The following is a 105,554-nucleotide window of genomic DNA, read 5'->3' on the forward strand; positions in this document are numbered from 1 at the left end:
CACAGACCTCCGTGAACAGCTGAACCCTGGCATGTGGGGAACCGGGAGGAGGGAGATGGAGAGTCGGAGCTGGAGCCTGGCGGGCAGCGAGGAAAGGAAGTGCAGCCGATAGAGCCATAGCCCCGTCCAGACCTCTGCGCGTGGGGGAGGCAGCCCAGCCTCCACCCCTCCCCCCACCGGAGCTGGCTAGCACCACACCAGCTCCACGGGCTCCACGGAGGCCAGAGGCTCGGCCTGGGACGGAGGCAAGGCATGGTGGACAAGGCTGGAGGCCGCCTCTCCACCTGCACCCTGCCTGTGACCTCAGGATGACCCCCATGCCCAGAGTGGAGGGAGACGATGCCAGGTGGGGGGACTGGAAGGGGCACCTGGCCTCCTTTGGAGGGAGGGGCTGGATGGGGGGAGGGCCAGCACTGGGACACAGCCCCTGCTGAGCCTGGCTCCCAGGCCAGGCCCCGATCTAAGGGCGCTCCCGCCGGTCAGTGCAGGGCGGGGCTGGCATGGCACAGCCAGGCTGTGTACCTCTCACCCCTGCTTGTCCGCTCTGCTGCCCCTGTGCCCTTTAGGGACCGGCATCTCCCAGGGAAATCGGCCTCCGGGGGAGTCAGGGCCTGGCTAAAAGGAAGCGTGTCAGAGAGCAGAGCAGCCTAACTCGGCGTGCCCAGATGCGGGTGCCGTATCTGTATCTGCCCCGGTCACTGTCAGGGCTGCCCGTCTGCCTGCCACCCCGGCCCTGTGTGTGTGTGTGTGTCTGCCTGGCCTGTGCAGGTGGACAGGGTGGGGCACCATTTCAGGCCTCACGGCTCTCCAGGACAGGACACTGGGGACGTGGACAGGTAGGCACAGGGTGGGCGCAGGGCGGAGCTCAGTGCTCCCAGATAGGCCTTGGCTGGGACCGGAGCCCCTTCCTGTGGGCACGCACCTGAGGACAGGGCCAGCAGGTGGCGCCCCTGTATGGGCTCAGGAGCTGATGCTGGAACGGGATGGTGTCGCTCCTGGGCCGACCAGCAGGCGAGTCCTGAGCACTGGGCCCTGCCCCTCACCCAGCTGTGCCTGCCCAGGCCAGGAGCCGCTGCCCCTCCAGGCCGGCTGAGCCCCTGCGCCGGCCTGAGGGTGACCAGAGCTGGGCGAGCTCCCTCCACCAGGCTTGTCCTGGAGGAGGTGGAGCTGTGTGTGCCAAGGCCTCCGGCATTGGACGGTCCAGCATGCGCCTTCTTGCTTGGGGTTTGGGTGTTGTGCTGGGACTCTTTGGTCACACACTTGCTAGCCTTGGCTTTCCAGCAGGACAAAGGACTCCGGGCTCCCTCTTATTTCCAGGCAAGGCCTAGGCAGAGGGGCTGCCAGACATTGTGGCTTGGGCTGGGAAGGTGGCTCAGTGGTAGAGTGCTTGCTTTGCATGCACAAGGCCCTGGGTTCGATTCCTCAGCACCACATAAGCAAAACAAGCTGGAACTGATGCTGTGGCTCAAGTGGTAGAGCACTAGCCTTGAGCTGAAGAGCTGAGAGACAGTACCTAGGCCCAGAGTTCAGGTTCCACAACAACAAAAAAAAACACAAAAAAGCAAATATTGTGGTTCTACAAGTCAGGCATACGTGACTCACACTTGTAAATCCTTCCTACCCAAAGACTGAAATGAGAGGATCAGTATTCAGAGCCAGCCCTGGAAAGTGATGGCTCACGCCTGTAATCCTAGCTACTCTGACCTGAGATCTGAGGATCCAGGGTTGAACTCAGCCCAGGCAGGAAAGTCTGTGAGACTCTCTCCAGTTAACCACCAAAAGGCCAAAAGTGGAGCTGTGGCTCAAGTGGTAGAGCATCAGCCTGAGCAAAAGAAGCTCAGGTATAGTGCCCAGACCCTGAGTTCCAGACCCAGGACCGGTGCGCGCGCGCACGCACGCACACACACACACACACACACACAGCCCTGACGTTCCGTATTTAATAGAACAGCTTGTGCTGGAGCACAGCAGAGAGCAAAGGCAGACAATCGTGAGCTCTGAGTTCAAACCCCAGTACTGACCAAGAAAAAACACTCAGACGTTAGAAAAAGTGCCACCCCACTGTGGGGGAGGGAATGAACCTGGGAAACAGGCATCTTGAGTAGTTAGTAGCTTTTGTGCATGTGTGCAATTCTAGAGACCAAAACCCAGGGCCTTGATCCAGCAGAAGTAGGAGTTTCCATGAGCTGCCCTGCTTGGGGGGGGGAGGGGGGTGCGGCACTGGGTGGGAAGATGCACATGCACTGAGCAGTCCAGCACCGAGTGCCCCCCCCCACCTTGCTGAAGGGAGCCTGTCACCCTAAACCAGGCCCACAGGCCCTGGTAAACCAACCGAAGCCAGAGTAAGAAAACCGCGCCTGCGTTTGTGTAAATGGAACTGCTAGGAGCAGAGCTCCGCCATGAACAATTCATGAGGTGCCCGCCAGGCGCCCTGCCCAGCGCCCAGGGCCCTTCAGAAGCACTGCGGGTCAGCCCTCCCCCTGCAGGTCCGGGGAACTTGGTGACAGCTCAGCAGCGGGCAGCCACCAGGATGGACAAGCAGAGGTGTCAATCAAGGCAGGGGTGGGGCCAGCCCAGGGTCCAGGGCTGCAGGCTCTGTTTCCAGCATCCTGGGCCAGAGGCCAGCCAGGAGGGTGCTGTGCTGCCCCGCGCACGCGGCCCGTGCCTCCATGCTGCCAGCGTCCATGCTGACAGGCATCCGGCCCTGTGCATGTGCTGGTCGCCATGGCTGTGGGCAGAATGTAGCAGGGGCCGGGCTGTACACCACTGCCCGGGCCTGAGGTGCAGGTGGAAGACTGGCCGGAGGCCACCAGTAAGAAGACCCTCCTGGGGCCAAGAGACCCGCCCTCCCGTATCCCAGGGAGGCTGCCATTTCCTAAGAGCCCTGGGGGAGAGGACGGGTCTGGGGGCTTCGGGCTCTGTGCTCGGCCTCCAGTGATCCCTTCGCCAAAGAGGAACAGGCTTCAGGGCTGTCTGCTGGGGGAGTTTGTCAGCCGATAGGGCCCTGCTTTCTGGCCCATTTGTGGCCAGGAAGACCCAGGCCTCCAGGCAAGCAGATAGCGGCGTGAGTCAGGCAGCCTTGCGGGCCGGCCCGGCGGCGCCCTTTGCCAGAGCAGGCCAGGCGATTCCGGCTCATGGAGTGGCAGCAGCCCTGAGTACTCCTGGAGGCCACAGCCGCAGACACTGCCCCGAGGGAAGGGTGCTGAGCGTCTGTGAGCAACGCGACCTGGCCACCCTCCGGGGCTGAGGTCTAGGAGAGTCTCCGAGGCCAGGCTGGCCCTGGGGCTGTCCACACACCCTCCAGGCCAGGCACACGTGCACGGCGCTGTGTCTTGCTGCAGAGCCTCTGCCTCTTGCACAGAAGCCAGCCTCCCTGTGCCAGCCGCCAGCGCTCGGTGAGCCCCTGTGGTGTGCTGGGAGCCTCGCCTCGCCGTGACTCCCAAGCCGAAGCGCTGCACCACCGAGCCAGATGCGCCCGAGCCTTGGGGACTTGGGAGGCAGGGGTCAAGCGACCTGTGCAAACCGCCTGCCCCTCCCCCCCGGGCCTAGGAACCCCACCCTTCAGCTCACATGCTTGGGTCTGTGCCAGTAGCCCCATCCGACTCAAAGCTGTGGAGCCTCAAAACTGAGGGGCCCAAAGGTAGAGTGCTTACCTAGCAAGCAAAAGGTCCTGAGTTCAATTCCCAGTATGGCCAATGAAGGGAAAAAAACTGGAAGGCCATTGCTGCTGCTGGGCTCTGCCACCCAGAGGCCCAGCGCCAGGTTCCCCCTGCCCAGCGCCTGGAGGCTGCCAGTGCCACTCAGCGCTGATGAGGCCTTCGTGCTGGTCAGAGACAAGGCGTCCAGGTTCCTGTGCAGCCCAGTTAGGGGACAGGGCCGAGGAGTGGCTAGTGTTGACACCCCGGCAGTGCGGGCACCTGCGGTGGGGGCACAGACCCACTGAGCCAGGCCTGGGAGCTGGGTTGGGGGGCCGAGGGTGGGCACCCCCAGTGAGGAGCCAGGCCTGGGAGCTGGGCTGGGGGCCGAGGGTGGGCACCCCCAGCGGGGAGCCAGGCCTGGGAGCTGGGCTGGGGCCCCAGGGTGGGCACGTCCCAGCGGGGAGCCAGGCCTGGGAGCTGGGTGAGGGCCGAGGGTGGGCACCCCCAGCGGGGAGCCAGGCCTGGGAGCGGGGTGGGGGGTCGCATGGAGGCAGGGGGTTCCTCCTGGGAAGGCGCTGTGCCCGGCCCGTGTCCTGGCTGCACACGGCCTCCTCGCTGTGTGGGTTGCGGAGGCCGAAGACAGCCTGTAGTGGGGCTGAGGAGAGGTTGGCGGGCACAGCACAGCCTGTTGCTGAACCCCAGCCTGAGCCCCTTCCTTGGAGTCTGGCACATCCCTCTGCACATGCTCCAAGGAGGTGCCCTGGGCTGGTCTCCTCTGCGGGGCCGGGGGCCGGGGCTGGCCTAGGGCGGCAGGGCCTGCCTAGAAGTGGGCCACGTGGACCCTCGTTCCTGGTTCCAGGAGCGCGAGGGCCGCACACTTTGATGGGGCAGTGGACGCGAGTCTGGCCTGGGCCCAGGATGGGCAGCTTGGGTTTCCCTCCTTGGCTCTCAGCCCCCAAGGCAGGTGCGGGCCACGGCAGGCAGGCACGCTGCAGGGCACGTGGAAGCCCCCACAGATGCCCTCCGTCTCAGAGCGGAGAGTGTGCAGCTGGGGGGCCCAGGCTGGGAGCCAAGGACGGCTACTCCCGGTGTCCCTGGGCCCCCGCGGTCCCATCCTGCTCCGAGTCCAGGGAGCAGACTTGGCCCTGCGTGGCCCCCAGGAGCCAAGTATGCAAAAACCCTAAAGTCGGGCAGCAGCGTAGGTCCCTCACGGACACCCAGAAAGTGTGCAGAAGGTCATCGGCGGCCGGACTCCCCGAGCTGCCTTCCAAGAAGGGCCAGGCCCAGGCCCAAGCTGAGCGGGGCCCACGGCGGCCCAGGGCCCTGGCCCTGCACCTGCAGCCTGGACTGGGGCACACTCAGCCGCGCTGGTGCACACGGCAGACTGCGCCCTGGCTCCGGGGCCTGGGGTCCTGGGCCCAGCCCTGCACCTGACTAGCACCCTCCACCCCCTTCCTGAGCTGAGGGGTGGGGTCCCAGCAGGGCAGGGTGGGGCCCCTGGGGCAGCCACAGGCCTCAGGGCCAGAGCCTAAGGTCAGAGGTGAGTGGGGGCTGCGGGCTGCTGGGGAGGGGCCACTGGGGACGGGGCGCTGGGGAGGGGGCCGCTGGCTCCTGGCAGCAGGAATCAGAGAAGCAGCAACCGGATCCCAGGGAGGGCCTGGTGCCGGGCGGAGGGCTGCGATCCGGTTACCACTCTGCTGTGAGTTTTCCATTGGGCGGCTTTTTCTACCCCAGGAAAGAGCCGGGCTGGTCTGATGGAGGCCTGGGGGTCTGAGGGCCCCTGAAGTGGGCAGGAGGAGGGGTCAGGAGGTGCGAGGGCCCGCGAGGGGGCCTAGGGCTCCAGCCAGGACCCAGGCTGCAGCAGGTGGAGGCCAGAGGTGGTCAGCCGCTCCGGCCACACAGGGCAGCGGGCTTCGGCCTCAGGGCTCTTCAGGAGCTGCTGAAATCCAAGCTGGGAGTCATGAAAGGCAGCCGCCGCCGCAGCCTCTCCTAAGCCGCAGCCCTGATCCACCCCCCTGCCCCCTCCGACGCCTGCTGACCATGTAAGACCCGCCCGGTGGCCATGGCTGCGGGGCGAGAGTAATGCAGGAGTGGGCGACGGGTCCATGACGCCAGCTGGGCCTCTGGGGGAGCCCAGGGGGGAGCTTCCTAGGCCCCACAGGGGACCTGGCCAGCCCCGACGATGCCGACCAACGGCTTGCACCAGGTGCTGAAGATCCAGTTTGGCCTCCTCAACGACACCGACCGCTACTTGACGGCAGAGAGCTTCGGCTTCAAGGTCAATGCTTCTGCGCCCAGCCTCAAGAGGAAGCAGATCTGGGTCCTGGAGCCCGACCCCGGGCAGGGCCCAGCTGTGCTCCTCCGAAGCAGCCATCTGGGCCGCTACCTGTCGGCCGGAGAGGACGGGCGAGTGACCTGTGAGGCGGAGCACCCGGGCCGTGACTGCCGCTTTCTGGTCCTGCCCCAGCCCGACGGGCGGTGGGCGTTACGGTCGGAGCCACACGGCCGCTTCTTCGGCGGCACCGAGGACCGGCTCTCCTGCTTCGCCACAGCCATCTCCCCGGCGGAGCTGTGGACGGTGCACCTGGCCATCCACCCCCAGGCGCACCTGCTGAGCGTGAGCCGGCGGCGCTACGTGCACCTGTGCCGGCAGGACGACGAGATGCTGGCGGACGGCGACATGCCGTGGGGTGTGGACGCGCTGCTCACGCTCATCTTCCGGAGCCGGCGCTACTGCCTCAAGTCCTGCGACAGCCGCTACCTGCGCAGCGACGGCTGCCTGGTCTGGGAGCCCGAGGCCCGCGCCTGCTACACGCTGGAGTTCAAGGCCGGCAAGCTGGCCTTCAAGGACTGTGAGGGCCGCTACCTGGCGCCCGTGGGGCCGGCGGGCACACTCAAGGCCGGCCGCAGCGCGCGGCCTGGGAAGGATGAGCTCTTCGACCTGGAGGAGAGCCCCCCGCAGGTGGTGCTGCTGGCCGCCAACCACCGCTACGTCTCCGTGCGGCAAGGTAGGGACGGCCGGCGCCGCTGACCTCCTGCACGTGTCCCAGGCCTGGCTGTGCGTGTGCCCCACAGGGACACGTGTGTCTGCACACGGGAGGTGGGCCTGGGAGGGCTGCTGGGGCCGGTGGCTTCTGAACTGAGACCAGGAACGCTGGCCTTTCTCAGGACAGCATGGAGGTGTCTCTGACCTGCTGAGACTGGAGATGTGGATGGAGATGGGTGGAGCCCCTAGCGGGGGGGGGGGGAGGGGGGGCGAGGCTCACACCCAGCCTGGCGCTGTTGGTCAGGAAGCAGCCGTGGGGCCTCCCCCCACACCCCGCTCTGCCATCACCCTGAATTCTGTCTGAAGAAGGCCAAGGAGGGGCTGGGGCAGAGCACGGGCGCAGTGGGAGTGGAGTGGAGCACCACCTTCACATGCCTAACCAGGGCAGCTCTGGACGGGGGCTTGCGTCCCGTGCAAGTGGCCCAGGCGAGGGCAGCGCTGTGCAGAGCTTGTCCCAGCCAACATCTGGGGAGCAGGGCCCAGCCCAAGCCAGCAGTCCTCAGTCTCCAACCTTGGGCTCCAGGATGGCCAGACACGTCCTGACCTACAAGCACAAGGGCAGGCACAGCAACACGCAGACCCCCTCCCTATCCCCCTCAGACCCTCAGGCCATCCAGGTGAGGGGCAGTTCCTGTGCACCCCTGGAACCCTGCTCAAACCTGCGGGTGCCAGCTTTCCTGGGACCTGTGTCTGTCCAGATGATCTCTATCAGGCAAGAGCACCAGCTGGGAGCTCAGCCAGGCTCCCGGGCCTGTGCCTGCCATTGGGCCTCTGGGTCAGACCATCACTGCGCTGGCTTGTCCTGGCACATGGCTAGGTGCTAGGGTGTGGGCTGAAGACAGCATGCTGGAGCACGGAGGGTGTGAGAAGTTCCAGAGCGGGAAAAGAAGCATTGAGTTCTATGTGCGAAATACTTAGAGGGATGGAGGTGAGGGAGGTGATGGAGGTGATGGAGGTGAAGAGGGTGGAGGTGAGGGTGGTGATGGAGGTGAGGGTGGTGATGGAGGTGATGGAGGTGAGGGTGGTGATGGAGGTGATGGTGCTGATGGAGGTGAGGGAGGTGATGGAGGTGATGGTGGTGATGGAGGTGAGGGTGCTGATGGAGGTGATGGAGGTGAAGAGGGTGGAGGTGATGGAGGTGAGGGTGGTGATGGAGGTGATGGTGGTGAGGGTGGTGATGGAGGTGATGGAGGCAATGAGGGTGGAGGTGAGGGTGGTGATGGAGGTGATGGAGGCAATGAGGGTGGAGGTGAGGGTGGTGATGGAGGTGATGGAGGTGATGGAGGTGAGGGTGGTGATGGAGGTGAGGGTGGTGAGGGTGGTGATGGAGGTGATGGAGGTGAGGGTGGTGATGGAGGTGAGGGTGGAGGTGAGGGTGGTGATGGAGGTGAGGGTGCTGATGGAGGTGATGGAGGCGATGAGGGGGGAGGTGAGGGTGCTGATGGAGATAGGTTCTGGTTCTGCTGTGGAGCTTGTCTGGGCATGTGGAAATCCGTGTTCAGTCTCTAGCACTGGGCCTGTGAGGGAGGAAGGTGGGAGGCTGGTGCTGGTGGAGGGAGGGGGTGGCTTGTGTTTATCTCCTCACCCACATTGCATCTGACCTGGTCCTTGGATGAGGATCCCCTGGGCAGGCTTCCCCAGTGGGGTTCCAGCCGGGGATCCCTCCCCACCCACAGTCATTTCTGGCTGACTTGGCAGAAGTGTGCTGTGGCTCTTCAGTCTGTGGGGTGTGTGTGGCAGAGGTGCAGTGTGCAGGGGGCAGGGTTAGCTGGGGGGGCAGAGGGGGCAGGGTGGAGGTGGGGGCAGTTGCCCTGATTCACAGCAGCGGGTACTAGGGTCTGCTGTGTGTCTTAGTGCAGTGGGGCCTCAGTGTGTGTCACTTTCGGGCCAGGCTGCCCCATGCTGTCCCCCCGAGGGCCCGGTGGCATCTTGTTAGCTGCCTCTCCCGATGGCTGGTCTGCCCGTGTCTGCCAGCCTGGCAGCTCATCCGTTACTATCAAGCAGAAAGCATCACGCCCACACTCAGCAGTGAGTCTGATTACTGCGCATCGGCATCTGGGGGCCTTGCGTGTGGCCCCCCGGTGGCACCGCCTGCTCTGCAGCCACAGGGCACCCCTCTTCCCCTGGGTCACCTCAACTGTCATCAACACCAAACCCTGCAGTTCCAGACACAAGCCGGGGAAAAGGGCCAGGAGTCCCGACTGTGTCTTCCTAAGAAAATGCACATCCCACCGACCAGAGCGGAGCGCTCCCTTCCACGCAAGGGAGAGGGTAAAGCCAGCAGTCTCCACCGAAGCCCTGGCACTGTCAGGCCCGTACTTAGAAGCGGGTGCCCGGAAGATGCCTGGAGACGTGTGGGCGATGTGTGCCTGCCCCTCACCGGTGGCCTGGGAGCCAGGTGGAGGTGCGGCGGGCCAGGCCCTGTGACCTGGCTGTGCCTGGCCCCGCGGGAAGGCTCTTGGCTCACCAAACCCGCAGGCATCCCTGGTGAGGGCCAGCCTGCCTGGCCTCCCTGCTGCCCATCTGGGCCCCAGCCCGTGCTGTGCCAGCGTGGGGATGGAGAGCTGCCCACCCATGCTCAGGACACCTGAGCAGGTGAAGGGTCATTTCCTGATGACCTCTGTGGAGAGGGTTGGGCTAACTGCCACCTCAGGTGATGTAGCACTGCTCCCCCACTGCCCCAGGTCCCTGTAGCTGAACACACCCAGAGTCCCTGAGGGCTCTAACCTCTCACCACAAGGTAGCCAGTTGTCATGGAAATGGAGGTGGCTTGTGGGAGGAGCCAGAATTCATTTTCAGGAAGATCCTGAGGAAGTGTGCATAGTTGCTGCTTTTCACAGCCCAGAACCTGGGTGTCCCCTCTGTCTCCAAGCCCGGAACCTCAGCCAGAGTCCTGGACGGCTGTGTGCTCCCCTAGGGACCCCAGGAGGCAAGGGTTCGTGTGGGCAGGGCTCCCTGGTCCCTGTACCGTGGCTGTGACCTGGGCTGTACAGGGGAGAATGGAACTCCTCCACCCCTGCCCACCTGGCAGTCTGGGGTGAATCAGAGTCCGGAAGGCACCGCTGAGGAGCGAGCTGGTGCAGGTGCGGGAGGGTCTGGCTGTGGGGAGTGATGTCAGGAGTCCCCAAGGCTGCTGTGGGTGTGGCAGTGCCGTTTTCATCCCCTCTGAAAGCCGTCCTCCAACCTCCAAGCACAGAGCTTTAGACCAGGCTCCTCTGGGCTTCAGAGACACCCCAAATACAGCCCCCAGAAGAGGCATGAGACTTTCCTATCTTCCCCCTCCAGGGGTCAATGTCTCAGCCAATCAGGATGAAGAACTGGACCATGAGACCTTTCTGATGCAGATTGACCAGCAGACAAAGAAATGTACCTTCTATTCCAGCATTGGGGGCTACTGGGCCCTGGTCACCCACGGGGGAATTCAGGCCACAGCCACACAAGTGTGAGTGCCTGCCCTGCCCACCCCACCCTCACTACCTCCACCATCACCATCAGTACCTCTGCCACAGCAACCACTGTTGCAGGCTACTGGGACCGTGCATTGGGCCTGTCATCCTAGATACTCAGGAGGCTGAGATCTGAGGATCACAGTTCCAAACCAACCTGGGTTTATTATCTCTAATAAATCGCTCAGAAAGCCAGAAGTGGCACTGTGGCTCAAGTGGTAGAGCACTAGCCTTGAGCTGGAGAGCTGAGGGACAGCACCGAGTTCAAGGAATGGGCACTGGGGAGGGGTGGCTCTGTGCTCCTGCCCGGGACAGATGTGAGGTTGGGCGGCAGCCCCCGCGGCCCTGAGTCCCTCCGGCTCCGCAGCTCTGCCAGCACCATGTTTGAGATGGAATGGCGTGGCCGCCGCGTGGCTCTCAAGGCCAGCAACGGGCGCTACGTGTGCATGAAGAAGAACGGGCAGCTGGCGGCTGTCAGCGACTTTGTGGGTGAGCTCCGAGCGGGGGACAGGGCCGCGGGGTGGGCGAGCCTGGAGCCAGGGACAGGGCCACGGGGGTGGGCGAGCTCCGGGCCGGGAACAGGGCCGCGGGGGTGGGCAAGCCCCGAGCCGGGGACAGCGCCTGGGGGTGGGCGAGCCCCGAGCGGGACAGGGCCGCAGGGTGGGCGAGCCCCGAGCCGGGGACAGGGCCGCGGGGTGGGCGAGCCCCGAGCCGGGGACAGGGCCGCGGGGGTGGGCGAGCCCCGAGCCGGGGACAGGGCCGCGGGGTGGGCGAGCCCCGAGCCGGGGACAGGGCCGCGGGGTGGGCGAGCCCCGAGCCGGGGACAGGGCCGCGGGGGTGGGCGAGCCCCGAGCCGGGGACAGGGCCGCGGGGTGGGCGAGCCCCGAGCCGGGGACAGGGCCGCGGGGGTGGGCGAGCTCCTCGCCCCTCGCCGGCGCCCGTCTCACGCCACCTCCCGCAGGCGCAGACGAGGAGTTCGTCCTCAAGCTCATCAACCGGCCGCTCCTGGTGCTCCGCGGCCCCGACGGCTTCGTCTGCCACCGCCGCGGCTCCAGCCAGCTGGACACCAACCGCTCCGTCTACGACGTCTTCCGCCTGGGCTTCCGCGACGGCGCCTACCAGATCCGAGGTGGGCCGGCGCGCTCCCGCGGGGCCGGCAGCTTGGCGAGGGGGCTCCCGCGGTTTGGGGATGGGGGTCTGGCGACTTGGCGAGGGGGCTCCCGCGGGGCCGGCGGCTTGGGGAGGAGGGGGGCCGGCGGCTTGGGGAGGGGGCTCCCGCGGTTTGGGGATGGGGGTCTGGCGGCTTGGCGAGGGGGCTCCCGCGGTTTGGGGGATGGGGGTCTGGCGGCTTGGCGAGGGGGCTCCCGCGGTTTGGGGATGGGGGTCTGGCGGTTTGGGGAGGGGGCTCCCGCGGGGCCGGCGGCTTGGGGAGGAGGGGGGCCGGCGGCTTGGGGAGGAGGGGGGCCGGCGGCTTGGGGAGGAGGGGGGCCGGCGGCTTGGGGAGGAGGGGGGCCGGCGGCTTGGGGAGGGGGCTCCCGCGGTTTGGGGATGGGGGTCTGGCGGCTTGGGGAAGGGGCTCCCGCGGTTTGGGGATGGGGGTCTGGCGGCTTGGGGAGGGGGGTTTCCCGGGGCCGGGGTGCGTTCGGCGGGGCCGCAGCCCCCTCCTCCGCCCCTCCCTCCTCCGCCCCTCCCTCCAGGCCGCGGAGGGTTCTGGAACACCGGCAGCCACGGCTGCGTGCGCAGCGACGGCGAGCGGGCCGAGGACTTCCTGTTCGAGTTCCGCGAACGCGGGCGCCTGGCCATCCGCGCGGGCAGCGGCCGGTACCTGAGCGGGGGCGCGGCGGGGCTGCTGCGCGCCGACGCCGAGGCGCCCGCGGGCGCCGCGCTCTGGGAGTTCTGAGCCCCGCGGGCCGGGAGGGGGGGGACCGAGGGACCGCCCGCACCCCCACCCCACCCCGTGGAGACTAAAGCAAAGCGCGCCCTCCCCAGCTGCGTCTCTGGCCTCTGTTCCGCGCGGTGGGGTGTGGCGCGAGGGCCACCGGGGCTGTCCCCCCAGTGCAGAAAACAGGCCTGTGCTGGGCAGCTCTCCATGGCCGCAGCCCCAGGCTCAGGGGGAGGCGGGCAGGGCAGGGGCCTCCGGGGGGCGCTGGGCGAGCCAGGGCACCAGGCTGGAACAGCAATGGCGTTTACTCCACTGATGAGCACTAAACACCACCCTGACCCCTCAAGTCAGCCACACCCCAGCTGAGCGCATCTAGCTGGAGGTCTCGTTCCTGTCTGGGTCTGGCGGTCTGGCAGTAAACCAAGGCCTCGGCACAGCTCTGGCTCTCCCAGCCTGCTGTACCCTGGGGCTGGAAGGTCTGCAGTGCCCATGTCCCAGGGCTGGGCCCCTGCAGCCGATGATGTCCAGCTGATGATGACAACAGGAGGTGTCAAATACAGCAGGCAGAAGCCAGCACAGCCTGGGCCAAGGTGGGTGGGTGCAGACCCTGCAGGTCCTCCATCTGGACCAGTGGTCCTCACCGCCAGGCGGTCCATGAGCACTGGCCAGTGGCCGGACTCAAAGCTCCCACTTGGGATGTCAGAATAACCCAGAGGCCAGGCATACATGGGACCCTGCACAGCCAGCAGTGGCTGGGGGGGGGGAGGGAGGGAGGGAGGAGGGCCTCCCTCCTCAGTTCTCCAGTCCCTCCTGCCTTAGGACCAAGGAGAAGCTGGAAGAGCCCAAGGGTAGAGAAGGGTAACAACAAAAACCACAACAGCCAAGGTTGGAGCTCTGTAGAAAGGGTCACCTGTCAGCAAAGCACCTCACAGCGCCTGCACACACGCAGATGCGCTTGCACAGAGGTGGCCCGAAGCCCCCCAAGTCCAGGCCCATGCCCATCCCGTAATAAAAACAGCACCAGCAGCCGGGCAGTGCACGGCTGAGCGAGGGGGCAGGGGTGTGGGGCTGCCGTGGGCTGTGCCCCCCACCCTGATCCTAAAAGCAGCACAGTGCTGGGCACAGCCCTGGCCTTGGCACGTGGTGCCCACAGGGGCTGGCACCCGGTCCTTGTGCTTTGGTCGCGGGGGCACCCTCCCCCGGGGGGCCCCAGAGGGGCAGCAGGGCTCTGGGAGTGTGGTGGGAACTGTGGGAGCAACACGGCTGCGGCCTGCCCAAGTCGGTGCCACGTGGCTGACTGGTCTGAGCTGAGGTGGTGCACACAGTGCGAGCTGCGGAGCGGCCCTGCAGAACAAGCCCAGCTCAGGCGGGACGCGTGCACCTGGTGCGCAGCTGCCGGCAGCAAGGGCGGGAGCCAGGGGCAGACGCAGCCTCTCATCTCATCACCCCGCCCCGCCCCGCCCCCCCCCCCCCCAGCACTTCCTGGCCCGCCTGGCGTATGTTCACATTCAAGTGTTTTCGGCGGTCAGCAGGCAGGGAGCGCGGGCAGAGGCACAGGCCGCTGGCTCACAGCAGGACCAGGCTGGGGTTGCGCAGCTGCTTGTAGACCTGCAGAAGCCTCTGGGCCGTGGCGCAGGAGCTGGCTTCATCCTCCGTGCACAGCCGGTCTCGCAGGGCCTGCACCTCCCGCAGCAGGGCCTGTGGGTGGCAGCGTGTTCGGGACCCGCACCCCCCGACATCTGCAGACTCGGGCCAAGGGGTGGGCTGAGCCCGGGAAGCACACGGGTATGTGGCTGTCCACACGCAGGGACCCACGGGGGCGTGGTGAGGGCACAGATGGAGCATCAGAGGTGGGAAACGGGACCGGCCCGCTCTTCCCGGCCCACTCCCTGAGCCAGCTTCCCAGGCCAGGCCCCGGCACACCGTGCCCACGGGGGAAGCCCTGGGGCTCACCTCGTGGTTGGTGTGGATCTGGCGAAGGTACTGCAAGCGCAGGTCAGGCGCGCTGGCCCCCTGGGCAGCTTGCTCGGTGACCATTGCCTGGAGACAGAGGAATGGGTCTGATGCTGGAGTGTTCCTCACCACCTGACCCGAGGGGGGGCCCACGTCTAGGGGGTTCATGTACCCCTAAACTCTCCTTGGTTTCCCAGCTTGGTTGCCTTGACGCCCTCTCTCCTTGTGGCTTTACCGTTTGACTGCTGTCTCTGGGACCTTCCTCCCGAGAAAAGCACCGGAGCGCCGCCACCCGACACTCAGTTACAGGATCTAATTGGTTCTGTCCCTCCATTCATCCCCAAAGAACCTTTCTGGGCTCAGATCTCAACCTCTTCTCTGCCAGTCTGTCCATGGCTCGGTCCGCCGTGTGGGGTGTGGGGTGGGGCGGCTCTTGCTGACCCCCAACGCAGGCCCCACACGAGGAGGGGCCCACACAACCCACTGGACACCCACTAGTGTCTGCTTCCCAAAGACCGCGCACCTTGCAAAACGCAGCCAGCCTTTAGGGGCAGCCAGGGCCCTGGGGGTGGAGCTGCCACCTGAGGGCAAGGGAGCCCCAGGAAGAGCTGTAGTCGGCAGAGGCTGCACAGCTGGGCATCACTGGACAATGAGCTGTGATGGGCGCAGGTTTGGGGAGAACATGCCTGCCGGCTCCAGGGACAGGCCCTGCTGACCCCACACGGAGCCGCCACCGCAGCCCACACTGTGTTCCTAGGGTCACAGGTGGAAGGCTAACCCAGCATCCCAAACGCGACACACTTGGGTTGGAACTTGTATAGATGATCCAGACCAGGCCACCGGGGCTTAGGGGAGACGTGTGGTCAAAAGTGGCCCCGTGGGCAGAGCCTCTAGGCAGCACTGTCAGAGGCAGCTACCGGCTCAGCGTGGGCACCCAGCTCCAGCCCCGCTGCACTGCGGCCCTGCCACATGGCTACGTGCGGGAAACAATAATCACAGTGAATCAGTGCTGGGACATCCCCAGGCTCAACCTTAGACCTCTGAGGGCAGCTGGCCTCTGGCCAGGCTCACAGTGCATCTCACCGTGGTCCCAAAAGCCGCTGGCTGGCAGATCCTGATGTTCAGGGTGACAATATGGAGGGCCACAGTCAAGAGCCAGCTTGAGACGTCACCGGCCGCTCGCTGAGGGCCTGGCTGCAGGGGCCAGGGCCCTGCGGGTAGTCCCAGGTAGAATAACACCCCGGTTGGGGACTTGGTGGCTGCTGCTAGGAGGACCCAGCAGGAAATGGAAACCACTCATTTCTGCGCGCAGACCCCTGGTCCTGGGGCTGTGCTGGAGCCTCAGCCTCTCTGTGCAGCAGGCCTGGCGCCCAGGCTGCTGGTCACGGAGCACACAGCTGCACGGGCTGAGGCAGGGCCGCGGGAGCCGCCCCCAGCCCTCCGGAGCCTCCCTCCCATCCAGCGCCTGGGGCTCGGTACCTGCATGCGCCCCACAATGGCATGGTGCGCTCTGCACATGTCGGCCAGCGAGGGGCTCTCCACCTGGATGTCCACGGCCTGGATGGGCCCCGCGGGGCTCAGGTCCGTCACAGCCACCTGCAACACATGCAGGGGCCGCTCACCACCCTGGAGGTGGCCGCAAGGAAGCGGAGCCGCGGCTCGCCTGCACGCCTAGCTACTGGGGAGACGGGACCACAAACCCAAAAGCTTATCTCTAATGAACCAGCAGAGCCGGAAGTGGACGTTTGGCTCGAGTGCTGGGGTCTGGGGCTGGGCGTCCCGCCTTTGCTCAGCACGTGGCACGTGCTCGGGACTGCGCGCAGCCCTGCAGTCAGCCTCCACCCACAGCTCGTGCACAGCAGTCTGCGGCAGGCCTTAGACCGAGCAGTGCCAGGGCAGGTTGAGGCTGCTTCCCGACTTCTGTCGGACTGGCCTTGGCGCCCTCAGCTTTACAGCAGTCCTTCCGCCACACCCTTCCGCCCCACAGCCATCTCTTTTCTTTGTGCCAGTTCTGGGTCTGGAACTCAGGACTGGGTGCTGTCCCTGAGCGTCTTTTGCTCAACATTCATGCTCTACCATGTGAGCCACAGCTCCACTTCTGGCTTTCTTTTGGTAGTTTATTGGAGATGAGTCTCATGGACGTTACTGCCTGGGCTGGTTTTGAACTGCAATCCTCACATCTCAGCCTCTGGAGAAGCTGGGATTACAGGTGTGAGTCACTGGTACCTGGCTGTCCTTTTCGCTGATTCACATTAGTCTATCCTGAGATCCCAGCCCGAATGGCTGGAGTTTTTAGGTGTTTCCTCTGGCACAAGGCACAGAGGAGGGTCTTCAGCTTCCCAAGCGGGCCTGCTGCTCCCGAGGGGAGCAGATGGTGGGGCCAGGAATCCAGCTCTTATACGCACTGGTCTAGGGCCCCAGAGAAGCGTGGGGACTGAGGCCTGTCTCCCCAGGGCAGGCGAACAGACCCCTTCTTGCCTCAGAGATGACGAGGTGGATGTCGGTCCCATCTGGAGCCACTCCCTGGATGGAGGACAGTGCGCGGGCCCTGATGGCGTCCACGGCAGGGTTCTCAGCCAGGAGCCACTGCAGGGTGGCGCTGCACAGGGGGACGCCTGGACAAAGGGCCGGCCAGGCGCGTGAGCCGGGCTGCTGCAAGGCACACGGTGGCCTCTCCCAAACGCCCCGCCAGGCAGCATCCCCGCTGCCCACAGCCCAACCCAGGCAGGATGCCGGGCCCCCTGAGGGGATGGTGGGGAGGGGCGTGAGGAGACAGATGCCTAGAGGTGAGACCACCCAGCCCTGAGCCAGGCTCTTCTAGCAGGGCGGCCAAGAAGGGCAGGCAGCTGTCTGGGCACAGCCAGAACACGCTGGGGACAGCTGTGGCTGCGTCCAGGTGCAAGATGCAGCCCAGAAACCACCCAACACCTGCTGGGTGCCGGGAAGCAACGCCCACAGCTGGGACCCTATTTTGCCACAGAATTCAACAGCACACAACACGGAGGGCTCTACACGACGCCGTGGGAGCAGAGCCAAACACAGAGAGCAGACACGGAGCTCAGCAGGCTCAGAGCAGAGCAGGGCCGCGGGCGCTGGACAAGCGACCCGAGTTCTTGCTGTGCAAAAACTCACCGCGCTGCTCCCCAGGGGTGTCTGCTTGTGTTCAGGTCATGCTCCACACACAGTTTTTAAGAAACACAAAAGAAAAACACAGCGGTAGGACAACGTAGCACAAGACTCTGACAGCAACCAGGATGTGGCAGAACTTGAGGGGGGGGGGGGGGGGGATGGACCCAAGGCTGACCCAGGAGCCACCGGGAGAGGGAAAAATGACCCATGTTCAGGGCCTCAAGGCCCTGAAGCCAGAGGAGAGCCAGGCAGCGGCACCCACCTGAGCGAGCAGCCTCCAGGGCAGCCCTGAGCAGCTCGGCTGACACTCTGACGGAAGCAGAGGACGGGGGCAGGTACTTGGCCCGCAGGGAGGCCGGGCCGGAGGGCTGGCTGCCGGGCGGCTGGCAGGTTTCCAGGAAGGCGTCCACAGGGTCGTGGGCAGGGCCGGGCGGGCGGGGAGTCTGTGCGTGTGCTGCGGCCAGGCTGGGGAAGCGCAGGCACTGGAGCATGTCCACCGTGTGCTTACTCAGAGGCAGACAGATGCCTTCCTGCTCGGGAAGAAGGTCGAGGGGCTGCTCCTCCAGAAAGGGCGCCTCCAGGGGGTCGGCGGGGGCCAGGGCCCCGCCCACCACCTCTCGGAGGCTGTAGAAGAGCGTGCAGGACACCGTCACGGGCAGCTCGAACTCGCCGCTCTCACTGGGGCCCAACGGCAGGGTCACCTCTCGCCGGCTACCCGGGCCCAGGCTGTCCACCGGGATGGTGTAGGTGACCGCGGGGCCGGCGGCACCCAGGTCCAGGGCGGAGGCGCTGGCCAGCACCTGGACGCACAGCGTCCAGCCCCGCTCCAGGCTGAAGCAGCTGCTGTTCTCCAGCAGGCAGGTGGCCGTCAGCACGTCCTGCAGCTGCACGCGGCTCCACGCCGTGGTGGTGGTGCACGAGACTGGCCGGGGGCCCTCCCGGCTGGATAGCAGGGCGCAGCTGACATTCATGGCCTCGTTGAGGCTGGTCAGGGCTTTGTTCCGCTGGTCTACCGCCTTCTTCAGAAAAGACACTCTGTGAAGAGCGGGTGCGGCACTCAGGAAGGGGGCCCGGCTCCCCACGAGCCCGTCGCATACGCTGGCCGCTCAGGGCAGGTGATGCCCCTGGCCGGGCTGGTCCAGCCCCGCTCAGGCCACCCCCTGCCCTCTGCGGTGGCAGTGGGATGGCAGACACCGTGGAAACAGCCCCGGCCCCCGGGACACGGAGCAAGCCGGGGAGGAGAGGCGCTGCCGCGTGCTCTCCCTCACTGTCCACTGCGGCCACCACCACCGTCCATCCTGAGCAGCAGGCACAGGCCAGAGCAGACGCACAGGCAGAGAAGGAAGAGTAACGTCCAGCCAGGGAAAAGGGGCATCGCTCATCTGACCTTCCCGGCAGCCTTTTGGGCTCTCTGCAGAGCAAGGGCAGACTGACGAGCACGAAGACCACCAAGGACACCCCAGCCCAGGACGCCGCCTCATGAACATGCAGCACAGCCCTACGATACGCTGCCCGGGCCGCAACCACTGCTCACCTCTCGGAGATATCACCGATGCCAGAAAGCAGCTCTTTAATCCTCTGGCCTGCATTTGCCACAGACACTCTGGCAGCATCAGTCTTCTTAGAGTTCAGGTCCACGCTGCAGCTCATCAGGCGGCCTTTGGCAGACAGGGCCAGGAGCTCTGTGCCACCTGATGACAGACACAGAGTCAGCCAGCGGGCGGGGACCAGTGGCCAGGGCTCTTCCCGGGCTGCAAGACAAGTGTTGGAGGAAGGCCAGGGCAGTGAGCGGCAGGAGACCCAGGTGCAGCCCGAGCCGGCAGGGAGCTGCTGGCTGGTGGCTCCCACCTTTTGAAGGGCTTCCCTGAGACGCATCGTCAGCGTGGAGGGGCACAGTGGCGGAAAATAGCAAAGGGGTGAAACAAGGACACGATTCAACCTGCAGCTGGGCACACGGAGCAAGGCTGGCCACTGCTCACCCGTCCTCACTGGACACCCCTATAGACTGCCTCCCCTTGAACTCAGGGCCGGGCGGTGTCTCTGAGCTTTTGCTCAAGGCTAACACTCTACCACTTGCCACCTCTGGCTTTTCCTGAATGTGTGGCACTGAGGAATGGAATCCAGAACTTCCTGCGTGCTAGGCGAGCACTGTACCGCTGAGCCGCCTTCCCAGCCCGACTGACCACCTCTGCAGTGCCCCCTTCCTAGTCCTGGATTTGGAGCAATCTGACTGACCCAGCCCCTCCGCTCCAACACTGCTGTGGCCTGAGTTCTACAGAGGTGGGTGGCTGAGCAGCGGAAGGTCTGCTCACGGGTATCCCCACGCCTGGGGCTTGCTTCCCTTCAAAGCCTTCTCCCCACAGGTTTCTCTCAGCAGGTCTGCCAATACGCTGACCACCCAATAGGAAACGACTTTCTCTCACCCCAACATCAAGCAGACGCAGCTAAGACCTCTGGCCCGAGAAGCTGAGACGCTCTCTGCTCAGCCCCGAGTGGCGGAGGCAGGTGTGTCTCAGCCCTTCACTCCACATCAAGTGTCGGCCTGACCTGATTTCAGACCTGCTGAGGGAGCTGCTCTTCCTCTGGGGTTCCTCAGGCAACATGCTCTGAGTCGCCATTTGAGCCAGGAGTCGGAGCAAACTCAGGCCTAGCAGCAGTCCTTTCCCAGAGCCCAGGAAGGACATGTATACAGCGCTCCTTGACCCCAGACAGAAGGGAGTGAATCACCAAGCTATGCCAGTGAGGCCACGCCAATACTGGCCAGCTAAAAAAGGTCAGAAGCAGCCACGAGAAGACAGGCCAGCTCAGGGAAGACTGCAAAGAGGAAGGCCTCTCCCTAAGGCTTTGGTGTTCCACGTCTAAGCAGCAGCATGTACCTGCAGGAGTCCTAGATGACACGGAGAGCGTGAGGACACTACAGATGCTCAAGCTGGTTGGACACAGTTCAAGGGGCAGGCTTCCCAGATCCCTGTGGGGCTGCTGGGGGTCCGAAGGGGCACTTCCCTGCGCCAGGTCCACCACACAGAGGTCGGAGGGAGTGCTGAGGTACATGCGACCGCCTGCTCCACAGGCAGCACAGAGCATCGGCCCTGGGAGCCAATACTCTCGAAGCTCTGGCACTAAACTCCCGGACTCGTTCCAGCTGGCCTTGATGGCTAACGCGCGGCCCTGGTGCCCAAGGGCCACCAGGCAGTCAGAGTGCTGCTCCTCATCTGGCAGCACCTCCTCCGCGGCTTCCTCAGCCAGGCGCTCAGTCTGCAAGGCCCCGATGAAAACCGCAGGCTCCTCCAGGTGATGGAGGATCTTGACGAGGGCCTTTGGGTCACCGGGGGCAGACCTGGAGTTGGCCAAGGCCTTCAGGACCACACAGCAGAGCTGGCCATCAGGGAGGCCACAGAGGATCACAGGGGACTCCAGGATGGTGGCATCGGCTCCAAAGAGCAGCCCAAAGAGGGCTTCCTTCAGCACAAAGCCCCCACGGCCCTGGGAGTGCCCGTGAGGATCCCTGGCGCCTGGAGGGAACATACAGCACAACACTGGCAGGAAGCGGGGGGCCGCAGGCTTCTCGGGGACCCCAGCTGGGGGGTTGCAGGTGGATAACTCCACCTCCCCGAGGGGTACTCCCGGCTGGGGGTCCTCCCCTGGGTGGGGGCGCTCGAACAACTGCATCTTCCACTGGGCGGGGCCCTGTACCAGGGTGACGAGCAGGTCGTCCAGCACGGCGAAGGCACAGAGCGCCGCGTCGGGGACAGCGCAGGCCGCGGGGTCCACGGGGACCACAGGGCACGGGAGCTCGTCCCCAAGGCTGTCCTCACCGGCCCGGCTTGCCACGCTTTGGGAACAATGGAGATGTGATCAGGACCCGCAGGGCCGACTCAGGGAGGCTTGCTGCCACCTTCCCGGTGCAGGCCGGCGGAGTCTTCACAGGGAGCCTCTGCTCTTGAGGGTCCCTGTGGTGCCAGCCGTTCCACAGGCCACCCACTGCTCAGGGGCTGCCCAGGACACATGCGACAGCACGAGGCTGTCAGAAGCCGACAGGCTTGTAACCCGAGGGGCATCATTCACTGACTCTCGGCAGCCCGACCCGCAGTCCACAGGCCTGGCCGCCCCTCCAGCCCCCGCCCTCCCCGCTCCGGACGCTCTGGACCCTCTGAAGGCTGAGGCAGAGAGGGCTGGGGCCTTCACCTCCTGACCCCCCAAGTTCGAGCAGAGACTGAGGGCAGGCGGCTGCCTCGTGCAGTGGCGCGGGGGTGCGGGGCGCAGGGGCCGGGACACCGGGAGAGGCGGCCGGGCAGTTTACTGGGGGCGCTGGGCGTGGGGGTCCGGGACGCTGGGAGCGGGGGTCCGGGGGCGGGGGGGGGGGGGGGGGGGGGGAGGGCGAGGCGGCCGGCCCACAGGGCGGCTCGCCTGGGGCGTGGGGGGCCGGGGGGCCTGGAGAGGCGGCCGGGCGGTTCACCGGGGGCACTGGGTGCGGGGGTCCGGGACGTTGGGCACGGGGGGCCGGGACGCCGGGCGAGGCGGCCGGCCCGCAGGGGGTTCACCGGGGGCCGGGGGCTCTGGGCGCGGGACGCCGGGCGAGGTGGCCGGCCCGCAGGGCGGTTCACCGGGGGCCGGGGGCGCTGGGCGCGGGACGCCGGGCAAGGGGGACCGGGGCGCGGGGGTCCGGCGCGCCGGGCGAGGGGGACCGGGGCGCGGGGGTCCGGCGCGCCGGGCGAGGGGGACCGGGGCGCGGGGGTCCGGGGCGCCGGGCGCGGGGGGCCAGGGCGCTGGGCGCGGGGGTCCGGGGCGCCGGGCGCGGGGGGCCGGGGCGCCGGGCGCGGGGGGCCGGGCGGTTCACCGGGGGCCCGCCCCCCGGGAGCCCGCGAGCGCGGACCACGCCCCCTCACCTGCCCCCGGGCTCCACCGACAAGCAGTAGACGCCCTTCCGGGCGCACAGAACGTAGAGCGCCCCGCGGCGGGCCAGCAGCTGCAGGTGCCACACCTGGTCCGGAAACTGGTACACGGCCTGGGCGCCGGGGAGGGGGTCAGGCGGCACCCCGGCCCGCCCGCCGCCCCGGCCCGCCCGCCGCCCCGGCCCGCCGCCCCGGCCCGCCCGCCGCCCCAGCCCGCCCGCCGCCCGCCGCCCCGGCCCGCCCGCCGCCCCAGCCCGCCCGCCGCCCGCCGCCCGCCGCCCCGGCCCGCCCGCCGCCCGCCGCCCCGGCCCGCCCGCCGCCCGCCGCCCGCCGCCCCGGCCCGCCCGCCGCCCGCCGCCCCGGCCCGCCCGCCGCCCGCCGCCCGCCGCCCCGGCCCGCCCGCCGCCCCGGCCCGCCCGCCGCCCCGGCCCGCCCGCCGCCCGCCGCCCCGGCCCGCCCGCCGCCCGCCGCCCCGGCCCGCCCGCCGCCCCGCGCTCACCGTCAGCAGCCCGCCGCCCCGGCCCGCCCGCCGCCCCGCGCTCACCGTCAGCAGCCCGCCGCCCCGGCCCGCCCGCCGCCCCGCGCTCACCGTCAGCAGCCCGCCGCCCCGGCCCGCCCGCCGCCCCGCGCTCACCGTCAGCAGCCCGCCGCCCCGGCCCGCCCGCCGCCCCGCGCTCACCGTCAGCAGCCCGCCGCCCCGGCCCGCCCGCCGCCCCGCGCTCACCGTCAGCAGCCCGCCGCCCCGCGCTCACCGTCAGCAGCCCGCCGCCCCGGCCCGCCCGCCGCCCCGCGCTCACCGTCAGCAGCCCGCCCTCCTGGTCGTACACGTACACGAACTCGCTGCCGGTGGACAGGAAGACCTCCGCCTCGTGGCACAGCACGCGAGGCTTGCCCGCCGCCAGGCCGCCGAGCGGGCAAGAGAAGCCAGCCAGGTAATTCACGCGCCGCGCGGCGTCCGCCATCGTGAGGGCGGCGGGCCGGAGCGGAGCCCGGTGGGGCGGTGCCGCCTCGGGTAGTTTACGGCCGCCTACGGCGCCGCGCGGCCTCCGCCGTAAACCCGCGCTGCGGGGGCGGGGCCGACCCGGGCCGCAGGGGGGGCGGGGCCGACCGGGGGCGGAGGCGGGCCTGGGAGGTGCCGATCCGGAGGCGGGCGGAGGCGGGCCTGGGAGGTGCCGGTCCGGAGGCGGGCGGGGGTGGGCGGGGCCGATCGGAGGCGGAGGCGGGCCTGGGAGGTGCCGGTCCGGAGGCGGAGGCGGGCCTGGGTCGTGGGCGGGGCCGACCCGGAGCGGCCCGGAAGCCCCAGCCGCCCAGCGGGACCACGCCCGACTGGCCGAGAGCGGACCGCGGGCCGTCTGTGTGGGCGGGACTCAGGAAAGCCGAAGGTTGTCCGTCCGGCTCTCCGGGGCCGCTGCCTGGGCTCGGGGTGGCCCCTTGGACTGAGCGCTGGCGGGCAGCGCTCCCCGCGGGCCGTCCCGGTGTCCGGGACCGGAACGGGCCGAGCGCCCCGGGGACACGCCGAGCAGGCGGTGCGATGGACTGCGGCGGCACCACCAGGCAGCGCCTGCCGCCAGCCTCTGGCCTCCTCTGGCCCGTGCTGAGGCCGCTCCCCGACGTGGATGGACGGGCCGCCTTTGGTGCCGAGGGCCAGGGGACCAGACATCCCTTTTCCTGAGGCCCGTGACTCTGGGCCTCGAGTGTACGGGACTTCCAGCCCGCCTTCCACCAGCTGCAAGCCATGCTGCGTCACCTGAGAGCGCACAGCGGTTCCCGCCACTTTTCCTAGGGCGCTCGAGGAGCAGAGGACGGGGGAGGTGCCGAGTGACAGGCCTCGCTGCGGTCACTCCTCCGCCTCACTGCGCCAGGTCTGGGGGCTGGCAGACCCCTGGCCACCAGCAGTCCCAACGATCAGCTCCCCCCAGCAGGAAGGGGCCTGAAGTGATGGTGCTGAGGGGCTCAGGCACACCCCAGCCCAGCTGAGGATGGGAGCAGGCTGGTGGCCGCTGGGCCTTCGCTGGACCGGGGCGCTGTCGGCTAAGGCATCCGGCCAGGGGAACAGGGGAACGTGTGACGCTACAGGCTGTGCGGAGGCACAAAAGCCCAACAGGAAAACACGTGGGGGCGGGCACACAGGAGGCCCCGAGTGTGAGTTCTGAGCAGTAGTCTGGTGAGTACATCCCAGGGCCTCCTGGTCCTCTCCTCAAAGACCAGCCAGGTTAGCAAAGGTGCACTCCACACTTGGCTGAGCTGCCTCAGGTCTCAGTGGGATGCAGGGACCAGGGAAAACCCTGTAATTACCTCTGCAGCCCAGACACCAAGGCTGCATCCCCCCCAGGTGTACTCAGACCTGTCTTTGTTTGCAGGGAGCAGGAAGAGCACAGTGGACGCCCTGGCTGTCTATGGAAGAAGGCTCAGCTCAAGGAAAGACGCTAGCGCCCTCTAGGCTCCTGGGTTTGCTTAGACTTCCCTTCACTGCTGTGACCATGTGCACCTGTCTAGGATGCAAAGACCAAGGAGCAATCCTGTGGCCAGCAGGTGGAGAGAGGCAGAAAAGATGTAAGGAGGTCAGGTTACTCTTACCGTCCATCCAGATAACCTGGAAGAGCAGTGCCCAGGAGCAAGAGCCTGCCAGCGACTGGGGAAATCAGAGTGTTACCAAATCACTCACACCAAATCCTCTGCTAGACACAGCTTGAGGACACTGCTTGGGGCACAGGAACAACAGACAATGGGAGCAGGACAGTCGCTTCAGGTGCTTTTATTAGATTTCACTGCGAGCTGGGATCGAGGTAAGGCTAGTCCACACCCAGCCAACACACCTGCGAGCCCAAAGCAGAGCCGAAGCGGGAGCACCCGAGTCCCAGGAGCAGGCTGGTCAGAGGCAGCCAGAGACAGACCCCACCCCCGGGCCTGGAGGGACGTCAGGCCGTGGGGCCAGGTGGCACAAGAGGGCATGAGGTGGGGCGGGGCCACCCCATGCAGAGCAAGATGGCTGGGCTGCCCAGGCCAGAACCCTCACAGGGATCACCCCAGGCTGGTAACATTAGCTTGACTCTCTTTGGACAATAAAATAAAGTGCATTACTGAACAAAGAGCAACTCAAAACCATAAGCAAAGAAACACAACACTTTTTCTTTAGCTAAAAGCTGAAGACATGAATTAATGGAGATGCCAGAATTTCAGAATGAGAAAAATATTGGCTGAGGTGGGGGGGAAAAAACACAAAAGACTGGTTTGGTGGCTAAGAGAACAGACGGGAGGAAAAGCGACGGCGCAGTGGTAGACAGGCCTCCAGAGCTCTGTGCTGTCCAGCACTGGGCCAAGGTAGGCAGGCCACAGCACAGGCATGGATGGCCTCGGGAAGAGGGATCAGCATGGCAGGGCCAGGCCACCCAGGCTCACAGCTGGCCTTAGACCAGGCCCCCTCAGCACTTCTCCATGGTGTGCCGGCTGACCTCTGGGGAGACTTGCCTTCCCGCCTCTGCCCACTTCCGACCCTCCACCCGTACAGCCCTGCCACGACCACCAAGCCTGGTGGGCTCCGGCACTGGCCCTGCCATGAGCGCCCAACAAGCACATGTCCTGTCTACAAGGCCAGGGATGGGACCAGCATGGGACACTTCTTCAGGACGACAGGACGCCCCGTCTCTCAGTCTGGACCAGTCCTTTAAGGGTGCAGCTCAGCTGGTTTGCTCTTTATAAGGCAAAGAGACATTACGATGCCCACTTGTCTGGGAAAGGGCTAGACCCAGTCCAGCTCTGTTGGACACCCGAGAGACCGCGGGGATACTGTTCTGGATCTCCTAGCTGCTCTGTGTGCGGGCAGCGTCAAGCGCCCAGGCCCCACAAATACTCTCACTGCATCCTTCTCAGTGGCCCCGCACATTGCAGAAGGCCAGAGTACGAGGAGGCTGTGGGTGGAGGACCAGTATTGGGGCAGCAGGAGCCAGATCTCCAGTGCTAGCCCGTTAGGACTGTCCGGACAGGCAAGGGCCACCATGCCGCTCCTGCTCAGCTGCCACAGCCAGGGGGTTTGGTAGAAAAGTCTCAGGCACTGAGGTTTGCGTCAAAGAGCCAATGGTGGCCCAGCCCACTCACCATGCTGAACACCCACAAGGAGCTGCACTGGAGGAAGAGAGGAGGCAAAAACTAGCCTCTCACTTCCCTTTTGTGCAGTCTTATCTTAAAACAATAAATACAGGTTTTCCAGGCAGGAGTTACTGATAACTATTATTATCACCAACGCAGACTTTAAAATCCCACCTGATGTCGGCAAAAGGAGGATGGCGGCACTGACCTGCAGGCCAGGCCACGGAGGCCATGGCCAGCCACACGGTCCCACCAGGTAGGCCACTCATGTGACCCTTACAGGCAGGACCTTCATCCCAGAGCAACCGAACAGAGATGGGGAACTCACAAGAAAACAACAGGGCAGGGGAAATAAAGAACAAAGCTTCAGAAGGAAGAGGAAAGCTGGGCGGCAGCTGCAACCACTCCCTGCATCCGTAACTCCAAACGGTGATCTGGAGGTGTCTGGTGCTTCCACCACAGTAGAGGAGCTGAAAACTGGGTGAGGTGTGTGGGTGTCGGTCAGGGCTACTTTGCGTTTCCAGGTGGGAAGTTCTGTTGAGGCCTAGCACAGCAGCAGTGGCACCTTCCGTCCAGGATCATCGCTGAAAAGCTCTCTCTTGTAGGTCTGAGACCCCAGGGCAGCCTGTCCACACCTTCAGCCTCACAGGAGCATGTGGGGCTCCGGGCGCCAGAGGGGCGGGGCCCTAGGTCCTGGGGAGGCTGCACATCTCACAGTGGCCGGTGCCTGGCTGGTTCATGAAGGTGCAGTGCTGGCAGGCCCACACGGCGGCTGCAGCGGTGTGTGCCGAGCCTCCTACCGCGCCATAATCATGGAGGCCAGGGAGCTGCACACCCACAGTGCCTGGAGGGAGGAGAGGGAGGTGAGTGCCCACTTACACAGAGTTTGAGGCGTGGGCGGGGAGGCTTGAGACATCACACTGCTGGCACCAAAGCCCCTGTCTGCATCAACTGCGAGGGTGGTGGGCCTCAAGTGACTCCCCCGCTCTGCCTGCACAGGCCATTCCTTGTTGCTACTGAGGAGTGTTCTGTGTCCTACCTGATGGACATTCAGTGAGCCACCAGAAACAAAGCTGCCCACCAGCACAGCTGCAGTCTATTTTCATCTCTCACTGTTGGATCGCAGGGTGAAACTCTTTGCTGAGCTTCCAAAGACACTCATGCCCAGCTCTCCTAGTGGTGTGCACTTTTTTTGCATTTGTGATGGTTAATTTTGACTGCCAAGTTGATTGGGTTAAGTAGCATCTAGGAGATTTGTGCGTAGGTGTGTCTGTGAAGATCTGTCTGGAGACAGATCATCAGGACTCTGACCCAGTGAGTGGCATAATGCACGGATGGTTTCCAAAGCTGAGCAGAGCCAGGCACCAGTGGCTCACACTTGGGATCCTAGGTACTGAAGAAGCTGAGATCTGAGGGTTGGGTTCTAAGACAGCCTGGCCAAGAAAGCTTGTGAGCTTCTAGCTCCAATTAACCACTAAAAACCACAAGTGGAGCTATGGTTTAAGTGTAAAGCAGTAGCCTTAAGGAAAAGAGCTCAGGGACAGCACCAAGGCCCTGAGCTCAATCCTCAAGACTGGCACAAAAAAAAAAAAAAAAAAGAAAAAGTTGAGTAGACTGTTGGCAGGTAGTGGGCAGGGAGGGTGTGGTCTGGGACAAGCAGGTCACCAGCGCGTGGCCCTGGGTCTCCACTTATCCTGCACATTCCTACTCCTGCAGCCCTATGTTCTCCCCAAACACACAACACTGGACAACTATGGAGTGAAACTTCTGGAACAGCCCAAGTAAGTACTTCCTCTCTTCAGTTGTTTCTGTGAAGTACTGTATTAAAGTGACTAGAAAAGAAAATAAGACATTGTCCCACTACCCCATAATGGCATCACAGTTAATGGTGCCATATCTCCTCATGTAAAATGCCTGTATGTCAACCCACCCATCCCTGCCGTGTGTGTGTGTGTGTGTGTGTGTGTGTGTGTGTGTGTGTGTGTGTGTTGAACAAAAGGCTTTGAATATGCCTACCAAGCTTCAGCTCTTTTGCCTAGTTTTCTGCTTGTTACTGGAATGCAGAACTCTGCTTGGGTAAGGGATCCACATCACTGTATGCTGTCTTGCTGTCTATACCTCTCAATGAACAAGTATGTTTCCTTTGGGTTGGTTCTTTGCATTCTCTTTGGTCTGAGATGGGACTCCAACCAGGACACACTTTCTCCTCACTGACAGACACCCTATCACCTCAGCCACACCTCCAACCCCAAGTGTTCTCATCTGGAGAAAATTCAAATATTTTATCATTTTTTTCTTTTTGTGGTGTGGGGCTGGGGATTAAACCCCGGGATCATGCGTGGGCTAGGCTCAGTGCTCTATCATGGAGTTATACACTAGTGCTTCACTTTCTGACACAGGGTCTTACTATGTAGCCTAGGCTGGTCAAAATCCTCCAGTCTCCACTTCATGGTAACTGCAACTACAGAAAGGTGTCAGTGTACCTAGCCATTTACCAATATTTATGCCAGTATTTTTCTGCATCATACCTGATTCCTGTCTAAAAGAACATTCGTCTAGCCGAGGTCGTAAATATATTCAAGTGAAAATAAATGGGCTAGGCTAGAAGCTGGGTGCCATGGCTCACAGCTGGAATCCCAGCTACAAGAAAGCTGAGAGCTGAGAATCACAGGTCAAGGCCAGACTGGGCAGTCAGTGAGACGCTATCTCCAATTAAACCACAGGAAGTGCCACCATGGCTCAAGTGGTAGAGTGCTAGCTCGGGGACAGTGCCGAGGCCCAGAGTTCAAGCCTCAGGACTTTGGGGGATGGAGGGAGGGCTAGGAACATAGCTCAAGTGGCAGGAGATCTTTCTATAAAGTGCAAGGCCCTGAGCTCAATCCTCAATGCCACCAAAATAAAATAATATCCTGAGTTGGGCACCCTTAGGAGACTGAGATCTAAAGATCCAAAAGCCAGCCCTGGCTCTTATCTCTAACCACCAAAAAGCCAGAAGAGAAGGTGTGGCTCCAGTGGCACCATGACTCCCTGAGAGAAAGAGCCAAGCACAAGCCTGAGGCTGTCAGTTCAAACCCCAGAACCAGCACAAAACGTCACATTAGCCCAGGAAGAAAATGTAACTAGCAAAAAGCCAGGCTGGAAGGGAGGGCTTAAGCCATAGAGCACCAGCTCAGCAAGCAAGCCAAGCAAGCACAAAGCCCATAGTTCTAATCCCAGGACCAGGAGAAAAAAGGAAAGCCTTACAGTTTAGGAACTATCATTAGGGGACTCTGGCCCACAAAGGCCAGCTGTCCCCACACGCTTCCCACTCTCTCCTTGGCTTGCTTGCTCTCGATTACCTGACCCATCACGAAATTTCCCCTCCAACCAATACCACAATGACTCTCACTGAAGCCGTACAAGCTCTTACCTAAAGGCTAGCACTCTACCACTTGAGCCACAGCACCACTTCTGGCTTTTTCTATCATGGGGTGCTGAGGAATTGAACCCAGGGCTTCATGCATGTGAGCCAAGCGCTCTACCCCGGAGCCACCTTCCCAGCCCTGTTGCTGGGATGTTCTGAGATGCTTTTGTCAACAGCACAGTTGGTTTGCATTGCCTGTCCTACACATAGGTTGGTGGGCACATCAGAGTGAACACTGGTGAACAGAGCTCTCAGACACAAGCTGTTGCAGGGGAGCAGTCTGGACCTTCGCCCACTGCTGTGGAAGCAGGGCTCTTTTTTCTGACACGAGTAGAGGAATGGGGCCAAGTGTCCCCTGGGGACAACAAAGACTCGCTGCCTGTGTGCACACAGACACTTTTCAGGCTGAGGTGTCAGCTAGGGTAAACACCGCTCCGTTCACAGAGCTGTGTGGAGCCCCTCAGGGCTGCAGGGGAATAGAGTCCATGCTCTGGGTTTGGCTGAGGCCCTACGGTGAGTGGGGGAGGATATACTTACTACAGAGCTGCTCAATGGTTGCCCACTGCTCAGACTTCTTCCATGTCTGTGCCAGCTCCTCATTTCTGGTCCTCACAGCCTCTAGCAGCAGACTGATGCTGTCCTGTAAGGAGCCAAACAGAAGCTTCTACCTTCTACTTAGGGGCAACTGCTAATAGGGTTCCTCCTTACCATAAAGCCCCATTACAGAACAAATTGGAAAAAACCTTACATTGGACATGGTGATACACACTTGTAATCCCAGCACCAGGGAGGCAATGGCAGGGGGTCTTGAGTTTGAAATTATACTATATAGCAATTTTCAGGCCAGCCTGAGCTATGTAGCAAGATCTTGTCATGAGTAAGTAAACAAAACCTTGGAAGCTATCAATATAAAACAATTTGTCACAATTTAAGTCTACAAAATGACTCAAAATTTAAATCTACCCAAATAGTCCCAAGTGAGCATCTGTACCCAGAGAACAAAACACACATCCTGGTACTGGAGGTGAAACAGATGGACAGGAACCCAGGGTTGTGAGATCTATCCTCCTCCTCTTTACCCTCGGCCTGTTTTGCTTCTCCTGTCTAGAAATAGTACACTATATCCTAGGCCTCCAAAATTAACATACAGAAAATTAAATTTCTATAGAGACTGATAAAGACTTCAAGGTCTTTAAGAGGTCAGGAAAGCTATTAAAACCTCTTTCTTTCTTGTCAGTAGTGGGGCTTTGAACTCTGGGCTTGGGTACTGTCCCTGTGCTCTTCAGCTCAAGGTGAGTGCTCTACCACTTGAGCCACAGCGCCACTTCTGGTTTTTTGGTGGTTTATTGGAGATAAAGAGTCTCATGGACTTTCCTGCCCGGGCTGGCTTTGAACCGTGATCCTCAGATCTCAGCCTCCTGAGTAGCTAGGATTACAGGTGTGAGCTGCCAGCACCTGGCTAAAACATATTTCATGCCGAGAAACGCCCTTACTGGGGGTAGCCCTTAAGAGTCAGGTAGAGAGCTGGGAATGTGGCTCATTCGTAGATTGCTTGCCTATGCATGAAGCTCTGGGTTTGATTCCTAAGTACCACATACACAGAAAAAGCTGGAAGTGGCATTGTGGCTCAAGTGGTACAAATGCTGGCCTTGAGCAAAAGAAGCTCAGGGACAGTGCACAGTGCCCAGACCCAGAGTTCAAGCCCCCAAAACTGGCAGGAAAAAAATAAAGGTAGAACGGGTAGATGATACAGGGTAATATTTACTAATACTACAAAGTGTTTTCTAATAGATGACTGCAAAGCAGTCACACCAGCTAGCAAGGTAGCCCAGTACAGAGGGCTACTTAGAAGACAGCATTGATCTGAGGCCAGAAGGCACCGCTCTTTGAGCTGACCATGATGGAAGAGCCATGGACTAGTAGATGTCATGCATAAGAGCGGTCGATGGGCCAGGCGCTGGTGACTCTTATCTCCAATAAACCACTAGAAAACCGGAAGTGGCGCTGTGGCTCAAGTGGTAGAGCCCTCGCCTTGAGCTGAAGAGTGCAGGGACAGTGCCCAAGCCCAGAGTTCAAGCCCCACGACCACCAAAAAAACAAAAACAAAACAAAACAAAAAGAAGAGTGGTTGATGGGCGCCAGTGGCTCACGCCTATAATCCTAGTCACCCAGGAGGCTGAGATCTAAGAACTGTGTGTGAGGCCAGTGTGGGCAGGAAAGTCTTTTTTTTTTTTTTTTAAGACTATTTATTTTTATTTTTTGCTGGTCGTGGGGCCTGAACTCTCTAGGCCTGGGCGCTGTCCCTCAGCTCTTCAGCTCAAGGCTAGTGCTCTACCATTGAGCCACAGCTCCACTTCTGGCTTTTTCTGCTTAAGTGGTAATGAGGAATTGAACTCAGGGCTCATGCATGCAAAGCAAAGACTCTACCAAGGAGCCACCTTCCCAGCCTTTTACCTTAAAAGACTTTAAAAAAAAGTCACTTGTAGGGCTTAAACTCAGGTCCTGGGTGCTGTCCCTGAGGTTTTTTGCTCAAGGCTAGCACTCTACCACTTTGAGCTCCAACATCACCTCTGATTTTCTGTTGATTAATTTGAGGTAAGAGTCTCACAGACTTTCCAGCCTGGGCTGGCTTCAAACCACGATCCTCAGATCTCAGCCTCCCAAGAAGCTAGGACTACAAGTGTGAGCCATCAGGGCTTGGCTCTCTTTGAGTCTCTTATCTCCACTTAACCACCAAAAAGCTAGAAATGGAGCTGTAGTTCAAGGGACAGTGCTCAGGCCCTGATTTCAAGACACACACACAAGTAGGTTACTTAGGGACAAAATAGAACAAGATAAACCTGTGGGAGGGAACTGCTACATGCTGCCCAACCTAGAACGGCCTGGGAAGAGTTCTATCTATCACCTTCAGGGAGGCACCTGTCCCGCCCCCCAGCATGTCCATGGATCCCAGGCAGGGGAGAGAATGCTGCTTGAGAAGGCCAAACCCAGGCAGCGGCTGCTGGTGGTCCTTGTCTTGCTCAGATAACTGCCCTCTGTACAGTGCCCTACTAACCATCGGACACTCTCTTAGAAAGAGACCAACTGGCCAGGAGTTAGTGACTCACGCCTGTAATCCTAGCTTCTCAGGAGGTTGAGATCTGAGGATCATAGTCCTAAGCCAGCCCGAGCAAGAAAGGCTGTGAGACTCATCTCCAATTAATCACAAAAAAAGCCAGGAGTGGTGCTGTGGCTAAAGTGGTAGACTGCTAGCCTTAAGCAAAAAGGAGCTTTGGGACAGTACCTAAGCCCAGAGGTTCAAGCCCCAGGACAAGCAAAAAATATAACAAAAATTAAAAAAAGATCCAAGGTATTGAACCAGCACAGGCTCAGGAGGAAGGGAGATACCAGTAAAGGAAGAGGTTGTGATCCTAAAGCCACAGGGATGGAGATTGAGCAGTGGGACCTACAGGGCCAGAAGGCATGCTCATTCACCAACGCTTGCTAGTAATGATAACGAAGGAAACTGTCATTGTCATGAGGCGGAGGGCGAAACATCCATCTCTCATCCACAGGCTGTGTGCACACAGCTGCGGCCTGTATGTTCCCATGTGCAGAGGGGGACATGGCCTTCAACACCAAGCTTTACTGCAGCTGACACCCAAGTGAAAAGAAAGAGACAGGAGTGGCGGGGGACACGGTGGTGCCTGTACCTGCAGAGGCATGACTTCATTGGTGACTAGAAACAGCAGGAGGTGGAAGTCCGAGATGGTATCCAAGAACACAGATGAGGTATTCTGGGACAAATAGGTGGCCAAACTATGGAAGTCCTGGAGAAGGGACAGAAGACAAGGAAAAAACATCAATACTATAATACAATGCCAGAGCCTGGAAGAGAGCTACTCCTATGAAACCACAAACAGAATTAATGCCAGAAGGCCGCCTCACCCCCGTTTCCTGTAACCACTGAGAAGGCCCAGAAAAGAAGTACAGCTGGCCACAGTAAGGTTGACAACCCTCTCCCCCCAGAGGAAGCCCTGAGCCCATCTGAGTGACCGAGGTGTATGAGAGCCAACCCACATCTGCTTGGCGAGATAGAAAGAAACTTCTTTGCCCTGAGGTGCAAAGTAGGGCAGGGAGGAGGCCCCTCTGCCTGTCTAAAGGCACCCTAGGGGCTGTGAAGGTGGCTCCGTGACAGACTGCTTGCCTTGCTTGCATGAGGCCCTGGGTTCGATTCCTCAGCACCACACAAGCAGAAAAAGCCAGAAGTGGCACTGTGGCTCAAGTGGTAGAGCGCTCACCTTGAGCTGAAGAGCTGAGGGACAGCGCCCAGGCCCAGAGTTCAGGCTCCACAACCCACCCCCCCCCCAAAAAAAAATAAAAAGGCACCCCTATGTGAGTACAGGTAAGAATGGGGAACAGGAAGAACCACCATCACACCACACATGTATGTGCAGCAGGGCTACAAGGCACCCTTACAGGGCCACTCGGTATCTGTTAAGCACGCTGTGTTTCTAGGCAGCCAGTGAGGACCAGAGTATCAGGATGCCAGAGGTGAACCCAGTCAAGCCATCTTCTGAAATGATGGCTCATTCTAACTGTGAGGACACGAACACAAGGCAGGACCAGCTGCCAGACCAACGCTGAGCCGCCAGAGAGAGAGGAGAGCGGAGCAGGGCACAGATGCGATGCGGCCAAGAGCGAACGTGCCGGGCAGACCACAGACGGCCCACAGGGCCTCATCAGTCCAACAAGCCCAAAACACACAGCAGGAGCCGGGCAGGCTAGCAGAGGGAAGGCACCTTCACAGACACATTTCAGCAAATCACAGAAGGTTGTCAGCAGAGGATAGAGTGACTAATAAAATGTGAAAGCTGGGCTCTGATGGCTAAGCCTGTAATCCAAGCTACTCAGGAGGCTGAGATCTGAGGATCTCGGTTCAAAGCCAGCCCCAGTAGTAAAGTCTGTGAGACTCTTATCTCCAATAAACAACTCAGAAAACAAGAAGTGGCGCTGTGGCTCAAGTGATACAGTGCTAGCCTTGAGCTGAAGAACTAAGGGACAGAGCCCAGGCCCAGAGTTCAAGCCCCACAACCAACAATGAATGAATGAATGAATGTGGAAAGAGAATGGCACTGTGGCTCAAGTTCAGGGGATCTGCCCTGTGGTTATTCACCCCTAGCCAGGGACAGCGCCCTCTAGGTCAGTGGTGCTCTAGGAAAGGGGCCTTGGGCTGGGAGCACACACCTGTAATCCTAGCTACTCAGGTGGCTGAGCTCTGAGGATCATGGTTCAAAGCCAGCCCTGGCAGGAGGAGTCTGTGGAAACTCATCTCCAATTAACCAGCAAAAAGCATAGTGGAAGAGTACCAGACAAGTGAGCACATGAAGCTCTGCTGGGCTCAGGCCTCAGCAGCAGCACCAAAAATAAAATAAAAATCCTTCTGGGGCTCACCACAGAATTGACCAGGGCAGTGTAAAAGTGTGTCACTTTTTGGAAAGACCAGACAAGGGTAGATAATCAGCAGTTATACTTACTTCAAACTTTTTGAAACAAAGAACTTACCTGTGTCTCACCCAGTACATCCCGGTTTTCAATAGGAAACGGATTTTGAGAAATAGAAAAAGTGTAAACTGGATCCTTGGGGAAGGTCGTTGTGATCTAATGAACAGAAACACACTGTCATGAGATGTGCTGTCAATGGCATAAACACACTCCTGTGTATCCAACAGGCAAGTTACCCGTGCAAAGCAACTCAATCCTGCAAGCTTGTGTTCCAGTGTACAGTTATGATTTGTGCCAGCCCCAAATAAGAGTCTGAAACAGGGATGCTGGGAGATAAACTGAAGGATGTGTGTTTAAGAATACCTCTACTTTGGGGCTGGGACGGTGGCTCAGTGGGAGAGTGCTTGCCTTGCATGCATGAGGCCCTGGGTTCGATCCCTCAGCACCACATAAGCAAAAAGAAAAAAGCCAGAAGTGGCACTGTGGCTCAAGTGGTAGAGCGCCAGCCTTGAGCTGAAGAGCTGAGGGACAGCGCCCAAGCCCAGAGAGTTCAGGCCCCACGACCGGACCCCCCCCCAAAAAAAATACCTCTACCTGGTCTGGGAATGTGGCTTAGTGGGAGAGTGCTTGCCTGGCATGCATGAGACCCTGGGTTCAATTCCTCATACCACAGAAAAAGCCAGAAGTGGTGCTATTGTTCAAGTGATAAGAATGCTAGCCTTGAGTAAAAGAAGCCCAGACAGTGCCCAGGACCTGAGTTCAAGCCCAGGACTGGTACACCAAAAACAGACAAAACAAACAAACAAAAACAACCTCTACCTGGTCTGTGAATGTGCCTTAGTGGTAGTGTGCTTGTCTGGCATGCATGAGGCCCTGGGTTCAATTCTTTAGTACCACATACACAGAAAATAATAAAAGAAATAAAATTAAAAGAAAAAAAAAAAAAAAGACTACCTCCAACTTGCTAGGTGCTGGTGGCTCATGCCTGTAATCCTAGCTATTCAGAAGGTTGAGATCTAAGGATCTGGCAGCCAGGGCAGGAAAGTCTAAGACCACAGTGGAACTGTGGTTCAAAGTGTTAGAGCACTAGACTTGAGCAAAAGAGCTTGGGAATAGTGCCCAGACCCTGAGTTAAAGCCCCACAACACACAAAAAACGAAAGAACAGGAGAGGGGAGGGGAGGGGAGGGGAGGGGAGGGGAGGGGAGCCTCCACCTGGGCATTTCCTGGCAGCCTTCTGTGGCACTCACTGACACACTGAGACCAGCAGAGTCTCATGCCATTATACTTGCTCTGCCAAAGCCTAACAAGAGGTCAGTTTACCTCTGGTCAAGCCAAGAGAAGGACAAGGTTATAGAAAATACAAACCACCAACTAAGGAGGAACAGAGTCCATGTGCGGAGTCACAGTGTACGTCTGAGGAACATTGACCGTGTGTCTCTGCATCCACCAGGGCGGCTCCGCAGAGCTTGGGGGAGCCAGTCAGGGTGGAGAGCTTGCCAGAGGTGAGCCAGGTCATTCACTTGGCTCTGACACACCTCAGTGACAAGAGGACATCTTCACTCTCATGTGGAATCGACAGACACTATAGGGACAATGGTGCATGTGCAGGAATCAACATTCCTAATGGCATATGCCCTTCCCCCGGAAGTAACCAAGTGTGAGCTAGCAAGACCTCGGGCTGACGCAGCAGCAGCTCTCGGTGCCCGCATTCGACACTAGCAGCAGGTCGCGCCCCCTCCAGATTTAGGGTAGTTATTCTGGCTCCTGAGGGAATATTTGTAAAGAATGAAAATGTGGTTCTGCTCTCTTTATGAGCAAAGGCAGCAAGCTGTTTCTGGCTGTTTCTGTGCTGACAAGCACACTGTTCCTTCCTGGGTGCTGGCTCTCAAGGATAGAGGCGTGCGTAGAGTCAGGGTAGCAAGCTGACCCGAGCCAGTCTCTTACAGACAAGCCTGTTCAGCAGGGGCCAAGAACGCACTCTTGGGCACAGGGTCTCACTCAGCTCCTCTGGGAGCTGTCAAGAGACAGCAGCACACAAGCAAGGCATCCAGCATGGACTGACACATATTCAGTCTTAGCTGTTTCAAAGATGAGGTTGTGTCCAATCTGAAGACAAAAGCCTACGACTTTTGGGAAAACAAAAATGTAAGTGGAAGGGCAACTGTAGAATAACTGGTAAACCAGTGAATAATCAAGAGGGGTATCCAGGGCTGGGAAGGTGGCTCAGTGGTAGAGCGTTTGCCTTGCATGCCTGAGGCCCTGGGTTCGATTCCTCAGCACCACATTAGCAGAAAAAGCCAGAAGTGGCGCTGTGGCTCAAGTGATAGAGCACTAGCCTTGAGCTGAATTGCTGAGGGACAGCGCCCAGGCCCAGAGTTCAAGCCCCATGACCGGATCCTCCTCCACCACCACCACCCCCACCCCCCGCCCCCCCGGCCAAAAAAAACAAAAAACAAAACCAAGAAGTAGAGCTGTGGCTCAAGTGGGAGAGTACGTACTAGCCTTGAGTAAAAAAGCTCAGGGAATGCCCTGAGTTCAAGCCCTAGGACTGGCACACATAGACACAAAAAATTACCTCCTAAGCCGGGCACTGGTGGCTCACGCCTGTAATCCTAGGTACTCAGGAGGCTGAGATCTGAGGATTGAGGTTCAAAGCCAGCCCGGGCAGAAAGTCCGTGAAACTCTTACCTCCAATAAACCACCAGAAAACCGGAAGTGATGCTGTAGCTCAAGTGGTAGAGTGCTCACCTGGAGCTGAAGAGCTGAGGGACAGCACCCAGGCCCAGAGTTCAGCCCCCACGACCAGATCACCCCCCCCAAAAAAGAGGGGTATCCAGCTATACAGTGGTGGTGGATGCATACAATTCCAGCAATTGAAGGCCAGTCTGGGTAAGATTTACTCTTTGTGTGTGTGTGTGTGTGTGTGTGTGTGTGTGTGTGTGTCTGGAGATAAGAATCTCAGGCAGCGGGGTGCTGGTGGCTCACGCATGTAATCCTAGCTACTCAGGAGGCTGGGATCTGAGGATCACGGTTCAAAGCCAGCCCGGGCAAGAGAGGGCAAGAGAGACCGTGAGACTCTTATCTCCAATAAACCACCAGAAAACCGGAAGTGGCGCTGTGGCTCAAGTGGTAGAGCGCTCGCCTTGAGCTGAAGAGCAGAGGGACAGCGCCCAGGCCCAGAGTTCAAGCCCCACAACCGACAAAAAAAAAAAAAAAAAGAATCTCAGGGACTTTCCTGCCAGAGCTGGCTTTGAACCATGATCCTCAGATCTCAGCCTCCTGAGTAGCTAGGATTACAGGCGTGAGCCACCAGCGCCCAGTCAATTTACTTTATTAAAAAAAAAAAAAAATGCGGGTGGGGAGAGTGTGTAGTCGGGCCCTGGCGGCTCGCACCTGTAATCCTAGCTACTCAGGAGGCTGAGATATGAGGAACGTGGCTCAAAGCCAGCCCAGACAGGATTGTTCACAAGACTCATCTCTAATAAAATACTCAGAAAAAGCTAGAAGTGGTGCTGTGGCTTAAGTGGTAGAGTTGTAGCTCTGAGCATAAAAAGGCCCAAGGATAGCACCCAGGCCCAGAGTTCAAGCACCAGGACTGACTGGCAAACAAAGGAAAAGGGGTGGGGGGTGGATAGAAGTGTAGTTCAATAACAGTGTACTTGCTAAGCATGTACAAGGCCATGGATATTTAATTTCCAGTACATACACACACACACACACACACACACACACGCACGCACGCACGCACGCACGGCATCCCTTCACCTGTAACCTTGTGGCCTTGGAGAACTACAGCACCAAAGCGCACACATCCTCGAGTTGAGCTCCTTGTCCCATGTTGCAGCCCTCCCACGCCCAGCTGGTCCCAGGGGCAGGCCGTCAGCTGGACCATCCCCTGTACTTCCACCAAAGTCCAGGCAACGCAGATTGTTCTCACTTTCCCAGGTTTAAGGACAGCTGCAGCCATGTGTGGTTCTCTGGGGCCAGACAAGGAGCACTTTTTCTTTTTCTTTGCCAGTCCTGGGGCTTGAACTCAGGGCCTGGGCAATGTCCCTGAGCCTCTCTGTGCTCAAGGTTAACACTCTACCACTTGAACCACAGCACCACTTCCGGCTTTTTTTGTGTATGTGGTACCGAGGAATAGAAACCAGGGCTTCATGCATGCTAGGCAAGCACTTTACCACTGAGCCACACACACTTCCAGGCAGAACTCTTTTTTGGACACTAGCTTCAAAGGGCTCCCAGGTCTCACTTCCATGGGGAAATAGAATGTGGGTACCACAGGGTGGAAGTTCTTTTTCAGGAGAAGAAAAGCACGGGGAAGAGCTGCAGAGATCTTAGGAAGCCGATTCTAAATCACATGGACTACTCCTAAGTGTAGTTCCATCAATCTGTTTTTATCTTAATTACACCCTTGGCAGTCTAAAAAACAGATGCCTTTACGGCCTAGGTAATAAATATGTTCTCTGGTGCTGTCAAGTGGAATGGAGCGTCGATGGGCTGGGCTCTGGGGGACCTGCTGCTCCAAATGCAGTGATATTTTACTGCCTAAAGCACATGGCTATCCCAAGTCCAAATGCAGCATAAATAGATTCTGGCACAGCAGCAGTGCAGGAAATGAGCTACCTCCTGTTCCTCCGGACAGAGCTCTGGCAGCAGTGACACCCCAGCTGCTGCAAAGTCATTAGACCTTGGGGCCATGGCACCAAGTGCCTCCAGAGAGGCACAAGGACTAGCAGAGCCAGCCACTCTCCCTGAGACCTGCCCAGGATCATGCTTGATCCTCTCTACTCAGGATACAAAGTCACAGTGGGCCATTAGAGCACCATGGCTATTCAGCCATACTCCGACCAGGGTATCACACGCTGGAGCTGGACTGCAGCAAGATAACGGCCAAGAGCAGAACACATGTTGAGACCAGCTGGACACCTTCTGTACAAGGCCTTCCCCATTAGGGACTGCCACCTTCAAAGGGCCACTGGAGTGGAGCAGGTGGTTCTTTAGTATGGAGAAAGTTAACTCCCAGGGTGTGTTCAAGAATATAAAAGCCTGAAATTCAAAGGAAAATCCCTTCACACTACCAACTTTCCACGAACACTGACCGGGGCCTGACGCTTCAAGGACATTCCCAGCATTGCACCGGGCAGAGGGAGGACTCCAGCTTCCACAGCCCTTTCCCTACAGTGGCCTCTCTTCAGGGGTCCTGACCTCCAATGTGACCATGGGGCCAGCCTAGGGGTCGGGGGTCAGGGGTCAGGGAAGCACTTACGTCTATGATCAGGTACTCCACAGGCAGGGGGCGGGCCAGCTGGGTGATCTCATTGCCAAACTTGTCTATGTCCTGAAACAGTCAAAGGTGAATAACTGCTAGGTGAAATTAACAAATGACAATGTTCCTTTAAGTTATTACAATTCTTGAAGTACAGGAACGCATGTATATTTTGCAAGCCATCCACCCTGCCCTGTTTCTCAGGGCTCTTTAGAATGCCATGACCTGACAGAACAGCCACACTCCCATAACACGCCTCAAGAGAACAGCACGGCCCTCGGCGGCCAGTGCCCAGCTTGGCAGCAAGGCTGGCTGGGAGGGGAGGCAGGGTGCTGTGCTCCCCGTCTGCATCTGTGCCTGTCTCCCCTTCAAAATCACCCAAGGCTCTGTCGGGATACGAATTCTTTTGTTGTTGGTAGTGGTTGTGGAGCTTGAACTCAGGGGCTAGGCACTGTCCTTGTGCTTTTTTCTCTCTCTCAAGGCTAGTACTCTACCATTTTGAACCACAGCTCTACTTTGTTTTTGAGTGGTAATTGGAGAGAAGAGTCTCACAGGGGATTTTTCTGCCCAGGCTGGCTTTGAACCGCAATCCTTAGATCTCAGCTTTCTAGCATTACAGGCATGAGCCACTGGCACCTGGCTTGGATACTAATTTGTTTTTTAAATTTTACACCTCTGAAAATCCCAAATTTATAGAAGCATGGTACTTACACTGTAATAAAGGCATGCACAAATAAGCAGACATGGAAACCCCCCACCACCAATCTGTCAACATTTAAAATAGTTTTGCTTTGTCAGAGGAACAGAACATAAAAGTTTAATTATGGGAAAAATGGCCGGCATATATTCATTAATCATAAAATGACAATTAGATCTGATTTATGTCAAATATGCTGGGTTCAAACAAAGCTCTAGAAATAAATTCATAAAAACCGAGCTTTCATTAAATATTCTACAAGAGGGGTCATATAATCTATTGAAATCACTTCAAATTATAGAAATCATTCATTGAGCTATATATCTGTATTTGTATATGTGTGTGAATATATATAGATATCTCTCTCTACATATATATTTTTCCCCTGTCAGTTGCGGGGTTTAAACTTGGGGCCTGAGCACTGACTCTGAGCTCTTTTTGCTCAAGGTGAGCATTCTACCACTTTGAGAGCTTGTTTTGAGGTTCTAGCAGGGGAGCGCAGCTACTCGTATACCCTTGACTGAAGACCGGTCCTCCTCTATCAGGGATGGTCGTCCTCTTCGACCGAGCGCGCAGCTTCGGGAGGGACACAAATGGAGCGGTGAAGGAGGAAGGGGACACCTGCCTAGCCAGCCAGATCAGCCGAAACAACCCTGGCAATCAATGGGGTGACAGATGTCACAGCCAGATCGCCCTCACTCTACCACTTTGAACCAAGTACCACTTCTGGTTTTCTGGTGGTTGAATGGAGATCAGTCTCACAGACTTTCCTGCCTGGGCTGGCTTTGAACTTGACCCTGATCCTTAGATCTCAGCCTCCTGAGTAGTTAGAGGTATGAGCCACCAGCCCTGGCTCATCGAGGCCATCCATAATGTGCACTCAGAGGGTTATATGTAAAAGTTTCTATGTAATAACCCTGACCAAGGAAGTGAAGGATCCCTACAGCAAAAACTATAAAATCAAAGAAGACACCAGGAACTAGATCAGAAGAATATGGTGAAAATGGGCATACTGCTAAAGGCAATCTACAAATTCAATGCCATATCCATCAGATGCCAATGTCATTCTTCACTAAGATAGAGAAAATCCAAAAATTCTTATGGAACCCAAAAGATTCCAAGTACCCAAAGCAAATCTAAGCAAAGTATCAAAATTCTAGACCCAAACTTTACCACAGAGCGATAATAACAAACAGCTTGATACTACCGTTAAAAATAGGCCTGAAAGCCAGGCACCAGTGGCTCACTCACACCTGTAATCCTAGCTACTGAGATCTGAGTACTGTGGCTCAAAGCCAGACAGAGCAAGAAAGTTCGTGAGATTCTTATATCCACTACACTACCAAAAAAAGCCGGGAGAAGAGCTGTGGCTCAAGTGGTCGTGGGCTAGTTTTGAGCAAAAGAAGCTCAGGGACAGCACACAAGCCTCATTCAAGCCCAACTGGCACCAAAAAAAAAAAAAAAAAGATCCAGAAATAAACCGGAGAATCAACAAGGAAGCCAAAATATACGTTGGAAAAAGCCTCTTTAACAAAGTATGTTGGGAAAATTCAACATCCTACGTAGAAGACTGAAATTGGATCCCCGTCATTTTGTACTACTATCAACTCAAAGTGGATTAAAGACCTAAATATCAGACTTGATTTTTTTAATTTTGTTTTGTTCTGTTTTTTGTGGGTCGTGGAGCTTGAACTCTGGGCCTGAGCACTGTCCTTCAGCTCAAGGCTAGTGCTCTACCACTTGAGCTATAGCGCCACTTCCTTTTTTTTTTAATTTGTGGGGCTTGGGCACTGTCCCTGAGCTCTTTTGCTTAAGGCTAACACCCTACCACTTTGAACCACAGCTCCACTTCTGGTTTCCTGGTAATTAATTGGAAGATAGTCTCGCAGACTTTTATTCCCAGGCTGGCTTTGAACTGAAGCCCTCAGATCTCAGCCTCCTGAGTAGCTAAGATTACAGGCCTGACTGAGCTAGCAGTGCCCGGCTCTGATTTAAAATCTTGAAACTACTACAAGAAGGAAAAACATTAGAATTTATTGGCATGGGCAAGAACCTTCTAAGTACAGTTCCGTGGACTCAAAAAATTGGCGATAAGACACAAAAAATAGGACTGCATCAAACTAAATATTTTCTGCACAATAAAGGACATAGTTACTAAGCTAGAAAAGAAAGCCTATGATTGGGAGAAAATCTTTCCCAGCTACCCTCGTGACAAGGGCCTAATTAATATCCAAATAACTATCCCTACCCCAAATCAGTGACACAATAAATAAATGAGCAAAAGAACTAAATAAAATTTCTTAAAAAAGGCTAATAAACACATGAGGAAATACTCAACATCCCTACCCATAAAGGAAATGCACATCAAAACAAGATTGAAAGTCCATCTCACGCCCATGATCCAGAAGACAAACAGGAACAAATGTGGGTGGGGAAGGAACCTTGGGACTCTTGGTGGGAATGCAAACTAGGGCAGCCTTCTGGAAGGTGGTCTGGAGATTCCTCAAGTTATTAAACACAGGCTGGGTGCCAGTGACTCTTGCCTGTAATCCTAGCTATTCAGGAGACTGAGATCTGAGAACTGTGGTTCAAAAGTCTGTGAGAGGGAGGCTGGGAAGGGAGGTGAAGGGTAAACAAAGGAGGAGGCTGCAATGCTTGGTAAGAAATGTATGCATTATCCTGCCCATGTAATTGTAACCCCTCTGTACAGTATGTTCTCAAATAAAATAAAATTAAATTAAAAAAAAAAAAAAAAAAAGTCTGTGAGATTCTTATCCACAACTAACACCAAAAAGCCAGAAGTGTAGCTGTGGATCAAGTGGTAGAGCACTAGCTTTGAGCAAAAAAAGACCAAGAACAGAGCCCAGGCCCTGTGTTCAAGCCCCACTACTGGCACCAAAAAAACCCAAAAGTAAACAACTAAACATAGAACTATCCAATGATATAAAGCAATATCAGTGTTAGACTTCTACCCATGTTCACTGCTGCACAATTTATGATAAACAAGCTGTGGAAAACAGCTCAGATGCCCGACAACAGACAAGTGGATCAAGAAGATGTGGTTCATATACACAATGGAATTTTACTCATCCATCATGTAACTATAACCCTCTGTACAGCATCTTTATAATACAATAAAAAGGTGTTCGTTCACAACAACTCACCTATCAGAAAGGATATTGTATCATTTGCAGGGAAATGATGTTTCTAGAAAGCATTATGTTAACTGAAGTCAGGCTCTGAGAGACAAACAGTGCCAGTCCTGGGGATTGAACTTAGGGCCTAGACACTATCCCTGATTTTACAGCTCTCTACCACCTGAGCCTCAGCGCCACTTTCTGCCTTTTCTGGGTATGTGGTACTGAGGAACAGAACCCAGTGCTTCATGCATGCTAGGCAAGCGCTCTACCACTGAGCCACCTTCCCAGCCCAGGATCACTTGCTTTTCATACACAGCATTCCATGAATCTACGAGCTACAAGAGGGCCTCAAAAAGGTGGACCTGCTGAAGGGCTCCTGTTCCCCTACAGAGGCCGTTTCATGATGGAGAAGATACTGTTAGAGGCAGGAATCAAATCCAATCAAACTAAATCACCACTTCCAAAAATACAAGATTGCCCCTACAAGATATAACCTGCAACAACTCACACATAATTAGCCCATCTGGAATTCATCTTCAAATCTAATTAAGCTCTAATATGCAGAAACATTTTTCCAGCACCTGTTCACTTTAATCTTCCCCTCTAGGGAATTTTCTTGCTAAACGCCCCTCTCTCGTTCTTTGTCATGCTACCCTCGTTTAAACGTAACTACCCAACTGTACCTTTTCTGCTCCCCAAGAAAATAAAGGTGTTGTGCCCTCTTTTCTTCCCCAGGGAAAAACAGGTAACGTATACCCCCACCCCCTCCTCCCCCAGCTAACCCCCCCCTCCCCTCTGCCTTCACTGAAATGTTCTTGCCAGCCAATTTCAAACCCAACACACCATTTTAAAAGGCAATTACTTTTTTATGGGCTTTAGCAAATGTCAGACAGAATATGCTAGGAGGAAGATGTCTTAATTCTTAGAATGCCAGCCGCCAACGTGTCAGCAGTTTTAACACTGCTTGGGGCAAGGCACCAGAGTGTCAGAAACTGTGTTCCCCATGACCCACTCCCTGCAAGGCCACATCTGGTTGCTGGATGCATCCGGCTGCATCGGTGCTCTGGTCCTGAGAGCAAGCAAAGGCAGGGATCAAGACCTTTGTTACCCACAGCATATGCATGGGTTTCGTGGCAAAATGACGTGGCTCACTGACCAGGTAGCACTTTAGAGAAAGAGGGTGAAGCTCTGAGCACGCGGCCTCTCTGTGGAGACATGCGGGATAGGTAAGTGGCATGTGCAGCACTGGTCTGAGGAGTGCTCAGAACCAGCTCACACCTGTCATCCTAGCTACTCAGGAGGCTGAGATCTGAGGATTACGGTTCAAAGCCAGCCCGGGCAGCAAAGTCTGTGAGACTCTTATCTCCAATAAACCACCAGAAAACCAGAAGTGATGTTGTGGCTCCAAGTGGTAAAGCACTTGCCTTGACCTGAAGAGCTCAGGGACAGCGCCCAGGCCCAGAGTTCAAGCCCTATGATTGATCAAAAAAAAAAAGGAACACACAGTGTAGTGTCTCAACCCAGGAGTACCCAAGTCACCCTAGGCACTTGCGTGCCTGGTCCACTGTAAGATGCTTCTTACAAAGGACTAGCTGGTGGTCACAACGGCACACACCACAGTTGCCCCCATGCACAGTGAGACAGGATAGGTCACAAAGTTCACCCCAAAGATCTAGCAGGAAGTAAACTCAGCGTACATTTAGAGCTCAGGCTCCAGGCTGCTCTATGTTCTGCCCCTCGCCCTGGAACTGGTAGGTAAGCGCAGAGCACATCCAGACCCAACTCGTGTTTCCTAGACCAGACGCTCAAGCCCTGGCACTGACAGTACATTTGCCATTTGCTCTGCAAGGGAAAAACAAAAACTACATTCACATTCTAGGGACACAAAATCCCTCCCCACGACCGGGAGAAAAAAACAAAACAAAACATGGTGACAACAGCCTCAGGTAAACACTGGTGCAGCTCATTTACAAAGTATATTTTAAATAAAACCAAAGTCCACAAGAGGACCAAAGCCAAAGAGATTACTTCGGTGTTTGTTTGTTTGTTTTTTGGGTCCGGTAGTGGGGCCTGAACTCTGGGCCTGGGCGCTGTCCCTCAGCTCTTCAGCTCAAGGCTAGCTCTCTACCACTTGAGCCACAGCGCCACTTCCGGCTTTTTTCCTTTTTGCTTATGTGGTGCTGAGGAATCGAACCCAGGTCCTCAGGCATGCAAGGCAAGCGCTCTACCATTGAGCCACCTTCCCAGCCCCCACTTCAGTGTTTGATTGTATACTTCTCTTTCTTCTGACTGATATTTTGGTGAAGCATCATAAATGAGGGTCTCAAATTCTACAGGGCTGCAAGATATTGAGGAAGTATTTCCTACCTGCATTCACTGAGGGCAGATAAAACTATAAAAATAACAGATGATTAAAGAAATAACAATATTTCATGACAAGAGGGAACACGATTCTAAAGTGCAAGAAGTATACAATGAAACATGGAAATGACAAAGTAAATTCCAAGCTATGTCAGTAGCTCACACATGTAACCAATCCTAGGTACTCAGGAGACTGACAACAAGAGGATCAAGGCTCAGGCCAGCACAGACAGTGATACTCCATTTCTAAAATAATCAGCAAAAGGTCAGGCTGAAGGTCTGGCGTCTGTGATAGAAGCACCAGTCATAATAACAAGCAAACCAAACAAGCACCAGGTCCTGAGTTCAAACCCCAGTCCAATTAAAAAAAAATAAAGCATGGGGTTGGAAAGGTGGCTCAGTGGTAGAGCGCTTGCCTTGCATGCCTGAGGCCCTGGGTTCGATTCCTCAGCACCACATAAGCAAAAAGAAAAAAAGTCGGAAGTGGCGCTGTGGCTCAGGTGGTAGAGCGCTAGCCTTGAGCTGAAGAGCTGAGGGATAGTGCCCAGGCCCAGAGTTCAGGCCCCATGACTGGACCAAAAAAAAAAATAATAATAAAATAAAATAAAGCAGCAGCAAAATCCAACCTGATAGAAAGTATTAAACAACAACAACAAGACAAAGACTCTAGTTAACTCTGTCAAACTCTAGTTAATGATGAAATCTGAAAGCTCTTCCTATAAGATGAAAAGCAAGATAATACTCCAGCTACCTTCATTAAAAGTGCTGGGAAAGCTGGGTGCCAGTGGCTCACGCCTGTAATCCTAGCTACTCAGAATGGCTGAGATCTGAGGATCACGGTTCAAAGCCAGCCCGGGCAGGAAAGTAGATCCAGGTGAAACTCTTATCTCCAATAAATCACTAGAAAACCGGAAGTGGCGCTGTGGCTCAAGAGGTAGAGGGCTCGCCTTGAGCTGAAGAGCTGAGTAGGATAGCACCCAAGCCCAGAGTTCAAGCCTTATGATTGATCCAAAAAAAAAAAAAGTGCTGGGAAACTAAGCAGCACATTATGCCAAACAAACATGAAGGAAGAAACTAACTCTCCTCCCTGTATCAGATGTCTGCATAGAAAAACCCAGCTGCAGAGCTGTTGATGCAAAATTTACGCATTTCAAACAAAACAGTTTGAAGGCATAGTTTTTAAAGTGCCGCTATTTTGCAGTGTGTAGAAAAATGAAGTACCTAAGAATGATCAGGCAAGCCTCAGTGGGCAAGACCTTCCCAAACAAACTCAGAGCTTTCCAGGAGACACTGCGGCACTAAGCGAAGCACTTAAAGTCCTGAGGGGAGATCACAGCCCTGGAAAAGTCCAGAAATATCAAGGATACACTTCCATGTGGTATAACCTCAAAGGCTATCCTATGATGTACGATGACAGAGATGTATCATAAAGTTACAAGGAAAGGAGAGAGTGCTTTCTTTCAATAAACAACCCTCGGATAAGTGATCATCCACATGGCTAAAAAGGGAAGAAAGGTATTGGGAGAGCCTTGCTTTGGAAGCCTAATTACCCCACAGGGAAGTGAGGGAGGGTGCTGGCTTGGGATATGCAACAGGTTCAGACAGTTCAGGCGTGGATAGGAGGAGGGCAGAGTTGCCCAGAGGCAACGCCAGCCAGAGGCACTGGTGACACTAAGAGGGATGTCCTCCCCACAACACTTGGCAGAGATTATAACTGCAGGAGATAAGGACCAGCCTGGACTCCAGCTTCCACAAAAGACTAGGACGATGCTAGGGACATGGGGATTTCAAACACCATGCTGTTCTGCACAGAGCTAGCAAAGTCTTCAGGCACAAAGGGCAGGAATCTTGTAAGCCTAATTAAGCCACCATGAGAGGAATCAAACAAAACACAGTTAACAATTATTATTTTGCCAGTATCAAAATGTGACCTCAGCCTCCTGAGTAGCTATGATTACAGGAGTGAGCCAAGAAGACCCGGCGAACCAAACACTTCTGACAGACACACTCTACTTCCCATATCCTTTCTGAGCCCAGGAGGAGGCTTAAAGTGATGTCACCTTACAAAAAAACACAGGCTAGCCAGGTGCTGCTCGCTCACACCTGTAATCCTACCTAGCCATTCAGGAGGCTGAGATCTGAGGATCGAGGTTCAAAGCCAGCCTGGGCAGGAAAGTCCATGAGACTCTCACACACACACATATATATATATATATATATATATATATTTTTTTTTTTTTAATTGTGAAAATACCATACAGCGGGGTTACAATTACATGGACATGATAATGAGTACATTTCTTATCAAGCATTGTTGCCTCCTCCTTTGTTTCCCCTTCTCATCCCTTCCCATCTCCCACCTACCCTCCCCCCCTCCATGAGACTCTTATTTCCAATGAACCACTAGAAAACCAGAAGTGGCACTGTGGCTCAAGTGGTAAAGCGCTTGCCCTGAACAAAAGAGCTGAGGGACAGTGCCCAGGCCCAGAGTTCAAGCCCCACGACCGACCAAAGAAACCCACAGGATCCTAGAGGAAGTCATCCAGTGGCAGACGACCAGCACGCCACCCCCACAGGTGGAGGGGCCCTAGTTAGTAGACATACTGTGGAATCCTTGGCTTCCTAAACAAAGCACGGCACACATTACAAACTCACACAGAGGGCGGATGATGAACATACAGAGACCAGTACAGTCTAGATCTAAAGAAAGATCAAACAAGACTGCTCCGCAAACAGGTAACAGAGAGCAATGACAGAAACATAAGAACACTCACCAATTGTATCCTCTATCTCCAGAGGTTAAGTTAAAAATATGGAAACAGAAATGACAAAATTAAGCCAGGTGCTGGAGGCTCACACCTATAAACCTAACTACTCAGAAGGCGGAGATCTGAGGATCAAGGCTCCAAGTCGGACTAGGCAGAGAAGTCTGAGACACTTATCTCTAACCAGCAAAAGCCAGAAGTAGAGGCATGATCCATGAGGTAGAATGCCAAACAATGAGCAAAAGCATGTGTCAGTGAATCTGAGTCCCAGTCTCAAGGAAAGAGGAAGGGAGAGAGGGAGAGGAAGGGGAAGGACCTGAATTCAACCCCCAATACTGGTAGGCCAGGGAAGGGAGGGAAAGGAAGGGGAAGGAAAGGCACAGAAGGGTAAGAGAGGGAAAGAGGAAAAACTCCTAGTGAAAGTATAATAGTCTAGAAGATTACTAATGAATCTGAAGACAAAATAGAAACATATAGGAAAAATAGACAAATAAAATGAACAGAGCATCAATAAAATGTGGAGTAAGTTCAAGTAGCCCAATGTGTGTAGCAAGAATCTCCCAAGAAGCCGGGCGCCGGTGGCTCATGCCTGTAATCCTAACTACTCAGGAGGCTGAGATCTGAGGATCACGGTTCAAAGCCAGCCCAGGCAGGAAAGTCCGTGAAACTCTTATCTCCAATAAACCAATAGAAAACTGGAAGTGCTGCTATAGCTCAAGTGGTAGAGCGCTAACCTGGAGCTGAAAAGCTGAGGGACAGCACTCAGGCCCAGAGTTCAAGCCCCATGACCGACCAAAAAAAAAAAAAAAATCTCCCAAGAGCTGGGCACCAGTGGGTCACACCTGTAGTCCCAGCTACTCAGGAGGCTGAGATCTAAGGATACAGTTTGAAGCCAGCCCAGGAAGGAAGTCTGAGATTCTTATATCCAATTAACCAGAAGTGGTGCTGTGGCTCAAGTGGTAGAACACTAGCCTTGATGAGGAAAAAAATTAAAAAGCTCAAGGATAGGGCCCAGACCCTGAGTTCAAGCCCCACAACTGGCACACACATAAACACAAAAAGAATCTCCCAAGGAGAAGAATCATAAATACAGTGGTTGTAGTATACGGAATCCTAGTAATAGTCTCATACATCCTTCATTGTCTTTTCAACTTTAGAAGTAAAATTACTTGCAACGGTCTGATTCGATGTCACATATCTAAATTCAGAGCATGTTGTTCTCAATGCCATCAATGCCTAAATAGCTGATAACAAGATCCAGAAATATGACTGGCCCCTCAATCAACAAGCAGGACCCCGAAACACAGTAACTGACAAGTGAGTATTAGTCCAGAATCACCAGCATTGGAGGATGCCAAGTAAAGGTCCCACTGTCTTTGTAGAATGACATGTCTGTACCTTGTAAAACACATCAGGCACGTACTGCTCACTGCTGGACTCCTTGGCATAGCCGAGCTCAGGAGCATCCTTGCATGGTAGTAGACACTCATCACGGACCAGCGCCATGCACTGATTGGACACCTGGTATCCTTCAAAATGGACCTGGTTGTCTGGACCACCTGCAAGAGACAGACTTTCAAAGAGAATCTACTAAGACATTCAGAACCAACCTACGTTTTTTACTCTTCTGAACAATAGAAACAAAGCTCAGGAGTCTGTCTTGGGCTGGCAGCTATAGGACTCAGGCCTGGACAAATGGTAAGAGTATGGTTCTACAGTCACAGGCCCCACGACACAGAGTCCCAAATCCAGACTGCAAAATCTGCTCCAATGCTCCAAAGCTGTGCATCAAGTACATGGCCTCCAGTTTGTAGCAATACCAATATATAAGGACAAAGCCCTTAGTTCTACCAGCTTCAGCATCTGAGTGAAGAACGGGAGTGGGTAGATTCACCTGAAGGGGAGGAGTGTGACAGGTATAGAGGAATAAATAAGACAGAATCTCCAGTTTGGTTCGTTTTGATTTTTTTAGACGACTCTTGTTATGTAGCCTGGGCTAGCCTTGGGCTGATGATCCTCCTGCCTCAGCCTCCTGAGTGTTGGCATTATCGATGTGCAATACCATGCCTGGTTGGAAATGGTTTTGTGGCACTGTGGCTCTAGTGGTAGAGCACTAGCCTTTAGCTGAAGAGCTGAGGGACAGCACCCAGACCCAGAGTTCAGGTCCCACGACTAACCAAAAAAAAAAAAAAAAAGTAATAGAGAACCTGCCTAGCAAGCCTCAAATTCAACCCCAAGTACTGCCAGCCAATCAGTCAGTCAGCCAGCCAGCCAGCCAGCCAGTCAGCCCTGCAACATGAGTCTCATGGTAGTCTCCAAAGGCATTTCACCAAGAAAGAAATGGAAATGTCAGGCCCTGGGCAGAACAGGAACAACTCCCTGTCCTCTCAAGTTGGCTTAATCTTGTTGAGCCACACGCAGAGAGATGCCAAGGCCACTGGGCCAATTACCCATCTAGCTTCTGGCATGGAGCACTCACAGAGGTGGACTTCAGGCACTGAGAAGAAGAATGGAGTTGCTGTTGTATTTGAGCTGTGTTTCTGGCTTTGAAATGAGATCCTCAGAAAGTCATGTTCACAGCCCAGGAACCAGGAGATATGACCATCTCCACAACGCAAAAGCCTTCCTGACTCTCTCCAGCTCCCTCAAGCAAGCTGCCACACATAACCACACCAGGGGAGTGTGGAGGGCAGCCTGCTGCAGCCCACAGCTTCTAAGTAGGCTCATGAAGATGACACCTTCCTCTCTAACAAGGGATTTGGGAAAGGGACTGCAGAAAGTGCATTTTCTAGCACCTCCACAGAGTCCCACTTTTCCCTGTCAGGGGACTCTAATGCAGGGCAAATAGCACCCTGGATATCGAGTCACAAAGCAGTGCCAAGGGTCACAATGCATGATCAGTCTGCAGCTGGCAAAGGCGATAATGAGAACAGGCATCCAGATACAAAAGGACACTGAATGAAGAACATGTAGTAAATGGGGTTAGCGGAGCAGGGGTAGAGCACGTGCTTAATGTGCAAGGCCCCGGGTTGCAATAAATAAATTAGGAACTAAAAAGAAGTTAGTCACTGTCTCAAGAGTTCCATGTCCTTTCTGTACGTGCCATTTTTGGAGGCAAAACCTTCAAGAACAATGCATACAATTTCTAAGCTCCCAACCAGAGGTATGACTCAATAATCCAAAGTGCAACCCCCAAGCTGGAAACTATTTATAATTTTAAAATGTGCCAGTTCTTTTGGCCCATGGGACAATTTCCCCATAGAAACAGTAATTAAAAAGGCTGGGTTACCATGGAAGCTCATAGGAGGCCAAAACAAGTCATTCTCAGTAAAAGAAGTTCTAGAAGTAGCAGAGGATACTTCTGGCTGTCTCAATGTCAGGGAACTGACAATTTTTATTGAGGAGCTGAAGATGCCAGGTCCTGCCAGGTATAGCGGAGTGCCACACAAGAATTAGGTACAGGCAAATAAAACCCTATGATGATCTTAGAATCAACTCTATTTCAAAAACAACCACCAAAATATCTACACTGTCTCAATGTGCACTTGGTTTCTGAGGAGTACATTAGCGTGTGAGCCAAGGGAAGGACCTGACTTTCTCAGGCTACATAGAGCACACGGAGCACCTTGGGAGACCATGGCTCTGGTGGCCAGCACGGAGGCCAGCATGGCAGCCTGAGGGAGCTGCTACACCTGCTCTAGGTCATCTGTGTCCTATCAGGCCTTAAGCAACAACCATCTTGTCATCGTGTAATCTGTAACACAGTTAAAAATTACACTACTTCTTTGTTCTCCTTGTAGACAGCCTAATGCATCTTAAGACTTCCACATCTGTAATGAATGTCAAAACATTCCAGAAAAGAAGGCAGGATCTGACAGGCATAAAAACTAGCAGCCTACACCACCAATCCCCACGTTCAGAATGAACGCAGAACCACAGCATTCTGAATGTGGACATTAACACCAAGCCATGGGGGCAGGCCTCCACACGGGGGACACAGAGTCACGGGGGCAGACCTCCACGCTGGGAACAGACTTAGCACATCCTTTCCCTTCTCCAAACAGCATGTGGGGCAGGGGAGAGCTATGCACCAAGCACCATTTCTCTGCTCACTGTATGGAGCGCAGCACCCATTTCCCTGGAGTCTCTATGCCCTACTGTGTGACTTCTCTCGCATTAGCCTGTGTAGACCCTGTTTCATCAATCTTAGCCAAAACCACAACCTTCAGCACTGGACTCCAAAACAATCAGGGAAAATAAATCCGACTTAACTAATTCAGATGAGTATGCTTTACAGGTTTTCATTATCAAATACATAGGGAAAATGCAGACATCTTCTATCATTCTTCAAAAAGTAAATTCAATCGACAAAGAAGATCTGTAGCTCAAACCTGTAATGCTAGATATTTAGGAGGATGAGATCAAAGGATTGTGGTTTGAAGCCAGGCCAGGCAAAAAACTACTCAAGACCCCATCTTTATTTCATCAACAAAATACTGGAGAGTAGACATGGCTCAAGTGATGAGTGCCAACTATGAACGAGAAAGCTGAGCAATTCATTTTCTTTTCTATTTTTCCTGTTGGCTCATTTGTATGTCTTTGGGAATATAAGAGGAGACACAGATATGGAGGAACAAAAGGGTAAACAAATGCAGCAATGGTGCTCACTAGAGACTAAGCTGAAAGTGAACTTTACAACTGGTGAATGGAGTGGGTGAGGAAAATGGGGGTAGGGGCGGCGCACTGCGGGGAGGGAGGCGGCATGCAGGTAGTGTCACAGTCCAAAAAGAAACATGTGCTTTACCTAACGTGTGTAACTGCATATTACCTTTATAACGACAATAAAAAATAAACATAAAAGCTGGGCACCGGTGGCTGACGCCTGTCATCCTAGCTACTCAGGAGGCTGAGATCTGAGGATCGAGGTTCAAAGCCAGCCCCGGTAGGAAAGACCATGAGACTCTTATCTCCAATAAACCACTAGAAAACCAGAAGTGGTGCTGTAGCTCAAGTGGTAGAGCACTTGCCTTGAGCTGAAAAGCTCAGGGACAGCACCCAGGCCCAGAGTTCAAATCCCACGACTGACAATAAAATAAAATAAATTTAAAAGAGAAAGCTGAACAAGAGTGTGAGGCCTTGAGTTCAACCCTTGGTAAAAACACACACATGCAATGCAGCAGAAATGAAATAAATCCCCCTCTGTAAACTAATACAACTTGAACAAACAAATGAGACAGAAAGACAGAGAAAAAGAGGAAGAGAGGGGTGGGAAGGTGGCTCAGTGGTAGAATGCTTGCCTTGCATGCATGAGGCCCTGGGTTTGATTCCTTAGCACCACATAAGCAGAAAAAAGCCGGAAGTGGTGCTGTGGCTCAAGTGATAGAGGGCTAGCCTTGAGCAAAAGAATCTCGGGGACAGCACCCAGGCCCTGATTCCATGCCCCACAACTGGGGTGGGGGAGGAGGGGACAAGGGAGGGGTAGAGGGGGAAAAAGGCAAGGCTGGGAATGTGGCTCAATGGTAGAGGGCTTGGCTAGCATACATGAAGGCCCTGGTTTGATTCCTCAGTAACATCAATAGAAAATGCTAAAAGTGGCACCATGGCTCAAGTGGTAGAGTGCTAGCCTTGAGCAAAAGAAACTCAGGGACACTGCCCAGACCCTGAGTTCAAGCCCTAGGTTTGGCAAAAAAAATTAAAAATTTTTAAAAAAATAAAATAAAAGGAAAAAAATAGAAAAAGAACTCCACTCACAAAATAACAGAAGAGCTGTGCACCCATGGCTCGCACCTCTAATCCTAGCTATATAGAAAGCTGAGATCTAAGGGTCACAATTCAAAGCCAGCCCGGGAAGCAAACTCCTTGAGGCTCTCATCTCCAATGAACCACCAAAAATCCGGAAATGGAGCAGGGGCTCAAAGTGGAATAGCCTTAAGCAGAAGAGCTCAAGGGACAGCACACAGGCCCAGAGTTCAAGCCCCAACACCAGCAAAACTAATAATTAAAAATTAATAAAAATGTATACACAGGTGTGTGGTATATACCTGCAATTCCAGCAATCTGGAGGCAGAGGTCGGAGTGTTGAAGGTACCCTGAGCTATGTAGCATAGTTCAAGGCCAGTGTGGAATACACAGACAAGACTTTTTTCCCGGGTCTGGGAAGATGGCTCAGTGGTAGAGTGCTTGCCTTGCATGCATGAGGCCCTGGGTTCGATTCCTCAACACCACATAAGCAGGAAAAAAAAAAAAAGCCGGAAGTGGCGCTGTGGCTCAAGTGGTAGAGCGCTAGCCTTGAGCTGAAGAGCTAAGGGACAGTGCCCAGGCCCAGAGTTCAAGCCCCATGACCGGACTCCCCCCCCCCCCCAAAAAAACAACTTTTTTCCCAAACAGAAAGTTGCTAGGACATGTCTTTAAATCCCAGATACTCAAGAGATAGAAAGAGATGATAGCTGGGCACCGGTGGCTCACACCTGCAATCCTAGCTACTCAGGAGGCTGAGAGCTGAGATCCAGGCCAGGCAGAAAAGTCTGTGAGACTCTTATCTCCAATTAACTACTCAAAAAAGCTGGAAGTGGTGCTGTGGCTCACGTGGTAAAGCACTCACCTTGAGCTGAAGAGCTCAAGGTCTTTTGCTAGTCTTAAGCAAAAAGGAACGGGGGGGGGGGGGGGGGGGGGGAGGGGGGGAGGAGACACGCACGTGTCGGGGAGAGATGGGAGGGAAGGGATGGTAAGGGGAAACAGGAGGAGGCAACAATGCTTGATAAGAAATGTACTCATTGGGGCTGGGAAGGTGGCTCAGTAGTAGAGCGCTTGCCTTGCATGCATGAGACCCTGGGTTTGATTCCTCAGCACCACATAAGCAAAAAGAAAAAAGCCAGAAGTGGCACTGTGGCTCAAGTGGTAGAGCGCTAGCCTTGAGCTGAAGAGCTGAGGGACAGCGCCCAGGCCCAGAGTTCAGGCCCCACGACCGGACCCCAAAAAAAAAAAAGAAAGAAAGAAAGAAATGTACTCACTACCTTGCTCATGTAATTGTAACCCCTCTATACGGTATTTTCACAATAAAAAAAAAAAACAACTTAATTAAAAAAAAAAAAGGAGCTCAAGGACAGAGCCTAGGCCCAGAGTTCAAGCCCAATGACCAGCCCCCCCCCCCCCAAAAAAAAGGGGGGGGGGTGTTGGGAGAGTGGGAATAGAGGGCTACAGTTCAAGGTGAGCCCAGGCAAAAAGTTATTGAGACTCCATCTCAACAAAGAACCTTGGTGTCTAACTGTGTACCTACAGTCCCTGCTGTATCAGAGGCTCAGACAGGAGGATTACAATCTGAAGCTAACTCCAGGCAAAAAGCATGAGACCAAAGCCCCCAAAACATAAAGCAATAAAGCAAAGGATGGACCGACCGCAAGAGTAAAGAATCTGCCTAGCAAGCTCAAAGCCCAGTACTATCACAAAAGAAAGAAAAATGCTGGGAAGAAAAGCAAACCATTAACAGAGCAGCAGTATTTACGGCATTATTCTGTTCTGTAGGCATTTATACCTGTGGCTACTGCAGTGACAAACTTGGATCCAAAGTGCCCATCAGGAGAAAGCCGGCAGATGTTGGGGTGCTTGTTCTGGAAGTCTCCTGCAGTTATGCATTCTTCTGCGCTCAGGAAGTACGTGTCCTGAAACAAGAAGGCATACTAACTTCACAGCAGAGCATTAAAATAAACTTCCATTTCTTCTTGGGAAAATGTTGAGAGCTAAACACCAGCATCTCCAATTCCACACTGACACACACTTGTAATGCTGAGCAGTACAGATGCCTCATCTGAAAGCACCCAGAACAGGAGGGCACCCACTCCCACAAATCTGTGAAGGCAAAGCAATGGGACAGCCTCAACAAGAGACCAGACCAGCCACAAGGCCAAGCCAGTCTCCAACTCACCTTATTTCGACTATACCGGACTGTACCCTTTCGGGTATCTTCTGAGATGAGGTCTGTGAATATCCAACCAACCTTAATGAAAAAAGAAAATGTATCTTTTAAATAACTCCCCTAAGCCAGGCGCTGGTGGCTTACACCCTGTAATCCTAGCTACTCAGGAGGCTGAGATCTGAGGACCGAGGACAGCCCCGGCGGGAAAGTCGGTGAGACTCATCTCCAATGAACCACCAAAAAACCAGAAGTGGTGCTGTGGCTCAAGAGGTAAAGCACTCATCTTGAGCTGAGTTCAAGCCCCATGACTGACAAAACAAACAAACAAACAAAAACTCCCTAAAATACATGATGCAGGAAGCTTGACAAGTATCTTCAAAGTATCTTCAGTTCTCAGGAACCAGGTGAACTGTGAACAATTCCTCAGATAACAGGCATACCAGTGCCTCAAGCCCCATTGGGAAGAAACAGCTCCTTCTGGTGCTGTCGGGCTGGACAAATACAGGACTTATTGATTCATTACAAAGGCCACTACTCAGCACCAGCTGTGCCATGCACTGTGGTGGGCAAGAAACTAGCCAGATGTGGAAGGAGGGAGCTTATGGTACAGTGACAGAGACAGACAATCCAGCAAGAATTAGGCTTCCTACGTAGCTGGCTATGTTGGTACACACACCTTTAATCCCAGCACTAGGAAAGCTGAGGCAGGTTATCCTGAGTTTTGAGGCTAGCATGGGCTACAGACCAAGATTCTGTCTCAAAAATAAAACATCCAAACAATAACCACAAAAACAAAACCAAAAAACAAAATCAGCTGAGTCCTGGTGGCTCAAGCCTGTGATTCTCATTCAGGACAATAAGATCTAGAGGATCGGGCTGGGAAGGTGGCTCAGTGGTAGAGCGCTTGCCTTGCATGCATGAGGCCCTGAGTTCGATTCCTCAGCACCACATAAGCAGTAAAAAAAAAAAAAAAAAAGCTGGAAGTGGCACTGTGGCTCAAGTGGTAGAGCGCTAGCCTTGAGCTGAAGAGCTGAGGGACAGCGCCCAGGCCCAGAGTTCAGGCCCCATGACCAGACCAAAAAAGATCTAGAGGATCAAGGTTTCAGGCCAGGCCAGGAAGAAAAGTCCATGAGAATGTACCTAAACTAATCAACAAAATCATGGGTAGGGGTGGCTCAAGGGATAGAACTCCAGCAGAGCAACAAGGCCCTGAACTCAAAGCCCAGTACTGAGAAAAAGCCAAAAACACTGATCTTAACATCTTATTATCAAGGATATGAGAGAAGCCTGGCACTGGTGGCTCACGCCTGTAATCCTAGCTACTCAGGAGGCCGAGATCTGAGGATTGAGGTTCAAAGCCAGCCCCGGCAGGAAAGTCCATGAAACTCTTATCTCTAGTAAAACCACCAGAAAACCAGAAGTGGTGCTGTGGTTCAAGAGGTAGAGCACTAGCTGAGGGACAGCGGCCAGGCCCAGAGTTCAAGCCCTACGACTGACAAAAAAAAAAAAAGAGGGTATGAGACAAAACAAGGTCAACATTCAGAAAAATAATTCTCCTCCTGCCTTCTAACTGTTCCATAAGTCAAGCAGATTCCAAATTAATGAGCAGGAGGCTGAAGGGTGATGGAGGCACCAGACAGACTGGGTGAGGAGGAGGTGAGCCCTGCCACAGCCTCGCTGCGTCCTCAGGAGCTGTGGCTGGCAGATGCTGTTGGGTGGGATGATGTATTTACTCCGTTTATTGATGTTGGTTTGGTTTTGGTTTTGCGAGATGGGGGTCATACAAGGTGGCCCAGGCTGGCCTTGAATACCTGGCCTCCACCCTTCTGCCTCAGCCTTCCACGTGCTACAAGTCCAGGTATGAGTCCCCCGCATAGCCATGAATTTAGACTTAAGGAAATATTCCCACCTCACTGAGTCAAGGATTATACAAGCTATCAGCATCCAATGAACACATGCGAAGGTCTAGCCTATGCCTGACCTATGCCCTACCCCCACACCCAAGACTCCACACCCCAGCCACAGAGCCCAGATCCCCGAAGGCCACATGGCGGACAAAAGCCCTCTACCTTCCTCAGACCAAGTTTGGCAGCGATCTCATCCACCACCTCGGCCTTTGGATCTTCAAGAAGCTCCAGGCTATTCTGTGTGCCAATCTGTTGGGAATCAAGGGAGAAGGCAGTCAGAGGGCAGGACTGGGAGAGCCAGGACTCACTCCCTCCACCACAACTCAGTGTCCCAGGCCTACAGGCCTACTGGCCTCCTCGCTGCACACACAAGGCTTTCCCTCCCTGGCTGCAGGCTGGGTGAGAGTGTGGTTCTGCAGGACAAAGGAAAACTATCTCTATTGTTCATCTGAATGTGTCTTCCATGGAAAATGAACTCTATAGACCAGTGGCAGCTGCAAGGATGACACTCAGGGCCACAGCAGAACTAGAAATAAATAGGCACCTCGGATTGAAGCTTGCTCACCAACAGACACAGTGCTCAGCTGGGGCATTTGATGAAGTATGGCTGTGGCTGGACTCACAAGTACAAAGTGTGGATTATAAATAGGGAGCATCCCAAGCAGAAACTCCAGCACGGGTGTTCCAAAACGGAGTTATATTCATGGGACATATCTTTGCAAGTTAGTCAAATTCTGACAAAATAGCAAGCCACTTTCTCTTCTGCTGGGTGTCACTCATAGAGAACACTACCCCCCAGGAGACAGGTCAAATCTCAAACTCAGGCTTAATCAGAGAAACAAAACAAAATCAAGTAGCACAGGGCTAAGGGAAGATGAACAGGTGGGCATCAGGGGTCAACGGTCTCAATGCACACCTTCCTCCCACACTCTCAAGCCTCCATTGATGCTGATGGAAGTCAGGAGGCTGGTTGCTAGTTCAGTTACATGTTTTTCTTCTTTTTCCTCCCCACCCCCTCTCCTTTGACCTTCCTCTTTTTTTTTTTTTTTTTTGGGGGGGGGGGGGGGAGGCCGGTCATGGGGTTTGATCTCAAGGCCTGGGCATTGTCCCTGCTTTTCTGCTCAAGGTCAATGAACTACTTGAATCTTAGCTCCACTTCCAGTTTTCTGGTGTATAACTAAAGGTCCGAGTCTCACAGACTTATCTGCCCTGGCTGACTCTAAACCATGAACCTACATCTCAGCCTCCTGAGTAACTAGGTTTGCAGGCAATGAGGCACCAGTGCCCAGACTTTTTCTTGGAGTCTCCTTTTTTTTTTTTTTTTTTTTTGTCGGCCGTGGGGCTTGAACTCTGGGCCTGGGCGCTGTCCCTCAGCTCTTCAGCTCAAGGCAAGCGCTCTACCACTTGAGCTACAGCGCCACTTCCGGTTTTCTGGTGGTTTATTGGAGATAGGAGTCTCACGGTCTCTCCTGCCCGGGCTGGCTTTGAACCGCGATCCTCAGATCTCAGCCTCCTGAGTAGCTAGGATTACAGGTGTGAGCCACCAGCGCCCGGCTGAGTCTCCTTTTTTTTTTGTTTTGTTTTTGGGTCCGGTCGTAGGGCCTGAACTCTGGGCCTGGGCGCTGTCCCTCAGCTCTTCAGCTCAAGGCTAGCGCTCTACCACTTGAGCCACAGTGCAACTTCCGGCTTTTTTCTTTTTGCTTATGTGGTGCTGAGGAATCAAACCCAGGGCCTCAGGCATGCAAGGCAAGCGCTCTACCACTGAGCCACCTTCCCAGCCCTTCTCAACTAACTTTTTATCAAACCAATCTTAGCTAAGATTACAGCTTGAGCAACCTCACTTGTCTTCTAGATGACAAGTCATGCCCTGAAAGTCTCTTCATTCCTGCCTGCTCTGCAGGATGACAGGGCAGGACCACAGCGAAGAGTTACCGCAGCTGTCCCCGGTGCCGCCCCCAGTGCTGGCCATGGCAACGCACTACACTAGACAAAGCGTGTACCTGTATTTGCTTGGCATACTCAAGCCAGTAAACATACGAGTTATGCCAGAGAATATTTCTATTCTTAGGAAATACAACAGTACAGTATTGAGAAAATAAATGTTGAGAGCCAGGCATAGTGACTCATGCCTTTAATCCTGGCTACTCAGGAGGCTGAGAGCTGAGAATCACGTTCAAAGCCAGCCCAGGGAAGAAAGTCTGTAAATCTCTTCAATTAAGCACCAAAAAGCTAGAAGGAGGAAGGAATGTGGCTCTCTAGTGGCAAACTGCTACCCTTGAGCAAAAAAGCTCAGTAACTGCACCCAGGCCCAAGTTCAAGCCCCAAGACCTGCCCAAAAAAACAGTAAGAAAGGGCTGGGAAAGTGGCTCAGTGGTAGAGTGCTTGCCTAGCATGCACGAATCCCTGTATCCAATCCTCAGTACCACATACACAGAAAAAGCCAGAAGTAGTGCTGTGGCTCAAGTAGTAGAGTGCTAGTCTTGAGCAAAAGAAGCCCAGGGACAGTGCCCAGGCCCTGAGTTCAAGCCCCAGGATTGGTAAAAAAAAAAAAAAAAAAGAAAGAAAGAAAGAAGAAAAAAGGAAAATGAATGTGTGCCCTTGCACAGATCTGTGTGCATACACAGCAGGAGAGAGAATACGTAATTATATGCAATTATGTGTCAGGAAATGAAAAGCTCCTCTCACACAGCCTTCCAAACAACAGGCAGACATCTGTATGTGAAAATGACAAATCCTGCACTGCAGTTCCATACCTGAGGAGGTTCATAAATCGCCGCCACTTCAGCCCTGATGCCCAAGGGAATATCCTTGTGCTCCGTGTACCGTCCATACAAGTACCCGAAATGCTGGTTCCCCGTCTTTCTCCAGAAGTCAAGGAAGCGGTCAGCAACAGTGTGATTCTCAAACATGATATTGTCTACATGTCTGTATTTCTGTAGAGTTAACAACGTGGACTAAATGAAAACATTCAATCCAATCTATTTTTTCTCTACCAAACCGTGCCAAAATGTCTACTATCTGGTCTCTACAGATTCCAATACTGGGGATTGAATCCAGCCTATTTACTTTTTTAGGCCGGCCCTGGGGCTTGAGCTCTGGGCCCGGGTGCTGCTCCTGGGCTGCTTCTGCTCCTTCTGTGACTTGAGTCACAGCGCCACTCCCAGCTTTTTCTGTGGCTCACTGGAGTTATGAGTCTCACAGACATCCTGGGCTGGCTCCGAGCGTGATCTTCTCATCTCAGACCCCTAAGTAGCTAGGACGACAAGTGTGAGCCACTCACATCCAGCTTTTATCCACTTTTTTTAAAAAACAAGCCAACAGTCTGGGGGATCTAGTTCAATGGAAGAGCACTTGTCTTCTATGCACAAACAAGGTACATCCTCCCGGAAGTGGCGCTGTAGCTCAAGTGGTAGAACGCTCGCCTTGAGTTGAAGAGCTAAGGGACAACGCCCAGGCCCAGAGTTCAAGCCCCACGACCGACAAAAAAAAAAAAAAACTATACAAGTTACATCCTCCCTACCAAATAACAAAACTAATTTCTCAGCCATGAAAATAAAATCAAGGACATCTCACCTGTCTGTTCAGTGTGATGGCACTGGGTTGGCACTTGGTACAGATACCATTGGGCCATGGGAGGTGTCCCTCACATCCTGACTTAATCTTACAGCTGATATTCTCCAGGGCAACAAACTTCCCCCTGTTAGGAGAGAAACAACTGAGCCATTGCGATGACAGCCAAGAGTAGCTGGAAGCTGAAGAGCACTGGAACAGGTGACACCTCCTACGGGCCAGAGGCCAGGAAATGTGCTAAAACTACTCTACTGCTAAGTCCAGGGAAAGTCTACAGTTCAGATTCATCTTCTACTGAGACTCTACCCCGTAGAAACATGGTTTTTTAATCCCTATCCCTACCCTAACATGATTGAACACCGTTGGAACTGTACTGATCTAACTTATATCACCAAGAAGACATCTCATCCTGTGTGGGGTTTTTTTTTGGCCAGTCCTGGGACTTGAACTCAAAGCCTGGACACTGTCCCTGAGCTTCTTTTGCTCAAGGCTAGCGCTCTACCACTTGAGCCAGAGTGATTAATAAGAGATGAGAGTGCCATGGAGCCAGGAGCGGGTAGATCACGCCTGTAATCCTAGCTACTCAGGAGGCTGAGATCTGAGAAGCTTGGTTCAAAGCCAGCCTGGGCAGGAAAGTCTGTGAGACTCATCTCCAATGAAGCACCAGAAAACCAGAAGTGGCACTGTGGCTCAAGTAGGAGAGCACTCGCCTTGAGCTGAAGAGCTGAGGAACAGCAGCCAGGCCCAGAGTTCAAGCAGACCAACAACAACAACAAAAAGTCATCTCAGGGCCTAGAGGAGTGGCTCCAATGGTACAGTGCCTATCCAACAAGAGTAAAACACTGAATTCAAGTCCGCAAGTACCACAAAAAAAATCACTTCATGGCACTGTGGCTCAAGTGGTAGAGCGCTAGCCTTGAGCTGAAGAGCTGAGGGACAGCGCCCAGGCCCAGAGTTCAGGCCCCACAACTGGACCCAAAAAAAAAAAAATCACTTCAAGCTGGGTGCCAGTGGCTCACGCCTGTAACCCTAGGTACTCAAGAGGCTAAGATGTGAGGATGGCGGTTCAAAGCCAGCCCAGGCTGGAAAGTCCGTGAGACTCTTATCTCCAATAAACCACTAGAAAACCAGAAGTGGCGCTGTGGCTCAAGCAGTAGAGCACTTGCCTTGAGCTGAAGAGTGCAGGGACAGTGCTCAAGCCCAGAGTTCAAGCCCCACAACTGACCCAAAAAAAAAAAAATCACTTCAGAATGGGGGGGGAGGAGTAAGGGAGTGGATGAGAGATACCATTAGGCAAAGTCCAAAAAAAGCTGCTGACTTAGGTTCAGTGTCCTCTACCTTCCTATGTCACAGATGGACAGCAATTATCCTTCCTATGTCACAGATGGACAGCAATTATAAAGCTATAACTGAAGTCTTATTCTTTTTTGGGGGAGCGGCCAGTCCTGGAGCTTGAACTCAGGGCGTGGGCACTGTCCCAGAGCTTCTAGTTGCTCAAGGCCAGCACACTACCTCGTGAGCCACAGCACCACCTCTAGCTTTTTCTGTGTATGTGGGTAATACTGAGGAATGGAACCCAGGGTGGCCTCATGCATGCTAGGCAAACACTGTACCACTAAGCCACATTCCCAGCCCTGTTTCTTCTTAGTAAGGTGTATGCAGAGATGTAGACTTTGAAAAAGCCACATAAGCATTCCAAGTGGATTAAAAGAATCAAAATAAATGATGATGTATGATGTATGCCCATAACCCCAGGACAGGAGGCTGAAGAATTGCAAAATTAGTCAACCAGAGGTACTAATAGACACTGGAAAAAGCCCGGTACTGGTGGCTCACTCTGGTTGTAAGGCAGAGCATCTGCCACAGACTCTCCTCCATGTTTCTAAAATATAGGGCAGAGCTTGCCTAGCAAGTACAAGGCCCTGAATTCAAACAGAACTACTCGCAAAACAACCTAGCATCCAAGATTCCAAGGTTCTGTACACTGTTGATTTTACCTTTCCCATGCCCGTGCCCAGTAGCTCTTACTTGTCAGCGCCTCCAGTCAGCTTACGGATGTACGCATGGAAGGACATATGCTTCACAGGAGGCTCCAAGTGATTCAGGTAGTCTTCATCGAACGGCTGCCAAAACACACAGGAAGTGAGAGTCCTAGGCTGGCCAGGACAGGAGGCATAAGGACCCTGCTACACAAGGGAGCAGATGAGGCCCCACAGTCAGCATCCATGGGGCAGTGAAGGAGACAGAGCTGCTTCCTCACAAGTCAAGTTTCTCTATGTGAGCCAGTTACCTTCTTAAGACTAATCCCTATTAAATACAAAGTGTTTTCAAGCCAAGTAAGTTCCAAAAGAACTTCGCAAATAAATCACAAGAGGCCTGAAGATATAGCTCCGAGGTATAGTGCTTGCCCAGCATGTGAGAACAGGAGCACTGGACCCTGGTGGGTTACATCTATAATCCTTTACTCAGGAAGAGCTAAGCTTGAAGCCAGGCCAGGAAAAAAAGTGCACAAGACCTATCTCCAGGGCTGGGAAGGTGGCTCTGTGGTAGAGTGCTTGCCTTGTATGCATGAGGCCCTGGCTTCCATTCCTCAGCACCACTTAAGCAGAAAAAGCCAGAAGTGGCGCTGTGGCTCAAGTGGTAGAGCACTAGCCTTGAGCTGAAGAGCTGAGGGACAGGGCCCAGGCCCAGAGTTCAGCCCCCATGACCCATCCCAAAAAAAAAAGAGCGATCTCCATAATGCCCAGCAAAAGCCAGGCCAGCTCAGATGCCAGCAGCTCATGTCTATAATCCTAGGTACGTTGGAGGCTGTCAACTATAGGATCACAGTTCAAAACCAGCCTAAGCAGAAAAGTCTGCAAGATTCCATCTCCAATTAGCCAGCAAAATGCCAGATTGGAGGTACTGGTCAAGTGGCAGAGTGCCAGCCCTGAGCAAAAAGTCAAGTAAACTAAGGGTGGAGGTGGATCACGCCTATAATCATAAGGACAGTAATGCTAGCTACTCGTGAGGCTGAGATCTGGGATTATGGTTCAATGTCAGCCAACCAAAAAGCTGGAAATGGACTTCTGGCTCAAAGTGGTAGAGCATAAGCCTTGAGTACAAAAGCTCAGGGACCACAGACAGGCCCTGCCTTCTGGCCCTAGGATCAGTCCCCAAAAAACAAAACAGAAACCAAAAACAAACAAAAAAGGAAAGTAAGTGAGAACTGCATATCCTAAGTTCAAGCCCCATTCATTACTGGCACCAAAAATAGACCACCTGGAAGTGTGGCTCAAGCGGTAAAATGCCAACCAAGCAAATGTGAGGTCCTGAGTTCAAGCCCCAGTACTGGCAAAGACAAAGCCAAAGAAAACCCACACAGTAAAAGGTGAAACTCAAACAGCTGCCTGAGGAAAATTAGGTTGGCCTGGCCTGCCAGCCCTGCTACTGGTTAGTAACTAACTCATCAAGACTAATCACAGGGTCCAGAAAACCAAAACAATGACAATCATGAACCCACTGGCCCAGCTCTGTGTCAGATTTTGAAAGGATTGTGCTGGGAGCACAGGGTACAGCTGCCCTTCACCACAAAGGCTTTAGCCCGTCATAATCCCCCCAGAAGGCTGCTCAGCCTCGGTGCTGTCTAACAGCACCAGTGGGGAAGCAAGGCTGAAGCAATGAAAACACCATTTGATTCGCCATCCCACATGCAGGGACTCAGGAGTCAGCAGCCAAGGTCCTGAGTGGGCAGGCCCTCAGCAAACTCACCTCCAGCGGAACGCAGTGCACACACTTTCCCAAGGGGCCATGGCGGCATCTGCAGAGAACACAAGCAGAAGAGAGGCACATCAACACTCAGGCTATTTTTCTGTTGCCGTCTGGCAACATTTTGCATATTTAAAATGTATATTATTCTTCACTAAAGAATTTCTCTACTAATGAATTATTTTTAGAGTGGTATAAAGATGAATGTTCCTATTATAACAGTTTTAATATTTAATCTGATGTGTACTATAAAAAGTGACCAACAGGGCTGGGAAGGTGGCTCAGTGGTAGCACGCTTGCCTTGCATGCCTGAAGCCCTGGGTTCGATTCCTCAGCACCACATAAGCAAAAAGAAAAAAAAAAGCCGGAAGTGGCGCTGTGGCTCAAGTGGTAGAGCACTAGCCTTGAGCTGAAGAGCTGAGGGACAGCGCCCAGGCCCTGAGTTCAGGCCCCATGACCGGATCCAAAAAAAAAAAAAAAAAAAAGTGACCAACATATCAAATCTGTGATTTCTTGAGAAGTTATCTAGCTATCCATCCAATTTCCCCTTACCCTCTTGACAGTCTCCATCTAGAGTACAGGTTCCTTCAAACTTGGAATCCTGCCTCAGTCTCCCCAGTTCTGATGTAAGAAGGACGCACTATGCCTAGCTATAGTTCAAGGTTGTTAACTGCATAAGATGACACAAACAGTAAAAGTAGGGCTGGGCAGGTGGCTCAGTGGTAGAGTGCTTGCCTTGAATGCATGAGGCCCTGGGTTCAATTCCTCAGCATCACATAAGCAGAAAAAGCTGGAAATGGCAGTGTGGCTCAAGTGGTAGAGCGCTAGCCTTGAGCTGAAGAGCTGAGGGACAGCGCCCAGGCCCAGAGTTCAGGCCCACAACTGACAAAAAAAAAGTAAAAGCAATACTTAGGACGCATGAGGCCCTGCATTTAACCTCCAACAACAACAAAAGACAGATTTCAAGCCCATTTAAATAAATGTAAAATGATAATAGTCAGTGGTTCACACTTGTAATCCCAAATTACTAAGGAGGCTGATAGTGGAAACATTGAGGTTTGAAGACAGTCCAGGCAACAAAGTCCATCTCCAATTAACTAGCAAAATACTAGAGGGGAACAAATCAAGAGAAAGTGTGAGGCACCAAGTCCAAACCCTGGAATTGGAGTAGGGGAGAGGAATTAATAAGAAAGCCAATAAGATAGAAATAGCAAAAAAAAAAAAAACCAAAAAACCCAGAATGGCGTATGAACCACCCATGTTTGGAATAAGCCTATGTCATGCACACTCTGGAGGACGCTTATCTCTAAGGACTCTGGACATTTTCAGATACAGAAAAGAACATTAACATGTATAACAGAGGCATGCTTATTGTTTGAGGGTGAAGATGGTGGAAATGTCAATGTCAAACTGCAGATCCTCCAAAAGCTCAATCAATCAGACCCCACCCTAAATGGGATCAGAATTCTTAGATGTGTGTGAGTTATACATTTCAATACAACAGAGATGCCTCCTTCTGAAGTAGGACGCAAGCTATATGGATGACAAGTCAGAATTAACACGTGCACATGCATATACACACACTTTATAATGAAGCCACAAAAGCCCAGATACGCCCAGGGAAAGGGGGTGCTAAATCCCCAGAAGGGGCTGCAAATGGAAGAGACATTCCAGCTAATGGCTATGACCACTGAGTGGCTCCACGCCAACTTCGGCTGAACATTTGTGGCTCTTTCATCTAAGACACAGAAGTTGCTAATGCAGCAACTGGGATCCAAATATCTCAATGTCAGCGCCCTGTCAAATTTACAGAATGATGCATTTTCAAAAAAAAACTCTCACTACAGAGACAAATAGGTTTTGGTCACATGATTTTGCATGACTGATTATAAATTCAGACATCTTCAACTGGTTTCTTTAAAAAGAATTACAAATATTCTAAAATAAAACTGTACACCAGCACCAGCGTTTCACATAAACCTGGTCAAAAGTGGATATTCAAAGGAGCAACATCTTTTGCAAATAAGACATTCACTGGAGAGCTAAAGAGTACACATCAGGGGCTGGGAAGGTGGCTCAGTGGTAGAGCACTTGCCTTGCATGCCTGAAGCCCTGGGTTCGATTCCTCAGCACCACATAAACAGAAAAAGCCGGAAGTGGTGCTTTGGCTCAAGTGGTAGAGCTGAGGGACAGCGCCCAGGCCCAGAGTTCAGGCCCATGACCGGACCAAAAAAAAAAAAAAAAGAGTACACATCAGTACAAGATGCCACGTTCATTCTGTTGTTACTAAGAAGCCAAACCAAGTTCTTACACTGGCAGATACCCAAATACCATTCCCTTCACCTGCTTCTTCTCTGCCTAGAGGCTGGAGGGCCATGTAGGTCAGAAGATTTGAAGATATAGTCTACAGGTTTAAGACTCCTACTTTCGCTGGACAACTTTCAAATCTCTTAATATGTGTATACTCTAAAACATTTTACATAGAACATATTTTAAAGTTCCAACTAATAAGGTGAAATGAAATTTAATATTAAAATATATGGCCGGAATTGGAAAGGTGGCTCAGTGGTAGAGTGCTGGCCTTGCATGCATGAGGCCCTGAGTTCGATTCCTCAGTACCACATAAGCAGAAAAAGCCAGAAGTGGTGCTATGGCTCAAATTGGTAGAGTGCTGGTCTTGAGCTGAAGAGCACAGGGACAGCACTCGGGCCCCACAACCGACCAAAAAAAGATAGATAGATATAGATAGATAGATAGATAGATAGATAGATAGATAGATAGATAGATAGATAGATAGATAGATAGATAAGACAGACAGATATAGACATTATATAGATATATTTGGCAGGGTGCTGGTGGCTCATACCTGTAATCCTAGCTACTCAGGAGGCTGAGATCTGAGAATATCATTCAAAGCCAGCCTGGGCAGGAAAGTCCATAAGACTCTTACTTCCACCAGAAAACTAGAAGTGGCACTGTGAGCCCTTGCCTTGAGCTGAAGAGCTCAGGGACAGCACCCAGGCCCAGAGTTCAAGCCCCATGATCAAAAATTTAAAAAGGTCAAACTCAAAATTTCCACATCGTCGGATATTTATCAACATAAAACATATTTAACATCATCATAACCAAGGGATGTAGCTCACTGATAGATTGCTTTAACTAGCATGTGGGAGGTTAAAAAAAAAGATAAGGCTGGAAAGATGGCTTAGTGGTAGAGTACTTGCCTAGTAAGCAAGAAGCCCTGGTTTCCATTCCTCAGTACCACATACACAGAAAAGGCCGAAAGTGGTGCTGTGGCTCAAGTGGTAGAGCACTAGTCTGGAGCAAAAGATGCTCAGGGACAGTGCCTGAGTTCAAGCACCAGGTCTAGTCAAAAAAAAAAAAGTGAAAATGTAGCTGTCAAGAGCACTCAGATGGTAAATCCTTTAACGTTTTAAAGCCAGGTAACATGGGACACACCTATAATCCCAACCATCAGGAGGCTGAGATAGGAGAATAGAGTTCAAAATCAGCTGAATGTACATATCAATACCCTGTCTCAAAATTTAAAAAAATAAAAAGACCACAGGAGGATCGAGCCCTACAGAGCACTTACAGCTGTGGATCTCGGCTCCTGTAAATCTTCCCATCCTGCTTGCTGAGGTACTGATCAATCTCGTCCTCCACCACATTGGGAATAAAAGGCTTTACTCCCAGTGAGGTTGATGTCTCCATCTCTGATGAGGGTCCAGCAAGGCTTGAGGGAAACAGGAACAACAAGTCGCCATGCCTGTGCAAAAGACACAGCGTGTCAGCATGATCTGTTCTCTACCAGATGACCCTTATAGCCTAAGCCGAACAGTGAGTTCTAAGAGCTGAAAAGGGCAAACCCTAATCATAAAGTTCTTCGTTAATGAAGTTCACAATTTTTTTTTCTTCATCAGTTGTGGGGCTTGAACTCTGGGCCTGGGCACTGTTCCTCAGCTCTTCTGCTTAAGGCAAGTGCTCTACTACTGGAGCCACAGTGCTATTTCTGGTTTTCTGAGTGGTTAATTGGAAATAAGAGTCTCACGACTTTCCCGCCCAGGCTGGCTTTGAACCACGATCTTGAGGTCTCGGCCTTCTGAGTGGCTGGGATGACAGGCGAGGGCCACTGGAGACCAGCTTTGAAGTTTCCAATTTTAAACACTAGAATTTTCAAGCAGCGATCACCGATAATCCTAGCTACTCAGGAGGCTGAGATCGGAGGACTCCATGATGGAGAGGCATGACTGAAAAGGAAAGGGGGCAACCCATCCCTGGGCCAGAACTTATCTACGCCAGGGACTGGAAGAGGTGTGGCCAGGTGGGGGAAAGGTGTAAGGTCAGATGGGAGGCTGGGGACCAGAGGTGGTCCCCAGGATGTGACCTAGCAGGAGGGGAAGGTGACTGCTTCCAGGTCTGCCAGTTACCTAGGTAACAGATACTGGGTGGAAACTTAACCAAGAGGGAGGGAGGTGTCCCTGGGCAGACCTGACAGAAGCCATGGCTCATCAGTAGAGCATCTCCAAGCCATAGGCTGAATTGAAAACCCTAGTTGGGTCCTGGTGGCTCACACCTATAACCCTAGCTACTCTGGAGGCTGAGATCTGAGAATCAAGGTTCAAAGCCAGCCCAGACAGGAAAAGTCCATGAGACTCTTATCTCCAATGAACCACGAGAAAACCAGAAGTGGTGGTGTGGCTCAAGCAGTAGAGTACTAGCCTTGAGCTGAAGAGCTGAGGGACAGCCCCTAGTACTTCCCAGTAAGAAAGGTGACATCCCACATCTTGCTCTTCTCATCTAGTACCTCTCACAAAAGCAGGTACAGTCAATGTTCCTTATAAAATCACAATCTGTTCTGTTCTAGAGGTAAGGTCTCTCTAAGCAGCCTAACCTGCTCACACTTTCTTTCCACCTTCCATCCTCAGCCCCACAAGTGCTGGGTGACAGGCGCACGGCACTACACCACGCTAGCATTTGCCAGGGGACAGCTCCTCACTTAAGGAGACGCAAAGGTGCTGGTTTCTGCCACCATGGAAAACACCCACAGACACTATGCACTTTGTGTTGTTGTTGCTGGTCCGAGGGCTTGAACTCAGGTTGTAGACGTTGTCCCTGAGTTTTTGGCTCAAGGCTGGTGCTTTACCACTTGCACCACAGCTCCATTTCCAACTATGAAGTGGTTAACTGGAGATAAGTGTCTCAGGTCTTTCCTGCTTGGGATTTTCCTTGTTTCAAGCTGTGAACCTCAGATTTCAGCCTCCTAAGTAGCTAGGATTACAGGAATGAAGCACAGTACCCAACGACTCCGTGCCCTTTTACTCTTGTAGGACAGATTTCCAGGAACAGTATTTTTTCGATGTGTTTCTGAGGCTGCCACAAGACTCAATTGCAATAGCAGCTTAGTGTACTGCTCCCTTCTGTGTAAATGACCAACACACGGTAACCAGCAGGACCTGAATGAATGGTGTGGCCCAGGCATATACTGCTGTAGCTATAAGCCAACACAGAAGCATCATGAGTCATGCTTCACAAGCGATGGGCTCAAAGCACTAACTAGTTCAGAGCCAAGCACACAGGGAAGGTTGTAGTGATCCATTTGAAAATATTCAGCTGCCATCAACAAGATACACACAGGAAAGAGCCTGAAAGAACAGCTGGCCCCTGAAGAGTACTGACATCAAACCCAAAGGAGCAGAGGCTGAAGTGCAAGCACTGTAGGACCCATGAACTCCAAGGCCCGTGGCTGCTGCCATTCAGTGAGACCAGGACGCAGTGTCCGGTGGGCAGAAAGGGACCAAACCATGCTGCTGTGCAGAGTTTATTCACACACCATACACTCCTATAGGAGACCAGGGACGCAGTGTCCGGTGGGCAGAAAGGGACCGAACCATGCTGCTATGCACAGAGTTTATTTACACACCATACACTTCTATAGGAGACCAGGGACACAGTGTCTGGTGGGCAGAAAGGAACCGTATCATGCTGCTATGCACAAAGTTTATTCACACACCATACACTTCTATAGGAGACCAGGGACACAGTGTCTGGTAGGCAGAAAGGAACCGTATCATGCTGCTATGCACGAAGTTTATTCACACACCATACACTTCTATAGGAGACCAGGGACACAGTGTCTGGTGGGCAGAAAGGGACCGAACCATGCTGCTGTGCACAGAGTTTATTCACACACCATGCACTTTTATATGGCATAGGGACATTGAAGGTAAGTCTGTAGTCAGGGGACAATCACAGAGGGAGCAGTCGCAGAACAGTCACATGACCATCATGGGATAGAAAGTTGACCTTAAACAATTTTGGGGGAATGTGAACAGTTAGCAACCTTCAATCAGTGAGTAGGAAGAGTTGTTCAATAAAAGAGGAAGTAAGGGGCAGGTGGGGCTCCATTAAAAAACACAAAAGGAATCCTGAGGCATGTTCCACGTGATTAACTAGGTTTCCCTCAGGACACAGGACCTCGGCCCCACTCCCCCAGAGGGAATGCAGGCCAGCATTCAACCTCCTGGCACACAGGAGCTCACATGGGGTCAGGCAAGTCAATGCCTCAGACACATGTCAACAACTCTTTAACAGATCTGCTCTCACCGCCTCTCCCTTCTGAAATTCAGGGGTGATAAAACTGTCTTCCAAGCAGTGGATTAGATATTCTTAAACACCCTCCAGCTATGAAATGCTTGGCTCAGGCACTGGATTAATTTTAACAAATATACTCTAACAAAGACTACTGAGTTCTTAAGAAGAAAGTAAACTAACACCCAGGGGTCCCAAACCCAGCAGTGCAGTAAATAACAGAAGAGGACACTGCGCAGAGCTGCCTCTGGGCCAAGGCCAAGATCAGGAACTCAGGGCTTGGGGCTCACTGTCATTCACTGGGCAATAGGGGACTAGGCCATGAACCTCCCTGCCCAGCATAGGCTGCTGAGCCTGAAATTGCCATATAAAACCAAACACCATGGGCTATAGTGTATCAAGCTGTACATGTATGCAAGAAGCTGGATGCTTTTTCTAATATTTTTGTTTCCTACACTGATTTTAGAATATTATAGAATATTATAAAAGAGAATAAGCTGGGAGGTGGCTCAGTGGTAGAGTGCTTGCCTTGAATGCATGAGGCCCTGGGTTCAATTCCTCAGCACCACATAAGCAAGAAAGCCCAAAGTGGTGCTGTGGTTCAAGTGGTGGAGCGCTAGCCTTGAGCTGAAGAGCCCAGAGTTCAGGGCCCACAACCGGAAAGAGCAAGAAGGAGGGGGGGGAGAGGGGGAGAGAGAGAGACAGAGAGAGAGAGAGAGAAAGGGAGGAAGGAGAGAGGAAAGAGGAGAGAGAGGAGGAAGAGAGAATAATAAACGGCAGCTATGATGAACTCCACATCCTAAAATAATATTTGCTTTTGAAGACAACTTCATAAAATACTTGTTAGAATATCCTTTATAACTAAATGTACTCATGTGACATGTGTAACTGTAATCCCCCTGTACATCACCTTTATAATAACAATTTTTAAAGTCACAAATAAAAGGGGAAAAACAAAAAACAAATGCCCGAAGAGAATCTAAAGAACTGAAAATCCCTAACCTGAAACTGTAAAAATCCTCCTGTCTGCCTGTCTACCAAACCACATAGAAAAAAGCCAGAGCCGGGCGCTGGTGGCTCACGCCTGTAATCCTAGCTACTCAGGAGGCTGAGATCTGAGGATCGCGGTTCAAAGCCAGCCCGGGCAGGAGAGACCGTGAGACTCCAATCTCCAATAAACCACCAGAAAACCGGAAGTGGCGCTGTAGCTCAAGTGGTAGAGCGTTCGCCTTGAGCTGAAGAGCTGAGGGACAGCGCCCAGGCCTAGAGTGCAAGCCCCACGACCGACCAAAAAAAAGAAAAAGAAAAAAGCCAATTCTGGGCTGGGAAGGTGGCTCAGTGGTAGAGCGCTTGCCTTGCATGCCTGAGGCCCTGGGTTCGATTCCTCAGCACCACATAAGCAAAAAGAAAAAAGCTGGAGGTGGCACTGTGGCTCAAGTGGTAGAGCGCTAGCCTTGAGCTGAAGAGCTGAGGGGACAGCGCCCAGGCCCAGAGTTCAGGCCCCACGACTGGACCCCAAAAAAAAAAAAAAAAGAAAGAAAGAAAGAAAAGAAAAAAACCAGAAGTGGCACTGTGGCTCAAGTGGTAGAGCGCTAGCCTTGAGCTGAAGAGCTGAGGGACAGTGCCCAGGCCCAGAGTTCAGGCCCCACAACCGGACCCAAAAAAAAAAGAAAAAGAAAAAAGCCAATTTTTTTTTCTTCTTTTTTTAGTCGGTCATGAGGCTTGAACTCTGGGCCTGGGTACTGTCCCTCAGCTCTTCAGCTCAAGGCAAGTGCTCTACCACTTGAGCCACAGTGCCACTTCCGAAAAAAGCCAATTCTAATGAGGGCCTTCTCTGCGATGCTGTAGTACCAGGGGTGGACCTGAGGCTCCTGAGATCAGGAAGCCCAAAGATAGAACACAACCCAGAGTTATAGCTCCATAGCACCTCCTTGTGACCACAGAAACAAATAAACTTTCTTTGTAGAAAAGCTAAATCTAGGTCCTCAGGAATCCAACTGTTCTACCAAATTAAAACTTCTCAAAAGAAAAATTAAAATTAAAAAAAAAAAAAGATACAAGGGAAATAAGCCCACAGAGATGCAGATTCAGGATTCAAGTGCTGGAATTCTAACACAGAAACAAACTGCTATGAGAACAAATAAAGCTAGGAGCAGTGTGGCCACTGTGAGTGCTGGAAGTCCACAACCAGAGTAGCCAAGACATGGAAAAAACCCAGATGCCCCACTACAGATGAATGGATCCAAAAACTGTGACACCTCTATACAGTGGAATATTATGCAACCACTTGAAAGAACAAAATAATGGCGTTTGCAGGGAAATGGATGGAACTAAAAAAATCATTTTGAGTGAGGTAAGCCAAGAGCAGAGACAAACAGCACATGGTCTCCCTGATACATGGGCGTTAAATCCAAAATTCAAGGAGATATGACAAATTAATAAAGAGGACACAAGAAACAAAGGACCTCCACTCGTCTTGTATTACTAAATGACCCCATGTTGTTGACCACATACATTGTATATATGCACACATCTGAGGAAAACTAGGAGGACACAGAATCAGAGGGAAATGAGAAAATATAGGTCCATCAGCTGCACTGGACATTGAGCACAAACAGTAACTCAATGGCAGTGACAGGAGGGAGGAGAGGAGGGGGAAAGAGGGAGCAGCTGACACTAAGAAAAAAGAAAGAGCCGGGGGCTAGTGGCTCACGCCTATAATCCTAGCTACTCAGGAGGCTGAAATCTGAGGATCTCAGTTCAAAGCCAGCCCGGGCAGGAAAGTCTGTGAAACTCTTATCTCCAACAAACCAGAAGACCGGAAGTGGTGCTGTAGCTCAAGTGGTAGAGTGCTAGCCTTGAGCTGAAGAGCGCAGGGACAGAGATCAGGCCAGAGTTCCAGCCCCACGACCAAAAAAAAAAAGAAAAAGGAAAGAAATGTACATACTATCCGATGTGGAAAAAATAGTTGTACTGTCAAAGCTCATAAAATTTACAAACTTTATAGACCATGATAATGATAATTTGCTTCATGAAGGTTAGAATGTGACTTTAAGTATCACTATCTCGGGGCTGGGAAGGTGGCTCAGTGGTAGAGCACTTGCCTTGCATGCATGAGGCCCTGGGTTCGATTCCTCAGCACAACATAAGCAGAAAAAGCTGTGATGTGGCTCAAGTGGTAGAGCACTAGCCTTGAGCTGAAGAGCTGAGGGACAATGCCCAGGCTCAGAGTTCAGGCACCATGACTGGCAAAAAAAAAAAAAAAAAAAAAGTATCACTATCTCACAATAATGTGAAATTTGTGAAATTTATGTAATCACTTAATCACAATTTTAAAAATACAAAAAAAAAAAAAGGTGAATAATAAGCTGGGTACTGGTGGCTCACGCCTATAATCCTAGCTACTCAGAAGGCTGAGATCTGAGGATCGTGGTTCCAAGCCAGCCCAGACAGGAAAGGCCATGAGACTCTTTATCTCCAAATAACCACCAAAAACAGAAGTGATGCTGTGGCTCAATTGGTAGAGTTAGCCTTGAGCATGAAATCTCAGGGACAGTGCCCAAACTCTTGAGTTCAAGGCCCACAACTGAAAAAAAGAAAAAAGTGAAAAATGGTTGGGCACCAATGGCTCAAACCTGTAATCCTAGCTACTCAAGAGGCTGAGATCTGAGGATCAGTTAGAAGCCAGGTAGGAAAGTCCATGAGACTTTTTTGGGGGGGAGGAGAGGGAGCAGTACTGGGGCCTGAACTCAGGTCCTGAGCACTGTCCCCAAGCTTCTTTTTTTGCTCAAGACTAGTGCTATGCCACTTGAGCCACAGTACCACATCCTGCTTGTTCTGAGTAGTTTATTGGAGATAAGAGTCTCCCAACTTGGGGCTGGGAAAGTGACTCAGTGGTAGAGTGCTTGCCTTGCATGCATGAGGCCCTGGGTTCCATTCCTCAACAACACATAAACAGAGAAAAAAAGCCGGAAGTGGCAGTGGCGCTGTGGCTCAAGTGGTAGAGCGCTAGCCTCGAGCTAAAGAGCTGAGGGAAGCCGGGCGCTGGTGGCTCACGCCTGTAATCCTAGCTACTCAGGAGGCTGAGATCTGAGGATCATGGTTCAAAGCCAGCCCGGGCAGGAGAGACCGTGAGACTCCTATCTCCAATAAAACCACCAGAAAACCGGAAGTGGCGCTGTAGCTCAAGTGGTAGAGCGTTCGCCTTGAGCTGAAGAGCTGAGGGACAGCGCCCAGGCCCAGAGTTCAGGCCCCAGGACCAGACCCAAAAAAAAAAAAAAAAGTCTCCCAACTTTCCTGTACAAGCTGTCTTTAAATCACAATCCTCAGATCTCAGCCTCCTGAGTAGCTATGATTACAGGCACTGAGACAATGGTGTACAGCATCAATGAAGCTCTTACTTACAAATTACTATCAAAAAGCTAGAGTGGGGCTGGGAAGATGGCTCAGTGGTAGAGCGCTTGCCTTGCATGCATGAGGCCCTGGGTTTGATTCTTCAGCACTACATAAACAGAAAAAGCCAGAAGTGGTGCTGTGGCTCAAGTGGTAGAGGGCTAATCTTGAGCTGAAGAGCTGAGGGACAGTGCCCAGGCCTAGAGTTCAGGCCCCACAACTGACAAAAAAAACAAGGGGCTGGGAAGGTGGCTCAGTGGTAGAGAGCTTGCTTTGCATGCATGAGGCTCTGGATTCGATTCCTCAGGACCACATAAGCAGAAAAAGCCAGAAGTGACACTGTGCCTCAGGTGGTAGAGCACTAGCCTTGAGCTGAAGAGCTCAGGGACAGTTCCCAGGCCCAGAGTTCAGGCCCCAGGACTGGCAAAAAAAAAAAAAAATACACCCCTGAGCAAAAAGCTTAAGTGACAGTGCCCAAGCTTTAGGTGAAGCCCAAAGGTGGGCACAAAAAAATAAATAAAACCAGGAAGTAAACTGAAAAAGAAAAAGCAGATAAGCTTCCTTCTGGATATAGCTCCTTAATCTTATTAAATTATTAGCAGATTAGTAGGTTAAATTAGGCAATCTAAAAATCTGCCTTTTTCTTTTTTTTTGCCAGTCCTTGATCTTCTTTTTGCTCAAGGCTAACACTCTACCAGTTGAGCCACAACACTACTTCTGACTTTTTTTGTGTATGTGGTGCTAAGGGATCAAACCCAGGGCTTCGTGAATACTAGGCAAGCAGTCTACCACTGAGCTATCTTCCCAGCCCCATAATCTGCCTCTTCAAAATACAGGAGCAGCATGGGGCTGGGAAGGTGGCTCAGTGGTAGAGCGCTTGCCTTGCATGCCTGAGGCCCTGGGTTCAATTCCTCAGCACCACATAAGCAAAAAGAAAAAAGCCGGAAGTGGCGCTGTGGCTCAAGAGGTAGAGTGCTAGCCTTGAGCTGAAGAGCTGAGGGACAGCGCCCAGGCCCAGAGTTCAGGCCCCACAACCGGATCCAAAAAAAAAAAAAACAAAAAACAAAATACAGGAGCAGGGCTAGGAAGGTGGCTCAGTGGTAGAGTGCTTGCCTTGAATATATGAGGCCCTGGGTTCGATTCCTCAGCACTACATAAGCAGGAAGAGCCAGAAGTGGCCCTGTGGCTCAAGTGGTAGAGCACTAGCCTTGAGCTGAAGAGCTGAGGGACAACACCCAGGCCCAGAGTTCAGGCCACGACCAGCAAAAAAATAATAATAATAATACAGGAGCAGCTGTTTAAATGTCTTATCGTTTGAAATGGTAAAAAAAAAAAAATCTAGGAACTCTTCATGACTGTGTAGAAAGAAAGGCATGTCAGGTACCTGGAAGGTCCTGAAGGGTACCTGTGTTTTGGATGGGCCTCATTCATCTTATTCTACAAAACAATTGTTGAGTGGTTAGGGTTGCTAGATGATACAACCATGTGTGTGCCCCCAGAGCAGAGTAAGAGGAAGTGCATGTATGGGTCAAGTGGTAGAGTGGCAGCCTTAAGTAAAAAAGCTAAGAGAGCTGTGGACTGGTGGCTCACGCCTATAATCCTAGCTACTCAGGAGGTTGAGATCTGAGAATCACGGTTCAAAGCCAGCCCTTATCTCCCATAAACCACTATAAAACCGGAAGTGGCGCTGTGGCTCAAGCAGTAGAGAGCTCACCTTAAACTGAAGAGGATAGAGCCCAAGTCAAGCCCCACGACCGAGTTCAAGCCCCACGACCGACAAAAAAAAAAAACAAAACTAATTGAGAGTGTAAAGCCCTGAATTCACAAAAAAAAAAAAAAAAAAAAGGAGGAGGAGGTGACAGTGTCCAAAAAAAAATTGTACTCGTTACCTGACTTGTGAAATGGGAAACAGTGACTCCTTTGTACAACATCTTACTAACAATACAATCATTTTTTTTTAATAAGTTAAAAAAAAAAAAAAAAGCTACAAACAGAATCATCATCTGGAATCTTAACCCCTATTTCCTACATGGGAAGCAGGAAATGTTCCTTTTTCTTTTTCCCTTTTCTCTACTTTAACTCTGTTATGCCAAAATAAATCCTTGCTAAAACTGTGGCTTAAGTGGTAGGGTGTTCGCCTTGAGCTGAAGAGCTGAGGGACAGTGCCCAGGCCCAGAGTTCAAGCCCCATGACCAACAAGAAAGAAAGGAAGGAAGGAAGGAAGGAAGGAAGGAAGGAAGGAAGGAAGGAAGGAAGGAAGGAAGGAAGGAAGGAAGGAAGGAAGGAAGGAAGGAAGGAAGGAAGGAAATTAACTAAAGTGGGCTGGGAAGGTGGCTCAGTGGTAGAGCGCTTGCCTTGCATGCATGATGGGTTCGATTCCTCAGCACCCCATAAGCAAAAAGAAAAAAGCCAGAAGTGGCGCTGTGGCTCAAGTGGTACAGCACTAGGCTTGAACTAAAGAGCTGAAGGACAAGCCAGGTGCTGGTGGCTCACGCCTGTAATCCTAGCTACTCAGGAGGCTGAGATCTGAGGATCAAGGTTCAAAGCCAGCCCGGGCAGGAGAGACCGTGAGACTCCTATCTCCAATAAAAACCACCAGAAAACCGGAAGTGGCGCTGTAGCTCAAGTGGTAGAGTGTTCACCTTGAGCTGAAGAGCTGAGGGACAGCACCCAGGCCCAGAGTTCAAGCCCCACGGCCAACAAAAAAAAAAAAAGAGCTGAGGGACAACGCCCAGGCCCAGAGTTCAGGCCCCACAACTGGACCAAAAAAAAAAAAAATTAACTAACGTATAAAGGGGACTGGGGCCATAGTTCAAGGGGTAGAACACTTCTCTAGGAAACAAGAAGCCCTGAGTTCAAACTCTAGTACTGCCAAAAATCAACTAAAACACAGTCAAGCAGTGTGTGCCTGTAACCCCTGGACCCCAAAGGCAGAGGCAAAGGATGACAGCACCAGCCTGAGATGCAGTAAGAAAAAAATAAATTTTTAGGGCTGGGAAGGTGGCTTAGTGGTAGAGCGCTTGCCTTGCATGCATGAGGCCCTGGGTTTGATTCCTCAGGCCCATATAAGCAGACAAAGCCAAAAGTGGGGCTGTGGCTCAAGTGGTAGAGCGCTAGCATCAACCTTGAGCTAAAGAGTTGAGGGACAGTGTCCAGGCACAGAGTTCAGGCCCCATGATGACAAATGAATAAATAAATGAATAATTTTTTAAAAAGCCACAGCCATGCTTTCCCCAATACTTAGCATACACCGGCATTGTTCACTCGTGAAGGAGGCATTGGTTTTTTTTTGTTTTTGTTTTGGGGTCCGGTTGTTGGGCCTGAACTCTGGGCCTGGGCACTGTCCCTCAGCTCAAGGCTAGCGCTCTACCACTTGAGCCACAGCGCCACTTCCGGCTTTGTTTTTCTTTTTGCTTACGTGGTGCTGAGGAATCAAACCAAGGACCTGGGGTTTGCAAGGCAAGCGCTCTACCACTGAGCCACCTTCCCAGGCAGAGCCATTGTTATACTCAAACAAAGACAGGGAGGCCCTGTGAAGTAAAGCAATCTCCATAAAGGGGTAGCGATGTAGCTCATAACTCAGTGCTAAGACTATTTGCCTAGCTGGTACAGCAGCTAATGCCTATAATCCTAGCTACTCTGGAGGCTAAGATCTGAACATCACAGTTCAAAACCAGCTGGGAAAGTGGCTCAGTGGTAGAGTGCTGGCCTTGCATGCATGAGGCCCTGGGTTCAATTCCTTAGCACCACATAAGCAGAAAAAGCCAGAAGTGGTGCTATGGTTCAAATTGGTAGAGTGCTGGCCTTGAGCTGAAGAGGTGAGGGACAGCACCCAGGCCCAGAGTTCACAGGACCGACAAAAAAACAAAAGCAAACAAAACCAGCCTGGGCAGTAAAGTCTATGAGACTCTTATCTGTAAATGTGAAGTCTGTGAGAATCTTTAGTTAAGTCTCACTGAAAGATAGAAGTAGAGTTGTGGCTGAAGTGGTAGAATGCTAGCCTTGAGCAAAAGCTCAGAGATGCTTGCCCAGACCTAAGCTCAAACCCAGGCCTAGCATGACTCCACTGCCAGCACCCAAAAGAAAAAAAAAAAAAAGAAACCTCCAAAAGCTCAAAGAAAAGATGAGTTGTGGACATGTGTCACTCTGGAAAAGGTCACCAACAATAAAGGATATAATCTGAATCATAGGTATCCAGTAAGAAGTCTGTAGAAGAACAAGTAAATAAATGTATATAACTTTGTCTTTTTCCCTAATTATCCTAACTTGTCAGCCAAACTACTAAAACAGAACACTGGTTTTGGGTTTTTTTGGGTTTTGGAGGTTTTTTTTCTTTTTCTTTTTCTTTTTTGTCAGTCATAGGGCTTAAACTCTGGGCCTGAGCGCTGTCCTTCAGCTCTTCAGCTTAAGGCTACTGCTCTACCACTTGAGCCATAGCACCACTCAGAACACTGTTTTAACTAGTGAACAAATACTTGGCTGGCTGCCTACATGTTCAGTCCAACCCCTAGTGACCAGAGTAAAGAATGAAGGCAAATCAAGCACTCTGCTCACTAATGCACATGCAGGTGCCCACACAGTCTAGACCAGAGTCAGCAAACTTCTTCTATACAGGGCCAAAGAACAAGCATTTTCAGCTCCACAGGACACAACTACTCAATTCCACACTGTTGTTTTGCTTGGTTGTTTTTTAGTGCTGGAACTGGGGCGTGAATTCAGGTCCTCAGGGCTGACTTTGCACTGCTTTTTCATTCAAGGCTAGCACTACCACATGAGTGACAGCTCCACCTCCAGCATTTTGCCAGTTTACTGGAGACAAGAGTCAATTGGGCGCTGGCAGCTCACATCTATAATCCTAGCTACTCAGGAGGCAGAGACCTGAGGATCCCAGACAGAAGTCAACCCAGTCAGAAAAGTCCACAAGGCTCATCTGCAGTTACCCACCAAAAAGACGAAAGTAGAACCAGGCACCGGCGGCTCACGCCTGTCATCCTGCTCAGGAGGCTGAGATCCGAGGATGGAGGTTCAAAGCCAGCCCAGGCAGGAAAGTCCGTGAGACTCTTATCTCCAATTAGCCACCAGAAAACCAGACGTGGTGCTGTGGCTCAAGTGGAAGAGCGCTTGCCTTGAGCTGAGGAGTGCAGGGACAGCGCCCAAGCCCAGGGTTCAAGCCCCACGACCCACAAAGAAAAAGTTTTTCTGCTCATGCTGGCTTGGAACCACAATCTCAGCCTCCTGAGTAGCTACAATGACAGATACGAACCACCAGCATCCATGTTTACAGCATGTAAAAAGCCATGGATACAGCCAAGCAACATAGCTGTGTCCCAAAAACAGACCACACCAAAGCCTCAATGGTACAATGGACTGCAGCCTGCCTTCCTAGACCACACCGCCCACATGGCATTTCTTCACACAGAGCTGTGTTCCAAGCCAAGTCCTTCCCTCAGACAAGTAGATGGACTCCATTGCAGATCTACACTAGAAGCTTGTCCAGATACATTCCAGAGTTCTGTAACATCAATCAGACCTACTTAGCAGTAACAGCAGAACAGTTAGGATTGCTGCCCATCTACCCAGAAAACAGATTCCCTGTACAGTGGTCAATTAACATGACAGTAAGTAGAGTAGCAGAAGAAAGCAGGATAAATCCCAAGCAGCCTCAGGAAGTCAACAGGCTATGGCTCCTCCCTGTTCCACAGTCTCTTGGGTGATCACTTACTTGATTTTTAGCAAATGGAGGGATTTGCTGGAAGATGCTGTTATCTCTCCAGTCTTGTTTCTGTTGATGTAAACTGAGAAGCCGTTGTTCTGGAAGCCAAACTCCTTTGCAACCTAAGAGACCCAATACAGATTTGATAAAATATTTCAGTATTACTACACATACCACACCACATCAAGACATTTTAGCAGAACAATAGTTCCTCATTAGCCAAACTCATTATTTCACTCTTATTTAAGAAAATGTGCACCATTCATTCAAGTCCCAATACAAACAGGAAAGTAGTCCAAAAGAAGTGAAGGTCTTCTGTAAATGCATTTAAGAGTCTGAAGCAAGGAGCTGAAGGGATGGCTCAAGTGGTAGAGCGGCAGCCAATGAACAAAAGTGCCAGATACCACGTTTGAGTCCTAGTCTCTGAAGGGGAAAGAAAAAAATCAGACAGGGCTGGGAAGGTGGCTCAGTGGTACAGTGCTTTCCTTGCATGCATGAGGGCCTGGGTTCGATTCCTCAGCACCATATAAGCAGAAAAAGCCGGAAGTGGGACTGTGGCTCAAGTTGTAGAGCACTAGCCTTGAGCTGAAGAGCTGAGGGCCAGCGTCCAGACCCAGAGTTCAAGCCCCATGATCAACAACAAAAAAAAAAAAAGCTGGAAGTGGAGATGCAGCTCAAGTAATAGAAATCTAGCTTTGAGCAAAAAAGCTAAGAGATAGCACCTAGACCTTGAATTCAAGCCTCAGTAATGGCACTACATAAGACCCAGACACTGGTAAGTTCATCATGCTTGCAATCCTAGTTACTCAGGAAGCAAAGCTCTGAGGATCAAGGTTCAAAAAACTGAACCCCAACAGGAAAGTTTATGAGACTCTTATCTCCAATTAACCACCAGAAAACAAGAGAAGCTTAGTTCAAAGTGATAGCCCTAGACTTGAAGAAAAGAACTCAGGGACAGTACCAAGTTCCATGACCAACAAAAACATAAAAATAAAAAATAAACATCTGAAGGAAAGCAAGTTACTTAGCTACTCAGGAGGTTAACATTCAGAGGACTTAGTTCAAGATCAGCCATGGCAGGAAAAATTGTGCTAGTATCCATGTTAAAAAAAAAAATACCAGCCGGGCGCTGGTGGTTCACGCCTGTAATCCTAGCTACTCAGGAGGCTGAGATCTGAGGATCATGGTTCAAAGCCAGCCCGGACAGGAGAGATCGTGAGACTCCTATCTCCAATAAACCACCACAGAACCAGAAGTGGCGCTGTGGCTCAAGTGGTAGAGCGCTCGCCTTGAGCTGAAGAGCTGAGGGACAGTGCCCAGGCCCAGAGTTCAAGCCCCACGACCGACCAAAAAAAAAAAAAAAAAAAAATACCCAGGAGCTGGGAAGGTGGCTCCGTGGTAGAGTGTTTGTTTGCCTAGCATGCATGAAGCCCTTGGTTTGATTCCTCAGTACCACATACACAGAAAAAGCGGACGTAGTTCTGTGGCTCCAGTGGTAGAGTGCTAGTCTTGAGCACAGAGAGACTCAGGGACAGTACCCAGGCCAAGTTTAAGCCCCAGGACTGGCCAAAATAAAAATAAATTAAAAAAATAAAATAAAATAAAAGAGGTTTGCTCAAATGGTAGAGCCAATCATGAATAAAAAAGCCAAATTAGAGCTAGAGGTCCTGAATTCAAGCCCCAGTACCAATATTCACACAAAATTTAAATAATAACAACAATAAAGTAACTGTAATAAAAGGATCAAGTTCCCATCATAGAGGATCCTACTGTTAAATGTGGTATCCTGAAAGAAAAAGATCCCTTTGTTTCTTTTGCCAGTCTGAGGGCTTGAATTCTGGGCCTAGGCACTGTCCCTGAGCTTTTTTGCTCAATATTAGCATTCTACTACTTGAACCACAGCTCCACTTCTAAAGTAATGTTTTTCTATGGAGAAAGCACTACAGACTATTGCCAAGAATGGGAGCATTTTGCCAGGAGCATTAGCTATTTGATGGGAGAAAAAAGGAAATGAGGAAAAGAGAAGAAAAAACAGATGTGTACTGTGAAGAGTGAAGGGGACCCTGAAAGGTAAATGTGCACACCAATAGTACCTTTTTCAAAAATGCTGCGGCTGTTTCTCTTTTTGTTGCTGTGATCCGCTTCACTCCATCCGGAGACTGGACTCGGATGATCTGTTGTAAATTTTAAAAAGATGGTTACTTGGGCTTGGGCCTAGTAAGTTGCTGATCTATTTTCAAGACTTTTTTTTTTTTTTTTTGGGGGGGGGGGGGTCGGTCCTGGGGTTTGAACTCTGGGCTTGGGCGCTGTCCCTCAGCTCTTCAGCTCAAGGCGAGCCCTCTACCACTTGAGCCACAGCGCCACTTCCGGTTTTCTGGAGGGTTTATTGGAGATAAAGAGTCTCAAGTGGACTTTCCTGCCTGGGCTGGCTTTGAACCCAGATCCTCAGAGCTCAGCCTCCTGAGTAGCTAGGATGACAGGCTGAGCCACCTGGGCTCAGCTATTTAAGACTCTTATCTGCAATATTTCATCATCTAAAAAAAATCACCCTTTCCATTTCAATACCTAACTCTGTAAGTATTTGCAGTAGAGAAGCATAGGGAAGCAAAAGGGTGAGTTGAAACAACTCCTTAAGCTAGAGGACAGCCTGAGAGCACGGTCCTGATTCAAACCCTAGTCTAATCTAAGGATCTAATCATTATTTAGTTATGTCTGAAACTTTTTTTCTCTTTAAACTTACAAAAACAAGAAAAACAACAAAACTACCGTGAACCACGAATGGCTGAACTCTTTACTAAAGATCTCTTTATTCTAGGATCCATATACACAACAGAATGACAAAGAATCACAGAAAGCCTTCTTATTTATTTTTAATTAAAAAAAAAAAAAGCCAGGCACTGGTGGCTCACACCTGTCATCCTAGCTACTCGGTCTGAGAGCTGAGGAGTGTGTTTCGAAGCCAGCAGAAAAGTCCAGGAGACTCTTATTTCCCATCAGAAAATCGGAAGTGGCGCTGAGAGCTCAGGGACAGGACCCAGGCCCAGAGTTCAAGCCCCAACCAACCAAAAAAGAAAAAAAGTTAAAGAAATAAAGGACTAGACACGGTGGCACATGCCTGTAATCCTAGCTACACAGGAAAAGCTCAAGGCCATCCCAGATAGTGTAGCAAGACAGTATTTTTGTTGTTGTTGTTGTTGTTCGTGGGACTTGAACTCTGGGCTTGGACTCTGTCCTTGCCCTCTTCAGCTCAAGGAGAGTGCTCTACCACTTGAGCCACAACACCACTTCAGGTTTTCTGGTGGTTTATTGGAGATAAGCGTCTCATGGACTTTCCTGCCCTAGCTGGCTCTGAACTGCAATCCTCAGATCTCAGCCTCCTGAGTAGCGAGAATGACAAGCGTGAGCCACTGACACCCGGCTCAAGACAGTATTTTATAAAAAGACCAAATAAAAGAGACTTACAGAGCTGCTGAAGAGTAGAGTGTCTATTTACCAAGCCCAGAGTTCAAATCCCATCACCATCATTAAAAGAAAAGGAAAAAAAATAAATAAATAAAAGAAAAGGAAGCAGGGCGCCGGTGGCTTACGCCTGTCATCCTAGCTACTCAGGAGGCTGAGATCTGAGGATCATGGTTCAAAGCCAGCACGGGCAGGAAAGTCCGTGAGACTCTTATCTCCAGTAAACCACTAGAAAACCGGAAGTGGCGCTGTGGAAGCAGTAGAGTGCTCGCCTTGAGCTGAAGAGCGCAGGGATAGCGCACAAGAAGAGTTCAAGCCCCACAACCCACCAAAAAAAAAAAAAAAAAAACTTGCAATGCAAAAGAAAAGGAGATCGTTGGGGCATAGCTTAAGTGGTACAAATTTAACTGTTTATCTAAAATACAGGAAGCCCTGAAGAGAAAGGTTGAGAAAGGAAGAAGGCAGGTAGATCTTTCATACATCATCAACTTTAAGGGAGTTTTAAATAAATATTTTCACAGCAAGTCTGAAAAGGTTGGAAGACTACTACAAAACTACTCAACATGGGCTGGTAATGTGACAGTGGTAGAGTGCTTGCCTGGCATGCATGAAGCCCAGGGTTTGATTCCTCAGTACCACATAAACAGAAAAGATCAGAAGTGGTGCTGTGGCTCAAGTAGTAGAGTGCTAGCCTTGTGCAAAAAGAAGCTCAGGGGCGGGTACTGTTGGCACACACACACACACACAAACTACTAAACATTCACTACTACTTTCCAAGCCTTGATTTCACACTGATCAAGTTCTTTGAGAGAAGGTGATTATGCTGGCTGCTGTACCAGCTCTGCTTTAGTCAGAAAGCATGAACTAGCATGCCCTGAAAAGAAGACAGCTGCTGTCCAATCACCTGAGGGGTGGGAAGGGAGAAACAAGAACATACCAGAAAATGTTCACATTGTAGTTTTTCCTCTCTGAAACCACTGATTGTACACTGTACTTAAAACAGTACTAAGTGGATGGAAAAAGTAGCAAGGCGTTGTTCTAATAAAGACTTCCACTGATACACAATATGGCTGTCAACTAAGTCCATTGTTAGCAAACTAAAGACTAATAACTGGGCATGGTAGCCTTCCTTTTTTCTTTCTTTTTTTTTGTCAGTCGTGGGGCTAACTCTAGGCCTGAGTGCTGTCCCTCAGCTCTTCAGCTCAAGGCAAGCATTCTACCACTTGAGCCACAGCGCCACCTCTGGTTTTCTGGTTTTGGTTTATTGGAGATAAGAGTCTCACAGATTTTCCTGCCCAGGCTGGCTTTGAACTGTGATCCTCAGATCACAGCCTCCTGAGTAGCTAGGATTACAGGCGTGAGCCACTGGTGCCCTGCTATGATAGCCTTTCTTAATCCTAGCACTCAGAAGGCTGAGGCAGAAGAACACAGTGAGCTCAAGTGGTAGACCATTAGCCTGAGCACAAAGAGGCTCAGGGACAGCACCCAGGCCTTGAGTTCAAGCCCATGACAGGCAAAAAATATATATTTATATACACACACACATATATATGTATATATATACCCATACACTTGCATATAGTGTGTGTGTGTGTATATATATATATATATATAAAACCTAGATTTTCCTAAATAGCATGACACTGTCTCTTCTGACAACTTTCACTTGAGTTTGCCCCTCTATGTTCTCAAGTTTTTTTTCAGACTTTGTCCTGAATAATTCTGATTGCTAAAGAGCAACATACTATGCACATTTCTGCTGTATGTGTATGTGTGCTGACCCTGGGGCTTGACCTCAGGCCCTAGGCACAGTCCTAGCGCTGTTTTGCTCAAGGCTAGAGCTCTACCACATGAGCTATAGCTCCACTTCGTTCTGCTTCCTAAGCACATCTAATTTTCTCATTCTTCTCCTTCACCTGTGCTAAATGCAAATATGAGTTAGTTACTTTGGCTACTGATTCTTGGTGTTCTTCATTCCAGGTTTAATATTTAGAGAAAAACACCAAAGTCTGGCTTGGTCCCTCATAATAAATACGAAAGGAAATCCACCCAAAGGGACAGATCAGACTACATGAACACACAACCTTAGGTAGGAATTCCTAGTACCTGCAATATGATTTTCTGTTATTTATAAGAAAAGGAGGCCATGTGTGAAGCTCAAGCCCAGGATTTCAAAGACAGCAGAGACCTAGACTTAAGTCTCCAAGTGAGAGAAAGAACAAAAAACGGGGAGCAAAGGAGAGAGGAGGGCTGGGCGCTGCTGGCTGCCACCTGTGCTCCCAGGTACTCAGGAGGCTGAGGTGGGAGGATGGAGGCCCAGGAAAACAAAACAAAACCAAAGCCCCAGCCGCGTCCGGCGGTCAGGGAGACTCGGCCGAATCACCTGGAAGCCGGAAGCGGCGCGGCGGCCCCGGCGGCGGAGCGCGGGCCGAGCGCGGGCCGGGAGCGCAGGGCGGAGGGGCAGCGCCTCGCCCGGGGGTCGGACGCAGGAAGGGGCCCTCGGCCCGGGGCCGGCGAGGCGCCAGCTCCGCAGCCAGGCCGTCAACACCTTTCTGAGCCCCGGGAGCGACGTCCGGGCGGTGCTCGGCCCGCCCGCTCCCCGCCGCCCCGACCCGGCCGCCGCGGCTCGGCAGAGTCGGCGCCGGCGCGCGCGGACCGAGGCGGCTCCGGGCGCGGGCGACGCCCGCCTCCGAGGACCGACGGGGCCCGCGCGGGGCCCCACGACCCCGGCCGCCGCCGGCCGGCCGCGCGCCCGGTGACACGCTCCCTCGGGGCGGGACGCTGACCGGACGGCCTCCCGGCCGCGGCCCCGCGGGGAAGGGGCGCGCGGGGCGCGGGGGGCGGCGGCGAGGCCGCGGGGCGCCGGCGCGGCCCGGCCCGCTCCGCCTCCCCGGCGGGCCCGCCCAGGACGCCGGCAAATCTGCTGCCTCATCCCGGCGCCCGCTCCCGCCCGGCCGCCCCACTCACGATGCTCTCGGCCATGGCGGCCGCTGCTGCCTCCGGGCCCGGGCCCCGGCTCGCCGCCGTCGTCGCCGCCTGCCGCCCCACGGGCCTCGAAGGCCCGGCCCCAGCCTCAGCCCCGGCCCCGGCCTCCCGCCGCCGCCGCCACCGTCGCTCCAGCTTCGCCGCCCGGCTACGCCAGTCGCCCCGACGTCCGGTGTCTCACTGAACGTGCTCCGCCGGGCGCGCAGCCCCGAAACCGGGTTCCGGCCACGCCAACGGCTGCGCGCATGCGCAAGGAGGGGAGCTGCCCGCGCCCCGCCCCCGCCCCGCCCTTCCCCTTCACGCACGCGCACACAGACACACAGCCCCAGGATCTGTCGGTCCTGACCCCCATTGCTGCACTGGGTCCGGTGCTTGGCAGCCGACCTGTGACTATAGAAAAAGAAGTGATGAGCCCGGCGCCGGTGGCTCACGCTGTCATCCCAGCTACTCAGGAGGCTGAGATCTGAGGGTCGTGGTTCAAAGCCAGCCTGTGCAGGAAAGTCCATGAGACTCTTATCTCCAATAAACCACTAGGAAACCGGAAGTGGCGCTGTGGCTCAAGCAGTAGAGTGCTCACCTTGAGCTGAAGAGCTGAGGGACAGCGCCCAGGCCCAGAGTTCAGGCAGAAGAAGTGATAGAAGTCTCACACTAAGAGCCGTGACCTTTCACCTCATGGCTGAGTCCAGGTTGCCTTCACTGAAGAGTGAAGAAATCGTTGCGGTCATTTTCTGCGGGTCCCGGGGCTTGGACTCGGGTCGGGGGTGCCGTCTCTGAGCTCTTCCACTCAAGGCTGGTGCTTTACCACTTGAGCCACGCCTCTACTTCTCCTTTTGGATGGTTAATGGGAGACACGAGTCTCTCATACTTTTCTGCCCAGGCCAACTTAGGATGGAGCTTTCCTTATCTGAGCCTCCACCTCTCAGTTTCTTTGATTTCATCATTAGCAGCCCAATGTTGGTACTGATAACACTCCTTCCTAGGAACTCCATTTCAACTTGGTTAGTTTGTTCTAGCAACAAATAATCACCAATAATTTACTTTGTGGCTTGGCTCTTCAAGTAGGAATAGAGTGAAAAAGAGATAAAACCTAGCTCCAGGGAGGTTTACTGGGGGCAGATCCCAGGCAAGTGTGTAGTGTAAGGTTGTGATTAGTGCTGTTCAGGAAATCAGAGCAGGAAGGGCTGGATTGCCCCTCCCTCTAACCCTAGCAGCCACAATCAGCTTCCCCTCTGTAACAGTTGCATTTTTTTTTTTTTGGTCCGGTCCTGCGGCCTGAGCTCTGGGCCTGGGCGCTGTCCCTCAGCTCTTCAGCTCAAGGCTAGCACTCTACCACTTGAGCCACAGTACCACTTCCGGCTTTTTTTTTTTTTTTGCTTATGTGGTGCTGGGGAATCGAACCCAGGGCCTCATGCATGCAAGGCAAGCGCTCTACCACTGAGCCACCTTCCCAGTCCCTCAGCTTCCCCTCTGTAAAGATTCACTTATCTGAATATTTTATATGAGTGAAATTATACAAGATGTGACTTTTTTTTTTTTTTTTTTTGGGTGAGTCGTGGGGCTTGAACTCTGGGCCTGGGCGCTGTCCCTGAGCTCTTCAGCACAAGGCGAGCACTCTACTGCTTGAGCCACAGCGCCACTTCCAATTTTCTGGTGGTTTATTGGAGATCAGAGTCTCATGTGGACTTTCCTGCCCAGGCTGGCTTTGAACCGTGATCTTCAGATCTCAGCCTCCTGAGTAGCTAGGATTACAGGCATGAGCCACCAGCACCCGACTAAGATATGACCTTTTTGAGAGGTTTTGTTTTTGTGCCAGTACTGTGGCTTGAGCTCAGGCCTTCATGCTTTTGCTCAGCTTTCTTGCTTATCTTTCTTGCTCATACCTGGTGCTCTAGCACTTGAACGGCATCTCTAGCCTCTGTCATTGGAGACAGAGTCAAAGATATGACCTTTTGCCAGGTGTCGGTGGCTCAGGCTTCTAATCCTAGCTACTCAGGAGGCTGAAATCTGAGGACCACGGTTCAAAGCCAGCCCGGGCAAGAAAGGGCGTGAGACTCTTCAATTAACCACCAGAGAACTGGAAGTGGTGCTGTGGCTCCGGTGGTAGAGTGTTAGCCTTGAGCTGAAGAGCTTAGGGACAGGGTCCAGGCCCAGAGTTCAACTTTTGTGTCTACCTTATGTCACTTATTATAATGTTTTCAAAGCTTATCCATGTGGTAGCAAATGTCAGAACTGTATTCCTTTTCATGATTGAATAATATTTCATGGTATGTTTAAACTATAATTATTGTGTATCTTCCTTTGCCATTAGAAATGTAGGGGCTAGGAAGATGGCTCAGTGGTAGAGAGCTTGCCTTGCATGCATGAGGCTCTGGGTTCAATTCCTCTGCAACACATAAGCAGAAAAAAAATATATATGCAGGGCTGGGAAGGTGGCTCAGTGGTACAGTGCTTGCCTTGCATACATGAGGCCCTGGGTTTGATTCCTCAGAACCACATAAGCAGAAAAAGCTGGAAGTGGAGCTGTGGCTCAAGTGCTAGAGCATTAGTCTTAAGCAAAAGCAGCTCAGGGACAACACCCAGGCTCTGAGTTCAACCCCAGGACCATGAAGAAAAAATAATTTTAAATGTGTGCTGAGGGGCTCATTGATGTCTTGTCTGCCTGAAATGCCCAGCAGTCCTGTAGGCACACGAGAACTTTGACAAAGGTATGCACAGCTCAGCTACATCCCCGTTACAGGCAGTGAAACCTGCAGCCGGATATACCCAGGTACACAGGCCTTGGAGCGTGCTTTCTGTTCCTGGAGGGGCTGTCCTTGCAGCACAAGATCACAGTCAGTGGAGATCACAACAAAGCCCTGTTCCTGAGAATGAGGAATGCCCTGAGCCCTGAACCTTAAAATCAGATCTGGCAGGTGGACACTGAGTTTCATTCTTGAAGCAAAATGACTAGGGAATAAATGGGCACTTCCACCCAGGTGCTTCTTGGGGGGCTCCTGGGACGGTTGCTGTGAAGTTTAGTTCCCTGGGGAGGCAGGGGAGCTGGTGGAACAGCCACTGAGCACACAGAGCAGGGGTACAATCCCAGTCCTGCAGCGATAGCCGTGAGGTCAGCCCCAGAGAAAGCCCACCCCAAGTCAAACTGTGCGGAGCCAGAGCCAAGGCCAGAATCCAGGGCCAGGAGGAAAGACCATCTGCATCTCCATTAGCCAGGCCCGCCTTAAACCCCAAGATGTGACTTCTCACATGATCTCCCTGTGATCTGGCTTGTGGGGAGAGCTTGAAGCGCCAGCCCTAGGCTGCGTAACCCACAATCAAGCCAGATCCTTGGCCGCTGCTGGAGAAAGACCAGCTACCTGTCCTAGTGCCTGTGCCGAGGGCTTTCCTTTCCAGTGTGGAGGATGGAGGAGGGAGAAAGGAGTCCCCTGCTGTCTCCGGTGAGTGTCCACCCAGTGTCTGTCCAAGCCCTGAAGCCTCCAGGAAGACCTGCCCCGCCCCACTCCAGCCTTACCTTAAGCCTATTTGTATGCGGGGACTAGTAGTTCAGTCCTAGGACAAAGACTGGGTGGATCTTCACTAATCTGGCTCCTCCCTTGCCCACTGGGGCAGTGCTCCCAGCTGGGTGCCCTCCTTTACGAGGTCACACTCAAGAGTGGATGTAGACAAATACCCCTTGAACTCCATGGCACCTGACAGCTCAAGTCTGGCCACCAAGCTTCTTGAGGTCTGTGAACTGATGGAGAACCCTCATGTCCTCTGCTCTGAGCTCGAAAGAATTGAGCTCTTGATAGAGACAGGCGCAGGTGGAAGGGACAGCTCTCTCCTGGTAGAAGTGGGATGGAATGGGACTCTTTCCAGGCAGCTGGCCATAGTTTCTTAAGTCTCCCCTAAATCTAATTGTCATCAGACTGAACCTGGGCACCAGTGAGGTTGTTGCTCTGCATCCCCCAAAAAGAGAGCCCGAGAAGCCCCTCCCAGGCTTACCAGCCTGGCTGAGCATCTGGCTGGTGGGTGAAGGCCCCACCTCCTTCAGACAGCTGCCACGGGGTGGCCTGGCTGCCCTTCTCTGTGCCCTGGGAGCAAGAGCCCACCATCAACATGGGCTCCTCTAATGGGACTGGCTGAGTGGATCTTGGAACAGTGGAGCTGGTTGGGGAGGGAGAGGCAGAGGAAGGAGACCCTGTCGACCAGCTCCTGCACTGGAGGGCCTGTCTGGGAAGCCCATTGTGTGTGCACAGAACACTGCTGCTGACCCTTACAAACAAACCCTAGCAAATGCAGGAAAAGCATCCTGCCTGCCACGGACTTGCACTGTGGGTGGACCAGGGGCCCTGACTTGCTAAGGTCAGGCATAAGCAAGAGCAGAGCGGCCTCCTCCATTGCACAGATGTGATGGGAAGACAGAGCACCACCCTGCCTAGTCTCCGTTCCGGCCCTTGGGGGTGTTCATCCTCCCGTGGCAAGGATGCTAGGTGCACACATCCATACCAGCAGGCAGGAGGACCTTTGCTGTTCCTTCTGCTGTCCCAAAGGACAAACCTGCAGATCCTCATCTCAAAGCCCTGGTCATGTAGGGCTGCCCCCTAGCGGGTGTGGGGGGGTCCTGGGACTTGAACTCAGAACCTGGATGCTATCCCTGAGCTTTTTTGCTCAAGGCTGGTATTCTCCCATTTGAGCCACAGCTCCACTTCCAGGTTTTTGCTGGTGAATTGGAGATAAGAGACTCCTGGCTTTTCTACTCAGGCTGGCTTCAAACCGGGATCCTCAGGTCTCAGCCTCCTGAATGACAAGGTTTACAGGCCTGAGCCATCCTACCCATGCCAGGCCCCATGAGGGCTCTTCCTCCTCTACTTCACCCTTCACCGTTCAGATTCTATCCATCGCACCCCTCCTGGCCCTCTACCCAGAAAGCCTCACCCTTGCTGTCACACGGGCTGAGAGAATGGAACCTCACCACTGAGGGCTCCTGGTCTCTCTTCCCTATGTAGGATGCCGCTGGCCAGAAGCAGTCCCTCTCCAACAGCCTACCTGTGTCCAGTGACGCAGGCCCCAGCCTCTCCATAGGAAGCAGTTGTGTCAAGTATCTGATCTTCCTGTCCAACGTCATCTTCTCCCTGCCTGGCCTGCTGGCCTTGGCGGGTGGACTCTGGGGCCTGGCTGTCAAGGGGTCTCAGGAAAGCGACCCTGGAGGACCCCTGCCCGAAGACCCTATGCTCGTGCTGATGATGGCAGGGCTGGCTGTCAGTGCAGTGAGCCTGGCTGGCTGCCTGGGTGCCCTGTGTGAAAGCCGCTGCCTACTCCGCTGCTTCTGGGGGGCTGTCCTTGCCTGCCTGGTGCTCGAGGCCCTGGCGGGAGTCCTGGTGCTGGCACTCTGGGACACGCTGCTGGGTGGCCTGGAGCACATTCTGTACCTGGCCATCGCTCACTACCAGGATGATCCAGACCTGCGCTTCCTCCTCGACCAAGTGCAGCTGGGGCTGCAGTGCTGTGGAGTGGCATCCTATCGGGACTGGCAGCAGAACCTGTGAGTCCTGGCGTGGGTCAGGGGGGCACTGCCCAGTCGGAACTCACTTGGCTGTGCACACACGCTGGCCTGTGCACGCGTGCTGGCTGTGCGCTCAGCCACAGAGCCACACTTCACACTCCGCCATCCCCTGTCCTCACATGCACATACACAAATATCAACAAACTATTGGGGCCTCCTGAGCCATGGGCCCTTCAGCCCCCGGCTCAGCCTCCTCAGTGTACTTCCAGGCCAGGTGAGCACAGATGGAGAAGCAGAGCCAGCAGAGCCAAAGCTGGCAGATGCACTGCCTTCCATCCGACAGTATGTCTCAGCATCAAGTGAAAACAACACTTACATTGACACAAGATATCCTTCTGGATTATAACCCCACAGTTCTCTCTCCATCATGTGGACATGTGTGTACGTATGAGTATGATTAAACTTTGTCTATTAAGAGATGTGATTCAGACTGGTGGCGGTGGCTCACACCTGTCATCCCAGCTACTCAGGAGGCTGAGCTCTGAGGATTGTGGTTCAAAGTCAGCCCTGGAAGGAAAATCCTTGAGACTCTTTTCTCCTATTAACCACCAGCAAACTGGAATTGGTGCTGTGGCTCAAAGTGGTAGAGTGCTAGCCTCGAGTCTGAAAAAGCTCAGGGACAGCACTCAGGGCTCTGACTTCAAGCCCCACGACTGACAAAAAACAAAACAACACAAAAAACTTGTCCAGCCTAATGGGTGTGGGGAAACAGCCTGCAGTTTGTATCCACAGGTCCAGAAGCTTGGGCCTCTCTGAAGGGCATCTGGGACTGAGCTGTGATGGTAGCGATGCTTCCCAGCCACCAAAGGGCTCCTCCCAGCCCCACCCTCCCCTGCTTCCCAGTTCTGCCTCCTCTCACTGAGAGCTCTGACCATTCCAGAAGCCTCTGCCAAAGCTTAGTCCACCTTATTCTCCCTCTCCAAGTATATCTGTCTGCTCAAACTCACAATGGTGCACAAGGTCTCCCTGCCACCCACTCCTCCGCAGACATTGGTCTTGCCTTCAGCCATTTCCCTAGCCACTCCCCAGCCTTCCACTGAAGACAGCCAGGATTCCCGCCCCAAGGGCAGAGGGGTCCCATGCATAGCCAGACGGGAAGCTGGGTGTTAGGTGTGCACATGTGTACTCACAAATGTCTGTGTGCCTGAGTATGCATGTAAGTGTGTGTGTGCACATATGTGTATTGCTCATTGAGGTTTGGGGGTTTGTTTTGTTTTTATGCTGGTACTGGGGCTTGAACGCAGGCCCAGAGCAATGTTCCTTAACTTTTTTTTTTTTTTGGTCAATTGTGGAGCTTGAACTCAGGGCCTGGTCACTGCCCCTGAGCTCTTTAGCGCAAGGCTAGTGCTCTGCTACTTGGAGTCACAACTCCACTTCCAGTTGTTGTTTGTTTTTTTTTTGGTCAGTCATGGGTCTTGAATTCTGGGCCTAGGCGCTGTCCCTCAGCTCTTCAGCTCAAGGAGAGTGCTCTATCATTTGAGCCACAGTGCCACTTGCAGTTTTCTGGTGGTTTACTAGAGATAAAAAGTCTCATGGATTTTCCTGCCCAGGCTGGCTTTGAACTGTGATCCTCAGATCTCAGCCTCCTGAGTAGCTAGGACAGGTGCAAGCCACCAGCGCCCAGCTCACTTCCAGTTTTTGAATAGTTAATTAGATGAGTCTCATGGGGAGTTTCCTGTCTGGGCTGGCTTTGAACTATGATCCTCAGATCTCAGCCTCCTTGGTAGCTAGGATTATAGGTGTGAGCCACTGACACCTAGCTTTGGTCCCTTAACTTTTTCATTCAAGACTGGCACTCTACCACGTGAGCTATAACTCCACTTCCAGCTTTTTGCTGGTTAATTGAAGCTAGGTGTATCATGGACTTTTCTGCCCAGACTGGCTTTGACCCTCGATCCTCAGATCTTTAGCTGAATAGCTAGGGTTACAGGCATGAGCCACAGGTGCCTGGCCTTATTCACTGTTGATTGCATATGCATGCCTTGTGTATATGCGGGAATCTGTGCATGAGCATGTGTGTGTGCATGCCTATGCCTTGTTCCTGCGCATGCGCCAGTGGGCATTTGGAGGTGGGTGGGGACAGCCACTCAGCCGGGTCTGGGGAGCGGGGCTGCTCCTCCAGGACTGAGCCCCTTATTTCCTGCAGGTACTTTAACTGCAGCTCTCCTGCTGTGCAGGCCTGCAGCGTTCCCACCTCCTGCTGCATCAACCCCTGGGAAAGAGGAGACTTGGTGGACACTCAGTGTGGCTTCGGGGCCTTGCGTCTGGACGAGGACATGGCTGCACACGTCGTGTACCTGCAGGGCTGCAGACCCACGCTGCGGCAGTGGCTCCGAGACAACATGCAGGCCGTGGCTGGCTGTGCCATCGCCGTCATCATGGTCCAGGGGGCCGAGCTCCTTTTGGCCACCTGGCTACTGAGGGGCCTTGCTGCCCTCAAGGTGGCGGTGGACACCCAGGCCTTCATGAGTAGTTGGTGCTGCCTTCCTCAGCAGGACAAGTGTCAGAAAAACCAGCCATGAAACACACCCCGGGCCACCTCTCCTGCATCGCCACAGACTCCTCCTCAACCCACCTGCTGGACTAGAGCCAACTCTGCAGTGCCATTCCATCTTTTCTGTTGGTCACAGGGCTTGAACTCTGGGCCTGGGCGCTGTCCCTTGGCTCTCTAGCTCACGACCAGCGATCTACGTCTTCTCTTTTTGTTTTGTTTTGTTTTTTGGTCTGGTTGTGGGGCCTGAACTCTGGGCCTGGGCGCTGTCCCTCAGCTCTTCAGCTCAAGGCGAGTGCTCTACCACTTGAGCCACAGCGCCACTTCCGGCCTTTTTTTTCTGCTTATGTGGTGCCGAGGAATCGAACCCAGGGCCTCAGGCATGCAAGGCAAGCGCTCTACCACTGAGCCACCTTCCCAGCCCCCAGCGATCTACTTCTTGAGCCACAGTGCCACTTCCAGTTTTCTGGTGGCTTATTGGAGATAAAGAGTCTCATGGACTTTCCTGCTAGGCTGGCTTTGAACCTGGATCCTCAGATCCCCTGAGTAGCTAGAATTACAGGTGTGAGCCCCCGGCGCCTCGTGCCATTTGATCTTACTATGGGTTTCCAAGGACCCACCTGAGTTTCTGCTCGCTCCTTGCGAAGGCCGCCATGGTCTGCGTCTGGCCGGGTCTGCCTCCTGTTGGGCTCCATGGGACGGGTGTTGCCTCTGACCTCACCTCTGCCAACCATCTCTGCCTGGTCCTCACCAGACCCTCCCCTCCACTGGGGCCACTCCTCCTTCCGGGAGCTTGGTGGAATGGAGGATAAGGCCCCAACTTCCCCCTCCAGAAAGTGATTTTCTTCTTGGGAAGAGCAGGTTGTTCATTAGAATTCACTGCCATTCCTACAGCAAACTGTAGGTGGCAAGCGGGTGCGATTCTCCCACCGGGGGATCCCCACCAAGTCAAGACGGCAAAGACCCGAGCTGCCGGGCAGGGCTGGCCGGAGGCAGTCCTGCTCTGCCCTCACTTTCAGGGTTAGCACGGCCCGTCCGTGAGATCTGACCCCGCAGGATGGCAAGAGCCGCTCTGGTTATTCCGGGGGGGCCAACCGCACAGGCAGCTCTGCTCAGCAGAGGAAGCAGTCAGTGTTCGTGCTTCTGGAGAGCCTGCTGGGTGTGAGCCGCAGGCCTCGCTCCAGACTGGATCGGGTAGAAACTCCCGCTCACACAGTACACACCTAACACTTGCGGGTACTGTCTCAGGAGGGGCCAGCAGGTTGGTGACATTATGGGCTACTCATGGGGTGTCTGAGCACCCCTCTCACGGTGTGTGCTGCTCTTAGGCCTTGACCACTCCCACCTCCCCAGGAAGTTCTGCTCTGGCCACCTGCACGCTTGCTGTACTGACTGTGGCCACCAGGAGGGGGTGAGAGAGAGCCCATGAACGCAGGGCCTCTAGGCCAAGGTTTGGGAAGGTGAGTGATACAACAGGCTTTCTGCCGTCCAGTTGAAGAGACCCTCTTCCCTTCACCCAGGCCCCCTACCAAACACTCCAGATGACCAATGACATGCTAGCTTTATTTTCAAGCAGGAAAAACAAGGGTGAGGCATGTTGGGAAGGCCAGTGTGATTGGTGGGAATGAAGGACCTCCAGGACTGCCAACACAGCCCGTGACCTCCCCAGGACAGCCAGCGGGAAGGGCTGTGGGGAGGGCAGAACAGGAGCTGCGGTGTGAGGGGCACCCCTGTGGGACCTGTGCTGTGGTGGGTCGCTGTCTAGAAGGGCAGAAGGGTATCCCAGGGGGCAGCTGTAGGCGTCCTAATACTGGTATCCAGGGCCTCAGGCCTTCACAGCTGGAGGCCAAATGGGACTCGGTCTGTGCACCCTCCCGACCCTCCCCCCCCTCACCCCCTGAGACCCTGAGCGGGCTCACAGCGGCAGCAGGGAGGGTCAGGGCTGGCTCCCAGCAGGGTATGGTTAGATGATGCCATACTGGGCCAGCTCGTGCAGCTCCAGGTGGTTGAAGGCCTCCCAGGGGCAGATGACCGTAATGTCTGCAGGAAAGGGCATGATCGTGAGAATCCCACAGCTTGCCGGCCACCCTATCCCGCCTCCCTGCTTTCCAAACCTCAAGTAAGGACCAGTGATTTGCCCAGGATGAGATGCAGACCCTGGATTCCGCTCTCAGGACACACTAGCTTTCAGGGAATATGGTCTGGGCCCAGCCCCAGAGGAGAAAGGGTAGCAGGTATGGACCCCAAAGTAGCCTCAAGAATGAACCCAAGGGTGTACCCAAGAGGGGCTCAAAGACAGACCTAAGGGTGGACCCAAGGGTGGGCCCATGGATGGACCCTAGTGTGGACCTTCAGAAGGACTCTGCCAAAGGGACATGGGAACAGGAAGACAAGGCTACTTCCCTAGGCTCATAAGCCTATGCCATGGGAGCATCAGTCAGCATGATGCAGATGAGGGAGGCAGATCAAGGGAACCCCAAGCAATAAGCGGGGATCCTGAGAACGGAGCCAGGCCTAAGGCAGCCCTGCAGAGGGCACTACCCACGGTCATACCTGTGCCCAGACCTTCCATTCCAGGGATGTCATCCCCAAACCTGCAAGGACAGAGTGGTTAGGACCAGATCCTCCGGGGTGACTGTCCAGGGCAGAGGCGGGGCCCAGGGCAGAGGCGGGGCCCAGGGCAGAGGCGGGGCCCAGGGCAGAGGGGCCCAGGGCAGAGGCGGCCCTTCCCCAGCCCCCTGATGGCTGGCAGGGCCTGAGGGGTTCCTTCCATCAACACAGAGTGAGGTTCTTGCCCAGAGATGCATCATGGGCTACGGCCCAGCAAAGGGTCAGGTGCCTGGGGCCATGCATGCCTATGCAGGAGCCCAGTATGGGCACACACACGGGGGTGGGGTCGGGGTGCCTTCTGCGGTCTGGGTGTGGCGTGTCCTGTGTTGGAGGCGTGGTCCCCAGTGCAACAGTTTTGAGCCGTAGTAGATCTTTAAGAGGTGCCTAGTGGGCAGTGATTAGCTCCTAAGGCAGGTTAGTAGGTACTAATGGGCTTCTCACAGGACTCGGTTATAGTTCTACAGAGTGGGCGCCGGCCTTCCGCCTGCCCTCGGGCTTCCTCGCTCCATGCACCATCCGTCTCTCTCCCAGGTTCACAGGCTAGATGATGCCCCTGCTAAGCTGTGCAGTAGTCATGGTGCCCTTCGCAGAAGCCCAAACAGTGGTTCCAGACACCCTGAATTTTAATTTTCAGCCTCCAAAGCTGTGCACTAAACCTTTGTTTTTTCTTTTTTCTGGTTTTTTTTTTTTTTTTTTTGTCAGCCAGGAGGCTTGAACTCTGGGCCTGGGCGCTGTCCCTCAGCTCTTTAGCTCAAGGCGAGTTCTCTACCACTTGAGCCACAGCATCTCTTCTGGTTCTTGGGTGGTTAACTGGAGTTAAGAGTCTCACAACATTCCTTCCCGGGCTGGCTTTGAACCATGATCCTCAGATCTCAGCCTCCTGTGTAGCTAGGATTACAAATGTGAGACACCGGCACCAGGCACTAAACCTTTTTTCTTTGGTGGTCCTGCGGTTTGAACTCAGGGCCTTGTGGTTGCTAGACATGTTCTACCACTTGAACCACACCCTCGCCTTAAATCAACCTTTTCTGTATAAAGTATCCAGCCCCCGTTGTTTTGCCGTACCACATCAAGCAGACTGTGGCAGCACCTGTAGGTGTGTGCTGTTTTGGTATGTACACAGGTGACCGTGGTGAGGTCTTGGTGTGGACGCAACTCCCTAGAGAGAGGCAGGGGCCTGCTTCCCACACCTGTTCAGCCATAGCACCTGCAGTGCTGCTCGGGCCTCAGGACTGCCTGCCTCCATTGTAAGAAAGCTGTCCAAGCCCTCCGCCGCTGGGGGAGGAGGGGGAATGCGTGCTTCTCTTTTCGGAGGCTCCCTTCACTCTGCTTACCCTTGGACGCCCTTCTTGGGAGGCTTGCTCTTGAACTGCCTGGTTTGCCGCTGCTTAAATTTGGGTGGCCCCTTCCTTGGGGTGACTGGTCCCCCTATCACCCTGGTGGCTGACCGGATCTCTGCCTTCGGAGGCTCCAGGCTCATGGTGAGGCCGGTAGACGGTGCAGTGACCCTGGGCTTCTGGAGGATCTCAAGTTGGGCTTCTATTCCTCATACACGCTAGGGGAAGAGGAGGCAGGGATTCCGGTCAGTTTTCCTGCTCTGCATCTCTGCTCTGAACCTCAACCCACCAGACAGAAGAGCCAAGACCAGGATCAGCCCTGCTGCCCGTCAGTCTAACCCGGGCAGCAGCTCCCGTCCTGAGGAGCTACTTCCTGACCTCTCCTTCCCTTGCCTGAGCCCCCAGAGGCCAGCTCCACCCCACGGCTGCCGGCCACGCACAACTCAGCCATGGAGTCCGTGGTCTCCCTTCCCCTGCCCAGTCCCACACACCCAGGCTACCCCAAGCCCATCCTCAGCCCTGAGACAGGTCCCAAGCCACGGCTTCTCATCACCACCCTGCAGGAAAGCCATGGAAGACTCTCCATGACTGCCCCTCCACCCTCCTACAGACTGGAGTGGGATCCAACTGTTTCACACTTCAAGTGATCTGGAGACGCCGGTGGGACTGGCAGCCCTGCAGATCAGCTGCTGTAGTCTCTTGACTTTCCCTTCGTGACAGTCATCTCCAGACTGCCCTCAGTGCTCCGGGTGTCTTCTCCTAGCTCTGACCGCATGGTTTCTGTGTCTCCAGAGCCTGATTTGTTTCTTCATATCTTATACTAGCCCAACTTCCTCCTGCTAATGTGCTGCTGAGGTTGATTGTCCCTGTTTATATTTATCTGCTTGCTGCCCTGTCTATCAGCTGTCCCCTGGGGTTGAGAGGCAGGGATGATAACTAATATCTCACACAATGGGGTGAGAGGTTCCTTTCAGGAAGGGGTCTGTCTCAGAACCAGGTGCCTGCTAAGCCCTGTAACCTGCGCCCTCCCATTCCCTTTCTCAAAGGGAGAAGCTGAGGCTCAGGGAGGGGAGGGAGGCTAGTGCTGTCCCAAGCTGCTGTCCCGTGTTGGCTGGCAGGCAGCCCACTGGGCTGCGCTTGGGGCCTGCTCTGGTCAGCCTCACTCCGGGCTCTGGTGTGGCTGCTCAGGATCAGGCCACGTCCTTCCCCACACCACACAAAAACATCTTTCCTCCTGTCCCCAGAGGCTCTAAGCCCCAGTGACCTCGGCCAAGGGCAGCTCAGCTTCCTCTAAGCCTATGGCCAAAGGGAGAGTCCTAATCTCCCAGGCCTGCACAAGCCCTGCATGCTGGCAGAAGGCTCTGGGGCTACACATGGAAAACTGACAGGAAACGCCACTGAGCCGTCCCTAGGACGGACACGAGCCTAAGAGAACCCAGGGTCAGGACCTGGGTGGCCCGGCTGTTCCTCCCTTACTCTCCAGATGTGGAGCCCTGCTTCCCAGCCCCAGGCCCCAGGCCTCCTGTGGGAACCTCTGGCTCCTGACAGAGCTCCAACTACCCATGGCTGTCTCCATGGAAATGCTCCCTGACCTCCCTGGCCTGACGGGTGCTTCTTGGTCAGCTGAGGCTCCCGGGCCATCACTGGCTTTGGGGACAGGGACACCACTATTTAACACGGAGGTCAGCAGAGGAGCCGAGAGGCAGGATAGCTTCTCTGAAGGACAGGCAACAGGTAAACTCCTAAAGACCCCGGAGTTCAGCAGCAGTAATAGAGGCCTGTGAGCTCCCCACCAGCCCAGGCAAATGGGCAGGTGCCTCACTACAGGGAAAGGCAATGGGATGGGTCACTACTTACCATGTGCGGGATGGGTCTGGGAGCCGCAAATCCCAGTGCGGCTGGAGCTGGCTCAGCAGGGCGGCATTTATCTGCTTCCAGTGATCGGATTAGGATGCCCCTGACAGCAACAAATGAGATTACTGGGCACCCCAGGAGGACAACTAACAATTCTAGAAGGAGCCAGAAGGGGCGGGGTGTGGCCAGAGGCCTGAAGGGAGGATACCTTGAAGATGGCCAAGGTGTGGGGGAAGCATGGTCCTGAACTGCCCCTGGATGGACTCTTCTAGAAGCCACCTGCCCACTTTGCCACTGGCTCTGGCTGTGGCTTGGTCCTGCCTTCTCCACCACTGAAGAAACTGGGCGGCCCAGGCCACCTCCAGTTATTCTTTTCAACCCTGCTTCTTCTCTGACCTTCAGGATTCTGTACCTGTTTCCCTGGGTGCGACATTTCCTAGGCCTGTGCCCCCTTCTTCCCTCCCGTCCTCTGGGCCTCCAGAGCTCTGCCCAGTGTCCCTTCTTAGGTCCCCAGAGACCAGGGTGCTTACTTCAGCTGTGAGTTTCCTTCTCACTTACCACATACGTGTATTTGGCTCATTCTTGGGTTCAGCTTTGTTTACTGAGATGAAAGGGGTGGGTTTGCACCTGTCAGTGCTGTTGCTGACAGATGCCTGGCAGGAGCATGCAAACTAAAGGGGAAGAGGCAGGATCCTGCCAATGTGGCAGAATAATCAAGCTCAGGCAGGTGTGTCTTCCTCCCACCCCCGCAGTTCTATTCCCAAGGGGCAAGGTAAACAGCTTGCCTGGAGATGTCTGACACTGTGTGCTCCCCCTGCCTTGGCCACAATTATGTAATTCCAGAGGAAGGCTAGCTTTGTAGAATTCAATGGTCAGGTTGTATGTAACCGCAGGCACATGCGCACGCACACGCATGCATACACACACACACACACACACACACATGCACAATGTGGAGGGAGAGGAGGAGGGGGAGAGAGCGCACAGGTTAGGACACTCTCACCCCTCATCCTCCATGTCCTTCTGAGGCTGCCAAGTTCACCAAGGTCCATCTCTAGGGAAATCTTTCTCTTTCAGGGTTCTTTCTTTCTCTCCTTTTTTTACTAGAGATTGAACTCTAAACATTTGAGCTAATCCCTCAAGGCTGTTCTGGAAGCTGTGAGGATGCTCAAGGTGCTTGCCCAGTCCAGGGTCTATCTGTTGTGGTTCCTATAATCTAGTTTATCTGGGCAAAGCCAGATAGCTCTGAGTGGTTTTTGTTGCTGTTTTGTCGGTCAAGGGGCCTGGATGCTGTCCTTGAGCAATTTTGCTCAAGGCTAGCACTCTACCACTTTGAGCCACAGCACCACTTCCCATTTTTCAGTGGTTAATTGGAGATTAAGAGTCCCACAGGGACTTTCCTGCCCAAGCTGGCTTTGAACCGAAATCCTCAGATCTCAGCCTCCTGAGTAGCTAGGATGGCAGGTGTGAGCCACCAGCACCCAGCCTCTCAGTGTTTTAGATGGCGTGCATCCAGTGTCCAAAACGCCAACCTGAACTAACCATGCCTCATAACCCACTAGTAAGGCACCCCACTTGGCAGTCTCACGAGTCAGTAACCAGATTCATGTGAAATGTCCTTATAAGAACTTGTTTGGGGGGCTGGAAAGGTGGCTTAGTGGTTGAGTGCTTGCCTTGCATGCATGAGGCCCTGGGTTCCATTCCTCAGTACCACATAAAGCAGGAAAAGCCCAAAGTGGCGCTGTAGCTCAAGTGGTAGAGCACTAGCTTTGAGCTGAAGAGCTGAGGGACAGCGCCCAGACCCAGAGTTCAGGCCCACGACCGAACAAAAAAAGAAAAGAAAAGAAAAAACAACTTATTTGGCTGGGTGTCAGTGGCACATGCCTGTAATCCTAGCTACTTAGGAGGCTGCGATCTGAGAAAATCACGGTTCAAAGCAGCCCGGGCAGGGGCTAGGAAGGTAGCTCAGTGGTAGAGCGCTTGCCTTGCATGCCTGAGGCCCTGGGTTTGATTCCTCAACACCACATAAGCAAAAAGAAAAAAGCCGGAAGTGGCACTATGGCTCAAGTGGTAGAGCGCTAGCCTTGAGCTGAAGAGCTGAGGGACAGCGCCCAGGCCCAGAGTTCAGGCCCCACGACCAGACCAAAAAAAAAAAAAGCAGCCCGGGCAGGAAAGTCCATGAAACTATCTCCAATAAACCATCAGAAAACCGGAAGTGGCATTTAGCTCAAGTAGTAGAGTGCTGGCCTTG

At 53.4% G+C, this 105,554-nt stretch overlaps 5 protein-coding genes and 1 long non-coding RNA gene across 7 annotated transcripts; 3 read left to right on the top strand and 3 right to left on the bottom strand.

The window, feature by feature from the left end:
* Positions 1-5,820: 5,820 nt before the first annotated feature.
* On the top strand, positions 5,821-12,030 carry Fscn2 (fascin actin-bundling protein 2, retinal). 2 transcript variants are annotated; one of them, XM_042670038.1, is made up of 5 exons: positions 5,821-6,646; positions 9,970-10,126; positions 10,498-10,619; positions 11,092-11,259; positions 11,828-12,030. In XM_042670038.1, exons 1-5 carry the CDS (start codon positions 5,821-5,823, stop codon positions 12,028-12,030), a joined length of 1,476 nt encoding a protein of 491 aa, XP_042525972.1. The 2 variants fall into 2 exon arrangements, with proteins under 2 accessions (XP_042525972.1, XP_042525971.1); XM_042670037.1 differs by having other exon boundaries at positions 10,498-10,615; positions 11,019-11,259.
* A 1,469-nt stretch (positions 12,031-13,499) lies between these two features.
* Faap100 (FA core complex associated protein 100) lies at positions 13,500-22,978 on the bottom strand. The gene is made up of 9 exons (XM_042669982.1): positions 22,784-22,978; positions 21,981-22,099; positions 19,971-20,926; positions 18,629-18,785; positions 17,357-18,129; positions 16,444-16,580; positions 15,445-15,561; positions 13,966-14,052; positions 13,500-13,710 (listed from the first exon to the last, which is right to left on the bottom strand). The coding sequence occupies exons 1-9, from the start codon at positions 22,946-22,948 to the stop codon at positions 13,579-13,581; spliced, it is 2,643 nt and encodes an 880-aa protein (XP_042525916.1). The 5' UTR covers positions 22,949-22,978; the 3' UTR covers positions 13,500-13,578.
* A 1,065-nt stretch (positions 22,979-24,043) lies between these two features.
* Positions 24,044-25,167, top strand: LOC122099368. Its single transcript, XR_006145912.1, has 2 exons — positions 24,044-24,150; positions 24,347-25,167. It is a non-coding gene; the product is annotated as an uncharacterized LOC122099368 (long non-coding RNA).
* On the bottom strand, positions 24,726-89,662 carry Nploc4 (NPL4 homolog, ubiquitin recognition factor). The gene is made up of 17 exons (XM_042669983.1): positions 89,452-89,662; positions 85,119-85,199; positions 83,035-83,147; positions 69,925-70,098; positions 66,333-66,381; positions 64,611-64,705; positions 62,586-62,709; positions 61,766-61,945; positions 59,175-59,261; positions 57,115-57,186; positions 56,725-56,851; positions 50,592-50,752; positions 40,231-40,302; positions 35,020-35,115; positions 33,168-33,284; positions 30,013-30,115; positions 24,726-26,916 (listed from the first exon to the last, which is right to left on the bottom strand). Exons 1-17 carry the CDS (start codon positions 89,464-89,466, stop codon positions 26,759-26,761), a joined length of 1,824 nt encoding a protein of 607 aa, XP_042525917.1. The 5' UTR covers positions 89,467-89,662; the 3' UTR covers positions 24,726-26,758.
* Tspan10 (tetraspanin 10) lies at positions 89,465-97,533 on the top strand. The gene is made up of 3 exons (XM_042670015.1): positions 89,465-89,641; positions 94,455-94,990; positions 97,158-97,533. The coding sequence occupies exons 1-3, from the start codon at positions 89,465-89,467 to the stop codon at positions 97,531-97,533; spliced, it is 1,089 nt and encodes a 362-aa protein (XP_042525949.1).
* A 1,513-nt stretch (positions 97,534-99,046) lies between these two features.
* Positions 99,047-103,878, bottom strand: Pde6g (phosphodiesterase 6G). Its single transcript, XM_042669991.1, has 5 exons — positions 103,862-103,878; positions 103,307-103,406; positions 101,447-101,667; positions 100,056-100,096; positions 99,047-99,542 (listed from the first exon to the last, which is right to left on the bottom strand). Exons 3-5 carry the CDS (start codon positions 101,590-101,592, stop codon positions 99,466-99,468), a joined length of 264 nt encoding a protein of 87 aa, XP_042525925.1. The 5' UTR covers positions 101,593-101,667; positions 103,307-103,406; positions 103,862-103,878; the 3' UTR covers positions 99,047-99,465.
* Between the last annotated feature and the right edge of the window lie 1,676 nt (positions 103,879-105,554).

The sequence above is a fragment of the Dipodomys spectabilis genome, unplaced genomic scaffold (genome assembly GCF_019054845.1).
Source record: "Dipodomys spectabilis isolate Male_0828 unplaced genomic scaffold, ASM1905484v1 ptg000512l, whole genome shotgun sequence".
Taxonomy (NCBI): Eukaryota; Metazoa; Chordata; class Mammalia; order Rodentia; family Heteromyidae; genus Dipodomys; species Dipodomys spectabilis.

Coding starts and splice junctions, on each gene's coding strand:
- Tspan10 (XM_042670015.1), top strand. CDS start 89,465: ATGGCGGCCGCTGCTGCCTCCGGGCCCGGGCCCCGGCTCGCCGCCGTC. Junction 89,642..94,454: donor GCCAGTCGCCCCGACGTCCG/GTGTCTCACTGA, acceptor TTCCCTATGTAG/GATGCCGCTGGCCAGAAGCA. Junction 94,991..97,157: donor CGGGACTGGCAGCAGAACCT/GTGAGTCCTGGC, acceptor TATTTCCTGCAG/GTACTTTAACTGCAGCTCTC.
- Nploc4 (XM_042669983.1), bottom strand. Junction 61,946..62,585: donor CCATCACACTGAACAGACAG/GTGAGATGTCCT, acceptor TTAACTCTACAG/AAATACAGACATGTAGACAA. Junction 35,116..40,230: donor TGGAGTACCTGATCATAGAC/GTAAGTGCTTCC, acceptor TCTGTTCATTAG/ATCACAACGACCTTCCCCAA.
- Fscn2 (XM_042670037.1), top strand. CDS start 5,821: ATGCCGACCAACGGCTTGCACCAGGTGCTGAAGATCCAGTTTGGCCTC. Junction 10,616..11,018: donor TGGCGGCTGTCAGCGACTTT/GTGGGTGAGCTC, acceptor GCGAGCCCCGAG/CCGGGGACAGGGCCGCGGGG. Junction 11,260..11,827: donor CGGCGCCTACCAGATCCGAG/GTGGGCCGGCGC, acceptor CCCTCCCTCCAG/GCCGCGGAGGGTTCTGGAAC.
- Faap100 (XM_042669982.1), bottom strand. CDS start 22,948: ATGGCGGACGCCGCGCGGCGCGTGAATTACCTGGCTGGCTTCTCTTGC. Junction 20,927..21,980: donor TCGGTGGAGCCCGGGGGCAG/GTGAGGGGGCGT, acceptor TTGTTCCCAAAG/CGTGGCAAGCCGGGCCGGTG. Junction 18,786..19,970: donor GTCATCTAGGACTCCTGCAG/GTACATGCTGCT, acceptor GTCTGTCATCAG/GTGGCACAGAGCTCCTGGCC.
- Pde6g (XM_042669991.1), bottom strand. CDS start 101,592: ATGAGCCTGGAGCCTCCGAAGGCAGAGATCCGGTCAGCCACCAGGGTG. Junction 100,097..101,446: donor CCCAAGAAGGGCGTCCAAGG/GTAAGCAGAGTG, acceptor CTGTCCTTGCAG/GTTTGGGGATGACATCCCTG. Junction 99,543..100,055: donor AATGGAAGGTCTGGGCACAG/GTATGACCGTGG, acceptor CCTTTCCTGCAG/ACATTACGGTCATCTGCCCC.